The sequence below is a fragment of the Vanessa atalanta genome, chromosome 29 (assembly GCF_905147765.1).
Source record: "Vanessa atalanta chromosome 29, ilVanAtal1.2, whole genome shotgun sequence".
Taxonomy (NCBI): Eukaryota; Metazoa; Arthropoda; class Insecta; order Lepidoptera; family Nymphalidae; genus Vanessa; species Vanessa atalanta.
In genome coordinates, this window is record NC_061899.1 from 5,136,644 (window position 1) to 5,255,110 (window position 118,467).

Below are 118,467 nucleotides of genomic sequence, written 5' to 3' on the forward strand. Positions count from 1 at the left end.
TTTATTTATTACTGTATAACTTTTTACTTCAATATTCATTCGGACATACAAATTTTCTATTCTACAACTATCTCGTCTAAATATTTCCATACAAAATTCTACACGTTCGATTAAGGCATTTTTTAATTTTACAATGGAATTTTTAAACACTTGGATAATGTACTATAGCCATTTCTAGTATATTTTTTTTTATGAAAATGACATTTGAGACTTTACTAATTATACCATACAAGGGGTGAGGGTTGAAACTTAAATTATGCTTAAATATTAATGATTAGTCCAGGTAGGTGGTGCTGGTCAACGAAGTCGTAATATTCACAAGTCAATTTCCCCCAAAGTGCCAGGTGCCTTTTAAAGGTAACCCCTGATAATTAATGTAGTCTATTCCAACTACAAGTCAAAAGCCAAATAAACAACATTTGACATCGAATTGTCGTGATATTATTGGAGATCTTGATTAATCTATGATATTCATTATGGATTTGCGAATGAATTACGTTTTGAACGTCGACGAAACTTTAGAAGCAAAATTAAAATGGATATAAGTAGTTTAGTTCAATTGTGTTATTTTATAAATAACGATATATTAAACAATAACCGTTAGTAGTGCACAATGTAGCTGAACTATTAGAAAATCGCGTGACATACGTAAATCTAAGATTTGTTTATCTTTATTTATTCTTTGATTTAAACTTGCACCTCCAAACGAAAACATTTCACGATGTGTAATTACTGATTGCCAGCGTATTGTCAATATAAGAAAATATATATACTTAATTATATATATGTATATATAAATGGGCAATTATCCCCGTAATCATTGAAGGTATGACCTTGTTACGTTAAAAATATGAATTGAAAAAAAAACTACGATATAAAAAAACGTTACAATATTGATATATAAATAAAATTGTCAGTGCGTCTGTTAGTGATCTTGTAACACTAATTGAGGTTACATGTGATGTCTCAAAGTCTCGATATCATTGGACGAACTTCTGCGTGTGTACACTGAGACACGAAAGCGGAGTAAATATTACCAAAATTTTCAACCCCAGCTTGGGCGCCAATTTTAATAACAAATCGTCAGTTTATTGCAATCGAATCGAAACGTCATCATTGTCGTTCAGTTCTATTCCTATTCAACAACTCATTAATCTACTTGATCAGAATACAATCGGGATAGTATAACCGATATGAATAGGTTGAATTTGACCTCAGTAACGATTAAACTAAAGTTAATTTTCGTGAGGAATAGTCGAATTTGGATCAGATTTAGGAACGTATCATAGCCGTTATATGTTTGTAGATTGGGACATTGTTATTGATAATTGGGGTATTTGTGGACCTGTTTGTGTACTAACCTTTAAAAGATAAATCATTTTATAATCTCTGTAAAGGTGATATCAGACGGTTAATTCAAGTGAATGTTCTTTTAAATGAATGATTCATTTTTATTTCATTCTATGTTCACACGGCTTAGCTGGAATGACGAAAAAAAGAAAATTCATCCGTAGTTTCTTTCAATATCGCGTCGAATGAAGTCGTGTCTCTTGGAATAAGTTTAATTTGTGATCATTTCATGAAATGATGAACCGATCCAACGTCGTTGGATCAGTTCACTAATTCATTCATTCGGCACTTTTGTTTCACTTTGTGTTTAGACGTGTCACTTTTAGTGAAAGATGCAAAATGAAACACGAAAATTAACAAAAAATGAACCGTCTGATTCCACCTTAACCCAGCTATAGTAAGTGGCATGAGTCGTGAGCACATGCTTGCCCTGCGCAGAAGTACATTTTTAGGTCTCTTTTGATGATTGAATGCCGGGGCTGACGGGATTGGTCCGATATATATAACAGGTGCATAATATGTAAAAGAGAGATCTATTTTTAATATTAAAACTTTTTATTTGTGTACAATTTATTTTTAGTCATGTCCGTTTAAGCTTAAAGCTTGGGTTAGGAGCGGGCATGACAAAAGCCCAAGGGGTCGAGATCGATCCAGCGACTTTTTAAAGTAAGCTAATCTAAGCGGCCCTTAATTGCGCGAATGACGCTTCCGATTAAAATTGAGGACATGTACTGAAGTCACGACACTAACGACGCAATTATCATTCATATACACAACAATTATAACAAATATATACATAAATATACAAACAAACAGAAATAAAAAACAACAGAATATTAGTTGAATCTGTATTATACATAACTTTTATACAAAAAACATACGTTCCCGTCAAGAAAATATACCAAGAATAAAAATTAAAATATTAAAATTATGAATTAGTCAAATCACTGTCTTATTTTCAATTAAAGGTCAAAAATCAATATAGCGTATTTTTACTTCACATAACATTATATCGTTATTTTACAACAATGATTTACTATTACAAAATAAACAAAAAATAAACGACTTTAATATCGAATAGCTTCGACACAATTGAAGACTACGAAAAAATATATATAAAAAATATAATAATTATACATTTCATGTTAATATCATTGTAACTACAAAACTAATGACTTATATATTGGTGGGAAATTCAGAAGTATATTAAATTTCAGTTATATATTCATACTAGGTAGGTCGTCGCTCATGTGGGGGGGGGGGGTGTTCCAGGTATTATTCTAGGTCTGCCTATCGTGCAAATTAATGTATATCAGTTGACTAGAGAAATCTTCGTTAAGAAATTTCGTTAAGTCAACATGTCAATGAGTTTAGATTTAATCATTGTTATAAATATAATCAAACTGGAATAAATAAATTAATTAATTCCATTACGTTGAGTTTATATGAGCTTTAAAGAGCTAAATTTTATGTTACATAATGATTGAAAAATCTTTATTAAACATACATTTGTTACACCTACAAATGTTTAGAAGAGATTCGTTAAATAATGCTGTCTTTTTCTTTTAAATGTCGAATCTATGGAGACAGAAAGAGATATGTACAGCAAACATTTATAACGCCAAATTTATTCATCCCAGCATAGTATATAACAAAGTTGCTTCCCGTCTGTACGTTCAGATCTTTTAAACTACGCGGCAAACTTAAATGCAGTTTTAAATAAACAGAGTGCTTCAAGGAAGTTTTATATGTAAAATAAATGCATATTATATTAGAAAAAAAGCCGAGAATTTCAATCTTCATGACCGGAAATATCAAGATTTTTTTTCTCTATATATTTGTTCCATCTGAAAGTTGTTCACGTATGAAGACGCGGCGGGTAGCTAGTTTTGAGCATGCACAGTTTATACACTAGCTAACCGACCCAGCTTCTGATGCGTTCAATTTGTTAATAAATAAAATTATTAAAATTATAGCACGCAGGTATAATGTAACTTTCTACCATTACCCCCTACATAAAACCAAATTTTACCATATAGATATATATGTATACATAAATCAATGTTTCATTGTCTGTCCATTAATTGAGCTCAAATTTTCTACAGTAAATGTTACGTTAAGTTCGAGTACCATCGATCTACAATAAAAGGACCTTCGCGTATCGAATGGAAACTCACAATCAATTTTAAAGAGCCATTGTGTCGCTTACATTAGCCAATAACATATAATATACTATATTTGTATGATTTGAAATTCATATATATACACATATAAATGGAAGTGAGCTAGTATAATTAACCAAATATGACGAAAATTCCGATCGATGTCATATAAAAAAATGTAATTATATAATCCTAAAACTTGCACCATGGGACACAATACCTACCCCCTTAACATACATATAAATTCATAACATATATACATACATTTTTCTTTTGTCACAGGAAACAATAGCCCAAAAACTCAGTCAAATGAGGTTTAAAATTATTAACATACAAAAATAAACGAATTCACAATTACAACTTCTCACAATCGAAGTGACATAACTTCTGGCTCATATTTATGGTTCATGTTTATTCGGGCTCATTTATTGTATACCGTCTGAATTCACTATTAGCTACAAGGTATTTAAACTTGAAATTATGGAGAGAAGATTATGCTTTGATATAAAATCCATAACACGAATAATGTAATCGTTTTGATCCAAAGTTCTACATCTATTCCCTTCCCGGCTAACACCATATTAATCCTTGTCTATTATACCTGAAAACAGAAAAAAATATATTAATACTTTAAATGTCTAAGACAACATACTTAATAGAACTGAACTGAGCTTTATGCAAACCCGTCTCTATAGGTACCGCCCACTCATCAGATTTATTTACCGCCAAACAGCAATACTTAGCATTGATGTGTTGTGGGTAAGTGAGCCAGTGTAACTACAGGCACAAGAAAAGTAACATCTTAGTTCACATATACAGTGATTACAGGCGTGACTGTCCACCTTTCAATCTAAATAAAAAAAATATTAATAATAATAATAATGAGAGAATACGCCGCTGTCGTTTTTCAGTCATCTGGTGGTCATGACTGGTGGTACGCGACATACATTTTATCTTATTCAATTCAAAATTAGGTTTAGCGCAAAATTAAAACATTTATCAGCCCAATATCATATTAGTGATTTAGTGAAAAACTAATAAACTAAACATTTGTAAAAGTCGCGTCCCGTACCCCTCAAATGTTTATGTGTATGTTTTTAAGTTGATACTGTCATTGCTTGGCTACAAGGGAGACAGCTGAAAATCAGCAGAGGGATAAAAATCCCTCATAGCCTGAGCTGTCTCCTTTTGACTGTACACAAGTTTTATATTCATTATATTTTTTTTCTTCATTATTATATCTTTCTTTGTTGATATTGTTTTTATATCCATTTTTGTATATATATTTTTTTTTTTTCTTTATATGTGTGTATGTCAATAAATGTTTTTTCTTTCTTTCTAGTTTACCTTTGTTTTGACATTCTGTAGACATTAGTCAATTTTTTTTATTATTGTAAGCGCTTCAACATTATAAATTTATATCCATTCGATCTCAGAAACACATTCAGTGGCTAGACACTCATTATCCTTTCAAAGTCCCTCTCTATGTGAGCTTTGGTCCCATCATGGACATTGAAATAATTAAAATTATAATCAGAATACGCAGCTTTAAAAACAAAAAATAATATAATATAAAAACTATCATCAAAATCTTTCTGTCTCCATAGTTTGACGACCTCCGTGGTCGAGTAGTGTGTACACCGGTTTTCATGGGTACGCCACTCCGAGGTTCGATTCCCGGCCGAGTCGATGTAGAAAATAATCATTAGTTTTCTATGTTGTCTTGGGTCTGGGTGTTTGTGGTACCGTCGTTACTTCTGATTTCCATAACACAAGTGCTTTTACTTACATTGGGATCAGAGTAATGTATGTGATGTTGTCCAATATTTATTTATTATTTATTTAAATTGTTTTGGTGCCAAGACGCTAATACATTACATAAGACACATTCTAGGTTGCGAGAAGTGATGTTCTTATAGCCTATTGAAGAAGACGTAAAGATTTAAAAGACATTTTTTGCAATTCCACAGAGAATAACATACATCATTACTTATATATGTATAACGAAGGTAAATGAGGACCTCGTTATAAAGATTCGTAATTAGATGGTCATGATGCATCATTTAAAAATCAAATAATATGTTACTCTTTTAAAATCGTTTATTCTCTTTTTATATTTATGATAATTTCTTTATTTTTCAATGACAGTTGTGAACTCGTGACCGACGCCCATCCAGTCGCCGCCGCTCCACCTCCTTCACTCAAGCGTATTAAAGACGATACTGACATTCTTTTAAGTGTCAGATAAAGCAATAGATGGCATCTGCGCCATTTATATAAAGGCGAAATACCACTCACTGATTGATCACGAAATTTCAGAAACTATAACACCTACTATAAACTTGAAATTTGGCAGGTAGATAGCTTATAAGGTGTTGACATCCGCTAAGAGATTTACGAAACTCCACCCCAAAGGGGGTAAAACCCCCGTTGGATGTTTGTGTTTTATAAATTTCACGCGGGTAAAGCCGACAGGTTCAGCTACTTCTCTATAAGATCTCGACCAATGACATCGCGTCAATTAAATGGCAAAGTTTATTTATTCGTCTTTAGTCCTCATGGGTTTGAATGAATTAAATATTAAAATAAAATAATAATATTATAAGATATATGTTTAGATTTACTATAAAATGAGCTGCACTACCGCCATCGATTCATTGTGATTTCGGTGGTCGTTGCGGCAAGTAGGAAGTGCGTTGTTTCATTGTTCGTTCAGTGCTTTATTGTTATAATTAGTCTTTACGTGATTTGAAGTGTAAATGAAGTGATTAAATGATTAAGTTATTTTGTTTTCAAGAAAGAATAAATAAATTGTAATTACGTAGGGTATTCACATATTTTTTTTTTTTTTTTTTCTTTATTTTTGTTTCTGAACCTAAATATATTATATTTTTGTATTGTATTTTTTAAACAATCAAAATATTTGTCTAATAACATACCTATAATTTTTATTCTCTCAGCTACGTGCTGTCCTTCGAAGATTTTGAGTCGTCGGTTATTGTTGTATTCTGAAATCAATTTACAAATATAAGTATAATTTTCGAAATTTTGCTTTTATTAATTTTAATTCAATAACATTTATAGTACGGCTCATAAATACATTCCGGATCATTGAATAAAAACGTTCAATGATCCAGAAACTCAATTAACTGTCATATTATTATAGAAAGTGATATAAGTATGTTTAACAACAATTTAATTATTATTAACACACAAAGATATCTTTTTTTAAGTTTTTTTTATTACGAGTTAAAGCCTAGAACTAAAGCGGTTGCTGCACTCTAAGGTGACCAACGAGTGAACGTGCGAGCATAACGTGTCAACGTTATATAGCAGTTCAATCACAGCCAACTCTAGAAATAATTTGTACGATTTTTGAATAAAGTATACTTTAAAAACTGTGTGCACCACCTCATTGTCAACTTTCGCGACGTGCCCGTTCCGCAGCGACTCACGGAGCGTGTCCTCTTCGTCTGAAGGGACGTCGTAGAACTCTTCGCTGTCCATGTCGATATCTGTACCTGGTGACATTCATACAGATTTGATTCAACTACGGGTGGGTGTCGAACTTCGCTTATTTCTTCAGACAACAATTAGTACTTTGTTGCTATTAAATACAAAAAAATGAACACTTTCAAGACCTATGGGCGAGGCAAGTTATACACCAACATCACAGTTACAACATCCAGCTTCGAGGAGATAGAATCGAGGAGTGGAGTCAATGAGGCAAACTGATCAAAATTCCGACTCCTATTCAAAACGACACTGGCAAACACCTTAGTCCTCAAACAATAAAGGAGTTTACACCACCAGACAGACTAGTAACCATCACTCAAAATCCGGCATAACCAAAGTTATTTATGCGTGTCGCGGATATTTACGCGTGAACAAGACATTCGTAGACAATGTCGAAATATCGAGCTCCACCAAATAAAAATAAAAAAAACATGGTTAATATCACGTTTTAAATACTTGTAGTAAGTACTATTTATCACTGAAAAGTATTACAGTATACCTATTAAGGATTGGCAATCCGTGAAGTATTCCGAGTCTGTGGCGTCGCCCGCCGGAGCCACTTCACGCTTGACTCGCGGCTTGGGACGCGCGCGACGCATATGTCTACAACACACCAAACGGAAAGATTAAACAAAAAACTTATGTGGTCGATGAGTAAACAAAATAGAGGGCTATTTGACATAGTTGGTTTTTCGATTTTAATTGCAGCCTCAAGAGAAGTATGGACACTCCCGTGGCAAAGTACGTGAATCCATTGATCTTGCACATTTCGGTCGTGTCAAAATAGGTACCACCTTACGGCGAATGGTCACTATCAATGGCCTTAGACATTTTACAAGAAACATTAACTATACCATACATCACCGATTCGCCACCAACGTTGGAAAATAAGATGTTATGTCCCTTGTGCCTGTAGTAACAATCACCCTTCAAATTTAAACACAACATTACAAGAATTTGGCAGAAGAATGTATGCGTGGATGGTACCTACTTAGACGGGTTTGCACAAAGCCCTACCTACAAATAGATATTAACTCACGTCTCTTTCTGCAGCTCTCGAAGAGCTTCAAGCTCTGTCCTCATGGAAGCCACTTGCCGATCCAACCTTGCAACTTCGCTGACTGCAAGACAATATTACGATTGAAGTATACGAAGACATTCGGTCCCTATTGCGCTAAATCATTTAAGACAGGTATACACGCACAAAGAGAAACCGAGATGCCCCAGTGGTTAGAACGCGTACGATTACGCGTACGCATATGATTGCGGGTTCAAACCCAAACAACCATTGAATTTCCATGTGCTTAATTTGTGTTTATAATTCATCTCGTGCTCGGCTGTGAACGAAAACATCGTGAGGAAATCTGCATGTGTCTAATTTCAACTAAATTCTCCCATATGTGAATCCACCAACTTTTGAACAGCGTGGTGGAATATGTTCCAAATCTTCTCCTCAAAGGGAGAGGAGGCCTTAGCCCAGGAATGGAAAATTTACAGACTGTGTATGTGTATGTGGTACACACACAGCCGGGATGTCCTAGAGGTTAGAACACGTGTATAGAATTACCGTGTGCTTAATTTGTTTATAATTCAATTCGTGCTCGTTGGTAAAGAAAAACCATCATGAAGACATGTATGTAACCTGCATGTATTTCAATAAAATTCCGTTAATATGTCAATAAATCCTTCTTGGGGCAAGGTATCCGTATCTATAATAAAATTACATTAATAAAAAAAAGCATATTATTCCATACAAGATTATATAGATGATAAAAAAGCGCGGAGCTAATACTTGTCGACTTCCAGGCTGGACATATAATTGTATTTAACTAACATAACTTTGTATTTTATATTTCGAAAAAGAGTAACTACTGAGTGTCTTGCCGGTTCCACTCGGCGGAATCTATATTCCGAACCGGCGGTAGCTTCACTTGATAAAGTTTACCAACCCGCATTGGAGCAGTATTGAGATTAGCCCCAGACCTTCTCAACAAAAGAAACACTTGGCCCAGCAAAAAAAAAATTTACAGACTGGTATGGTACAAACACAGACGTTTTAAACACTTTGGATATATACCTACATCGTTTAAACGAACGTTTTTCTGTTACGGCTATAGTTGAGGCAGCGTGATATAATCTATACACATATCTGTACTTTTTTTATGAATATTATAAATTAAATTGGTGGCAAGGCTTTGTGGAAGCCCGTCTGGGTAGGTACCACCCACTCATCAGATATTCAAAAAGCCAAACCGCCAAACAATAATTACTCAGTATTGTTGTGTTCCGGTTTGAAGGGTGCCAGCCAGTGCAACTAAAGGCACAAGGGACATAACATCTTAGTTCCGAATTGGTGATGTAAGGAATGGTTAATATTTCTTACAGCGCCATTGTCTATGGGCGGTACTTACCATCAAGTGGCCCATTTGCACGTAAGCCTACCGATATAATAATAATATATAATATTAAAGTTATATTTTGTCTTGTCTAGTGATTGCCTGTCTGTCTGTCAGTTGCGTTATAATAGTTGCTCTTTAACTGCTAAGCAATTGAACCAAATTTGATGAAAATTGGTATATACCAAGATTGAACCGCATATTTTTATCCCTGCCGACCATTATAATACCTAACGACTGTTTATCAAATGTTTTTTATGGGCAAAACTTAATCTCTCGTAAATTGTGTCTTATATGTAAACTCTATTCCAACCATAACAGGAAAAAAGGCAAATAAACAAAATTTGACAGCAAATTGATATAATTGTTCGAGAGCTTGATTAATCTATGATATTCACTATGGATTTGCGAAAATATGGCGTTTTGAACGTCGACGAAACTGTTATCGGAATTTTGGAAGTAAAATTAAAGTGGAAATAAGTAGTTAATTGTAATAGTGTTGTATTATAAATAAATATATATTAATCATAAACTCTCAGTAGTGCACAATATAGCTGAGTTATTAGCAAATCGCATGAAATACGTAAATCTAAGGTTTGTTTATCTTTTTTCCTACTCCCAATGGAATAGGCTTACATATTTTACTAAAAAATACTTGCCTACTAATGGCCACTAATAGTAAACCCCAGTGGATTGTCAATTTAATAAAAGTCTGCGACAGTCTCTTGAAATATTTTAATTCGATGAAATAAATTCAAACGAAACCAAGCTCTCTCTTTTACTCTACCCTAACCTCCCACAACGACCAACCCATAAAACTCGAGAAAAGCCGCGGTCGATAACTAGTAAGTTACATTAATTTTATCTCTCCAACAAAAGATTCACACTAAATACATGTTCTTGTTTGCAACAAGAACACCAAAACACCAATGTATTCACCAACTCACATTGGTTACTAGGTTGACCTTTAACCTCCAACGTGACGTGTACGGTGCGTCATATTTAAGTATACAGTAGCTGTTAACCGACCGCTTCGCTGAGCATTAAAGAACAAAAACGAGGAAAGATCAACGAAATTCAAAAAAGAACAGCCTCTAAGCATCTCTGAACGATTCTGTTACGATACGTTCAGGATATTTCCTGAAAGTGATTAAGGCACAAAGAAAAAAATTATTATATATACTATCGACCCGCCCCGGCTTCGCACGGATGCAATGCTGATGCTAAATATACTACAGAATGTCTTACAACGATCACAGTTTTTCTGTTAGACAATACAAACCGCTATGTCCCTTCGTTATAAATCTATAATATCTTTGAAAATATTCATTTGAATTACATACTGTAAACGGGCATATTGATCTATATTAAACGCACAATGTATTTAAAGTACTTAATTGGATGAGGGTTAATGCTGTATTGCTTAACATCTAAAATAATCAGGGTTTGTCTACTATATTGTATAATACATACAGTATTATACAAATAAAACTTTTTCTTGAATCAATCTATCTATTAAAAAAAACCGCATCAAAATCCGTTGTTAAGTATGAAGATCCAAGCATACATAGGGACAGACAGCGGTAAGCGACTTTGTTTTATACTATGTAATGATGATAAGAGCCATCCTTTTTTAATTCACACGGATACAATATACTATATACAACATAAAGAGAAACAAACATATAAAAAAATCACATTTTTTCCTGCTAAGGAAGTTGATATTTTCGGCTTTTATCTCCTATAATAAAAATGTATTATACATATAAACCTTCTACAGGTATCACTCTGTTTATTGATGGGAACCGCGTTGAAATCCGTTGCGTAATTCAAGAGATCTAAGCGTACCGACAGGAGGAGCAACTTTTTTTATATTATGTATATATAGATGTAAATAATATAAATAAATAAATAAATATTGGACAACATCACATACATTACTCTGATCCCAATGTAAGTAACTAAAGCACTTGTGTTATGGAAATCAGAAGTAACGACGGTACTATAAACACCCAGACCCAAGACAACATAGAAAACTAATGAACTTTTTCTACATCGACTCGGCCTGGAATCGAACCGGGTGTACACCACACACTACTCGACCACGGAGGTCGTCAAATAAGTAACTAGCCGGTTGTCTGTCTGGGTACGTAACCGCTCATTACTTATTCAACCACTAAACGATACGTTAAGGCTGAGTGAACCAGTGTAATTACTGGCTCGCAGAGACAACTGCTTAGTTACTAAGGTTGGTCCAGTGTTACATTACAAGGCTATTGCAGTATTTTTTATATAAATAGCGACCCGCCCCGGCTTCGCAAGGGTGCAATGCTGACACGTAATATACTACAGAAATGTACTGTACAATACAAAGCGCTATGTTTCTACATTTTAAATCCGTAATATCTTCGAAAATATTCATTTAAATTACATACTGTAAAGGGCCGTATTTAAGGTAATTAATTGGATAAGGATTAATGCTGTATTGTCTGAAATCGTTACATAAATAAGCAATTATTTCTCGTAAAAGTAAATGATAAAAAATGTCTAATATGAGTCCCTAAGAGATAAACATATACTATAGCGGACTTTTTTGTAGAACTTTTTATATATACATACATGTAGTACATTATTTTGATCTATCTAGTAGGGTTCGGCATGCTTTTGCAATGTAAGCTCAAAAAATGTGTTTATTAACGACGTCACAATGGAAACCAATAAATTATCAGTTTTTCTCTACTATATTATGCATGTATTATACTTGTTTGTTGGCTTTTGTCCTCTTCTGGTTGGAATAGAGTATATTCTAAAATTATAAAAAACTAAAATTTATATAAATTTATTTGTATATATGTAAGGGTTAATCTCTAGAATGTATTAACTAATTTTAAGCCTTTTTAAAATAACTTACATTTTTCTTTACAAAATCTATCCAAGTATTTTCTTTGTTTTTCTTCTGTACTTTAATACATATGTACATTGAGATAAATCTCTTAATACAATACTATGTGCTTAAAATGAGGATTTATATATTACTTGTTAAGTTCGCCTTTGTTTAATTTTTTATTTAATTACATCATACGCAATAAAAAAACAAATTCACTTAAGCATCATAATACCTATTGTCTTTTGTTTCGGTAATTTATTGCAATGCAATATTTTCTCATAATTATCGAATAGCAACACTGTTGATTATGACTTTAATAACATAAGTTAAACATTATTACTAATAACATTACAAGTGAGTGTTAAAATTGCGATGATTCGCGCTTCTATTAAACAGAGACTTTCAGCATTTTGCAGTTAGTTAATGCATCAGAAAGTGAAGCAGAGGATGTATCTATGCATTAGACGAAACTATACCCTTATCGTATATATAATAAAGTCATATAATATTAGGATTAGGAATATATATTTCATGAGTAATCATGAATGAAGCTCATACATTATAGACCATACAGTGTATGATCTGGTGTAAGCCAACAATATATAAGAAGATAAAACTAAAAGAGATTTAAGATTATCAGATTTGGTAGGATTTACCATATATAAACCATTGTGCTAATCAGTAGCAAGGGCACTATTATTGGAGTTGAGTTCCTACTGGCAATGTAAATTACTGTTTTAATTATTCAACATCAAAAATACACTTGAAATTGAAGCTATCACCAATTTAGAACATAGGTTCTACCGAGTACCAGCACGAAACTCAATTCAAAATCTTTATCATCAAAAATATAAATATAATAATATTATACAATTATATTTATGTTGTGTTTGAAAATCAATATATACTAACTTCCTAGACAATATAATTGAAAATCAATATATACTAACTAGTTGATAAAATAGTTATCAACTAAATAATCTTGTATGGGATAATAAGCTTTATTTATGACGAATTTATAAACGTACTTTTAAATTTGCTCATAAACGTATAAAAATGTTCTACAGGATTTATATTTGAGTCGAATGTCGGCAATTATTAAAGTTATGTAATAAATAAAAGAAATTTCTCACCAAGCATCGCTCGTCTCTTTTCGGCATAAACTTGTTCATATATAAAGACTCCAGCAGCACCAACGAGGCCTACGATAGCTGCTCCCACCATCATACGGGGCGACAAATAACTGTTTACATTCATTTTGTAATTTCGACTTACTCGTCAAAAATTAATTATACAATTTTTTACGTTTTAAATGTTTATTTAATTATATTTCCGAGATTTATTTTTCAACGAAAATTTGTGTCAATGCCGTTTTTAAAAGCAATTAGATAACATTGGATAAAACAAAATATTTATTTCCTTATTCTCCTTATATAGTGCATGTATGTTATTGTTTTTCTCTGAAAATATACGCGATTTTTATACCGGTACGGGAAAGTTAGGATTTTTTTGTAGCAAGCGTAAAGAAATTACTATTAAAATGCAAAATAAATGCAGCGGAGTATGTATATTTTGCAAAATGTGCAAGAACAAATTATGCACAATGAATATGTCAAAATAATAAATGATATTTGTCAAAGTCAGTGTTAATCAAAGTAGTATTCAAAGAGAATGGAATAATTAATATTGTATGTATTGTATTGTCAAATATTTTGATTAAAATTAATTAAATTGATGTTATTGTAAGATGATTATGCAATTAATTTAGTGTAAAATTTTATTATAATTTTTTTTTCATTTTTAACACAATTTAATCAGTTTCAAAAGCGTAACACAAACTTTAGAGTAGCTTTGGTGGCCTGGTGGGCGATTACACCATAATTTATTTTTAATTTTACTTTTTTGTAAATAGCTATCGATACTAACGAATATAACAATTTATTTGTTGATCTGTAATTAAATTAGTTAATCTGTCTGTCTATGGAAATGTCAAATATTAAACGTCAAACAAAAATCATGTCAAAGTGTCGGTGTCTGTTCGTATTTTTCTAAACAATACAATAAGTAATAACCAGAACTGATGGTATTCTTTATTTTATTGTAATAAATATGTACACAATTTTATAAGATATTAATACACCTCAGTAATCATATATGTTTCATAAATTACTTAGGTTTGAATTGAAATAAATTTGAAGATTGAGGCTTGAAACAATTCAAGAGATGTCTTCACCAAAAAATACGGAAATTGTTAGTGATAAAGATGACGGGGAAGCAATGGCTTCTATACAATTAATAGTAAAAGACACAATTAAGTCGATTGATTTAGAAGAAAATGCAAACACGAATGTTGTAAACGACGAAGGGCTTTCCAGAGGTTTTGTAGAGGACGACGAAAACAGTTCTTCGATTGATAAAAACGTCGAAGAAATGTTGCTTGCTGATGCTAATCAGAATCCAGACAGTGACAATCTCGACGATGAAATGGAGTTAAGGTGGGATGACGATGACCTGGACGATGTAGATGAAATAAAGAATGAGGAGACATTGCTTGAAGAAAATTCGTTAGATTGCCCCAAACCTTATACTTTATCTTTGCAAGAGGAAGTCATTAAAACTATTGAAGCAGAAGAGAAGCTTCTGGATTTAGAAAACGATAATGAATCAAAAGAATCACCCCCAGATTCAATAACAGAGAGCTTATTTGCACCCAAAATAGATCACAATTTAAACAAACCTGATATGATGTTAGAAATTCCGAGTCATGAATTGATTGAATTTAGTGACGATGATGAGGATTTGACTAATAATCTGGAAATGTCTCCTGACTTAGAAAGTGATGAAGAAGTGTCTAATTCAACTGAAGTACCGATGCAGTCAACACAAGCTGATATTCATACAGATGGTGAGGTACAAAAAGAAGCAGAAGAAAATGCATTAATTGATAAAGAACTAAAAGAAACAATGGATTATAAGGCATTGGAGAATGAAGCTAAATTTGCAGCAGACATTCTCACCAAAGAGCTTAATGCTATGGATTCAGAATCAAATATTATCACAGACACTAATACAGATATGACTGAAGATTTTCTCTTAAAAGAAGACACAATGGAAGAAGATTGTCTTTTAAAAGATGACATAATACAAGAAGATTGTCTTTTAGAAGAATCTACAGTCCAAGAAGAAATCATTGATGATGGTAACAGTGTAAACAGTGAATCAGATCTAAATAAAGATAAAGACCAAAATAAAGCACCACTTGAGATCCAAGGTAATTCAGATGCTAAGAATACAGCCAATGAAACAGAACTACAAGATGAAGATACACAAAGCACGGAAGAAGATATAACTGATTTGTGTGAGGATATATTGCTAGCACCTAGTGATAATTCTTCAGATGCTATGGATTGTGTTACTGATTCAGAAATTAAAACAGCTTTTAAATCTGAAGCTATTGATTCAACTATTAATACAAAAGACACCAATATTCTAGAAACAGATTTACACACAAATGTAATAAAAGATAAAACAACAATGACAATTGAAAAAATATCTATAACAGAAACAGATATTGTGTCTGAAACTGTAGAACCAGAAACTGATCAAATAACATCACTGTCTAGTTCAACTAATGGAAATAAAAAACCAGACACAGGCTTGACTGATACTGTCCCATCAATTGAAGATTCAAAAGAGGAAGAAAAAGCCATATTAGATGAGAAAATAACGTATTTGGAGGAAACAAATAAAAGTGAGGACGAAAATACTGAGGTTACACACACAGAAGATACAGATATAAAACAAATTACTAAAGATGAAGTACTCAATCTTTTACAATTAACAGTATCAACAAATGAATGTTTATCTACATCGGAACCTAATGTAGATTTACAGGGAGATAAACCTGATCTACCTATGTCAAAAACTTCTGAGAAAAACGATGAAGATGCACAAGTTGAAGTAATCCCAGCACAGACAATGGATGTTGACGAACCGCAACCCTCAACATCTTTCGCTTGCCCTGAAACATCAAAAGGGACAATCGAACAATCGTCAATGTTTGGCTCATCTATGGTACAAGATACATCCAAAGATGTACCGGAAATGACAGACAGTCTCGGACTTTTGGCTGAGTCATGTAGGATGATGGAGGAAGATGAGGAGCAGGAATATGATGATGATGGTGATGGGGAAGATGAAGATGATTTTGACCAAGATGATGGTAAGTTATGCTTTTTATATTTTTTAAATTTGACTACTTCATTGACATTCTGGCTAGATCAAAATGATACAGATCTCCGACTCCTGGGTTTAAACTCCAGGTCTGTCCAATTTGTATTTATTGGGTTTTGTTGCTTGAAGTTGTTTTGGTTTGCCATTATTTCTAAGTATGTGAGTGAGGGAAAACAAAGTATAGAGATAAATTGAGAAAGGTCTTTGTGATGGAAATTTGCGCTGAACACATCACCATTTCTTAAATTACAAAAAGTGACGTTAAGTGATCAAGTGATATTAATGTTTCTTTTTGATGTTGTTTCGCTCTCTTAGCGAATGAACCACGTGATGGTAAGTAGTCACCACTGCCTATATCTGAGATGATATCTTCCTTGCGTCTGTAGTTTTACTGGCTTACTCACCCAATGTGCCAGACAAAATAAATATCATTGAACCCTATTAGTTACTACTAAAGTAAAACCTAATTTAAGGTCTATTAATTTTAAGTAATACTTTTTTATTGTCTTACAAGCAATCGTCTTAAAAGTGTTATTTTTTTCACATATTGAACTTTTTTTTTAAATGATAACTTCTAATTTCAGAAAGCAGCAATCAAATGACCGCAGAGCATTCTGAAGATTCAAACGCTCAGCATTCGGAGTCTGAAGTGCAAAAAGATCTGCAACCTGACTTTACTGCTGCTGACGTGACTTCGGAAGTTGAGAAAAATGATAATATGGAAATTGATGATGTAAGTTTGTTTTACCTATTATCAACCTTCTTGCTTCTCGTTTTTCCTCTATCTTAAGGTTGTCTGGAAGAGATCGCTGTGTTAGCGATACGGGCAGGCGGGCCTCTTGTACGTCTTTCTTTGATATAATTCATGTGTATTTTATTGGTGTACAATAAAGATACTTTGTTTTGACAATCATCTCAGCACAAGATGAAACGAAGTCGAATTTTGTATATTGTTATCGTATCAAGCAATAACTACTGGATATGTTTAGAGAAGGGTGGACGGTAGATTTTTTTAATTTAATAATAGTTTTAGTAATGACAAATTTGATCGTAGAAATAATTTCAACATACATTAATATGAGCCCAAGTATTTCAATACCGAGAAAACTTAAATCTTATACAAAATAATCTACCCCGATTTCGGTAAAGAAAGTACCTAAAATAAATGAGATAATCTTTTCTTTCCTCGAGTGTTCTATGAACTCACCAAACTCAATCCTTCAAACTCGCCGCTTGAACGATTAATCTCAGCGTCTCAGAGATGGGTTTTGGATAAACATTAAACAATATAATTTAACTTATAACGTAGACATAGCAACGCGTGGCTGGGTCCGCTAGCATAGTAATGTGCCTAGCACCCAAATGTACCTAAATTCACAAGGTAATTAATATAAAACTTAGTCGATAACTTCTTTGCGAGAGTTGGATAAAATTTTGCCACATGTGATCACCAATCCTGACTGTTTGGAGACATGCACGAAAATTATAGCAGAAAGATCGAAATCCGAAGCAAATCGAATCAAAATTTACTTTATTCAAGTAGGCCTTTACGAGCACTTTTGAATCGTCATTTAACAAACTATATTAAGTGAAGTTACCACCGGTTCGGAGTGTAGAGTCTACCGAGAAGAACCGGCAATAAACTCAGTAGTTACTCTTTTTAAACATCTGAAAATACAGTCATGTTAATTAAATACAATTATGTATGTATGTTATGTCTCCTACCTGGTAGTCAACGAGCATTAACTCCACGTCCTTTTATCATCTATATAATCTTGTATCGAATAATATGCCTTCTTTACCAATGTATTTTTTACAAATGATTTGAATTTATGAAACAACAAAGTTATGAAGCAGAAAAAATGTCTGAAAATGTTATTTGTTTTCAATTTTCAGACTAAAACTACGGATTTGCAGGAAACTAATGGAAATGATGTTGAATCGCAGTTAGAAAATGATGTAAGTATCCCAAATAACCCGTCAAAAGCTTCTTTCGCGGCTTTAAGCGTCCCGGGATTGGTTTCTGATGTTGGGCAAACTATGTGTCAAAATCAAAATATAATTTGAAAGTACTCTTACAAGAATTGTTGAGATGTTGTTTACTTTGATTCTACATTCCGAACCGGTAGATTAAAATTAATTATTTACACTACACTTAGAAATAGCCGTAAGTTTTCTTAATATGTAACAAGATATAAGCTTTATATATTAAATTTACTGGAGTTAGGACTGACGAATTTCGGACACAGCAGTCATTTCCAAAGAAAGCAACGGCAAACACAAGTTATAGTATATAATAATTGTTTGGGGGACGATCAAATGTACCACCAGATGGTAAGTGGTCACCACCACAAGAAACATTGACGCTGTAAGAATTATTAACTTTTCCTTACATAATATCAATGTGCCACCAGCCGGGGGAACTAAGATGTATTGTGTGCCAGTAACACTATTTTTTTAAATTGAAACACAATAATACTCAGTATTGCTTTTCCCAGTGGAATATATAATGAGTGAGTGGTACATACTCAGAAGGGTTGCGCAATGCCCTACCACCAAGATATTAGTAAAAGTAAATTTTTATACTCTTATATATTATTATAATCGTTGTACAAAAGCGCAATGCTTCTTTACCAATTAAATGCCTACATAAAAGATCCAGTAAAACGTCTCTAAATGTTGCCAGGTGACATATATATTTGATAAAAAAAAATCATAATATCAATCACCTACTTTTAAGGAATTGCTAGTACACTCAAAAGTCAAATCAGGCGTTAAGCTTGTGCCAGGAGTGGGGACTACAATAGTGCAAGGGGTCAGGATCGATCGACATTTTCATCGCTAGGTGGCGCTATTGACGCTTATGTATAATTAAATTTTATATTAATAGTATATTAATTACAGGATAAAAAACAAAACCAAGAGATGGATATCGAAACGGTGAAACTGTCAGACACTTCAGATGTGGAAATCGATTTGGAGAATGGAGAGACTACTATACTAAAAAAATTATTGTTAAAAACAACAGGTAAGTGGTTATTATGATATTATGAACAAGAATTGGTGGTAGGGCTTCGTACAAGCCCATCTGGGTTCCAACCATATATAGTCTACTGCCAAACGAAACTTAGTACTGTTGAGGTCCCTTTCAAGAGTGAGTGAGCCAGTGTAATGACAAAATCAAAGTATTCTTTATTCAAGTAGGCTCATAAAAGCACTTTTGAATGTCTTGTTATAGAGTTGAATTAAATTTAAAGGTAGTTAAGAAAGTATATTCTACTGAAAATGACCGAGAAGAAACTCAGTAGTTGCTCTTTTCCAATATTTTAATTACAGACTATGTCCGTAAACAGCAATTTTTTTTTTATCTAACCCGCCTAGTAGTCAATAAATACTAAGGACATAACATCTTAGTTTCAAAATTAAAGGATAGTTTATATTTCTGAAAGTATTGATCTATGAAGAGTGGTAACCACTACTGACCATTGTGGTGGCACATTTGTCAGTCTGTCTAATATTTAAAATAATAAAAAATGGACGCTGAGAATGATACAGCTGATTTTAAGAGGTCAATGACCTTTGGAATGTTATAAAGACAAACAATTAATAATCTGTGGTATTCATGATTGTCCAATGTTCGAGTAAATTAAACGATAACGTTAAACAAAAGCTTTTAAATTGTAAATAGGCACGATACAAGACTACCTAGTATGGGTGCCATCAGAGAACCATGGATCAATCAAACATGTACTTTTGATTTGAAAAAAAAAATGGATTTTGGATTTGTGGAAAAAATGTGTTTTGAATCTTGACATATTTCTTATAAGAACTTTAATTAATTAAGATTTAGTTAAATAAGAACTGTTTGTAGTGTACAATTGATTTTATTAACAAATCTACGATTGGACTAGGTTTAGGATCATGTACCATATGTCCAGTTTAAAGTTTGTGTATTATTTTAGATACACTTGTATCGGATGATGTTGTAGAAGAGAAAAAATCTCCGAGTAAATCTAAAAATTTGGAAATAGTAAAACAGGAGACGTTTATGAGTATTGTTGACCTTGAAGAGAGCTCCTCGGAAGACGGTAAGCTCTTCTGATAGAAACAGCTCACTGACGCTTGTAATAAAATCAAACCATTATCTAAGTAGGGTCATAAAAGCACTTTTGAATTTTCCTGTAACAGTGTTGAATTGAATATAAAAATTTTAACAGAATGTGGTCGAGTAGTGTGTACATCGGTTTTCACTGGTTCATCGGTTACGTCTCCCCGAGGTCCCGGGTTCGATTCCCGGCCGAGTCGATGTAGGAAAAGTTCATTAGTTTTCTACGTTGTCTTGGGTCTGGGTGTTTGTGGTACCGTCGTTACTTCTGATTCTCCATAACCCAAGTGCTTTAGCTACTTACATTGGGATCAGAGTAATGTATGTGATGTTGTCCAATATTTATTTATTTATTTATTTATTATCCATAATTTTTAATTACAGAGTATGTCAGTAAAGTTAAATTATTTTTTTTATATATCCTGCCTGGATATCAACAAATACTCTAATCTTTTTAATTATTAATATACTCTTGTATTGAGTCTGTCTGATTTATAAATATTTTTTTGACATGAGATTGAAATTTTCTGATAGTTAAAAATAACTGTGGAGTATTATTAAAGAAACGAAGTCGGAAACTAGGTGATGTTAGTTTACCTAACTCATATCTCTACAATGATTGTCAATGTTTCTTTCAAAAAGATCCAAATTATTGTGAACATATATACAGGGCCGGACCGTAAGTTTAGAGGGTCCTGGGCTAACACTTCTTAGCCCACCTAAGACATATCTGAACGTAGACTTGAAACCATACGACCTGTTTAATTTAATGAAGTTATGGATTCTTCCGCATTATTGTCTATTTTTGTCTTTGTCTTGACTTAGTTGGGCCTGGAATCCACGGGGCCCGGGACTGAAGCCCAAAAACCCATGTGGTATTTCCGGCCCTGCATACATACACACACTGTAGAGCAATGTTTAAATTTGTACTAATGCCGTTTAAGCGCCATCTTGCGGCGAGTTGCGACAAAGTTAATAATATAGAAAAAATTGCCATATAAAAATAAATGATATGTGTCGACTTGCATGGCGTTCATTCAAATCGTCTCGAAGTCTTTTCATCTTAAACATATATATTACCTTCCATTTATATATATATAGCTGTGGTCGATTTTTGCGTTACATCAATGTCGTAGTTAAGGGTCCTGTTGGGGGGAAGGCACGTAGGGTTGCTTACTGTTAATCGCATTTTGCAGATCCACACTTAAACCCACATCACTACACCTACTCATCAGATTCTACAACCAAACAGCTATGATTTGTGTTGTGCTTCGGATTGAAGGTTTAGTGGGCTACTGTACTTACAGGCACAAGGGACATAACGTCTTGGTTTCCAAGGTTGGCTGTGCATTGGCTATGTAAAGAATGGTTAATAACTCTTGCAGCACCAATGGTTATGAGTGATTTTGAGCACTTACCATCAGGTGACCCATTTGTCCGTCCATCTATAAACATACATATAATAAAAGATAGATAGTCAAGAGTTATTTTTCAGTATGTGATTTTATCTATAAATTTTGTTTTGGCTTGTGTGATTGTTTGATTATATCATATATGATTTATGAATTATATATTTTGATGTCTGTTTCAAGATGTTAAAGAAATGAAGGAAGAAACTGCAGCTATACATGAAGAAGACGCAACTAAATCTGATGAGTCCAGCAGTAAAACTGTTGACGCAAATATTGGAGTTAAAGAGGAAACTCTTGACGGTGGACTGAAAACGTCACCATCAAAAACTGTAAGTATTCTTATGTTTAACACTCACAAGGACAGTACCTACAATAAACGTGTATATATCTATATATAAAGTTATTTTAAAGATATTATTATTTTATTGTAATGTATTTATATCTGCTATGTACATTGCACACCCCTACCATTTTTTATCACTGTATCTTTCCGCTAAAAAATATTTTTATATCATTATCAGGTGACACCAGATATAGTAGACGATACGAAAACACCCCCCCTTGGAGATTCAACCGTAGTTAGTCAAGAAAGCAAGGTAACTAATAGTAACATATGTTAAGTTTTTTTTTTATATATTGTATTAATACTTGTAATAAGTGATTGATTCTACTGACGGAATATTGTTAATTCGTTCATTCATTCGGTCACGAATGTTATTTGAGTATGATATATCACAGTGCTGATATATGTGAGCGCAATGCACGTTTTGGATAAAAATTATTCCATATATCCAATTAAAATTAGAGAAAAATGGTGAAATGAACTCTAAATCGTCTCCTGAAAAATGGAGGAGCTCAGTCTACCAGTGGGATATTTTTAGATATTTACTTTTTATGTGTTGACTCACTCAATGGTATATGAACTTGAGTGAATCTTGAGTGAATGAAAACCAGTGAATACATCCTGAGTTTTCCTATTACATACAAACCAACAAATTTTGTAACATAATTTTTTTTCCAGCCGAAAGCGCCAATGGGTTTAGAAGTTTTCACCCTAGATTCCGATGAAGAAGAACAAACCGTACCTCAAGAAGGTAACCTAGAAGATTTTAGTCCCATTTATGTATGAATACTTATATAAAGAACATAATAGTTAATCTAATTTTTATATCCAACAGTTGCTGAGGGTTCCCAAGCAGAACAAAGTCAGGATGTCAAAGAAGAGACGAAGAGCGAACCACTCAAATGCATCAACAGGTTATGTCCGGGCGAAACTGGCGTTGAATTCTATATAGCAGACAACGAAGCGATTAACTTCTTCGACGCGGACAAGAAGAAGCGCGGCTACGTGTGCCAGAACTGCTCTGATGCTGTGGAGAAACGCAACCAGGTGATGAGAGACGTTTGAAGTCTATACATAGTATTCCAATCGAAGTAGGAATAATGTTAAACAAACCTTAGATTTACGTATTTCATGCGATTTGCTAATAACTCAGCTATAGAAAATTTGGAAGTAAAATTAAAGTGGATGTAAGTAGTTAAGTGTAATAAATAAAGGTACAATTAATTACAAATTAACAATAATACGCCGGTTCTTATCAGGTCAGGGTATTTTCTTTCCCGAACCGGTGGTAGTGTTTAATTTGACAATCAATAAGTAAGTGTAATGCTTCTATGTTGAATAAAGAAGTTGATTTGATTTGCCAATGCGCTGCCGTTATGTTCCATGTGCCTTTATTTACACTGGCTAACTCACTCTGCAAATTACGCTGACTCGATAGGATACACTCTAAACACACCCCGCCGGTGGGGTCGAGGTCCCTCGTTTATCATTATCCGTCCGCGCCTAGGCGTATGACGGGTCTCTGAGCGCACAACGTTCTCCCTCCAGACCTCGACGGCATCTTAAGCCAAGGTCCGGCCTCACTGGAGGCGTCTTTCAGTGGGCTCTCAACATCCGGCAGATTTCGTGAAGGTGACGCTGTAGAGACCACTGGCCAACAGCAATTGTCCATTCCAAAAAAAAAAAACACTTCAAACCAATACGCAACAGTGACAAACCTACCCAATATATAGTAATATTTTATTTTGATTTCTCACAGGAACTGATAGACGGTATCAAGAATTTCACTCCGCTCCTGGAACTGGGTATCAACAAGAGTGGCGAGGAGTTGGTCGAGATATCAGACTCGGAGTCTGAGGATGAACCCGAACTTGACCAGGATCACATGCAAATCATCGGAGTAGAAGGCGCCAAGTAAGTTACCTTCAGCGATAGACGTTCGACGATATGGATGTAGAACTAAATTTTGCTGCAGCGATAAATCTCTTTACGTCATCTAATCAAACCATTAAAAGCTAAAGCGCTAGATCGCTTATACAGAATAGTTTGCAACCGAAACGTCATAAACGCTGCGAATTTCGTGGTGCTTACGCTTTTCCTTCAACGTTGTGTAACAGTACTTCGTCTATAGATTTGATTGTAATCTACATGTATATTTTTTTCAATTACAATATTATTACTTAGGTATTTAGTAACTTGAACAACAAATTGATCCGAGATGGCCTAGTGGTTAGAACAAGTACATCTCAACCGATGATTGCGGGCAAAAACCCAGGCAGGCACCACTGTGTTTATAGTTCATATCGTGCTCGGCGGTGAAGGAAAACATCTTGAGGATACATGCCTATGTAAAATTTCAACGAAATCCTGCCACTTGTAAATCCGCCAACCCGCATTGGAGCCGCGTGGTGAAATATGCACCTAACCTCCTCCTCAAAGAGAGAGGAGGCCTTAGTCCAGCAGTGGGACATTTACGGGCTGTACAGATTGCATGTGGTTGGTAATTGTCAATGAAAACACAGGATATAACAAAGCAAAAGTTTGTGCGTAATCTGATTTTGACATGTTATCGATTCATTGATTTCATCAACAGGATAGCGGAGGAGAAGCTCGCGTTGATGTTAAACGAGACGTGGGAGAAATTCAAAATGGACGAACGTTTGACGGACACGCAGAACACGTTGCAGAAAGAAATGGAAAAACTGCAAAGTGAGTTCTGTTTTATACCTAAGGACTACGTCATTTATAACGACTGCGTCATTTATAACGACTACGTCATTTATAACGACTACGTCATTTATAACGACTACGTCATTTATAACGACTACGTCATTTATAACGACTACGTCATTTATAACGACTACGTCATTTATAACGACTACGTCATTTATAACGACTACGTCATTTATAACGACTACGTCATTTATAACGACTACGTCTATTCAACAATATTGAGTTTAATTTGATTCGTTTTCAAAATGAAGGTTTGAGTGTGACGTCCTCCTGATCTCAAGAGACACTCTGTATTTCCTCACTCATAATCCGATGGTATGGTAAGCGACGTACCTGAAGTGTATCCCGAAGCACGTAAATTTTCATAACGTGTGGACTATCAATTTCCACTCAGATAGTTTCTTATAGAAAACCCCAATTTTTTAATGGCCAGATCTGAGGGTTGACTCTTGGTCTTCTGGTCAGCGATCTTAAAGCAACCCAGCAGATTAACAAGGCGTGTTGTTTTGAGGTAGATTCTGATGAGCGGGTGTTAACCACCGAGACCGGAATTTAAGTATTTATAATTATTTACAGAGGAAAGCGAGGAAATCGACGAACTCCTCAATGAATGTCAGGTAGCGACGGATCAGCTCCGGAACGAGCTCTACGCGACCTTCGAGCCGGATATCCGGGAACTGCCGCCTTTTGTCATATACGATATGCCGAACTGCTCGGTGAGTATTATAATTATATTGAAAATAACTCTGGAAACTTTTATTTTTAAATCAAATTCGCTGATAGCTTTGGTAGGATTTTACGGAGCTTTTAAAGCTCGAGATTCAGTATTGCCATTCTCTTAAAATTCACTTTGTATCTCACTGGTGAAATGTTGACAACTGACTTACGGTTATAATGACGCATCATATTCTGACATTTGACGCTCGTTTTCTGCGGTGAGTATCGAGTTTCTTACAGAATATCTCTACACAGTAAAGATCTTGAATTTGAACAATTTGTCTTCTAAATACACCAGATTTGATCAACATTCTAGAATGATATCCGTATTATCTCTCACGAGAACCTTTTACCCAAAAAATCACTACTGTTGTAAATATTTAGTATTAAATGTATTTATATGTATTTGATATCGTTTCAGTATTCATGCGTGGAACCCTCCCCAACGACAGAGGTACGTATTGTATTTATAAAGATGATTCACTTATCAGATATGTATTTGGTTAGTGGACTTTGTGCCAGCCCACCTAAGTAGGTACCACCTACTGATATGCTCTATCAGGTTTGTTTGAAGCGTCAGTCAGTGTTCAGGCACAAACGATGTAACTTAGTTCCAAAGTTTGCTGGCGCTGCGATGTTAGGAATAGTTGATATTTCTTACGGCGCCAATGTCTATGAGTGGTGGTGATCACTTACCATCAAATGGCCTCAATAGTAGGGTAATATCGTATAAATAAAAATACCGTGAGTCCAGAAGTTTTCACGTGATATTATTGTTTAAATAAATTGATCTCGTGTTGACGCTTTGATGGTGAAGGTAAGGTCAGCCATAACAAAACCTCAGTAGAACAATGTCGTGTAATAACTAACTAATTACTAAATATCATATGATGTATACACAGTAATTTGAAAACTAACGCGATATCACGTGCACATCAATGTAAACCTTATTGTTTAAGGTAATAGGTTTAAAAATCTCTGATGACGTCCACAGCACGTGTGCGAATGCGATGGCAATATATTTCAACGCGAGTGACAGAGATAGATTATGACAGATCAACGATTACAGCTGTGTGAATGTGTATTTATTTTTATTTACAGCCGACACCTCTGAAACGACCTCGTTCGCCGTCCAAAGAGGTCCCGGCCAAGCGTCCCGCTATACCGCTGGGGTATGCGCCGTTAGATGAAAAAAGTAGCGAGGTATATATTTAACAATATTCACAGCTTGTACACGTACAGTCTGTAAATTTCCCACTGCTGGGCTAAGGCGTCCTCTCTTTTTGAGGAGAAGGTTAAGAGCATGTTCCACACTGCTCCAATGCTGGTTGGTGGATTCGCATGTGGCACAATTTGGTTGAAATCAGACACATGCAGGTTTCCTCACGATGTTTTCCTTCACCGCCACGAGATGAATTATAAACACAAATTAAGCACTTGAAAATTCAGCGGTGCTTGCCTGGGTTTGAACCCGAAATTATCGGTTATGATATACGTGTTCTAAACACTAGGTCATCCCAGCTCTTAATTTAACACAAAAAACATCCGAATAATTTCATTACTGGAGTCGATATTGCAACCGACGAATGCTTTCTATAAAATTATTTAATACAGATTAAATATTTGTTTTTTTTCTGTTTTAGGAATCGAAGAATATAACAGTGGCGAGCGAAAAAGCAGAGGACGATGTGAGTATAAAGTATACAACAGCCCTTCTGTTAGAATCTAGAGAAGACTGCGTACTGCGACTGCGCAGGACGCGTACGTCATCGACTCGGGGCGACTTATATATGTGGGATGTAGGGTTCAAAGAAACCACGAAATATCCACAATTTATTACTAAATTTACGAAAGAGTACGTTACTTAAATACATCGTGCCGCCTTTGTGTCTTCTTATTCTCCCTCTCGCTCACACGTACATAATTCTCTGTCATGCTGTCTCTGTCATCATTACACTATTATACCCCCTCTCTCACATTGTACCTCCCAATCACAGACCCAACATTCCCACATATAACTAACTTAATATTTAAATTTAACCACAGGCTACATTAACTGTAAGAAATATATGTCCCTTTGTTCTGTACTTACTCTGGTTCAATCACCATTCAAATGGTGGTAGATAATTTGCTGATTGCAACGGTACCATCAACACCAATCTAGAATGAGAACTGTTTTTGTATTCCTCATATAAGTAATTATTACAGCATGTAGTTATTAATAAAAGTTAACGCTTGTACTGTCAATACTATATATTTAAAGCGGATGAAACTTATGTGACAATATTATATACTAAAAACTTCTCCGAAACGCGCTGTGTCTTCTAATATAAGTTTTATGTATTTTGGTTTAGTTGGTTTGTCCATTAAGGCATTACGAAAAACGTCTCTTTATTTATAAATAAATTGTTTTCAGAATACGGACGTGTCCGTCGTAAAGTTGTCGGCGGAATCGGCGCCAAAGGACCTCCCCCCGCCGGGAGAAATCACGATGACGCCCCTCAAAGCCGGCATGGCAGTGTACGCCATGAAGAACGCCTTCGGTTCCTGGCTCAAAGCGAAGATCGTTGACATATTACCGAAGCCAGCTGTGAGTTTAATACTTATAAGTATATACATATTATAAATTTGAAAATCTTTGTCTGTCTGTCTGTTGCTCTTTCACGGTCGAATTACGGAATCGAATTTGATGAAATTTTGTATGAAACAAACTTGAACTCCTAGGAAGGACATTGACACTGACTAACATCTACTGACCAATCCCTAAAACGCGAGCGAAGTCGCGGAAAACGAATATTGTATATAAATAATTCTCAGTACGTATACACGTATAAACGGCTGGACTAATTTTGATGAAATTTTGTGTAATTTTAGGTGGATCCCTGAATTATTGGTTTAAATAATCTTGAATGTATAGTACCTTTTATTGATTTCCCAGAGAGCATTACGAATTTGAAAATCACAATAATACTTTGGTTTAATAATTAATTTAAAAAAAAATAACATTTAAGAAGAACCTTTTTTTTTTAATTTATATAATTTAGGTAGACTGACTGGAAAACAGTTAACTTCCATATAATCTTGTATAATTGTAAGTTAATATATTCGAATCTTATTCTAGAATTCAACGTTCACACTATGTCGTGTTAAATTTGAACACAAGGTGACGAAGAATCTGTACAAGATCTTGCCAGCGAGATGTCTCGCGTACTACGAGCCGCCTGATGTGCGAATGACCATTGGTTAGTAAAAAAAAAATTGACTTCTTCTGAAAGAGAAAATATTTTAAAGATCAAGGGAAAATATTTTGGTGTCCAATTCGACTTGAACAAAACCCTGATTATATCGTTCAGTTTTCGATAATAATTTATCATAAGAATTATTATGAATTATAATGATGTTTATCTAGAAGGGTGACAATATCGTCTTGATCCATTTTGACCGCTGGGTGACGCATTATAGTGCGTTCATGTGTGATCGCTATTTCAACACGGCTGGAGTTTGGGACCAACTACCTTATGTGTTAGCAAGGTCCAAGAGTGTATCTACCAGCTTCCAGACTCCTGGCTGCTGCTGGATTTCTCGAAAGCAAAAACGATGTAAATAGTCCCGAAGTCGTTCGAAATACATCCCTAACTCTAAAGTATTGCTCAGCTCGTCCGCTTATGAGCCGAGATGGCCCAGTGGTTAGAACGCATCTTAACCGATGATTTCGGGTTCCAACCCAGGTGAGCACGACTGAATTATCAATCATGTGCTTAATTTATGGTTATAATTTATCTCGTGCTCAGCGATGAAGGAAAACATCGTGAGGAAAACTGCATGTGTCCAATTTCAACGAAATTCTGCCACATGTGTACCCGCATTGGAGCAGCGTGGTGGGATATGCTCAAAACGTTCTCCTCAAAGGGAGAGGAGGCCTTAGCCTTGCAGTGGGAAATTTACAGGCTGTTAATGTTAATTCAATAAATGTTAATATTTGTTTCAGGCCGTCGTGTTATAGCACTTTTCAAGGACACGAATAAGCGTGAGACTTATTATTCTGGAATCGTAGCCGAAATACCGAATCCCGTTAATTCTTATCGGTGAGTATTGTTAATTCGCCGGACTGAGGCTGTTCACCGATCACAGTACGATAACAGAATAATGTTGGAGCGTGTCCGAAATAAATTTGCCAGATAGTTGTATATGATTTTTATGGCGTGTTGTATGTGTGCCATTGATGTACCCAACATTGTTATTCGAAGGCATTGTAGGGTACTATTAGCTAAGGGTAAGAAGGGAGCTCGTGTTTGTAATCTATGTTTTTAAGGTGTACGTGTAGTCCATAATGGTGATGTACTAAGCCAGTTATGTCTGTGCGCTTCACATAGATATGTGTGGTGGAGACCAATTAGCTCAAGGAGACGACATTGCACTTTACATAACCTTAACGTGATAAGTTTGTATTTTTTTTTATGGCATTATTTGGTGTACTGGCATATGGGCCACTTGATGGTAAGTGGTCACCACCGCCCATAGACAAAGTCGCTGTAAGAAATATTAACCATTCCTTACATCACCTATGCGCCACCAACCTTTGGAGGTAGAATATATGATGAGTGGGTGGTACCCAGACCGAGAGGGTCGATTTGAGTTAACTTATTTGAAATTTGTTATAAAACGTACTCTATTATCGAATCAGGATAACCATGTCCTGTAATGATGTGTGCACAGTTTCGACTATTTAAAAAAAAAAAAATGTTTACCAATATATAAAGCGTATTCCAATTCAGGAATGAGTTAAGGTTAATATATCTTTATTTATAATGCAACACTATTCTACTTAACTACTTGTCCACTTTAACACGCACGCCACCCTGCGCAGCTACCTGATCTTCTTCGACGACGGCTACGCGCAGTACGCCCAGCACGCACAGACGCGCCTCGTGTGCGAGTGCTCGTGCTTCGTGTGGGAGGAGGTGCACCCCTACTCGCGCGAGTTCGTGCGCCAGTACCTGTTCGCCTACCCCGAGCGACCCATGGTGCGCCTGCACGCCGGCCAGAACCTCAAGACCGAGTGGAGGGGTGAGCCATCGTCCGTCACCGCACACGTAATATGTCCTCCCACCGAGTGGTCACCGAACGGTCGCGTCGCCAGGCAAGTGGTGGTCGTCGCGCGTGGTGCGCGTGGACGCGTCGCTGGTGGAGGTGCAGTTCCTGCGCCGCGACCGCCGCGAGTGGATCTACCGCGGCTCCACCCGCCTGGCGCCGCTCTACCTCGAGCTGCAGGCGGCCGAGCGCCACCGCCCCCGCGCCGTGCCGCGCGCGCAGCCGCAGCCCCGGGTCAGTGCCACGGCCCCCCGGCCCCCGAGGCCCCCTCGCGTCGTCGCCGTCGCTATAACTGTCCGTCTGTTGCAGACGAACATGCCGTACGTGGAGTACACGCGATCGGATGAGCAAACCGGCAAGGCCGAGCCGCAGTCTCCGCAGCAGCAGCAGCAGCGGCCGCAGCAACAGAATGAGGTTCGTTTGTGTACTATAATAAAACCGAGTTCATTCTCTGTTGTTTTTAATTCAGACACGTAAGTGACGCGTAAGAGGCCGTGCGCACGTGCGCAAAATGGGATGCAAAGACCTACTCAAACAGATTCTAGCTCAGGACATCCCAAACAGTGAGATGCATATCCGTAGGGATGCTTGAAATGCTATGATATTGTTATTACTAGAAGTTACTCACGATTCTGTCCGCATCAAATTTAGTTTACTATTATATAAAAAACAGTAACATTTTCCATCGCTGGGCTAAGTCTTGTTCGACATGGGCACATGTGACATTATTTCTACCGACAAAAAAAGGTTTCCTCAGGATGTTTTCATTTACCGCCGCGCACGAAATGAATTATAAACACAATTAAGCACGCAATGATGTAAGTCTGTCTCGTCTGGGTTTTAAGACGAGGCACTTTGCTAGCTTACCTTTATTAAACCTTACTTTAATTCCTTAGCAATAAGATACAATATCGTTCGCAGGAGATGCGTCGTCAGCGTGCGGTCGCAAAAAAGTCGACCACCACCGTGCAGACACCGCTGCCGCCCAGCGCAGACAACCTCGACAACGTCACCAGCAGAGTGGTGGTAAGATCTTAAGACTTATGTCGAATAAACTATAAGAAACGAAGCTTAAAACGAGCTTCTCTGGAGAGAAGTGAAGTGAAGTGAGAAGTTAAATGAAAATGTATTTAAAACACGTACTTAAGATACGACGCCGTATTATGCTTGTGAAGTTTTTTCTAACAATTTGCTGTGACGTCATACTAAGAATTATTTTAAAGCTTTTTTGTTTTTTTATATAGTATGCATTTACACTTTGAAATTTTTGAGTGTTGAGTTAAAACGCCTTTTTTTACAGTATTACACGCCAAAGAACGCGGTGAAACCTTACAAAATGGTACCGCATACATGCTCGCCGAAATGCAAGAGGACAGACGTCCTGGCACTCAAGGATCTCCGAACCTACAACCCTTTGGCGAAACCGCTGCTGAGCGGCTGGGAAAGGTAAATCACTAGAACATCGAAGTAACTATGGAATAAAGAGTGTTCTAAGATTGATGAGTTGATATATCAAAATCATAATATACTTCATTCAAGTGGACATTAGAATGAAGCCGCCACGTACACAGGCAGTGTATACATCTCCACGAGTCCGGTGTGCCCGCAGGCAGGTGGTGCGCTGGAAGGGGCAGCGCTGCGTGCTGTACGTGTCGCCGTGCGGGCGCCGCACGCGCGACGTGCGCGAGCTGCACGCCTACCTGCGCGCCGTGCGCTCCGACATGCCCGTCGACCTGTTCGACTTCTCGCCCGCCACGCACTGCCTGGCCGAGTTCGTGCTCAACAAGTGCTTCGTCGGCAAGAAGGTGCGCGCCTCCCCCTCGCCCCCTAACCCCTGCCCCACCCGAGGCCGTCGCCAGGCGATATTCACACATGGAACTTGTGAAAACACCAACACTCGCTGAGCGCTCTCCCCGTGTGCGTCACTCGAGACCGTCGTGTGATCTCTGATTTCTCTATTATTCTTTGTTGGTGATTTCAACTGGCATTAAAGCGTCGTGGCCACCAAACTAACGGCAGGAACAGTGGGCATACAATAACGATTGTCAATTCTCGGTCAGAAGATTTATCACGTGCTTTTTGATTGAAAATCGCTTCGACAATTCTAAAATGTACTCCGTCGAGCCCCCCAGGGGTACAAAAAGTTGATAGTGTACTGAATAACGCCTGGCGTATCGGATCACGTGCCTGTGCACTGTGCACGTCACGTGACAAGTGTTCAGCCGTTGGATCCGTGAACTATTGATACGTTTCTCTTCCCTCATGTCTTTCAGATATCCGAGGTATTTTTTTTAAAGAAATTATTCATATTGTCTCTAACTTCCACTTAACTTGTTGGCAATTTTTGTAATTTGATTGTTTTTTTTAATAGTATGGATTGGCGACAAACATGGGCCAGCTGATGGTAAGTGGCCGCCACCGCCCATAGACAATGGCGCAGTATGAAATTTTAACCATTCCTTACATCGCCAATGTGCCACCAACCTTGGGAAGGAAGATGTTATGTCCCTTGTGCCTGTAGTTACACTGGCTAACTCACCCTTCAAACCGGAACGCAACAATACTGAGTACTGCTGTTTGGTGGTAGAATATCTGATGAGTGGGCGATGCCTGCCCAGACGGGCTTGCACAGAGCCCTACCACCAAATATAAAACTACTTTGATCGTTTCCAATATTAGTATTAGTTTAATTGTTTACCGCGTGTGTACAAAATAAAAATTGCCAATATATTTGTCGAAATGTTAGTTTATAGTATTTGATTAATTTTTTTGGGATATTTCAAGTAATTTTATATATTTATTTGACGTTTTACAAGAATAAAATAAATTCAAAGTTGACTCTGGTTGATTCTACCAAAGAGAACCGGCAGGAGCTTCAGAGCTGAGTGCCTTACCAATTAAATTGATGTCTATGCGTTGTATCTTTGCGAAGAAGAAATCTTAGTGTTGCAAATTTGGTGGAATACACATGTGGCAGAATTTCATTGAAATTAGACACATACAGGTTCCCTCACGATGTTTTCGTTCACCGCTGAGCACGAGATGAATTATAAACACAAATTAAGCACATGAAATTCAGGGTTCTTGCCTGTGTTTGAACACGATATCATCGGTTAAGATGCACGCGTTCTAACCACTGGGCTATCTCGGTTTAATTCGATGTAAACAATCATATTATTGCTGTGACCTTGACGAAATTTATCAATTAAGCTCTTGTTCCGTCTGATTAGAGTTGAATGTAAGTTAATTACGAACCGTGACGTAGGACCTGTCGCACGGCAAGGAGAACGTGCCGGTCCCGTGCGTGAACTACTACGACGAGTCTCTGCCGGAGTTCTGCTCGTACAACACGGAGCGGACCCCCACGGCGGGCGTGCCGCTCAACCTCGACCCCGACTTCCTGTGCGGCTGCGACTGCGACGACGACTGCGAGGTGAGGAACCTTCGGCCCTACACCTGATTTTTGTCACTTCCATTTATTTGATAATTAAAATTGTCGGAAATAAAAAAATAATAGAATAAAATTGTCTCTATATCAACGGTGCATGTATACCCTTATTCTACCCATGTAAAGCCGGGACGGAGAGCTAGTAACACACAAAAGTTACTTCCATACATATAAAACAGAAAATAAAACAAAATATTGTCATGCGATATTTGACCTGGAACGCGGGAAACGCCCCCTGATGGTAAGTGGAGTCACCACCGACCATAGACATTGGCGCTGTAAGAAATATTTACTATTCTTTACATTGCCAATGTACCACTTGATGGTGTCTGTAGATGGATCACAACAGTACAGTACAGTAAACTGGTGAATGGTTGGTACCCAGACGGGCTCCGTGATAGACGATATTTACCCCTTTGGTAGGGGTACTTGTGTAGATGAAATTAAAAAAAAAGGAGAAAATATATTGTTTTTCCTTTAAGGGAAGAAAATTATCAATTATAACTGCCTTAATAACTATGGATTTAATTTCAGGATAAAACAAAGTGCGCTTGCTGGAAGATGACTCTAGAAGGTGCTAGAACGATCGGTCTGGAAGGCGATAATGTTGGCTACGTGTACAAGAGGCTGCCGGAGCCCTTGCCGTCGGGCATTTATGAATGCAACTCCAGGTGAGAATACTCATGATTATTTCAAGGTCAACTGTCATGATCAGGGGCTAGCTCTTAATTTTAAAAGTAATTTTCTCCTTCCTTTACTTTATCTAGTGTTTTCTTGTGTCTTTTTCTAATACCGTTCCTAATATAATACTTTTCTAGTTCTCTCTCTTTACTAAAGGGTAGATCTCGTTTTAGGGGAGGGGGGGGGGGGTGATGAATGATGGGGTTAATTGTGTCGTGAAGTAAAGTCCAAACCCACAGAAACACTAACGAAAGCTGTTAAAATTTAAAAGTGCAGACCATTTCTTTATTAACAGTTGCACCCTTAATAAATATCATTTTAAAATAATTTCATAAAAAATAAGTTGTCGTGGGACACTTGCTGGAACGAACGTTTTCGCTTTTATATATTAAGTATGAATTTTCAGACACTGTAATAAATTATTAGCGTATGACAAGAAATATTTTTTTATTGAATATCCGTGTGAATTAAAATATTACGACAAATAATATTAACATCAATTACTGTTGCGCAATTCAAACGGAATGGCGTCAGCAGTGATTGTAAACAGTCTTACCTTCCATTTTTATTTATTATACGAGTACTAACTATAGACTAAGGAAATTGTTAGTAACCAAAATGGGCGTATAGTCTGAAATAGGTGATTATTATTATTTAAAACCATATAAAATAGAAAGAGACAGAGATGAAGAGAGGAAGAGAGGGAAAGATTGTCTGGAGGGGGGGAGTCGTTACGTGTTTTCCTTTCGTGGCGATTTCTGCCGGTTCACTTTAATGTAAGCCGTAAAAATCTTTCATAAAAACCTTAACAATTTTTCACACACGGTCCATGTTACATTGGTAAAGGTCGAACCTGCAACTTGTACATATCAAGATGACTCGTATACTGCTAAGCTATATAGACTTATTAAATGTATATCACGTCGTGATAACTTTTCAGGTGTAAATGTAAACACACGTGTCTAAATCGCGTCGCGCAGCACCCGCTACAGCTTAAGTTACAGGTAAGTAAACTTAAAATTTAAGTATTAACTTTAGCTCCAATTATTTACAGTAAATGTTTTTTTTTTTCGAGTCAACTGATGGTATGTGGTCACAACTACACATAGACATTGGGGCTGTAAGAAATTTTAACCAATTCCTAGAGAACCAATACGCCACTAATCTTGTGAACTGGCTCACTCACCCCTCAAACCTAATGAAGGAGGTAGAATAAATGATAAGTTGGCGATACCCAGAAGTTCTTGCAAGATGTGCCGAGCACGGAATTAATTATAAACACAAATAACGCGCGTGTAAACTTTTCTTGCCTGAATTTTGACTGGTGTCTCGGCATCAAAATTAATTTTAAATGAGAAACAATGTTTATTTAAAGTAATTACTCTAGCATGTATTTATTTGATAGTCGGGTACATCGGATCTATTAAACAAATATCCTTATTTCAGGTATTCAAAACTCTGAACCGAGGATGGGGTATAAGAGCCCTCAACGACGTGCCCAAGGGGTCATTCCTTTGCGTGTACGCGGGAAATCTGCTCACAGATGCGACGGCGAACTTGGTAAATTTTATTTTTTTTAATTAAAAAAAAAGTATATCCACGTTAAATTATTACTGACGCTCGTACGTACAAGATGTCTTTGTGTGCGTGAGACTACTAATAGTAGAGACAGCAACAAAGTACAAATTATATTATATTTTTTAAGTTTATTTTTTTAAAGCTTGTCTTTTTGTGTGAAAAGATACACAGACAGGTGACATTTTATATGGATATGATTGCCTTTTTGACGAGAACGCAACAATATAATGCCTTTTTACACAACCGTACAAAAAGGAGTGTAATGTTTTCAGGGTTCATAAAAACCCTTGTTGTTTCTTGTTTTCCTATGTTGTTGTTGTTTTGTTTAACCATCACTTTTAAAAGCCTGAACAGATTTGGATTTACATGAGAATCCTTACATCCTGAGTGACACTGGCTATAAATCTATCCATTGGTTTAGTTGAGTTTTTTTTTTAATTTTTAAAGTAAAAAAACGTTTTATCAACGGTGGAAAGTAGCGGCCAATAATTGTCCCACAGTTGGGCAAAGACCTCTCCCCTTGAGGAGAAGATTTGGAGCTTATTCCACCACGCTCTTACAACGACACATGCAGGTCCTCACGATGCTTTTATTTACTACCGAACACGAAATGAATTATAAGTAAATTTAACCACATATGTCAAGTGTAGTGGTGGCCTAGTATTAGAACACGCAATCATCGGTTGCAATGCAGGCGTTCTTTCTGCTGGGCCATCTTAGCCTTGTTCTAGTATTTATTATTACTATTATATACACGGTTTGAACAATTCGCGTTATAAGTATACTTTACTATATCCACTGCTTTTTTCTCAGTACTATGAGGTCTAATTGCCTTTAAATGAATTCACGAATAATACATATATCCGTTTGTGTAGGACGGTCTCAACGAGGGGGACGAGTATCTGGCCGAGTTGGACTACATCGAGGTCGTGGAGCAGATGAAAGAGGGCTACGAGGAAGATATACCGGAGAGCATCAAGAAGCTCGATAAGGTTAGATAAACACTTCAGGCAAACCACAAATCAAGCTATTTTAATGTAATTTACTTTCAATAAAATGTTTTAATTTTGTCTGTGTATAACTATGGGTTTAATTAATTACTTGTTATATAAATTATTATTATTACTTGTTACATAAAATTACTCCACATTCAAGTAACAGATAGTATACTACCCGGCACGAAACTTGACCTAACATGGCGTCCTCTGCGCAGGTACAGTCCTTGCGAAAATCACGTACTATCTAAAAAGCTTAAAATAAATATTTAATATATTAAAGGGTAGGTACGTAATAAAACACAACGGGTTAATTATTGTATATTTAGTAATTATTGTATCAATAAATAAATAAAAAGAAATAAAAATAAAATTTAGAAATATTATTAGAAAATAAATTAATCACTATCACTCAACGGCGTGAAACCCTCAAAATCAGCAAATGAAGTCGAAGTTCTTGGATTGGTACTGGGGTTGGTACTGGTGCTCGGACCGGGTTCGTCATCATCAAAGACTTCCCAATCGCTACTACAGCTGCTATCTGAATCTCCCACTTGAATAACAAGTTGGTCTGTCAACTGGTCCACTACATGGTCGCTTTTGCAATAGTCGTCTTCAATAGACCTTACTTTTGAACATAACTTTTGCCACTCACTTGATCCCATGGCATCTACCTTCTGTTTCACCAGTTCCATAACGCGTGTGACGTTCCACGCTACGTTTTTGCTGCTAACGTAACCTTTGATTGCGGCCCACGCCATTTCAATGGGGTTCAGATCCGGATGATAGGGTGGCAAGCGAAGGACACTATGATTGTGTTGTGCTAATAATCTATCGATATTATAATTTTTTAAATTTTCTTTGTTCGTTTTTATTAGTTCGTACAACTGTGGCTTGTACATTGTTGGATCAAACGAAATTCCTTTTTCAGTCAGCCAGGCTTGCATGTCGCATTTCTTGGAGTTTGAATTTGGGGCCAAATTATATTGTGTATTATGGTAGGATGCATTGTCTACTACCACGACGGATCTCGGTGGTAGGTTTGGTATTAATTGTGAAGTTAACCATTTGGAATAATTTTCATAATTCATGTCGTCGTGATAGTCGCCCGTTTTGGCTCCGGATTTAAACATTAATAAACCATTTGGTATAAAACCGGCTTCAGACCCTGCATGTACCATAACTACCCGTTGACCTTTGGATATCGGTTTTTTTAAACCTTTTTTTGAACCGTCCGTCCACGCCTTGGAACTTGTGTGCGAAGCGTGGACATACGATTCGTCAGTATAAATTATGGGCCTTCCTTCATGTCTGTACTTTTGTATTGCTTCTAAATATTTGATTCGCTGTAATCTTATACTGGTTTTCTCAATAAGAACTTTTCTATTATTTTCTGTTGCTTTCCATTTAAAGCCTAGATCCTTTAAGATGCGTCGAAGACTCCGTTCAGATCCTTGATAATTTATATCCGATCGCAGTTTTGTCAGAAGTTTCGTAACTGTTGGGATTTCATTATTTGTTAAATGAAAATTATGAATGCATCTTTTGATAACTCCTTGATCGAAATTGTCTATACCAGTTACAGGTTTCGATCTAGCATGTTTTTTTCCAGGCGTCCGGAATACTGTGAGAAATTCTGACTGCTCAGCTTCTTTTACGATTCTCCGAACAGTGCATAGAGAGGTTTTTGTTGCTTCAGCTGTTCTCTCTTTAATTTGAGTATCACTTCTGCCATTAGCTTCGTTTTTTAAAAAACAGTAAACATCGTAAATCATTTTCCGAGCTTGTCTTTTTAGAACTATATTATTTTTTCTTGGCATTTTAGTATACTTCGTTAAAATCTTACTATAATAACAAAAGAAACAACCCACAAAATCAACAATACAAAAACAAAGTTAATAATCAAACACAATTTTACACAATAAAACCGTTATATAATAATATCACTTATTTTAATGAGCGTACACTAAGACAACACAGGAACATGCGCGGGCGACGGGAGACGCGGTGGCACTGCGCGGGGCCACGCATCCACCCGTTGCTATGGTTACTAGTAATGGCGGCCTTGTTTGCTATAGTAACGCGCTCCTCGCCTCAGACCGCACCTCAAACGACATCTATTTTTTGTTACTGCGCAGAGTCAAGATTCGTGCCGGGTATTATATTCACCTCTTGCTCGCACACTGTTGCTATCTATACTAACACCACTGATCACCACCTGATCACCAGCTTACAATGACTAACTTAGTTAATCTCTATCAGCACAGTAGTAAATTTAAGTTACAATTTAACCGATATTGTTTCTTATCGGTTCAATTTTTAGGAACTTTTCATCATTTTTCATTCTGAATGAAGCCTTTAAATTTCTCACTGCTGGGCTAAGGCCTCCTCTCCCTTTGAGGAGAAGGTTTGGAGCATATTCCATCACGCTGCTCCAATGCAAGTTGGTGGAATACACATGTGGCAGAATTTCGTTGAAATTAGATACATGCAGGTTTACTCACGATGTTTTAGTTCACAGCCGAGCACGATATGAATTATAAACACAAATTAAGCACATGAAAATTTAGTGGTGCCTGCCTGGGTTTGAACCCGAACTCATCGGTTAAGAGACACGCGTTCTCGGCTCTATTTGGCTATATTTACTTTTATCGCCAAAAATTAGATTACCAACAAAAGACTTAAAAATCAACACGACGACGATGGTGGTGAATGGTAGCACTGTTATTACCCACCCTGTTCCTACCCACCTGGATACGTTACTAACGTATTAACTTTAATTGTAAAACAGAAGGAACTAGAATCAAAAGCCTCGGAAGAAACCGAGGAAGATGAACAGTCTTCAGACGAAGAGACGAGTAACAACAAGACAGATCTAGAAGACGACGACTTCGAGCCGGGGCATATTGGTCTCGGCCTCGCTGAGTTCAAGTGAGTTTAGACTGCTAGCGATCAGCCCCGGCTTCGCTCGGGTGCAGCTTATTAATATAGAATATGATATGAAATCTATATAATTTATACCCTATATAGCAGTGTCTTTATGTCTAATATAAGAGCTATCAAATAAGTCATAAAGACAGTCTTGGTTTTGTGCGAACCCGTCTGAGTAGGTACCACCCACTCATCAGATATTCTGCCGCCAAGCAGCAATACTCAGTAATGTTGTGTTCCGGTTTGAAGGGTGAGTGAGCCAGTGTAACAGGCACAAGGGACATAACATCTCAGTTTCCAACAGTGTGTTGGTTAACAGTGATCAGATGTCCTATCTGCCATTCCGCCTAACTATTATAAATAGAACATACTGATTATTGATTTTCCAATTCTTTTAAGCCATTAAGTTTAATTTTATATATTTCAGTAAACGTTTACGAAAAAGGGAATCCAAGAAAGAGAAAGAGAAGCAAAAAGAGGAGGCGAATCAAAAGGAAGGCGATAAAAAGGACATAAAGGAAGAAAAGGAAGCGAATCCAGATGAGGAGTGCATCACCATCAGTGATGATGAAGAAGGTACGATGTCATAAAAATTTACCCTATAGTCCATTCGACCTGTCAAATTCCTATGGAACAAAATACTCTCACCTCATTGGTTGAATCGAACTAGATAAATGATCCTAAGACGTGATTTGGCTTATGAAGGTCACGCGTATTAACGATTTCTAGGGAGCTCGTTTCGCGGAACGAACTTTGATATGAACATTCTTATAATCACACAGGCTTAGTAATTCTTTTGTGGAGCCATGTTTAGGCTTTTGCAATAGAATCCCTAATAATTTAAAAAAAAATCAAGGAGCTGTTGCGTCTTAAATAATATTAGGTGTTTAACTAATGACTTCCTAGATGATAACACGCCTTGGGAATGCAATGGTCGCCTTCTGACTGTTTCAAATTGAAAAATTGAAAATTACATTATTTATGCGAGCCGAGATGGTCCAGTGGTTAGAACGCGTGCATCTTAACCGATGATTTCGGGTTCAAACCCAGGCAGGCACCACTGAAATTTCATGTGCTTAATTTGTGTTTATAATTCATCTCGTGCTCGGCGGTGAAGGAAAACATCGTGAGGAAACCTGCATGTGTCTAATTTCAACGAAATTCAACCACATGTGTATTCCGCAAACCCGCATTGGAGCAGCGTGGTGGAATATGCTCCAAACCTTCTCCTCAAATGGAAAATAGGCCTTTATCCCAGCAGTGGGACATTTACGGGCTGCTAATGCTAAAAAAATGCTTACATTATTAAAACAATTGTTAAATATATACATGTGCAAGTTATAAGTTTGAAATTGTTTTATTATTCTTGTTAATTTTTTAAGTAGATTATTTCCTATAGACTGACAACTTTCAACGTCAGGAAGATCTTTCAGTTGTTTTTGAGTCTGACACTAAGATTGGTTAAAGGAAAGATGTATGTAGTTCTCTAAATATAAAATAAAGTTAATGTGAATATTACCGTGTTGTGCATCTAATTAAGCTACATTCCACATATATATATAAACAAAAGTCCCGCTAAGTTCCATTCAGCGGTTCTTTTCAGGTCTGAGTTTTTACTTTTCGAACTCATAGTAGATTTTTCTTGATAATGAATAAGTAAATGTCATCCTTCTATATTGAATAAATATTTTGTTTCTGTTGCAGTGAGAGAGCCATCGTGTTTCACGGCGGCCGCTGGTATGGGTGCGAACGAATTTGTATCTAAATACAGGTACGGGTTTTTATGTTACTTTTTAGCTCTGATTGTAAGCTTTTAATGGGGGGGGGGGGTTTAACCAATGACTAATATGATAGGGTGACTGCTTTAATATATTAATGACTGCTTCTTTGATTTATTGGCTAGCTTATAGACTATGAGGTTATGGATTTAAATTCCAGGTGAGGCCAGTAAATTTGGTCCAAAGACGTTACAAGAAATTAATTGAATCTTCTCTTTATTCATCTCTTGCTCATCGGTCAGGGATGATATCGTGAGGAAACCTGCACGTTTCATATATAATCTGTACAAGAACAGCGTGGTGGTTAATATAACCACGTGACTCGGCTCATCTACGAAGGAGTGATCTTTAAATTTCTAACAACTGGTTTTCAGATCAGTCCGTACGCTGTTCGGAGAAGACGAGGCGTGTTACATCATGGACGCGAAGGTTCAGGGCAACATTGGGAGATATCTTAATGTAAGTTAAATAACTAGGTAGACTGGCCAATGGGCCACCTGATGGTAAATGGTCACCACCGACATTGGCACTGTAAAATTATTAACCATCCTTTACAACGTCAATGTAAAACTTCGGAACTAAGGTTTTACATTTCTTGTGCCTGTTGTTACACTGGCTCACTCTTCAAACCAGATTAAAATAATCCTAAGTGTTGTTTTTCGTTAAAATTAGTAGGTGGTACACAACCCCAAGGGCATGTATATTGCCCTACGAGCGATTAAAGTTTTGCTACGAGTATCTGTTAATGTAGCTGAAATTCCTGTTTACACTAGTTTAGTGGTCGGCTAAACATCCTACCAATGTAAGAATTACCAGTTATGGGAATGATTATGGTGGTAGTGGTCGTATAAAATATTTTCCATGCAGTTTATATCCAAGCACTAATAGTAATGTTTCCAAAAAATTTTAGTATATGCCTTGCATTTGGTAAAAATACAACTCAAAGATGACAATGAATGATAATTTAAAACGTCATTCAGTCTTCGACACACAAGCGATCGCATCGAAATTGTCCTTTAATTTTTGGTACTGGCGACAAAAAAATTTGATAATTATTATTTTTTTCGTTAAACTGATTTCTATAGATATTCTGTCCGTGCATATTATTTAGTATTTTATTAGATATATTGGTGTACGAAAGTCTTTTTTTTTTTTGTCAATCGACTGGTAAAAGCTTAATATAATTAAAAATATGATTACTTTCAGCACTCGTGCTCGCCGAACGTATTCGTGCAGAACGTGTTCGTGGACACCCACGACCCGCGCTTCCCGTGGGTGGCGTTCTTCGCGCTCAGCCACATCCGGGCCGGCACGGAGCTCACCTGGAACTACAACTACGACGTGGGCTCCGTGCCCGGCAAGGTGCTCTACTGCCACTGCGGGGCCAGCAATTGTAGGGGGAGACTGCTGTAACTGACGGTACCTAACTGGCTATTAAATATTCGCAGACAGTAATTGTTCATTTCAATTGTTTTCAAATTCATTGAGTTCACTTGCATTCATTTGCAGGGTCGAATCTAGCTTACAATACGACTTATACTACATAAAGGTAGTATAAAGTAGTACGGGTTTTGTTTGTATGAAAATAAATACCTTAATTTCATGCTATGTTAGTCGTGGGCTTTATTTTAAACCCCTTGAGTTATAGTCAATGTTTTTTCCGACACAAGCAGGTTACCTTACGATGTTTAATCTATTTTCAATGAATACTTCATAATATTATTTATCGAGCCCAAGATGATTCAAACTATATATCCAATCTTAAAAAATAATATCACTCCAGTACTACGCCGTTTTTATTATTTAATTGGGGGACGGGCAAAGGGCCTACCTCGTGATAAGTGGTCACCACTAGCCATAGACACTATGAGATACCATCAACCTTGGGTATTAAGATTGTATATCCCTTGTGCCTGTAGTTACACTGGCTCACCTTTCTAACTTAACACAGCAATACTAAGTTTGGTGGTACCTCTCTAAATATAAAAATATGTTAATGTCAATATATATATATTTAATTTATTTAAATTTATTGTTTCAGATTGTATTGGTAATGGTCTCAATAGTATTTTTAAACATAATATGACATTAGTTGTAAAACTGTAGAATTTTTATGGTAACGTAGTATTGAATATTAGGAACTGATTTATGTCTATATAACTAATTCTAAATTCATTCTAAGTTATAAAAAACGTGTTAGAAGTTAAGTGGAACCGAAATATATTGGTGTGGAGTGTGATTTACCGAAACGAACTCAGTAATTACCGGTTTTTATCAATCATAAAGCCGATATAGAGCCGAGATGGCCCAGTGGCTAGAACGCGTGCATTTTAACCGATGATTTCGGGTTCAAACCCAGGCAGGCACCACTGAAATTTCATGTGCTTAATTTGTGTTTATAATTCATCTCGTGCTCGGCGGTGAAGGAAAACATCGTGAGGAAACCTGCATGTGTCTAATTTCAACGAAATTCTGCCACATGTGTATTCCGCCAACCCGCATTGGAGCAGCGTGGTGGAATATGCTCCAAACCTTCTCCTCAAAGGGAGAGGAGGCCTTTATCCCAGCAGTGGGACATTTACGGGCTGCTAATGCTAATCAATCATAAATAGTATCAATAATAAGCAGACATTTTTAAATGGTAGTATTTTCGGGCCTGTGACGTATTCGTTGTTCTACCACCAAAGAATTATCTTTTATATACATATAGATATATATTGTCTTTGTATGTCAATCACGTGCAAACTACTGAACGTAGCTTTTAAACTATGGCCAATCAAAGTGGAATCGTATGTTCATGATTATAGGAATTATTTGAATTCCATGGGTATCAACGGAAAAAAGGAAAAATTTCATTCCGTGTTTGAAAATTTAACGCTAGTATTATTGATTCTTACAGCGTCATTGTCTATGGCCTGTGGTGACCACATACGAAAAATTCACACGCTCGTTTGGCTAACTTAAAAATGATGTTATAAATTTGGTCAAAGTTTTTCTATGTTTTATGTTTATTTTTGAATTCGTTATTAATAAGAGATGGTACGCATATTCATATAGAAGTAACAGCCTGTATTAATCCCACTGCAATGCTAAAGCCTCATCTGCCTTTGAGGAGACGTGTTGGAAGGTATTCCACAATACTGCTCAAATGGATGTCGGTGTACACACATGTGACAGAATATCTTCGAAATTAGACACATGCAGGTTTCCTCGAGATGTTTTCCTTCATCACTGAGATCGAAATGACCAAACACAAATTAAGAACTTGTAAATTCAGTGGTGAACAGATCAGTTGTTAAGTTACACTTTTCCACCTTTTTAATTACTTTGTATAAAGTTTGTCAGTGTTCATTAAAAAAACCTTTTCTGATGAATTATTTAGTTTAGTAAGTTAATTAAAAAATTTATCATTGTACAAAGATTTTCTCAAAATAGATATTTAAATTTAATTATCTGTACTGTGTTGCCATTTTACAATATTTGTAATTAAAGTTTCAATCGAATGTTATTGTTAAGTATGTTTGTGTATCGGGATCTGACAGGTGTTAAAAATAATATAATAAAACCCGCATGTTAAATTATTGTCGGCGTTCATGACGCTCGTGCTGACAAGATGTCTTAGTGTGCGTAAGTCGACTAAGAGTAGAGACAGCAAAAAAAATACAAAATAGATTATATTTATCAAGTTTATTTTATTTAAAAATAATTATTTAACGTACAATGTGAATAGATCTTTAGTCAATTCGAATCGAAGGAGGAATAAAGATAAACAAACCTTAGAATTACCTATTCCATGCGTTTCGCTAATAACTCAGCTATATTGTGCACTACTAAGAGTTTATGATTAATATATCTTTATTTATAATACAACACTATTGCACTTAACTACTTATGTCCACTTTAGTTTCAAAGTGCTGGTAGTAGTTTGTTGACGTTCAAAACGATTATGAAACTATCGAGCGTCAATTCGATGTCAAATGTTGTTTATTTGGCTTTTGTCCTGTTGTGGTTGCAATATACAGTTTTAAGTAAACTTAATTATAATTATTATAGATTTATATACTTGTATTATTCCAAAGACTAAGTCATCTTGCAGCTCCGATCAGTAATAAAAATGGTTATAAAAAAACGTGAAAAGGAAATTTTTAATTTAAAGTCGACGTTTTGAATCGAATCAAAATCATTTACTCAGCAATCTTTATTTTTTTTTTTTGTTTGTAATTAATACGCGTTTCGTTTGTGAATAATGTGCAGTCAGAGTAAGAAAACCTTCGTCAGTTTTTAAATTCATTCCTTTGTCAAGTCGTAAACTCTTAGTATCTTTTGAAACTTAAGCTTTAAACATAAAACTGCACATAAAATTAAACTAACATAGTATGATAACGAGGTTCAAAATAGTGTACATTGCGACGCAATATGTCAAACTCAATCGGTAAAGCAGGTTATCGCTCATACTGAGCACACGAAAGTAGACCTTAAGGTGACGAACCTTTTCCTACCCCGACTGTACATTGTCAAGTCCCATATATAAAGGTGTGTAAATATTGTAAAATAATAAAATGTATTTAAATAATGTTTTTTTTTTTAATTATTTTCCCCCTTATACAAAATACAAATGATGTTAAATTAAATAAAATGTCTTACTATAATTTTAAGTAGCATATCTTTTTTTGTTAAATAAATAAAATATTTTTTTTCACGTTTTGAGTTTCTATATTCTTGGGGTTCCAGCTTGCTTCATACCAAATGGCATTGAAGTTGGTTCATTAATTTGGACGTGAAAGACCAACAGACATGAGTTTCTTTTGCATTTATAATATTTGTAAAGATTAGATATAGTTTTAAGTGATCACCAGATTCATTAAGAAATATAAATCTAAGCATCTTAAATGCACTGCCAACCGCTTATTCATTTCTTCATTAAGAATACTTATAGTGACCTCTTGCAGGTCTAGGAGCTAGATATAAGGCCGAGGCCAGATCCTGAGGTGCTGGGTTCATACTAGAGGTTTTGCCGATAAATATCATGAGGTTTTTCTAACGATTTTTTCTCAGTATCAACCCGGAGTTTAGGAGTTGGAGCTGTTTACACTCTCGAGCCTCTGGCAACACGTAAAGACGTTGGTTCTGCGCCTGAACTGTATCCGGTCGTGTCTGATTTACAGTCACATCGGATTATGAGAGTGCATCCAATACTTTTGCACACACATATACACTTTTATATGTCTTGCTTATTTGGATGGTCTTCCTTCAGTGGCCGATAGACATCACGACGTAATTCGTACATAGCAATACAAATGTTTGACGAATGATGTTTTTTCAACTGTGTTTCTGAAACATTCTCTTGTCTGCCTGATGGTAACCAATAACTTTCTGGCCTTTAAATAAAAATATTAATTTAAGTAAGTATATACATAGTTTACAATTAATGTTACCGAAAGTATATGAATACCGGTAAAATAGTCAGTTTATTTATTTTTTATTATATAGATGTGTATCAGGTCAGGTCTGTTGGTGCTTCGCCACGCTGAGTGATAGCATGATATATGAAACACCTACCTAAACTCAATTCCAACCATAAGAGAACAACATTTGTCAGCAAATTGACGCGATATCATTGGTCGAGAGCTCGATTAATCTATGATATTCACTATGGATTTACGAAAAAATGGCGTTTTAAACGTCGACGATATTTATCGGAATTTTGGAAGTAAAATTAAAGTGGAAATAAATAGTTAAGTGTAATAGTGTTGTATTATAAATAAAGATACATTTATCATAAACTCTTATTAGTGCACTATAGCTGAGTTATTAGCGAATCACATTAAATGCGAAAATCTAAGGTTTGTTTATCTTTATTCCCATTTTGATTAAATATGTCTGATATCACACTGGTGATTTGCGAGCGAGTTCGCAGTGTATACGACACGGGTGCGCAGTGAGTTTGGATTTTTTTTATCCGTCAGATTGAAATTGTATTATTTATAAAAGCAAAAATGAAACTCGAATTATATTAATCGTTTATTAGATACACAATTCTCTACAGTGCGACCTACAGGCCGGGCATGATGTAGGCGATGTTGTGGAGGGTGTCCCGCATGAGCGCCGGGGGGGGCGCGATGGCGGGGATGGCGCGCGCGACGGCCAGCAGCGGCGCCAGCGAGCACAGCAGCGTGTCCAGCAGCACCGACACCGAGCCCGACACCGCGATCTGGCCCTGCGTAGAAACAATCATAATATTTAAGCATAATTTGTCAGTTTGACCTTGAAATTATCGTATCTACCAATGTCCTTCTGGTCCAGTCGGATTATGAGAATGCCCAGGAAGACGCGATATCATTCACACATGAGCTGCGAGCCCGCCTCCCACCTCGTGTTCCTTGAGCCTCTCCCCGATGATGGCGAGGCTCTCCCCGAGCAGGCGCAGGTGCGCGGCCACCTCGGCGGCGCCGCAGCCCGACACGCGGTAGGCCGCCGCGCCCACGCCCACGCCCACGCCCGCCGCGCCGCCCGCCGCCTGCCCACGAGAACGACACTTCACATTTATTTATATGTAATCCATGGTTTCTGCACGTTTTGAGAATCTGTTGCGATACTTATTAGATCAGCTGGAGACGGCTGGGTTACTGTGACCGCCCAGTATAGTGATTAAGGGAACTCAAACAGATTTAACTCGCGTGAGGTGAGGAGAGAGATGGGGTACGGACCACGAGTGCCTGGTGCGGAGGCGTAGGGGGAGCCGGGCGAGGGGGCGCGCGGCCCGCGGGGGGCCTGCCTGGGCCCTGACTGAGGGCAGGCCGGATACCTGGAAAATAGTTTTGCTTGTTACAGTACTCTTAAGAATTTGTCATGATTTCATTGGAAGTTATGGTTAATTCGTTCTGCACTTAAAGTTCAGCCATTCTCTAAATGCTATATATACTTATATAACTATTCCAAACAGTGTCATTACTTGCTTTAAGTTATTTGGATTGACAGCAAAAAATACACCATCGTCCCCCTGCCATACTTATGGACATGTGATGTTTAAACTCACTATTCAAATAGCAATACAAAGTACAGTTCAAACTTGTATATCTAAGTACTTTTAACTTACTTGGATTAGAAATTATCTTGTTAACGACCGGTTGATTCTGTTCCTTCTGCATAGCGAACCGCTTTGCTTTTCTCTTCCACAAATATCTTTCATTGTAATTTACCTGTAATAAGTAACATCCTTTGATTATTTATATGTATAGACAGCTGAGAACGCGTGGAAAAAATAGCGTCCAACGGTTGGTACTAAGTACACGCACACTCAGTAAAGTATTATGATGTTTGGCGAATGTCGAGCGTAGCTGTCACGCACACCAAGATAATATAGTTGGGTCGTCGGTTTTAGATCTTTTGTAGTGCAACAATCCATACTGATATAAAAATAATCTAAGGTAATCATTATAACCAACTTAATGTTATAAACAATAAACGACTTTGACCTTGAAATGAAGCGACATCATTGGTCGAGATCTTGAATTATCTATGATATTCATTATGGAATCGTAAAGAACTTTGGAAGTGAAATTAAAGTTGATATACGTAGTTAAGTGGTAGTGTTGTATTATAAATAAATATATATTAAACAAGAACTTGTAGTGTATAACATAGCTTTGGTGGTTAAATAGAGTCCAAAACTCGCCTTGAACAAAGCAAGAGTTTAAGAAGACTCAAGGTTGTTTAATCTTAATTTTAGTACAATAAGGAATGGCCCCTTAGTTTTTCATCGTTATAAATAACAGGTGAGATGAGATAGAGAAAAATCTAGAAACTATATCAAGAAGACAATCACTTACATTAGCCCACATTTCCCCAAGACGTTTCGATATCGCTGAAAAGTCCAAATCCGGGTGCTTCCTTAGAAGATCGTTGCGAGCTTCTTTAGCCCACATCATGTACGCCGTTATGCGTGTTTTGCCTGAAACATTTCAATTGTTGGTCAGAGAAATTATATTAAAAAAGAGATAGCCTGCAGGGTAGTAAGATAAAAGAGCAGGACACAGTATATATGATATGCGCTGTTGCACTTGTGTCGACTGCAATGTTATACTAATACAATAGTTGCTCTTCCACGGTCAAACCACTGAATCGAATTTGATGAAATTTTGTTCGAAGCAAGCTTGAACTCCAAGGAAGGAACTCCACTTTTTGTATGCCTCTGACGACCAACACCTAAAATGCTAGCAAAGCTGCATAAAATAAAGACATACTTATATTATGGAAAACAATGAGTTCTTATCGGTACAATCTAATCCGACCGAGGATAGCTTTAAAATTTAAATGAATTCAACACTATCATGACGATTCAAAAGTGTTTTATGAACCTATTCAAATAAAGAATGTTTTGATTTCCTCTGAACGATATAATTTACTTCTCTTATCCTTCACTACCAAGATGTAGATTAGACCACAATTTACTTTTTTATTTAAGCTGTGATACATTTAGATTCAAGTATTTTGTACGATCTAACAAATAAGAACTGGTAAACTTGCCTTTATCTTTCCGTTGAGCCTTAGCTCTCCCAACGACTCTACCGTCCTTGACGATCACCTTTTTCTTACTCTTCTCCATCATGTACAAGGAATTCGCAGGTGTACGTGCAGAGCCCTCGTCCGAGACTGAGCTGTCGGATTCCATGCTAAAAAACAAAATTTGGTTTTATGTTTACAAATTCTAAGTAAACCTTTCATACACTTTAATTTTTTTTTTTTTTTAGTATTGGACATTACATAAATTACTCTGATCCCAATGTAAGTAGCTAAAGCACTTGTGTTATAGAAAATCAGAAGTATCGTTACTTTACGGTACCACAAACACCCAGACCTAAGACAACATAGAAAACTAATGAACTTTCTCTACATCGACTCGACCGGGAATCGAACCCGGGACCTCGGAGTGGCGTACCCATGAAAACCGGTGTACACACTACTCGACCACGGAAGTCGTCTTACTTACTTACTTCGTCGTCGACTTTAAGGATTAAATTAATCACAGTTGTGTTTGTAGAAGATCTATCCGATATAGGATACGAGTCACCCTTATTGTAAAATCGAAATCAAAATATACTTTATTCAAGAAGGCTTTTACAAGCACTTTTGAATCGTTATTTAACAAACTATATTAAGTTAAGCTACCATTGGTAAATAAGTATATTTTAATCTCATATTAAAAAAAGCTATGTACCATACAAAATTATACAGATGATAAAAAAGCTTGGCTTGGTGTTTGTACCCGAGATCTGCCGTCTCATTCCATTCATATTTTGTCATCACTAAACCAACGAGGTAGTCAAATTATATGAGGCATATAGAAAACCTAAATATGATGGAAACCAGTAAATAAAGAGTTTCTTGTTGGTTTTTTTCAGTAGAATGAGTGTACAGACTTCCATACAATGTTATATAAAGCCTTTGCTCCTGTATTTGAAATATCTCTAGGCTGGAGATTGAGCAAATAAACTGTACAGTTTTACCTAATGTATACATATTCAAAAAATGCAAAAATAATACTGTACTAATATTATAAAGTAACTCTGTCTGTCTGCTTTTACAACCAAACCGGTGAACTGCATTTAATGATATTTGGTATAAAGCAAGCTTGAACCCCAAGTCAACATGAAGGTCAGTCTTTTTTATTACATAACTCCTGACAATCAACCCCTATAATGCGAGCAAAGCCCACTAGTATTGTTTTACCATATACAATTGAACATTATGAAACTTCCTGTACATTTGGCGATTCCTGAGACCATCGAAACAATATTCGCTCAGGACATCAAAATTTAACTCACATAAAGGTTACAATTTAATTAGTACCTTTCACCATTGTCTGCATTGTTTTCGTAAAAATCAGATTCACTTCCAGACGCAGTCCCAGCTTCTTCGACGGGCCTCTGCGGAGTTGGCTCCTGATATTCCACCTGCTCTTCATGTCTTACATTTGAATACGTCTTCAATGGCGTTTGACGACGGAATCTCGTCTCAATATCGTCAGGGGACTCAAAATCCATTAATTTTGAACTTTTCTTTCGGACTCTGCCACTACGCGATACCCCTGTCACCTCTAAATCTAACAATATAAACAAATATGAAATGCCAATATAACACAAATTGTTTTAAAATGTTTTCAAACGTACCTTCTTGCATTTTTCCTTCAATTTTTGGTTTTAATCAGAAATTTACGATTGATATTTTGATATTTTACTTTTTGTTTGTAAATGTCTTATATTAATTATGTCTAGTCAATGTCAAAGAAACGAAGTGATTATATGTAGATAATACACACCACAGAGTATATACGCATTATATTAATAAAATCGATTCATAAAATTAATCGATTCTTAATATTGACCGTATTGCTATCTTCTTAATGAAAATACTTCCTGGTGAGATAATGTCACGTATTATATTGTTTCGTATTGTTACGTAGGTATTATAGTATTTATTTAAATTATTATTTTTTAAAGACAATATAAATAATCTTACATTATTTGAGTTTTTATTTTGTTCATTTGTTTTTCTACCATAATTTTGTACATTATTGGAGAAAAATAAACGATTCATGAATCCTAAGTATAACGTCAACATTTTAAAACTTTAAGATTTGATAAAACTTATACTTTATTGGCATACATTGTTTCGTTAACGTGGTACACTACATATATGTATGTTACCACGATAACGAGCCAACGAACATATATGTTACATATATGGTCGAAGATCTTTAGCTCCTGGGTGTAAGCCCCAGGTCGGGCCGACATTTTATATTACTTATTTTTTCTAGTTGGCTGCTCTCCTTTTTTATCGCATTGGTTGGCGGACGAGCATATGGGCCACCTGATGGTAAATGGTCACCACCGCCCATAGACAAAGGCGCTGTAAGAAATATTAACCAGTCCTTACATCACCTATGCGCCACCAACCTTGGGAACTAAGATGTTATGTCCCTTGTGCCTGTGATTACACTGGCTCACTCACCCTTCTAACCGGAACACGACAATACTGTACGTACTGTACGTACGTAATATATGTACTGTTATTTGGCGGTAGAATATCTGATGAGTGGGTGGTACCTACCCAGACGGACTTGCACAAAGCCTTACCACCAAGTAATAAGTATTTATTGTTTATAAGGCCCAAGTCAAAAAGAATTGATCATGGATTATGTTTTTTAAGCAAATATGTCTGTTCTTTTCACAAATTCCACAAACATTCTACTAAAAGTCATACGATACGTTTCCGATTCGATTCCGATCCAATTTGATTATTCCTAACGAAAAAAATAAGCTCAGCCTCAGCTTAATTTAAGTTGGGGAGAGACAATTCTACTTAAATAAACCGGTAAAGTGACAATTGTTAGTAGAATTGGCGCCCGATTAATAACAATAATAAACACTCAAATCATTGTAAATCTATATATATATAAAAGACTTTATTATGTTTACTGTTTTTAATTAATATAATTTCTTTTATTCTGTATTATAATTTTAACTAAATAAAATGCAAATATGTTTCTCAGTTATAACTGTTTCCTACAAGATCAATCTTATTTATATTAAATAGAAAATAAAACAACGGTTGAATGATAAATAATTTATTACAAGACAACAATAATTGTATAATAGTACATAAAAAAACTGACCAGCAGCATACAGGCATAAAAACATCACACTGTCGCCAATATTAATAAAAAAAAAACAAATACATTAAAAAAAACGCTTTTGACAAAATCCATTTTAAAAAAGGAACTACCGAGATATCGATCTGCAAGAAGTGGCTGTTCGAGACAAGCGCCATCTAGTATTTGTAGTCAGTTGGACGGGGATAAGAGTAGGTTATAAGTACATTTTATTTGGTTACAATCCACCTTTATCTCCTGGCAACACCAATGAGCGTAATGTTTATCAAGTGACCGCTTTAACAACACTTCTAGTATTTAGTAAGCTTTAAGTTCTTGATTCCTACAGTTCATCGTCTATACCATCGAGTACTTAAAGGGATGTGACTTGTGAATACTTTGCAAAGTGACGTTACCGTTCGCCTCACTCTTTTACGGGCCAAACTCGATAGTCTTATTTTCTAAGTTTTTTGTCGATAACGAAATAACAATATCGTACGTAGTTAACGTAAAATTTGTAAACGTTATAATTTGTCTTTGACATTCGAGTAGATATATAAATTCTATTCCAACCATAACAGGAGAAAAGCCAAATAAACAACATTTGACAGCAAATTGACGCGATATCATCACGCGATAGCTTGATTATACTATGATATTCACTATGGATTTGCGACAAAAAATCTTTTTGAATGTTGACGAAACTGTTATCGGAATTTTGGAAGTAAAATTAAAGTGGAAATAAGTAGTTAAGTGTAATAGTGTTGTATTATAAATAAAGATATATTAATCATAAACTCTCAGTATTGCACGATATAGCTGAGTTACTAGCAAATTGAATGAAATACGTAAATCTAAGATTTGTTTATCTTTTCTCCTCCATCCATTGGAATAGGCTATATTGTCATTGAATTCACATAAGCGTGAACGCCGTTAAGTGATTTTAACCCTGTCCTAGTTGGGTTCTATGGTATTCCATTGGTAAGCTCAGAATCGTTGCTAAATTGTTTTTGATGTTCGATTGTGATTTCTGTATTATAATTAATTGTTATTACATTGGAATAGTTAATTGTCTATTAGAGAATATAGACTACGGTCTCTCTTTCTTTTTTACTGTAAAATAGTTTCCACCACGTGTGGAGGTGGGGGGAGTTGTTAAGTTAGGTACACTATGTCAATTTCTGTATCCTTGACGTGTATGCGAATTAATTACGATCCGTTGTGTAGTTAAGACGTCAAGGGTAACAATCGATATCACTTTAGCATTTATATTAATTAAGATTAAAAAAAAGTTAAGTCCCTGGCTGTATGTAAGACGGTCAATGCCCGAAATTCTTCTTGCCCCGCGACAAGAATTTATAAAAAAAAATAATTGAAAAATATCTCGTTTGCATTTTCCTAAGCCTCATCTTGTGCTAATAATACAAATTAAAAAAAAAAGTAACGTTTTTTTATATATATTTGTAATGTATGTAAAAGTATAGAATACAAAAAATGTCGTACAACAGTTTTTATTACATATTTTATTTTATGCCAACACTTCATTTGGAATAACGTATTACCTACATACTAAGGGTAAAAGATATTATTATTTCGTTTTGTTTTTCACACATGGCAAGTTTTTTGAATCCAAAACCACGGGTGTTGTGTAAATACAAGTACAAGACTGTGGCTGAATTGGCCTTGAAGGTCATTTAAAAACCTTTAAGGAGGGGGCAGGGTTGTTATGATCGCCAGAATACTACTTGAACGCTTATTGTGCTTAAGACAGGGCTGGTTATCAACTTTTCAGTTTTTAATTCAACCCAAAATTAAGTCGAATAATATTTGCGCCAACTTTAGTTCATCATAACTTTGCACTATTATTCCAACAATTTCGCAAATTTGCGTCCAAGTTTTCACGTTACAAATATTGTAATGGTAAAAATATTCAGTCAAACGATTTCCCTACACGAACACGTTAAACCAAATAAAATGTCACATAAAACTTTAAAATACAATATCACACTTGACAACGAAACATTTTTTTAGTGGAGCAACACTTTGAATAAAGAATAAAATAAAATCGAAAATCTACGCATATGTAGTAACATTTAAAAAATATTAAACTTATAGTGACGTTTAATCGCCGTTTAAATCAACTGATTCTACCGAAAATATTACTCAATATAACCACAGCGCACATCACTATACCAAGACCTGTCAGGATCTGATTACCGTCCACCATTGGTGTGATTGGTTCATCCCTTTTCTCCTCTTCAATCTCCTGATGCACAGCCGATAGTACTTTAGCAAGTTCCGCTTCTGACTTGGCACTATTTTTCGAAGCGACAATTATCAATCGCTTCAGTTCCCGGATTTGGGTCTCTATGACGTGGTCTTGGTGGTTCAGGTGGTCTGGGAAATAATAGACTTAATTATGGACGTACTCGATTTTACCTGTAGTTGCATTTACTTTGGGGGTACAGGGGGTAATCCTGATACATTGTATTGCCAGTTCTTCTCGGTAGAATCTACATAGAAGCTTTACGTTTGATTCAAAACTGTGACATGATGATTTAAAAGTGCTTCTATGAGCCTATTCGAATAAAGAATATATGGATTTTGATAATAAAAATCTGAAGAAATAGAAATTACTCATAAAAAGCTCATGGGGTTTGTAGGACAACGTCCATTTCCTTTCATCATCCATCCATAGGGCTTGGTGAGGACACGTCTGGGCCACCCCCATTCAATAATTCCACCACCAAACATCCAGACTGTATCAGTTTGAAGTTAATTACAGGCACAGGGGAGATGACATTACATCTCATGAGGATTTCCCATTGGCAATGCAAAGATTGGTTTATACTTTTTATAGTCCCAGTGTCTGTGGTAACGAGTATTAGATCTTTACTCCACTTACGCGGTACATATAAGTACCAAATTAAAAAAAAAGTTTCATATTTCTTACCAATCAAAGAGGCCTGTTTTGTGACTAGATTATTTATGTTCTCCTGCATCGAGGTCAAATTAGCTGCAAGTTGCTCCTTTAAGGGACAGATAAATAATTAAATAAATATGAGTAATTCGACTATTTTAGTGTTTATTCTAGATAAACACTAAAATAGTTGTATAAACACTAAAGTAGTTGAGTATACTAATACCAAACTTGGTGGTAAGGCTTCGTGCTACCGCCTGGGTAGGTACCACCCACTCATCAGATATTCTACCGCCAATCAGCAGTACTCAGTATTGTTGTGTTCATCATTCAATATTAAATCAGACTTAATCACATAACTGGTATAGCAAAGCTTTGAAATTAAATGAATTGTTTAAAGTTCTTCGTTCTACAGCTGAACTTGTGCTTTTAAAAAAAGTATATTTGACGTTATACTAATAAGCAAAATATTGCATAGATTTGACTACAAGTTAGCGAGCAAAACAGATATTTAAAAAAAATTTAATCACACTAAATATTTATAGAACTCATATTAATTGTCTCAAGTTATACCCAAAAAAACTGTGTAGAAAAAGAATTATTTTGCTAATAATGAAGGTTTTTTTTAAAAAAGTGATAAGAGCTTACACTCTTTTATATTTATTAACAATATAATAAGAAAAATAATACGCAGCCGGTAGGATTCGAACCTACGCTCCCAGAGGGAATCTGATTTCGAGTCAGACGCCTTAACCACTCGGCCACGACTGCTGTTCTATTTATAATAGAAATTCACATTGCTTTGATACAAATAACACACAGATATTAATTTCTACCTTCCATATATAATAGTATGACAACGTGTCAATATGATATACAACACATTGTGGAACATATATGTCATATGGGAAACTTGACAAATATTATTTCATTTGTATTTTTTCACAAGGACATCACAATTTAGTTTCTGAGGTTGGTGCCGCCTTTGCAATGTAAGGTTTGAATGTCTATGAGCAGTGATTACCACTTACCATCAGGTGTTTTCAAAACAAAGTCGAATTTGGACCGTTGAGCGAATACTTACACATTATTGAATCATATTAATAAATTAATAATTAATTATTGAGAGCCGAGACGGCCCAGCGGTAAGAGCGCGTACATCTTAACCGATGATTGCCGGTTCAAATCCAGGCAAGCACCGCTGAATTTTCATGTGCTTAATTTGTGTTTATAATTCATCTCGTTCTCGGCGGTGAAGGAAAACATCGTGAGGAAACCTGCTTGTGTCTAATTTCAACGAAATTTTGCCACATGCGAATCCACCAACCCGCATTGGAGCAGCGTGTTGGGATACGCTCCAAGCCTTCTCCTCAAAGGGAGAGGAGGCCTTAGCCCAACAGTGGGAAATTTACAGGATGTTAATGTGTGTTAATAAATAATAATTTATTTCATATATACCTGATAAGCGAATTCAGTCTTCATAGCATCAGCGATGTCAGCTCGACTAGCTGAACCACCCCCAGCAACGGTGTACAGGACGCTGGCGCTCCGAGCCATCTGCTGTTCCATCATGTCTCTGAACTCGGCCATTTTCAGACGATTGTTGACAGTTGAACCAGCTATTCCGAGAACTGTGCCTAAAATACAACATTAAATTCAATAATAACTAATAAGCGTCAATAGCGCAATGGTTTACGCCCAGTTGGCCGCCTAGCGATGTAAAAAGTCGCAGGATCGATCCTAGCCCCTTGGGCTAAGCTTAAATAGGAATATTAGTTATTTCTTATAATGAAGCATTCTTGTATGTATAGTATGAGTAGAAATTAATAAAATGTTCTAAGCAAATGGGTAATACACAAATAAAACAATATTAGTAACTCCTTTATCGATTTGGAGCTTTGTCAATATTCTTAAAAAAAAAAAAACAAACAATAACGTTCGATTTCAGCCATATTATAGTGCACGGGTGTGTGTGTGCACAACCACAGGTTGCTATCTCGTAACGAGAGATTTTTACTGGCACAGTGTTGAGTTTGAACCCAGAAATTCAGTATCGAGGCAGTCGAAGTTAATGATAAAATATTACTAATAATAACGGCGAATAAACATACATCGTGTTGTCTCTTTCTAATCCGTAATTTGACATCCCAAATAGAAAGACAATGCTTAAACGTCGATAAACGTATTTATATACATATAAGTTATTAGGGAGGGGGGGGGGGTGCCTATATGTGTTATTATAAATAATTATTATTTGTTACTTATAGTATATAAACTCGACTGCTTGAAGAAGAGGTAAGAGCTGATCACTTTGATAGAATCAGTGTTAATCATTGTATGAACACGAGACGTAAGGATAAGCTTATAATGCCGAATTTCTGAATACGCAAAGTCAATAAATCCTATTCGGGACAAGATATTCGTTTCTATAAAAAAAAATGCAGATAACTTAAACTTCACCTATTCGTTAATTCTAATAGTTTGTTGAAAAAATATTAATAAATAAAGCATATTCAACACAATATAATTTAGATGATAAAAAAGCGCGGAGTTTAATACTTGTCGACTTCAGGCAGGATATATTGTATTTAACTAACATAACTTTGTATTTCAAATGTTGGAAAGACAATAATATCGAAAAAGCTGGAGATTAATTATAAAAACGAATTAATTATATTTGTTTTCACGTAGTAATGAGTAAATAACGAAACTTACCAAATATAGAGGCGACGATGTACCAATACTTGTTGCGTTCCGCGTGCGCGCGCTCCCTCTCGTGGCCGAGCTTCACGGCGGACGACATTGTCGCGAACAGCTCCCTCTCTTCCCTTTCCGCGTCGGAGAAAAGCGTCCTCAGCGCGCGCTCTTGTATGATTAACTGCCAGTAATATATATTTTTTAATATGGCAACACTTGTATTAGTGTCATTCGATTTAAAACAAGAATATATTTTAAGGCAAGGGCAACACTTGCATTAATATCAGAGTATCATTAGATTTAAAAAAAAAAAACATTTTGAATAAATAAATTCGTCGAGTTAAAGGTAACGCTTCATTACACCTTACGACCGACCTAAACACGAGCTAAACCCCGGGCAACAACCAGTCCTTAAAATATAAACAGTCAGAAATTCAATATGAATGAATAGTTTTTTTTTAAATTAATTTAACACGTACTGTTACTTGGTAGTTACTTTGAGCAAGTTTTTCTGGGTAACTACCCCCCACTTATCTCTTATTCTACCACGGAAAAATACTTCGAAATGTTGTGACTCGTTTGTAGGGTCAGACAGTGTAACTACAGTCACAAGGGACATAACAAGAATTCAGGGGCACAGTGGTGATGATATACTTTTTACACCGCCAATGTCTAAGTGGTAACTACTTAACATCAACAACAAAGTCATGACTATTATATATTATTATTTTGTATACTATTTAACTATTTACTATGGTTTCATAATTTTGGCGCCGAACGTAGATGTGTGACTTGCAGTTTACGATGAAATTAAATAACGCGGGAGACTCGCTAGTTTCAAATGAAACGACGATCTAGATCCCTATCGTGTTTGCTTTGTTCGATATCGTTCCCATTAAATATAATACTAGCAGAATCTGGATAACGTTGTTCTGTCTGTGTGTATGTCTGTATCAAATGTCAAGGAGATCGGTTGAACAAACTATACGTTCTTTATTTAAAAATAATAATAATAAATATCCTAAGTAATTCAGGCAGTCCTCGTACGGCGCGTTAGGTTCCCGAAATACGCGACGTAAGTCGAGACATATTAGATACCTTCGTTTTTTTACCTTCCCGCTGTAACACACTGACCTCGCGACAAGTGAATTCTCCGATGCCGGAAATCAAAACATTTGACGTATTGAAGGAATACTGTCAAAACAATTTTCGACGTAATTCGAGGACTGCCTAATATTTGAACTCTATACCAATATTATAAACGCGAACGTAACTCTGTATGTTACATCTTAAAACGCTGAACCGATTTAGATGAAGTTCGGTGAGGAGATAGTTTGAGTCCCGGGACATAGGCTACGTTTAATAATTTACCCCTCGAGGGGGTAAGGTTGACGGCTTGTACGTTTTAACGATTTAGTCATCGGTATGCTTAATAACTTACCTTGTGTTCTTCAGTACAGAGCTGGAGGTACTTTTCGTCGCCCTTCATTGTATTCTGCATTTCCGCGTGAAGTTCCTTTAATCTCGCCTCGATTGCTGCCAATTCTCTTCCCAGATCGCGTCTGTGGTTTTGGGCAGTTACGAAACGTTCCTTAAAAAGATAACAACTTAGTTTATGTTAAAAAAATGGGAGGTGCCTGTAAATTTCCTACTGCTGGGCTTAGACCTCCTCTCCTTTTGAGGAGAAGGTTTGGAGCATATTCCACCACGCTGCTCCAATGCAATCCAATGCTTCCAATGGTGGAATACACATGTAGCAGAATTTCGATGAAATTAGACACATGCAACCTGCATCCTCACGATGTTTTCCTTCACCGCCGAGCACGAGATAAATTATAAATACAAATTAAGCGCATGATAATTCAGTGGTGCTTGCCTGGGTTTGAACCCGAAATCATCAGTTAAGATGCATGCATTCTAACCACTGGGCCATCTCGGCTTGTTGCTTTTGCTATTTATTATGTATTAAATACGAACGCAATAAATCAACAATGTTGAGAATATTTAAATAAATTTTACAAAATTGTTAATATCAACTCTGTGAAAAATAAGTTTGGATAGTATAGCCATTTCCAATGGAAATAATAAAAACAAATAAACAAACCATAGAGTTACGTATTTCATGCGATTTGCTATTAACTCAGCTATATTGCTCTACTAAGAGTTTATGATTAATATATCTTTATTTATAATACAATACTATTGCGCTTAACAACTTATATCCACTTTAATTTTACTTCCGAAGTTCCGATAGCAGTTTCGTCGATGTTCAAAAAGCATCATAGATCATAGATTAATCAAGCTCTCGACCAATAATATCTCGTCAATTTGCTGTCAAATGTTGTTTATTTGGCTTTTTTCCTGTTATGGTTGGAATAGAGTATATAACCATAGGCAATGGAAAGAGATAGAGAGAATGAGAGGGAAAATGCCCCTGGATAACCTGCATAATCATTTTTCCTTTTGTGACCATTTTTACCCAGTTCAAACTACTGTAAGCCGCATACATTATAACAATCATTTAACTAAAAATATTTATAATTTTAAATCAGTACAATATGAGAGTTAAATATATAAATTTAAATAATCTCTCTTGCAATAACAAGTTAAAAAATAAATGGTTTTCTATTAGCGGACATGTTTATTTTTATAGCAATCAAAATTTTATATAAAAATTAATATATTCTTGTTAATAAATGGTTTATATTTTTATATTATAATTTGTAATTCAATATAAAGAACCTTTTTGTATTTTTAATCTATATTAGGAAAGTAGGCTCAACAAGACAACAATGTAAGTAATTGATTCAGGGCGTTAATTTGGGCCCAGAGACTCCGCTAAGTGTTGCAACGAGAAAAGGCTATCTTGTTCCCATTCCACAAGGTCATATGTACAGTATTTTTATATATTTACGCCTTAATGTAAATAAATCATTAAATAAACATTATTAATTATATCTTTATGAAGACATTATAATTCTATCATAGTTGAAGTAGAAATTGTTTATGTTAATAGGGGTCTGCTCAGAGGGCCCAGGATTTAGAGAAAATTATAGTTATAAAGATATTTAATAAATAATTGATTATATAATAAATGTTCTCTGTGTAAGAAATAGCTTATAAATTAACTTTAGCTTGTATGTACCGATGGACACCAGATTGTAATTTTTATTACATTAAATAATCAACAAGGCATATGACTTGATGATGAATCTTAACTTATATTCTGAATGCAAATGTGAGTTTGTTTTTTACATTTACACATCTGAACTTTTTTTTTATGATAAGTGGCAAACAAGCTGGAGGCTCACCTGATGGAAAGTGATTACCACCGCCCATGAACATCTGCAACACCGAGGGGCTTGCAGATGCGTTGCCGGCCATTAAGGAAGGAATACGTTTTTTTCTTGAAGGTACCAAGTCGTATCGTTCGGAAAAACCGCCGGCGAAAGTTGGTTCCACAGAGTGGTTTTGCGAGGCAGAAAATCTTAAAAAGTCTTAAAAATCGCGCTGTTGTAGATTATGATACTACTCCATAGATAATCATGAAAATTATCATATACATTGTCAGGGGTACACGACAGAATACAGTGTGCCTCAAACAGGCGAAGTCGGGAACGGAATATTAATGAATATTCTAAAATTAAATTTGTGATTTAAGCTATTCTTTTGTCAATTTATTATTGGACTGCCGAGGGTGACATTGAATTACAATGTTCGAAACAAACCTGCGCTTCGATGACGGTGTTCTGTATCGCCATAATCTCTTCGATACCCGTGAATTTTTCATATCTCGAGACTAGTTCTTTGACTTTACTAGTAATATTACCATGTTTGAACTTCTCGGCTATTTCTGTAACTTTCGAAGCCGGGTCATACTTGATGATAAGCTGATCGACTTTTTCACGACTACTGGCTTGTAACTGTGGAAAATGAATTTTATCCTTCACTCTTTGTGCGAATTGGCGAAACTTGTCAGCCATGTTTTCATAATAGAATTGTCGTTTTCGTTGTAATATTGATGTTCTAATTTTCTGTTAACATTTTGCGGGTTATGATATCATCTCTGACTGACAATTCTGACAGTCCCATCTATCAAGATCAAGAAGTAACTTTATCAATTTGACATTCAAAAATGACAGTGTCAGTTGAAATAGAAACATTCATTATTATTGAATACACTTGAAAGTAACTTTAAAAAAATGATAGCAGAATAGGGTATTTTCAGTAGTGTAAAATAAATTATTTAATTTGATAAAAAGTAAAATATATGTATAAATATACTTAAATATTTTGAGCGCATTATTAATTTATTATATTGAAAAGTCATAATATTTAGGTCTATAGATCACGTGATCTATAACATGAACCGCCATGGTGTGGCGTCAGATAGGCAAAAACTGTCATTTCAATTTTCAATATCATCCGGCACTTTGATAAACAACTTTTCCGGAGTTTTATTGCTAGTCTTTGCACATTACACTCAACGATAGTGATCGTAATTCATTATTATCCCAAAAAACACCAAATATTTATAGCTGTTAACATTGAATGAATGCCAGTCGTATATACACAACTGCTGTTTTTATCAGTGTGACGTCACCAAAATGACAGCGTTTTCGCGAGTATAAAATAAGGTTTTCACCTTATGACAAGAAAATGTGTTTATTTTGGCGAAGTATATGTTTTTGTGGCTTTTAATTCCAAAATACTACATTTTGAAGTACTTTTTCAAACATAGTAGAATACCCTATTAACAGAATTATTGATACCTCCTCAATTATTGCACATACGTAAATGTATACTACTAGACAAGATGCTTATAATTAAAATTGTGTCATAGTGACGGAAAAATGAAAAAAGTAGGAGGGGGGGTTTAATTTAGGGTTAAAATTTAGTTTAGTGATTTAGCTGAGACAATCGTGAACAATATTTTTGGATTAAAACCTCGCTAAAACTAGATTGTCCAAAAGTGTTATTCATAATCGTTCGATAACACTAAAACGTTCGGTAAACCTCCGAAAGTGTCTTTGATTTATACAAGCTAAGACCCTACTATAAGTGATCAACTGACGTTTGCATGACATTTGATTTCTAATACATATCCAACATCGCTATTTTTGTTAAAATAAATCTTACGTATTTTCCTAAATATGCAAGCAATACAAGCCCTGGAAAGTATTGCGGTCGTTGAAAATGATAATATTAATCAGCGCAGAAAAGTGTATCGGCCAAGAGGGAATCCATTTTCTTTGGACGATGAAGAAAGTTTTTTTTGAAAAACGATATCGGTTTTCAAAAAAAACGGCTACTTTTGTTATAAATTTAGTCCGGGAAGACTTGAAGCTGAGCGCTAAAGGTTGTGGTATCTCACCAGAGTTGCAAGTATTGACGGCAATAAGATGTTGGGGACGTCGTGAGGTATGCGAACTTTTATATAATGTTCATCCTTTTCATCATACTCGTTTAAAAATGTGTTTTTTTTTAGGTTCAAGAAGATGCTGGAGACCTTCATGGATTATCTCAAGCTACTACTAGCCGTATATGCAACAGAGTGACAAAGGCGCTAGAACGACATGCATCAGAGTTTATAAAGATGCCTTCATCTCTTGCAGAGGAACAGAAGCTGATGATGGAATTCCGCCAAATAAGAAAATTCTCATCAGTAATTCTCTGATTCGTCTCTGACCATATTGCAAGTTTTTATTGCAAGGCACTTCGATGAATAAAATTCTCCTTACTTGCAGGTAATACATTTAAAAAAAAAACAAAATAATATTTATATTTAAAAATTTAACTACCCATTTTATTTTATAATATCTATTTTAGTTTTTATTAATTCTCCCTCTAATTTTAAATAAGTTATCTGTTTTAATTTTTTTAATTTCAAATTTTATTTTGTGCAGTTCCCTCCTGAATTCCATTTCACAAGCAGCGATTTGTACTGTAGGTGAACCAACTTTACTTGTGGAACTGAAACGCTACAATAAAACAACATAAACATTGAAACCCAAGTTCAATATTACAACATCTTCTTTTCTTGATATGAAACTATTTTTATATACCTTTTTCTTAATTTTTCTAGGTTTTGGACCCAGCATCTGAGAATTTGAAGACATTTCAGGAGATGATAGATCCAACACTGGTGAGCTTAAAGGTATTGGAGGAGATGGTGCATCTGCATTATCTACATTAATACATATCTGAAAATATGTAAATGTTTTAATAAATAATAATTTCTGTGTATATAAATACTTGTCGATTTGCAGGGAGGATATATTATATATAATAAACTTTGTATTTTAAAATGTTGAAAAAGAGTAACTACTGAGTTTCTTGCCGGTTCTTCTCAGTTGAATCTACATTCGGAACCGGTGGTAGCTTCACTTAATATAGTTTGTAAAATCACAGTTCAAAAATACTTATACAAGCTTATTTGAAGAAAGTATTTTATTGATTTTGATTTCATTAAACTTATACAATAACATAAATTGTTTGTTTTGTTTTCATTTCCAAACTCATTCTTATACAAAGATAATTAAATTAATTAATTCCAGTACTACATCCATAATAAACATTTTTGAAGTACACTTATTTTAATTACATTTAATTTTGAAGAAGTGGAGGGATGTAACATGTGCTGTTAAGATGTCTTTTTTTGCAGTAAACAATAGTGTTTCTTAATTGACTAATTGCAGAACTGAGCGATTATAGTATATATATGCCCGGTGCGCATCGCATGTGGCGCCGCCCTCGCGGCTCAATCGGAAAGTTTGTAGATGCCCGTGTGCCCGCGTGGCGTATAGATTTTAAACAAATTTCTACGCAGTCGTTCTCGGTTACTACGATTTTCTCTTCATATTTTTCACGAAGATTTTCAGGACACGTAAATTTTTTCACCCGCATTTTAAGATTGCTTATTGAGGAGACTGCGTAACTATTATAAATAGTAGGTTTCGAATTTTGTAGCTTATAAATTTGTTTCATTACAAGACGTGCTTCTTTCATACGATTCTGTTTTTCCTCCATCGCGATTTTACGTTCAGGCTCTACGTCTTTCTCTGATTGCACGTAACGACTTAGCAAACAATCAATATCTGCCATAGCTGTTGACACGTTTTCTACATTGTCGATTTTATAAATTTGATTCCAATCGATCAAACGTTTCGTGGTAGGACAGAGACATTCTATCGTAGCACCTTTTTATATTTTTCAACCTGACTCTTCTTTGCGTCAGGCATTGAGGAAAACGAAAGACCAAAGCATTAATTTATTACTGCAAGAGACTAGTGAAATTGCCATGAAACTACAATCTACACTTACTCTAAAAATACTTATTTAGTTTGTCTGTACGATCCTGCGTATTTGCTTCAATGAGTTGTTATCCTTATACACAAGTAACTAAAAATTAATGATTTAGTGTCTTTTGCATCAGATCTTAATAATACAATTTACAATATTTTTTTTTTCATATACCTTCAACGTAACATTGTACGGAGGTTTGTTACCCTAGTTTGTGGTAAAACTTTTCCCTCGATGGTACGTTTACCATCTACATTACTACGTTATTTGGTACATTACTTTTGATATCGATTTTGCACGAAAAAAATGTAAATAGATTGATTGAAAACCACATTGGATTATCGTCGAGGTCATAACGTTAATTATTTTCGATTAATAATGACCTCGAAGTGCGTATAAATTATATACTACTTGGGAAGGCGCCGGTCAGCGGCATCTACGTATTGTCACCACTGTTCCGCGAGATGGCGCAACAGTAGGCGCATCGCGATACGCACGGGGCCTATAGTCGTGACTAAAAAAAGATTCAATATGTATTACTTGATTTCAATTATCCGAGTTAAATTTGTTGGAGTTGACTACAAACTCATTAGGGAGCTTACTACTGTGGTCTTCTTAAGTGGAGATTTCATTAAATGGAGTTGGACCACCACCAATTTTTAAAATCTGCCTCCTCTGCTCATCTTGCGTTTCTTATCATTTATTTTAATTATTCTTTACTGTGCTTCGAGATGGGTCAGTGGGAGAAGTCCCTTTATATATACAGTTAAAACTAAAGTAAAAATTTACACACATTTACAAAATTAGATTTAAAAGGCACCTCTCTTTTAAATCATTCCATGCCACCACTTTCATTGAATTGGAGTTCGTGTCGGTTTTCTTATTTTCGATAGCAATAACTCTTTACCAGATCTTTTAAGATAATCTTAAGAAGGAAAAACAGTAAATGTTACAAATGCATGCATGAAAATTACTGAGCAAAATTGTAGATTTGCGAATATAACAAAACTGTTACACTAACCTCATCTTCCTCTACCCAAATATCACTTCTCAACTTTTTGTTATAATTAATTTTTTTCATGTTTTTTTATTTGAATATAAATATTACGTATACGTAGTTTAAGATGCGATGTTTGACAAAAGATGCATTTTTTTTTTAATTTGTATACGTCCACATATCAAAAATTCGTTGAAATTTTCTACCATTCACATTTTCCCATTTTTTTACCGAATGGCAATATTACGTGTACAATAACGGCATTATAGTTATCGGAGGTTTTCGAACGATTATGAATAAAGATTTTTATCGAACGTTTAATAGGCTTAAATGACGTTTTAACCAGGGCCGGATCTACCATATGGCTTTTTGGACTTCAGTCCAGGGCGCCGTGTATTCAAGGGGGCCCCAGCTAAGTCAAGTCAAAGTAAAAAAAGACGATGATGCGAAAGAATCCATAACTTTATTAAATTAAACAGACCGTATGGTTTGCAGCCCTGCGAGTCCTGCAATTAATCAATCCCATTCAATTAATTTAATTCAAGTCTACGTTCAGATATGTCTTAGGTGCACCCCTAAGTAGTGTTAGCCCAGGGCCCCTTAAATTTACGGTCCAGCTCTGGTTTTAAATAAAATAGGTTTATAACTTCGATAAGTGTTTAATTATGAATAAGTCCGTTAGTACTTACAGCATTGCGCCCGTGCGAAGCCGGGGCGAGTATTAGTATAAGTATGATAGCATCATTAAAAACCACTAATAATTACGATAGGGATCTTACTAATAGGCTTACTAAAATGAAGTTACTCCGCGAATTATCATAAATAAATCGTAAATTAAAACTTCCTTCCGGATAGTTTTTTACTGTTAAGGATCCAAAATGCTCTTAAATATACATTTATCATCTAAGTATGCAAACGCATTCCTCTGTTATATTTCACCACGCTGCTCCAATGCGGCTTGGTCGTCCATCGATTCATATGTGACAGAATTTCGTTGAAATTATACACATGTAGGTTTCCTCACGAAGTTTACCTTCACTACCGAGCACGTGACGAATTATAAACACAAATTAAACACATGAAAATTCAGTGGCGCTTGGGTTTGGCCCAGTGGATAGAACGCGTGCATCTTAACCGATGATTTCGGATTCAAACCCAGGCAGGCGCCACTGATTTTCATGTGCTTAATTTGTGTTTATAATTCATCTCGTGCTCGGCGGTGAAGGAAAACATCGTGAGGAAACCTGCATGTGTCTAATTTCAACGAAATTCTGCCACATGTGTATTCCGCCAACCCGCATTGGAGCAGCGTGGTGGAATATGCTCCAAACCTTCTCCTCAAAGGGAGAGGAGGCCTTTAGCCCAGCAGTGGGAAAATTTACAGGCTGCTAATGTACGTATGGGACGACGGCTGTATATAAAAAATCAGTTATGGTCTTATTTTGAAGAGCTCCAGCCGTAGATGTGCAGATAATTAAAGAGGATTCTTGATTGCAATTTATAAAATTATTGCTATTTAAAAAAAAGTTACTGTCCGGTTTTAGAGTGGTACTAAGGCTGTATAAGAAATTTTTTTTTTAAGTAAAAATTCTAACTGAACTAATGTAGTATACATTTGATATTAAAAATTTCATTTAAATGAAGTTTCATCATTTTGGTGCCAAATGTAGATCAGTGACTTGCAGTTTACAATGAAATAAAATCAAAACAAAACCTGTTATAGGTTTCCAACTTCCTCAAAAATCTTTTGAATAAACGCGATATTTCACGGGAGACCCAATAGTTATAAGTAAATATATATTCATCGAGAACTGTTTGTATAGCGGAACTATTAGCAAAAGCAAATTTAATATTAAATTCTAACGTTTGTTTATTTTTTAATCCTCCGAGCATTAAAATGGACTGCATTGACAGTTAACGTCAATGTCAAAATCTTTATTTAATATAGAAGTATTGTCTGTTTCTGGATTAGAATAGCCTTAGAACAGCCTTATAACGCCATGTTTCCGAATCCTTAAAGTCAATAAATCATTCTTGGGACAAGGTTCCGTTTCTATAATAAAATTCCGCAGACATTTTTAACTTTACCGTTTCTTAGATTCAAGTCATTTGTAAAAAATACATTGGTAAAGAAGGCATATTATTCGATACAAGATTTAGAGTTAATGTTTGTTGACTTACAGGCAGGAGACATAACATACATATATAATTTAGCTACTTGCATTGTACTACTTAAGTGCTTTAGCTACTTACATTGGGATCAGAGTAATGTATGTGATGTTGTCCAATATTTATTTTAATTTTTTTATAATTGTATTTAACTATTAGACTGTTTATTTAGATGTTGAAAAAGAGTAACTACTGAGTTTCTTGCCGGTTCTTCTCGGTAGAATCTACATTTCGAATCGGTGGTAGCATTACTTTAAATAGTTTGTTAAATGACGATTCAAAAGTGCTTGTAAAAGCCTATTTGCATAAAGTATATTTTGATTTGATTTGATTTGTCAAAAACCACCACCACCGGCTTGGAAACAACTCAGACCTGAGACGAAACGGCGAAAGAAACTCAGCGGTATTTATCTTTTTCTTCTGCAATTGCTATCAAATTTTTTACTTAATATGTTTCTGGCATTAAAGTTGCTTATTGTTTGTCAAAAATCTACCACTAGTTCAGAAATAGTGTTTATTTCCGACATCTCGGATCTGAGAAGAACCGGCGACAGAAACTCGGCGGGATTTTTTTTAATGTCACATTTTACAATTATTGTTTTTAGAGATAAAATATGCGTATGCCTTTCGGGACGCCCGACAGAAGCGATTATTTATAATCAAGTTGAACTATTTAACATTGAAATTGTTTAACTTGGTAAAAGCTTATTACTTAAATTTTATGTAAATTAATATGATAATGTAAGGAAAGGTTATTTATTAATAAAAAAAATTATTGGTTATAAAATATGTTTTTTTCTTAGTTACAATTCTTGAATATGTACATAAGAATTTGGTGTATGTACATTATTGTCTGCCTTCCGCTGCCATGTGCATAGAGGAAGGGAAGCTAGACATATTGGCGCCTGAATTGCTCATGAACAGATGACATTATATGATTAAAAATGGTATATAATTTTTGACAGCGTCATATGTTTTGTGGCAAGATAACAGTTCTACATATAAATAAAATTTATTTATTTATTAAAAAAAAAATAAAATAAATAAATATTGGACAACATCACATACCTTACTCTGAACCCAATGTAAGTAGCTAAAGCACTTGTGTTATGGAAAATCAGAAGTAACGACGGTACCACATACACCCAGACCCAAGACAACATAGAAAACTAATGAACTTTTTCTCCATCGACTCGGCCGGGAATCAAGTGGACCTCGGAGTGGCGTACCCGTGAAAACCGATGTACACACTACTCGACCACGGAGGTCGTCGTACTTAACCGTCGGGTTTAACCGCAAGTCGGGTTGATAAAAGTCGAAAAATTCTTAGTAACCCGGATTCTGGAAGTTCCCATCGGATTATGATAGATAGACATATAATCTATGATTCCGGGACAAGTCCAGGCAAGCAATTTTTGTATCATAATTCCTCGTGATCGGCGGTGAAGGCAAACGTAGTGAGAAAACCTACATGCGTCTAATTTTAATGATATTGTACCCTATATCTACTAAGCCGCATTGAATCAGTGTAGAATAAGCTCCAAACTCCTCAAAGGAAGAGGAGTCCTTAGCCCAAAATTGAGAATATACAGGTTGAACCTTCTCACTATTAATAGCTTACAAAATGAGCAGGATTACATATAAAGCGTTATATTTTTAAATTCGCTTTTCGTTACAGGGGGTCATTATAATTAACGATTTATTTCCCACACTTAGCGTTGCGTTGTCAAATCACGACAACTATCGTACCTTGACATTTTCAAGGTGTAACTCAAAAATATAATTTAAACATACAAACATATACATAAATACATATATAACAAGCGCTTAAGTCTTGTTGGTAAGTATTAATTAATTTTGTTTATATAACTTTTTTCTAATATTTAATGATTTGACATATTCCCAACTTAGTAAGTAAGCTTGGGAATCCTATATTGTCTTCAATAGTCACTTGGTGGTAGGGCTTTGTACAAGCCTGGGTATGTACTTACCTTACTTATCAGATATTCTAATGCCATACAGGAGTAGTATTACACATATGCACGAGGGACATAAGATCTTAGTTTCGTAAATCCAAACTCAGTTCAATTAGATCTAAATACTTTTATTTTAACACAATATGTTTAATCGGCACAATTATCCAAGTTATACAATCAATTACCCTTCATTTTAATATAACCCCGTTGAGCTCCCCGTCTGACACCAGTCTGCCTTCCTCTTTTCTTCCAACCTCCTTCTGTCACATCAAAATGTGCGCGATCATTCAATAGGTCAGCTGAGCTCGATCGTGATTGGCTGCTTTTTCAACCAGCCAACCGCCATGCAACAGTGCTACCATCTCTAAATCAGAATAACATAAATAAAAATCATCACATTAGTTTCCAAGGTTGAAGGCGCATTGGCCATGTTAGAAATGTATATTTATTTATTTATTTATTTATTTATTTATTTATTTATTTATTTATTTATTATAGGATCACCAACAGAAATGACAATAGTATTACAAATATTATATAGTTAACAATTGAACACACTTGATAATTGTATTTCTTTTTATAGGTAATCACAGCTTGCACTAAATATAAAATTAAACATTAGTAATTATCACAAAATTGTTTTCTTTGGATCAAATATATAATTAAAAAGAAATTGAATTATTTAACATTTTTATAACAATATCAATTGATTTGCATTTAAATGATCATATTAAATGCAATATAAATTAAATAAAAAGTAAACATTTTTTTTTTTAAATTAATTTTGAGTTAATAACAATAATCAATAATTTTAGTTTCAATAATTTATATTATTTTTTAAGAGACTTAACAAATTTGATTTGTAAATAGGCAAATTATTACAAGTAATATCTAGGTTAGAGATCTTCGAGGAGAGATCATTATATGTGCGTGCTAGTCTAGCTGATGGGGAATATTTTCCTAAGTTAGATTTGTATAGCGGTACACGAAATAAGGCGCTCGGTTTTCTAGGTAATCTTGAGGGAACATTGAAATTAAATAATTGCAATATAGCTGGACAATCAATATTGTTGTTCAATATTTTGTGTAGGAATAATAGATCTGACATTATTCTGCGCGACTGTAATGAAGTAATGTTGAATCGTTCAAGCCTTCCTTCATAAGAATTATCGGTTAGATTGCAGTTCGAGCGATACGCAAGATGACGCAATAGTTGTTTTTGTATCCTTTCTATTCTATCACTATGAATTTTGTAGTGAGGATTCCAAATTTGGCTGCAATATTCCAGTTTACTTCTCACTAGACTACTGTAAAGTTTGATGGTAGTAGAGGGCTGCCTGAACTCTTTTGAATTCCTCAATACAAAACCTAATGTCTTTGTTGCTGTGGTAATAATATTATCAATGTGGCTGGTAAATCTTAACTCGCTGTCCAGTACGACGCCTAAATCACGCATCGCTCGAACTACCGTCAGTTTTTCTGCCTCGATGTAATATTGGCTCTGAACGTAGTTTTGTTTTCTTGTAAATCTGATTGAAAAGCATTTTTTGGGATTCAGTGTCATCTGGTTATGGTTACACCATTGTATCAACCTGTTCAGATCTTCCTGTAAAAGTGCGACGTCAAAATTGTTTGTAATTGTTTTAATAATTTTAAGATCATCTGCGAATAGGTAGACTTTTGAGTGCTGGAATATCGAAACAATATCGTTTATAAAGATGTTGAAGAAAGCTGGTCCTAAGACTGAGCCCTGCGGTACACCAGACTTGGCAATGTATGGCTGAGAAGAATATCCATCTATCACCACAGTAGAGGTTCTACTTTGTAGGTAGGATGAGCACCATTTTAAAATTGTCTCATTTAGTCCAAATTCGCTTAGTTTGTTAACAAGTAATGTGTGGTTTACTTTGTCAAAGGCCTTAGAGAAGTCTGTGTATATAGCATCGACTTGCAGTCGATTATCGACATTGCCAATTAATTCAGTGACATATGAAAAGAGGTTTGTTGCAGTAGATCTACCTGACAAGAAGCCATGCTGTTGCCCGTTGATACGTCTTCCTAGTACCTTAAAGCTCAGGTCATACACTAAACTCTCAAAGACCTTTGACATAGTACATAAAATGGAGATAGGTCTATAATTTACAATATTCTGACGACTTTCACTTTTGTAAATTGGCACTATACGCGCCTCTTTCCACTTTTCGGGGAAAATACCTGAATTCAGGGAGCTATTGAATATTAAGGTTAACGGAACAGACAATGAGATTGCGCACTTACGTATAAAAAAAGGCGGAATATTGTCTGGACCAGCAGCCTTCGATGTGTCAAGTCTTTTTAGTCGTTTCTCAATGTCTCCTTTGGATAAATGAATGTTGCCTATATAAGTTTTGGATATGTTCACTGACGGTAAATCAAAGTTATTGTTTGAATTATTATTATTATTAAATACCGATGAAAAATGATTAGCAAATAAGTCGCATATTTCTTGCCTATTGCTTGTCTCACGATTATTCAAAGTCATTTTGTTGGGGTAATTCGAACCCTTATGTCGCATATTTTTCAGATGTGTCCAAAAATATTTCGGATGTTGGCCAATAGCTTCTTCAATATGTAAAATGTAATTATAGTAACATTTTTTAATAAGTTTGTCACAATCTTTCCGCAGGTATGCAAATTCAATTTTGTCAAGTGGATTGTTATATAATTTAACTTTGTGGTGATATTTATATTTTTGTTTTATTAGTTTGATGACTGTAGGAGTAAACCAGATAGGATAACATTTTGTTTTTTTGCAAGACTTGGGGACGAATTTATCAATCGCTACTTGCAGAATTTCGTAAAACTTAGATATCATTGAATTAACATTGTCTAGTGTACCTAAAGTTTAAAGCCAATCAATATTATCAAGATACGTTCTAATAGAATCGTAGTCAGCTTTTTTATAATTGTGTGAAGTTTTAGGCTTGGTTTTAAGAGGAATATTTGAGGGCATTATTTTTAAGACAATTTCTAATGGTGGGTGCAAAGTATCTACATTGCGTATTGGAAATTGACTTTCACTAATGTTCGTGGTTATGTTGGATAGAATTAAGTCTAAAATTTTTCCACTTCGGTTTTTTATATTATTATATTGGTTTAGGTCGTGTAAGGTGAAGAAATCTATTAGGCTACTTTTAAGAAGACAATTTGTGTGGTTCCTTGGGGATGTGTACTGAACATTAGGTTGGACTTCCCATGTGATAGAACTCATGTTAAAGTCACCAAGTAATAAAATTGAATTATTTGGAACATCCAAGATGTTATTATTTATTGTTTTAGTTGCATTATTAATAAAAATGTCTAATGTGTTGCGAGTAACTGGTGGGGGAATGTATACTGCGCAGATATGTAAATGTTTTGATATGTCCTCAGAATCGAGTTCTATTGTGACCCATAAGTCTTCGCATTGACTCTCCCATCCAAGTTGTCTACGTGAACTAAAGCCATCCTTTTTTACCGCTATCAAAACTCCACCACCAATTTTCTTATAGTTAGAAATGGAGGACGTTTCGCGATCACGTCTATATATATAATATCTGTCATCGAAGATCTCAGCATCGTGTATACTATCATTGAGCCAAGTTTCGGTTAGTACAATGATATCATAAGTCGAGTTAAGGACTTCATTTCGTACTTCAGTTAAGCTTAAACGAAGTCCTCGGACATTTTGATAATAACAGGTTATTGAATCGAATTTTTCAATTAATGTACCACAACATGTATGTTAATAAAAATTAGTAAAATTTAGTTACGATAAATTTAAGAGAGATTCGGAACTTTTTATAATTTTGTATTCAGACGACTTTGATTTCCGCATAAAAACTCGACCGTTCTTAATCCAGACAAATTCATATTTGAGTTCCTTAGCTTTAATGCGTGCCTCTGCGTGTAGTGCCTTTGTAGCCGGTGGGAGATGTTCGGTAACATATATAGGTTGTTTGTTTCCTCCGATGCCTAAGTGACTGGTATTTAATTTGTCCTCCTTACATTTCGCTTGTTTGTTAAAGGCTATAGTTGCCGCTAGAAAATTATCCCGTATTCTTGGACTACTAAATTTGACTAGTACAGAACGTGGTCGGGGGCTCTCCTTGTTGATTTTCATTATTCTACTGCAGCTCTGTATGTCAGTATCTGATAAGTTATACTTTACGTTAGCGGCCAGTTGTTTCACTGTAGAGATGATATTTTCAGATCGGTGCTCAGGAATGCATTGGATTTCTAGGTTGCTGGCTCGGGATTGATTTTCAACTAAAGTGAGTCTAGTCTGTAAGTCATTCACTTTGGAGTGTAGTGTTTTATTTTCTAACTGTAGGGTTTTAATTACTTCATTTCTAGCGGATAAATCTTTCTTGATGTTTTCATATTGATTTTCCAGGAAATTTATAGACGCAAGAACTTCGTTCGTTTTTGTAGTGAATTCATCCAGTATGCTTTTTTTGAAAACGTCTAGCAAACTTTTCATTTCTTCTCTGACAATAGACCGGACTTCATGTAGTGGTAGGTCGGGTGTTATTGTATCAATAACCTTCCTTTCATTATCTTTGATGCGACGAGTAACATTGCAAGTCTGGTTTTCATGCTCCTCTGAAGTAGTAATCGAGGTTCTAATTGGTGTGTTTGAGTTGTCTCTTTTAGGTCTAGCACAAGTTGGACACAGCCATGTAGTTTTGTAATTCTCGGACAGTTCATTGAAACATGTTTTAGATGTTGAAATACAGTTATAGTGATATCGTTTTTTGCAACAGTAACATGACATCACCTCTGTTGAATTAGGAAGTCGAAGACAGCATTCTAATTTGTTTTTAGACGACATTATAAGCTTACTTTATTAGTTAATCTCAGTAATACTTTTGCTCGAAAAAATTAAAAATTCTATTTTTTGTTAGGAATCGATTCTAGGACCTCCGGCACGAGGAGTATTTAATTCGCACGCTCACCTTAACGCGCCAGATTAAGTTTAATAGGCTTGGCAAAAAAACGGCTTCGTATGTTTCACAGAATTTGTTGAATTTGTTTTGTTGTTGTGATATGATCTTGGGCGGTAGAATTATTGAGATCGTTTTAATGACTACCTTACACTACTTTATTTTTACACTGATGCACTTATGTTTTAATACATTGTTTATTAACTTATTTTCAATTGTTTTTCGCCAAAAATGTACTGTATGCTACCTTTACAAAGTTGGCAAATGCACTAGGTAACTTTTTACTTAAAACACCGACGAGAATACTCGATAATTACTGTTTATTCGAATTATTTTATACGGAGCCGACGTGACGCGCGCAACTATGACTTACAAAACCTTATTTTTTCAGTGTCATTGTCTATGGGCGATGGTGACCAGGTGGCCCATTTTCTCGTCCACTTACATACATCATAAATAATAATAATGTTCCATTGCTGGGTATGGTATGCTCTTCTATAGAAAGGCAAGCGACGAATAGTGAACAGCATTGAACTTTTGATCTATTTCTACTTTAATAATATTAATTGGGAGAAGAGGAAAGGTAAACAAAAAATTATCTGGAGAATTATTACTCTATTTTTTTTCTTTTTGGATTGGAGGCGGATGGGAAAATGAACCTGATGGTAAGTAACCCCAAATACATTTGCGCTGTTAGAATCACTGTTTTCTAAATTGCTATGCGCCACCAATATGGGAACTCAGATGTTATGTCCCTTGTGCCTGTTGTTACACTGGCTCGGCTCACTCAGCCGTCAAACCGGAACCGGATCTTAAGTATTATTGTTTGGTAATTATGGATGAGTTGGCGGTGCCTACCCACAAGGGCTTGAACAAAGACCTACCATCAAGTATGCCCATAAATACGCCCCTGGTCACAAGTGTACTCGTACCGACCTCAAATCTCTAAAGGAAGAGGAGGCCTTTGACTGAGGAAGCTGTTTCAGGTTTTGATCAGCTGTGAATGAAATGTTTGAAAAAGAGTAACTGAGTGGTAGAGTATACTTAAAATAGTTTGTTAAATGACGATTCAAAACTGCTTGTAAAAGCCTACTTGAATAAAGTATATTTTGATTTTTGATTTCGTGGTACAAATATATATATACAGGTAACTGACTGCCTTTAAAAACTAAATAATTAAATACAAAAGTATGTAAATAAATTCTCGATGTTCAAGTTTAATTACGTCAAAATTACGCAAATAAAATAACTATTACATAAATATGCGTAAAAATTAAAATAAAGTTTTTATATTATGTAATTGAGTAAGCGATTGGTAAAGTTGCCGCCATTTTTGACATTCCGTTTTTTTTTAAATTGACAAGGCATATGGAAATCATGGTCTAAGTAATCGAATTGGCTTTACATTTAATTTTATTTAACAAAATCTACTGATATATGATTTAAAAAAAAAAACTTAATTTATATAAAGTTAGTAATTTAAATGAATATATGTATATATTTAATTATTATGATAATATATATCAACGAAGTATTTAGTTTAAACGCCACACATAAAAAATAAGACAGTGGAGACTGGCGGCGAAGGAGATATTACTTGGTAGTAGGACTTTGTGCTAGACCGTCTGGGTATGTACCACCCTTCCATCATCAGATATTCTACCGCTAAACAGGAATAAACAGTATTGTTGTGTTCCGGTTTGAAGGGTAAGTGAGCCAGTGTAACTACAGGCACAAGGGACATAACATCTTAGTTCCCAAGTTTGGTGGCGCATTAACGATATAAAGAATGGTTAATATTACAGCGTCATTGTCTATGGGCGTTGGTGACCACTTACCACCAGGTAGCCCATATGCTCGACCGTTTAATTACATCATAAAATTATTATGATTCATCACAGCATCAGAGAGCGTTATGCCGTTTGCCGTCTTCGTAACTAGTCGTTCTAATCTTACCCTCGAGGCGTAAATATTACACATTAAAAATATATTACGCACGCACGTTAGAAGCAGTTTGCCATATCGGTTAACATTTACGGCATCATAGCGTGAAATTATGCAGCCTATAACCTTCCTCATTAACGCAACGAAATCAGACGGTAGTTTCTTAGAGCGCGTGCAATACTTATCACTATCAGCGTAATAATAATAATACTTTTAAAAATGAAAGGGTATTTTATATAATTCACACCTTTCTATATAACAATTGAAATCATATATGATACATAGCTAAAGTTTAATAATGTAATCATATCATCATTTTTACTTTTATAGTGAACGGATTTCTGAACGACTCAAGATGTCGCCCGTGTCGCGCGCGCCAATAGCCGGTTCTTTACCGTGAACGGGAGTGTCAGGGAGGCGATTTCGGGACGCGCGCGAACTCAAATATGGCGTCCGCTCTTGCGCCATTTACCTAATTTAGTTGTTGTTAAAGTTGTATTAAATGAGTTTGTTCACATATTCTTGATATAGCGTAATCTTTCCTGAAAGGCCGGAAACGCACCTACAAGCCCCCCGGTGTTGCAGATGTCCATGGGCGGTGGTAGTCACTTTCCATCAGGTGAGCCTCCTGCTCGTTTGCCACCTCTGACATAAAAAAATATATATATATATAAAAGTGTATATTATTACAAGCATTTTTATTTATTTTAACAGGAGTTATCAAAATAAACAACTTTGACACTGAAACGCGGGATCATTGGTCGGGATCTTGAATTTTATGGATTTGCAATAAAACGGCGTTTTGATTGGCGTCGCAGTTGTAATCGGAATTTTTGGAAGTTAAATTAAAGCGACTATAAGTGAAGTTCAATAGTGTTGTATTATATCTAAATATATAGTAATAATAAACACATTTGTAGCATGATATAGCCGATCTATAAGTAAATTGCTTGGGTTATAAATCTAATTAATGTTTGTTTATCATTATTCCTTCGATTGGTTGTATATAATTTAATTGATGTAAAAGTGTAACTACTTGACGGTTAGTCTCGATAGAATCTACATACCTAAACAATTTTGATTTCATCAAAATTATTTTTTAAAAGTGCGTGTAAATACTCTCATAAAAGTGATTAATTTACTCAAAATCGTCATAACTGTTATCAAATAAGTTCGCTTGGGTTTGTTTTATATGTGTTAAATCGGATTGTTTAGTACACACACACTTGTGCATATGTTCTGCAAAGTTGGCTAAAGAGTCGCCAAGGTCTGTTAGAAGGACGGTATGAAGTGTTAATTGACATCGTGTCTACCCGTGACAATAAATTAGATCGAGATCTCAACGTGTAAGGCCCAAATTTATATTTACAGAAAATAATTAAAATGAAATATATTTTTAATTATTTGTAAAAAATTATTATTGACTTATAAATAAATCAAATTAAATATTTTTACCAATTATTTTAATATTAAAGTAGTTTGTGTTTTATCTTATAAGATATAATTATATTATTACGGATTGTTATTTCTCTGTAAGCATCTTATAGTTATATATTATAAATGTTTGTATATGTAATAATGTTGGCAGAAATCTCTGGCTATGCACTTGACCGACCGAAATTATCTTTAATATGTTGACATAATAAATTATATCACAAAAAAATTACAATTTAAATATACAATAATCCTTCAAAGTTGTTATTTTGCATTGCTTGCAATCATCCTGGATTTTTTTTTCACATTAACATATTATATAACATACATAGCTTGTGTACTCCCTGAATATATATGTTAATGGGATTAGTATTTTTCATGTATCTGAAAAAAACACTCATGTATAAAAAAAAAAAAAACAATTAAGCTGTAAAATAGTGACCTTTTTAGTGATAAATAAATAAAAAAAACACCGAATCCATCTCATTCTAATATTAGTATAATCTCACTTTCGTTTGACATAAAAATAGTTTTTAATTGTTAAATGCTTATTAATGATTGTAATAGTAATAACGCATTATCGTTATTAGTCGAGGCCAAGATGAATGGCTGTAGTCACATCACATCGTTTCGCAACACCGCACGAAGGCACCGCGGTAAAGCGCGCGCGTTTTGACAGTTCAATTTTTTAATATTTATGTTTTATTGCAAATGAATTGAAATAGCTAAAACTGATTTATAATTATTTTTAATTTTATGTGAATATAGAATCAGTTTTGTTTTTTTTTTTATTTGGACATACATGATTTTAAGGTAAGATAAAAAAAGGTTTTATTATTACTTTTAAGTTATTATTTAGTTTTACTTTTTTATTGATAAAAAAAAACGACGAATATTGTTTGTTATTTATTATTATTAATATTTAATATAATTATTTGATTACCAATGGTTTGGGTTTAGCGTTATTAATTTTTTATAATTGTTTTGAGGTCAGGGTAGAAACAACCTAGATTTCTGTTAAATGTCAAAAGACTAGATTTATAGTAACATTTATAAAATATTTTAACTATTACTGGCAAGAGACCAGTGGTTTATAGTGAACGTAGATGTTTGACCCCAGTTCAAGAGAAATACGTAGACACTTCATACCGTGGTTGGGCTTAATATCGAGTGTTAATTAAAATTGTACCAAAACAAAAAAAAAATTGAAATAACGGTTTTAAATTCGAGTGTTTTGATATTCAATTCAGTAAAAAAAGTAAAACTAATTTAAATTAAATAACTATCAATTAAAAACATTTTGTAGTTTAAATGAAAAAAAGGAATTGCTTCCGTTTTTTTTTTTAAATTAGACATACAATGACAAACGTAAATTATTATTTTTTCGCTTACCATTTTTAACACAATAGGTATTTAAGAATTTGAATAATGTCAAGTTTAAATAAAACACATCTTATTTAACATGTCATAACAAATATATTGAAATAAATAATATCGCGTTCATAGCTTTTAAAAATAATCGTTTATGAAAAAAATAATATTAAGAATTTCAAAAAAGGAATACTTAGTGTAAAGCTAAAGTAATAAATTAACCAATAAATCACCCATTGTTTGGCAAAGATCTGCTCCAATGCGAGTTGGTGTGTACACGCGTGGCAGAATTTGATCCAACTCAAACAAATGTAATTTGCAAAGAAAAAAAAAATACGACCAATAAAAGTGCCGCTCTCCTCTCCTTTTTAAATGGAGTTTATTCTATCACGCTATTCCAATACCGAGTGCGGGATAAGGATACATGAGGCACGCTTTCAGTGACACAGGTTTTTCTTGACGAGATGAATTATAAACAAATTGAAAATTTAAAAACCAATCTTTGCTTGAAAGTTGAAACGTCTCGGATCAGAATTAAAAAAAAAAAGATCTGTCACAGGACGCCCAGCAATTAAACTTCGAAACTGATGGTTATAAAATAAATGACAATCAATAAACAAATATGAGATAAAATAAAATATAAGTTGCGTTCGTATAATAAATATATTTTCTTATTATTATATTATTTTACTCGGCTTTGGGTAGCGATCTTTAGGGTAGGTATCATACAATCTACCGCCCAGCGGTAATACTCAGTGTTTTTGTTCCGGTTTGATGGTTGAGTGAGCCAGTTTAACTTCAGGCACTAGAGACATATCTTCTTAGTTCTCATAGTTGTAGTAGATGTGCGAATTATTTCATTAGTCTTGCTTTCTTAGAATACTAATGTCTTTGGGCAGTGTTGAGCACAGAATCAGGTGGCTTATTTGCTCGATCGCCTAATTTTATTATGAATTAGTTGTCGCCCTCGGCTTCGCTCGCGTTTTAGTGGGTTCGTTGTCATGTGTCAGGCAAAAAAATAGCCTGTGTCCTTCCTTGGAGTTCAAGTTTGCTTCATACCAAATTTCGTGAAATTCGGTTCATTCGTTTGGCAGTGAAAGAGTGACAGACAGACAGACGGAGTTACTTTAACATTTATAATATTAAGTATAAATAATATATATATATAGCAATGTAGTATATATAACCAGTACATATGACCAAACAAACACCATGGACTAGGGAACGGCAATGCAAAGAAACGACGACATAGAACAGCGTCTATGAAGCGGGACGTCCCGTCTCCGTGATTTAAATAAGAGTATATGTTCCGCGATACATGTTACGGTATAGCGAAATGTCCCGCTTTATGGTCAAACTAGTTAGAGATCCTATTAAAATTTAGTAAGATTTAACGTTCAGCGATGTGTACCGATGATTTCGGGTTCAAACCCAGGCAGGCACCACTGAAATTTCATGTGCTTAATTTGTGTTTATAATTCATCTCGTGCTCGGCGGTGAAGGAAAACATCGTGAGGAAACCTGCATGTGTCTAATCTCAACGAAATTCTGCCACATGTGTATTCCGCCAACCCGCATTAGAGCAGCGTGGTGGAATATGCTCCAAACCTTCTCCTCAAAGGGAGAGGAGGCCTTTATCCCAGCAGTGGGACATTTACGGGCTGCTAATGATGTGTACCTGTAATGGATTCGATTAGTTGATAATGGTGACGAGTGACCCCCAAATAAACCGAATGATAAAAAAAAAAATCATCTATCAATCGTTTTTCTTTACTTTTTTTTGTAAGTAGGTCCCGCTTGTTGATTTATTTGTCCGCATAATCAATAATATGATTTGGCAACCCTAATCTTAACCCCGAGGCGCGCCAAATGCCAAGAGATGTTTAACATTATTATGTTAAATTAAATTTCAATGAACTCACGACGTTTTAGCCGAAATATATATACATTAATCTCAGTGAATGTCCAAGGACGGTCGGGTTGGTTAATAAATTTAGCTTTAAGATTGACCGAATGTGACCGGGTTCTTTGTACGGTTAAGCAATATCAACGAAATTGTTAGTTAAGATGAACTACAATTATTAAAAGTATAATATGACTGCAATTTATATATTGAAGTCCCTCCGCGTGTACGCGATAAACTCATAAACTACCAAATTGATTTTTGGAAGGCTTAGGTGCATAATTCATTACGAATTTGTAATATGATGACTGTTGAAGTTTTCGGAAAATAATATGCCGATCAATAGAGATGTATATTGTCATAGAATTGTTTAAAGTAGATCCTTATTCTACCCGTGTGATGCCAGGTCTAGTAGCTAGTAAATAATATAACCTATAAAAGAACGTTAACACATAAGTAACCAACTGTAAATTTTCCACTACAAAGACCGCTGTCTTTTGGACAATGTTCTGGAGCTTTTTGAATCCAGGCTCTTCCAATGCGTGGCAGGGCCGGACCGTGAGTTTTAATAGCCCTGGACTGTGAGTTTTAATACTACTTAGGGCCCCACTTAAGACACACCTGAACGTAGACTTGAATTAAATTAATTGAATGGGTTTGATTAAATGCAGGATTCGAAAGCCATACGATCTGTTTAATTTAATAAAATGATGGATTCTTTCGGATTATGGTCTATTTTTGACTTTGACTTGACTTAGTTGGTTGGTGGTCCCTTGAATCCACGGGGCCCTGGGCTGAAACCCAAAAAGCCGTATGGTAGATCCGGCCCTGATGCGTGGAATCATAGCTTATAATAGTTCTCACGGTTATAACTTATATTGAAATACTTAATAAAGAGAGAGGTTTCATTGGTAGGAAGTTCCTTTCACTATATATCACGTATTAAATAACAGACCATGAAATAAAGAACGTTGATTACGTTTCAGGATTAATCAAAATCAAAATATACTTTATTCAAGTAGGCTTTTTACAAGCACTTTTGAATCGTCATTTTACAAACATATTAGGTATATTGAGTGCTGCCATCGGTTCGGAATGTAGATTCTACCGAGAAGAACAGATAAATAAACTCATTAGTTACTCTTTATCAACATTTAAAATTAAAATACAAAGTTATTTATTGATTTAATTGGAGAACATACGGCCGTTGATAAACAAAAATAACAAATACTTAATAACCATTAGGTCAATAACAGTTCTCACATATAACATTAAAGGGACTGAGAATTGGAAAATAAAAACAAAAATGATTACAACAATACATATAAAACTAAGTGTCTGTAATAAATAAAAGCCAGTGAGACCGCAAGTTAAAAAGTTAAAAATTACTATGTCTTTGCAAACATTTCTGTCATGTATCGCTTAACATTATTATGGTTACTGCAGAAAACATCAATACTTCACAAACTCCGACGAGCTCATTAAGACTAGCAGACGCTCTTATCAAAAAGAATTCTGCCTATAATTTGTCTTAGCCGTTGGGACATGCAGTAGAGGCTGACGACGTCGATTTATGGTTTTAGGTGTTATCAAATTAAGCTTGCCCAAAAGATCTGTGCAGTCAATGTCTTCCAGACATAATATATATGTACCTACATAATATATCATGCCTGGAAGTCAACAAGTATTAGCTTCACGCTTTTTTATCATCTATATAATATTGTATCGAATAATGCTTTTGTTATTTATTACTGTACTTTTTTTTACAAATAACTTGAAATTATGAATCGGCAAAGTAAAAAGTATCTGCGGAATTTATTATAAATAAATAACAAGAAATAAAATTGTCATTCAAAAATCCGTGTCCGTAATTTTTTTTTTCGAAAGTTTTTATTGCTATTATTTGTTAAATCGTGACAACCAAGAATCATCTGTATTTTTCTGCACATCAAAATGATCTAATGATCTAGGAACTGAGATGTTATGTCCCTTGTGCCTGTAGTTACACTTGCTCACCTTTCAAACCCGAACACAACGATACTGAGTACTGCTGTTTGGCGGCAGAATATATAATGAGTGGGTGGCACCTAAAGCCCAAATAAAAGTCTAATAAAATAAATTATATTTTAATATTAGCGAGAAACACGGAATATAGATCAGATGAACGTCCGTTAGTTCATTGTTATTTATATTCTTGGGAAAAGACAATTATTTTGTATGTAAATTAAAAAATATGCAAAAATTACTAAACATTAATGAATACAGTTAAATTACTAACAGTTATTCTCGCCGTGGGACGCTCGTCAAGTAGTTGTAATTCAAATTCTTTCATTATTCAGTAGATTATTTTTTAAAACGCGACTGTTTTCGGAGATTTGAAGAGGGGAAAAAAATAATCAGACTAAATTTACGTATTTAATGCGATTTGCTTATAGCTCTAATGTATCGTGTACCATAACAGTTCTTGATAAATATATCTGTAGACTATTTTATAATACAATATTACAATTGCACCTTTCCACGCGTTCAAGATTCATGCAGTAACTATTTTTAATTCATATTCGTATATATTTAAGTCCTTAATGTTATCAACTCTTAAATAAATTAGAATTAAAGTTTTTTTATATTGCAATTAAATGGTTATATATATTCAATGTCAATTTCAGTTCCTATAAATTTATTGACAACTTAAATGTCATTTTTCAGCATAACGAACATTCCACAGAGACTAACGAGAGCATGAATCTATGGTAGATTCAAGCTCTCGTTAGTCTCTGTGGAACCAGTTTTTCAGAACCGATACGATTTGGGAACCTTCAAGAAAAGAGCGTACACATTTCTTGAAGGCCGGTAACGCACCTGCAAGCCCCTCAAATATGAATGGTGGTAGTCACTTTCTATCAGGTCCACTCCTAGTTTGCCACCGGTATATTTAAAAAAAAAAACATTACTAATTGCAATGATGGAATACAACGCAAAATATCGGTCCCATGGCTCGCCATTCTGAGTTTTCGCAGTCTTGCGTTCAACCAGCATTGGACTAGCGTGATGGACTATGGCCTCAATATTCCAATACTCAGGAGAGGCTCGTGGTCAGTGTTTCTGATAATATGTTAGATAGCCTGCATACTTTTCATCTTTAAAATTGAGGAAAAAACATTCAACTCTTCATTCCCAATTCCTCTATGGATGACGATCAACCCCTAAACGCGAGCAAAGACGCGAGCGATGACCAGTATTTTTTAATGAGATATTGTATTAGATACAACAATTAAATCTATAAAACGAATTCATTAGCAGCCTGTAAATTTCCCACTGCTGGGCTAAGGCCTCGTCTTCCTATGATGGGAAGGTTTGGAGCATATTCCACCACGCTGCTCCAATGCGGGTTGGTGGAATACACATGTGGCAGGATTTCATTGAAATTAAACACACGCAGGTTTCCTTACGACGTTTTCCTTCACCGCCGAGCACGAGATGAATTATAAACACAATTTAAGTGGTGCTTGCCTGGGCTTGAACCCAAAATCATCGGTTAATATGTTTTCAGATTAAAACTAATTCAATTTCATACAAATTAATGAATATTAATTTAATTAAAATAAAATTTTACACACTCTAGCGATTATTATACATACTCATGTCAGAGGGACCCACTCGTCCGTAACATGGTATGTTATACAAAAACAACAAAAGAATAAAGAACTTTTTACTAACATAAAAACTATATAAAATAAATATTATATTATATTAATAATTAATTATTTCTAATATATTTATGATTATAATATATTCTTTAAAACAAATTTATTTTTCGCGGTAGCTCCAGCAAGGTTCAAGGTCGCACGAAGGAGTCAACTTAAAGTATGTCGCAAGGAGTCGCATCGCAGCTCTGAGGAGGCCTTTAGGTTTAGCGGAGTGTGATTGGTTTCTATTTATTATTGGTTAACGGAGTTGCAACCACCTGAAGGTCACGCGCCACCGTCGTTATGTCCCTTGTGCCTGTAGTTACAATCACTCTCCCCTCGAACTGAAACACGATATTACTACATTTTTTTTTATAACATAGGCGGACGCTATGGGCTACCTTATGGTAAAAATACAGATGATTTATAGGCATGTATTGCTATGTATATATTTTTTTAAATTATTCTTTAACTTCTGTGCACACCCTACTGACTACTCTCCTACACTATTCTGGGTTGGCTGGCAGAAAATGCTGTTATAGAGTTAAGTCCGCCCTCTGTACATGTTTTATTTGTACAATAAAGAATAATAATAAAAAAAAAAGTGGTCACCATCGCCTAAAGACATCAGCCCTATGAGAAATGTTAATAATTCCTTCCTTTAGGAACTAAGATGCTATGCCCCTTGTGATTGTGGTTACACTGGCTCACTCACCCTTCAAACCGGTACTGCTGTTTGTCGATCTGATTAGTGGGTAGCACCTACCCAGACAGGTTAGCACAAAGCCCTTCCACCGAGTAAATATACGATATACATACAAAAATAAAAGTGGTTAATACCACGAGAAAATATCCCCATTTTACCCGTACGAAATCGCATCGAGTACCTACCTAGTTTATCTAAACTTCTATAAATAGTCTATTCCAATGGAAGTAGGAAAAAAGATAAACAAACCTTTGATTTACCAGCTATATTGTGCACTAATAAGAGTTTATGATTAATATATCTTTATGTATAATACAACACTATTACTATATAATTTTGCTTCCAAAATTTCGATAACACTTTTGTCGACGTTCAAAACGCCAATCGCAAATCCATAGTGAATATCATAGATTAATCAAGCTCTCGACCAATGATATCGCGTCAATTTTCTGTCAAATGTTGTTTATTTGGCTTTTCCCCTCTTATGGTTGGAATATAGGATATATATATAAATAAATATTGGACAACATCACATACATTACTCTGATCCCAATGTAAGTAGCTAAAGCACTTGTGTTATGGAAATCAGAAGTAACGACGGTACCACAAACACCCAGACCCAAGACAACATAGAAAACTAATGAACTTTTTCTACATCGACTCGGCCGGGAATCGAACCCGGGACCTCAGAGTGGCGTACCCATGAAAACCGGTGTACACACTACTCGACCACGGAGGTCGTCCAATATATATATAATACATACAGTTATTACTGCAACTAATTATCCAAATCTGAATATGTTTTCACTGGTAGAAAGCTACATTATTCTCGAGCTCTATGGCTTTTTTCTGTTATGGTTGGAATAGAGTATTCAAATATTATAAAGCTCTGAATGTTATTCTTTCACCAAAACACTTAACCAAATTTAATAAAATTGATATGAAGCTAGCTTTAAATAAGAGCCGAGATGGCCCAGTGGTTAGAACGTGTGCATCTTAACCGATGATTACGGGTTCAAGCCCAGGCAAGCACCATTGAATTTTCATGTTTTTAATTTGTATTTATAATTCATCTCGTGCTCGGCGGTGAAGGAAAACATCGTGAGGAAACGTGCATGTGTCTAATTTCAATAAAATTTTGCCACATGTGTATTAACCAACCCGCATTGGAGCAGCGTGGTGGAATATGCTCCATACCTTCTCCTCAAAAGGAGAGGAGGCCTTAGCCCAGCAGTGGGAAATTTACAGGCTGCTAATGTTATTGCTGTTAGCTTGAAGTCCAAAGAAGGACATAGGCTACTTTTTACCTACATTACACTGACATATGTCCAAGGTGTCACTCAAGGAGTCATTTTATATCCTTATTTTTATTATCTTTTCATTAATAACAATATGTTCATTGAACTGAAGCCGCAAGCGACAGCCAGTCTATTTAAGATAAGTACGATAGCTTATGACATTGCACCGTCAACGACGCTTTTATATTCTTAAAAGGGGAACTTAAAGATAATAATAATATCTACTTGAGTTTATTACAATGTTTTCAACAGTTGTTATGTATAAGAATTATTGGTTTTATTGATAATCCTGTCACTATATATAAATTATTGCTATTGGGTAAATAATGTACTTTCACCCGTACGATAACACCGGATTATCATTATTAGTATTTATGTATTTGTTATGGGAATGATTTTCATATTATTAACTTAACTATTTATAACTTTGTAACTAACCGCTAGATGGCGGTAACCTCTAAAGGAATGAAGGCCTGCAAAGGTAGGCCGACTATCGGAGCTGCACGGTAGCATGCTGAAGCAATCCTGTGACGCGTCCTGAAAAATGATTACCATTGATTTATAGTGGGTAGTCTAAGATTTACCAAATTATTTACTATATAAAAAACATCAGCAGTGCCTTTGATTCTTTATACGTCTAGGTGGACTGTCGAAGCTGAGAACGCGTCGAAAAAAATAGTGGCCCAAGGTTTCAAAGTCAAGCGTAGCTATGCACAGCAAATAAATAAAGTTGACTAGTTTGTTTTAGTTCTTTGGAGGGTGACAATACATAAATAATTTAAAATAAAATAAATATTAGACAACATCACATACATTACTCTGATCCCAATGTAAGTAGCTAAAGCACTTGTGTTATGGAAAATCAGATAATTATTGGTAAAACTTGTACTAATTGATATAAAGTGCAATACATGATATGTTATGAGTACAAAGTCACTGCAGTGTGGCAGCAGCATAAAGACTTTTATTTCTACATAAATCTGTAATTCATCACTGTGAACTTGATATGGAAAGTTTATTGAATATATTTTTATTAATAAAAAGAGAATATAAAAAATTAAGGAGATAAAATGACGCCTTGAGGAACACTGGGACACATGTCAGAGTAAACGGCCTGCGTGCTGTTAATTATGATAACGATTAACTGTTAAATTAATTAATGTAAAATTACAAGAAAATGTTTGCGGTAAAGATTTATCATTGTCTTCTAAAAAATGTTTGTGGAAGTATGAACATTATTTTCAAGTGTTGCCAAGCGCGCAGACCGACAATTTCGGTCGTGATAATGTTTTGTTGTGGCAATTAATACAAAATAAGGTTTTTTATTTTATAGTATTCGAAAATCATCAAATCATGAAGGTAAACAATGAATATATTTAAATTATTTTTTGTACTCTTTTTAGGTTTTTTTTTTTTTATAAGAATACAGCTCGTCAATAGTTTAAAAAAATATATGTATCATAATATTATTATTTTACAAGTATTCGAAATTGGTCGAAAAAAAAAGAATTATGATATATCAATAATTTTTCAAACTCTTTATAATTTATTTTTTTACTAAACCTAAAGTTAGTCTATTGCTACCATAAAAAAAATCTGTTTTGAATATATAAGTATTATATACATTAAAAATAGTTACTGAAGAAATCATGACCGCGTGGAATGAACAAGAACAGCATTTCCCCGTTGAATCGCAATATATTATTTCCGGTAATGAAAATTAAATTATGAAATTTGATAAAAATTAAAATAAATGTAGAAATATACTAAAATATTTTGATTTTGACACATAAAATCTCATTATTATTTTATTATATTAAAATTAAAAGTCGTTATTTATAGTCTGTATATCATGTGATCTAAAACACGAGCCGCCATGGCGTGTGCGTCAGATAAGCAAAAACTGACATTTCAATATCATCTGGCACTTTGATAAACAACTTTTGTGGAGTTTTAATGCTAGTATCCGTACATTACAGACCAACGATAGTGATTGTAATGCATTATTTTCCCAAAAAACGCCAAATTTTTATAGCTGTTAACGTTGAATGAGTGTCAGCAGCAGCATAAATACACAACTTTTATTTTTATCAAATCGACGTCACCATAATGACTGACAGCGTTTTTGCGGGAATAATAAAATTAAATTTAATTTAAAATTTAAATTTGGTTTAAAATTTAATTTAATTTTATGGATATTTTGCTGTAATATATTTTTGGAGCCTTTTTATTAGGAAAATCAGCATTTTGAGGTACTTTTCAAACATAGATTACCCTATTAGGAAACACTGTGCGAAAAAATATCGGGATTGTCACTACTTGAAGTGATAAACTTAAATGTACATAACTTTGTTGGGTAAATATTTACAATTAGGGACCGGTCCCGACTTCGTTGGGGTGACATAAAAATTGAATTAAATTTATTAGTGTTGTTGAAAATAAAACGTGGAGCCGATCGATGGGCCTACCGCTTCATTCTAATCATACCAATTAAATTCACACAAAAAAAAACATCAAAATTGACAAAAGAGGTGTTCAGTGACATATGTATACCACTATAATAGAATTATATATGTACATATTTTTAATGCCTAATGCATCAATACCTTGCATCAGTATATTAAAAAAAAAGAAAACGCGATCGCCTGTCACAGAGGTTTTACTTTTTGGCGCGAATTTTGGATGCTTCGAACTACTTCCGAGTCATAAAAAATTGATAATTTTGTTTTTTAATTATTATTATTCATTGAAACTAAATAATGTTATTAATGATTTTTATTTGTTATTTAAAGTTATTTTCACAGTCTGTAATAATATACGTATAATGTGTTCAGTAATTGTAATTGATTGTTTTATTAACACGATAAACTCGTAACTCATCATTACCCACATAAACATACATGTATTATTTATAGTCATAATTATCATAATTGAAAAATATGTTTAAATATAACATAGCTACCCGGTCTTGCTCGGGTTGAATAAGATTTGTATTGAAGGAGATATAAAAAAATAACATAGATTTTTATTGGGCCAAGGTCTTCGATGCGGGCTGCCCAAGATTGGTTGAATGGCGTTCTATGTGGCAGGCGTTCGGCCAACATTGGATTACAATTTTTTTTTTCCGGAAAATAGAATAAGTAACGAAATTCATCACAATAGGATCAATGGCTTAGGAAAGTATAAAGATCAAAATAGTCATGCTAATAAAGAGATACCCTTTATTATATTAGCTGGGAGCAGGAGGCCATTTTATCAACTTAAAACGGCAATGATACGTTTCGGTCCGATTCTTGGACAAATTCTACGTATCTGACCGTATGTTATGATTATTTCGATCCAACTCTGACCGAACCGCAACTGGATCGTTGCGTTTGTAGAATACGTAAGCTGAACTGTCTCGATACGATTTCGATGAACCGTCAAATCAAATCAAAATATACTTTATTGAAGTAGGCTTTTATAAGCACTTCTGAATCGTCATTTAACAAACTATTTAAAGTTAATTTGTTAGTTGGGACCCAGAGCGGCAAAATTATATATTTGGATTATAGAAACATCTTAGTTCCCAAGGTTGGTGGCGCATTGGCGCTGCAATTAAAGGTTAAACGTTTCCTAAAGTTCCAATGTCTACGGTAGTGTCCACTTACCATCACGTGACGTATTTCCGACGAACTATTTTTTTTAAATTAGTTGTTTACAAACGTACAAATATTCATTTTTATTTTTGTATATAGATTTATTTTTATAATTATGCTCAATTATCTGAATAGCCGTTTACCGTCTATCCGCTTGTTTTAAATTCATTATTAGTAATATTTTATTAACCGACTTTTACAAATGGTGGTTCTCAATTCGAAACGGACCCGGCTTCGAACGGTTAGAATAAGAGTCAACATAAATCGTTTACATTATATATGTCACCGTAAGATTACAAACATCGTTAGATTACAATCTATCTCGTCAGATTGTAAAATGTCGAAGTATTGTGAACCGTGAAATAATTATTGCAATTTAACGCATTATTTTTCGCTACATTGTAATCTATCGAAGTTAAACTGTTAGACGCCTATAACGCCTATAACTGTGGATAGGTTCGAGTCTATCGTAGACCTACGCGATATTTTTTTTTGGTTCGGTATTAAGAGCTTCAACGTGGTCCAATCATAATTTAATTACTAATGACCGTTATAAATTTGGTATTATACTTTACGGGCTTAATTTATTTGATCTCTGCGCAGTAATGATTTCTTTTGAAAACAGACAATTTCATTCACTGTGTTCCTCAATTTTAAAGTCCGATTTCACATTCAGCCACGACCAGAAACAGCGCAGATTCTTGCGTATTAACCGAGACATGGAGAAATGTATAATTTTCAATAACTTCCGATCATCTCATAATTTCTCGTGACAGATCAATCTTTTAAAAAAAAAAATGTATAAACATTTGTGCCAGTCTTAAATAGTGTGTCAAATAGAAAAGTAATAATTAAAGCTTATTAAATTATTAAACAACTAATTATAACAATTATTTTATAAGTACATAATAACGTAAAATAAAAATTTTCGATTTTAAACTTGTATATATAATAATGTGATATAATTAATTATGACATTTTTTGAGGTAGCACCGTATGAAACTAGGGCTAGGGCTAATCTTTTTTTTATGTTAGAGGTGGCAAACGAGCAGGAGGCTCACCTGATGGAAAGTGACTACCACCGCCCATGGACATCTACAACATCGGGGGGCTTGCAGGTGCGTTGCCGGCCTTTCAGGAATAAGTACGCTCTTTTCTTGAAGGTTCCCAAGTCGTATCGCTAACATGTGCTAACTTCTTCCAAAAAAATTGAGACCATGGATTTTAACGCAGGATCTCAGGTAGCCTTTGAAGCTCGTCACGAACTCACAGCAGTTATCAAATGATAAGTGTAACAAGAAAAAACAAATTGTTTAAATATAGGTTCTAAATCAGAACACATAAACGCTAACTGGACCATAGTTTAAAAAACTAGGTCATGAGCTAGGTGTATTAAGGCCAATATAGAATTCAGGTCATAATTAATTGCCGATCAATAGAATATTAAAGCACTCCTGAGACCTAGATACTGGTGGACTTAGGATATTTCGTTTTTGAGAACCATATAAAATGTTGTAAAATCTATTTAAAAACTCAAAGAGTATTTCTTTGAGTTTTTAAATAGATTTTACAACAAGTTGATTTATATTTAATGTTTATATAGAACTAGCTGTTACCTGCGGCTCTGTTTTCTTGGAAGTTGAGTATATTTTACCAACCATAAGTTTTATCATTCGGTAGACTAGTACCCATTGGTATTCTCTGTATTTAGTGGCTATAAGGCAACAGAGCCCGAGTTTCTCGGTTCACGCCGCAAAGTCGGGGCAGTAAAATATATTGGATTTTCTGTCGAGAAAGCAGCCCGGGGCCCGTGGGCACTACCACGTGTAGTACAGTAATAACAGTCACGATTTTATTACAATCATTATAATAGTAACTATGTACATACTGGCCGTTGTCTTTGACATCCATGGAGCCAGAGTCGGATTTAAAGGAGTGGACCCTAGACCAACAGAGGCGTTGAGACCCCAATAATATTATGAATTAATTTGAATATTTTAATTTCAATAAGTATACTATAATTGTATTTATTTCCATATGTAATTTTTAAAACAGTAATTAGTAACACTATTATAATTTGATTGATATTGAGATTTGATGATATGGTTATTTTTGGATCATCGGTGAGGCACCTTAGAAGCCTTACGAAATTGTCTTAATTTTGTTTCTCTGATTTCAAATTTTTTCAACCGTGAGTACAACGACTATTTCAATTAAACGATACCGTTAAAATAAATGTTTTTGCTATACTATATATATAAATATATCCTATACTATACATAAATATTTCCTATTGATAAAAAGGTCAAGTATTTTTTCAGAGGGAGATCGCCAGAACACTGCACTGCAAATAGTTTTTATATCGAAGCAAACCTCTTTGCTTATAATTAATTAAACTCGTTGCTTAGAAAGGACGTAGGTCTAAAATTCTTCGCTCCAAATGTTGTGTATTTAGGCCGTACGTTCAAACTCGATCTTGCGAAATCACAAGTTCTACTAGATGTGGTTTGAAACGAACGCTAGTTAGTGGTAACATATTTTATTCTCACTGCTGGACAAGGATCTGATGGGAACATGAATTATTTATACTAAACTGATTTTAAGTGTCGAATGGCGTTTTTTGATGATAATAAAACCGAGTAAAGTAGTGAGAAAAGAAGTATGAGATATCTGGTACTGAAAGTATTTAATAAAATAGATAAATTGAGCTTAAACCGCAATAAAATTAAAAAAAAAAATATAAAAAGAAGCTAAGGTATATGTATCTCGACATTGAAATCAAGTCGTCCTCAGAAAAAATGCTCGTGAAGCACAGTTATGTTGTTAAAGGTCAAAATCAAAATATAATTTATTCAAGTAGGATTTGACAAGCAATTTTGAATTGTCATTATACTGTATTAAACGTAAACTAGCACCGGTACGGAATGTTCTACAGAAAAGACTTTTGGAATGAAACGATCAAGTTCAAACCATTATTCCATTGTAAACCCAATGGTAGCTGGAAAAGAAACGACCCGCAGAGGTTCTTTCGCCGGTTCTTCTCAGGTTTGAAGTATTTATTTACGAATCTGTCGTAGACTATTTTTTTACAATCAATAGGTAAGTGTAATATATTTTGGATTATTGAATAACAGATTTTGAGTTGTCGAAATTCAAAATTAAGTTAAATATTTAGTTAAAAATTAGCATATCCCCAATAAGAGCCGACTTAATAATGCCTAACTGAAAATCTACTCCAAATATATACAACTTAGAGGCATCGCATCGAGAAGAAGGTTTAATATATTATAATAATATAATTTTTAACGCTTTAAATTCAAACTAGACATTAAAGTGACAACCGTGAATTTCATGTTCGATTTAAAAAAAAAAATTCTTCTGTCTTTACACATAGAATAAAAAATCTCTTTATTTGCACAGATAAGCAATAATTAAGAATAATTAAGTATTTTGAGGTCGTCTTTATTATGTATGTAATTAAACAATAGACAGGTATTCTTTTGTTTTATATAACTAGCGACCTGCTTCGACTTTACGCCATTTTTTAGGGTTATATAACTCTAAGGAAAAAAGGAACCCATATAAGACTCACTTCGTTTTCCGTATGTCTGTCTATACGTGGAAAACCATTTTCTCGGCAACCCCTAGAGTTGTAAGTTGAAATTAAATACTAAATATTGAAGTCAGCGGTTCCTTGAGGCTGTGAAGAAATCGAACCTCTATGGCGGTTTATGTAATATTTCACATACCTACATGAGCAAAGGGTATCAAAACCTACCTATCTCATTGATCTAGAACCATGGAATTTTTCATGAAGAAATATCTCGTAGCACAGGCATAGAAAAAACGATAAATCTTTTAATTTTGTGTGATAGTTCGGTAACTATCAGTGCGCGAGTCCGACTCTCATTTGCTCGGTTTTTTTTTTTAATTTATGTAATATAGACGAAGACTGCTTTAGAACAAAGACCAAAAATGAGAAACAAAATCACAGGTCACCGCATAAGCAGTGCGATTCTGTAAGAATTCGTATATTACTCGTGAATTTTTTATTAAAATTAAGATCATAACAATAAGAACTGGCAAGAAAATCATTGTTCACTTTTCTTCTACATTTAAAAATAAAAAAAACAAAATGACGTAGTAACTTTACTTTTAGCTCAATACTATAACATGACGATTCAAGTGATTTTATTAGTATGTAGTTATTGGTGCATTTGGGTAGGTACCCATTCATCAGATAATCTACCGCCAAACAGGAATACCTAAACCAGTATAACTACAGGCACGATGTTAACATCTTAGCTCCCAAGTGCATTGGTGACGTAAGGAATGGTTAATATTGCTTACAGCGCCAATGTCCAATACAAATTTATACGAATATTTCTCTACTTTTGCTTATAATGCATAATGTGCCTGTAATAAGTTGTTAAGGTCAGTGGTCAAAATAGATAGATAGATAAAAACGTTAGTACACCAAACTATCACGTTTTACGGATAATACAGACTAAAATTGCATGAGAGGAACGCCTTATCGATAATAGTGATCTTCAAGAGACGACCTTGGGCGTAGTGAGATTAGACTTACGGAGAAGGGAAGCATATATTTATATAAAGGGAAGGCATTCATATATTTTTATAGTACTAACGTCCGTCCCTTATATTTTTTGGTCAAATAATTATCCTGGAGCCCAATCGCAGAGTCATCTACCGGGTCCAATATAAAACATCCGAGGACCTGAATGGAAAATAAAATTAAAAATTTTTATAGATTTCGGTCAGGGCGCTTAAGGTCGTGGATGCGTGAGGGGGAGGTTTCACGTGTCCTGTTTCAGACGGTCCTGAAAATACCTTGAAGAGCTTGGAGTGAGATCACCTTCGCTCTTTCGAGCCATGAATGGAGCACAGCAAGAGAGCCGCGGATGCGTAATATCAACACAATCGCCGTCATGATTTTAGTGGGTAATAATCCCACAAAAACCACGGATACCGGGTACCTTTCTGAAGTTTTCCACTGTATGAAATAATAGTCACTACTCTAGCTTATAGTGTTGCTGATATCGACCTCCTGGATACAAACACCGTTTCGAGCGTTCATAATTTATTGGGTTATCTGTTTACAAAACCTTGCACGTGAAGCCGTTGTTTCTGCCTAAATTCTCCACATACACAAATACACATAATTATAAAACCACGGGCGAAAACTTAAAGGTTAATAAATGGCACGGGATGCTAATTTTACTATAATAAGCGAGAACAGCCAGTATAAAATATTGGCAGGCCCTTCTAAACGCGCGGCTAAAATGAGCGCGCTTTAGAAGGGCAAAAGAGAACGTTTTTAATTTTTTAATCTATAATTTCAACGCTCGTTGGATACGAATCGTAGATAAAAACAGAAAATTAAACGTAAGAACACAAATCGAACCACTGGTATCAAACAGCTGATTTAATCGATAAACATAAATATCGGCGGCCATTATTTTCAATGATGATTTAATATTGAACATAAATTAACCTATAAAATGATTTAATATTACAACTAGAAGAAGAATTAAATAAAAAAATGCAGTTGTCGATTAGTAGAGCCAATTACAAACATGAAGAGTAGAGATTAATTAAGAATTTTGACATTAAATTGACCGTATCATTATTCGAGATTATTAATAATCTGTGGCATTGATTGTATACGTAATTAATGTACATATGTATTTCATCTTGTAAATACTAGATGGCGTTATGTCAAATTGTAGATAATTCTGAATCGCGATGGCAAGATTCGCTAATTGTTTGCATATAGCATTTATAAATTTTTTGAATAAACGTGGCTACCAGTGGCACCTAATAGTTTTAATAGGTAAACGTTAGTGTTGTGGAGCATCCTTAGGATCGACTGAGCTAGTTGTTCATTGATTATTATGGATTCGCGAAAAAATGGCGACGATTTTAAGAACTTTGGAAGTGAAATTAAATTTTGTATGAAACATATCACTAAGTAAAATAGTGTTATGTTATAAATAAGGAAATATTAATCAGGAATTATTTGTAATGCATAATATAGCTATAATAAAATTGAATGGATTATGTAAATCTGACGTTTGTTTATCTTTATTCCTTCGATTGAAATAAACCATTAGGATTGAATAATAAATACATATTTATTGTAGTGTTATCCAGCAGAAAACAAGGATATGTTTGCAAATCACATTTTTGTTTGCGGGTTTCGTCGCCCGCCATCTTCAATTTCAAATTTAAATTTCCTACTAATTTGGTCTCAATTTCTCTCTATGAGCGATTTCTTGTTGAACACAATTTCGTGCTAAAACAAAACTGCTTACGAAAGAACGTATGGGACTCAATTAATGTTCTGCCTTATACCCCAACTGTGACGGAAAAACTTACAAAGACGTTGTCGCAATTAGAGTACTGGTAGTCCAAAAGCTAGTGAACCCTCCGAGTAACGGTCTTCCTGTAAGGTTAGAAATTTGTTCACTTATGATTTATAGCATGACATTAGACTTAGTATACATATATATAACCTTACAAGAAGACAACCTAACAGAAAGATAAATGAAAATAAATAATGTTAATGAAAAGATGGATGGACTGTGTGAAAGATTATATGGCTGGAAAGAATGTTACTTGTGAGATGACGTCAGACAGGGAAGTATGGCAGACATGCTGCACCGACCCCAAGTAAATTGGGAAAAGGGCAGGAGGATGATGACAGGAAGACCGTTACTCGGAGGGTTCCCTAGCTCTCCAGCTATGGGGACCAATTCTACGAACACACTATGGCTATATTGTAATCGAATCGTATCGTAATCGTTGCCCTTTAGCCGTTTTTATTACTATACCAACACCATTACTTTTTTTATACGGCCATCTGCGCCCATAGACAATGGCGCTGTAAGAAATATTAATAATTCCTTACATCGCGAATGCGCCGCTAATTTTGGGAAATAAGATGTTATGTCCCTTGTGCCTGTAGCTACACTGGCTCAATCACCCTTCAAACCGGAACACAACATTACTGCGTACTGCTGTTTGGCGGTAGAATATCTGATGAGTGGGTGGTACCTACCCAGACGGGCTTGCACAAAGCCCTACCAAGTTAACAATGATCCGGTTCAAAAGAAGTTGGATCGGGAATGTATCATAACCGTGGTCCAGTATCACTTTTTTGAGGAATATTTGAAATTGGATCAAATAGAATCTGGAACTTTCGAGATGATTGTCGATAAAGATGACATAGGGACGTTTAGAACTCATAATTTTATCGATGTCAACTCTAAATTGTACTGAAATATTATTTTCTAAGGACCAGTTTGAATTTTCAGTGAATAATTTAATTCTGTTGCAAAATATTTCGTAATAAAGATCATATTATTCTCATTAACATAATAAGTGTTATTACACATTAATATTGCGAAATAAACAACGATGCATATCAAATTATTTTTACGTGCATCGACTAGCCGTGCCCCGTGGTTTTATCGACTGCATATAGACAGACAATGTGCGTAATAAAACAAAATAATGTAATTTATACTAATATAAAAATTGCATCTATACACAAACGCGATATCAGAGTCGCCGAGCTGTACTCTCTCTGACCGAGCGCGGAGCAGGGCCCGCTGGGTATCAGTTAAGTTTTTAAAATGTGGGACCAAATGTATATATAACCTATTCCAATTTAAATGGGAAAAAATATAAACAAACCTTAGATTTACGTATTACACGCGATTTGCTAATAACTCAGCTATATTGTGCACTACTGAGAGTTTATGATTAATATATCTTTATTTATAATAAACTCAAATCCAAACTCAAATTCCTTTATTCAATATAGAAGCATTACACTTTCTTATTGATGGTCAAATTGAACACTACCACCGGTTCGGAAAAGGGAACACCTTGACCTGATAAGAACCGGCGAAAGAAACTCAGCGGGTCTTTTTTTCGTCAATTTGTCGTCAATACAACATTGTTACACTTAATCACTTATTTTCACTTTAATTTTACTTCCAAAATTCTGATAACAGTTTCGTCGGCGTTTAAGACGCCATTTTTTTTTAAATCCATAGTGAATATCATAGATTAATCAAGCTCTCAACCAATGATATCCGTCAATTTGCTGTCAAATGTTATTCATTTGGCTTTTTTCCTGTTATAGTTGGAATAGAGTATATATATACATCAAAACACTTGGCGTAATTTATATCATATACAATGTATATATATAAATATACTAATAGTATATACAAATACTAAAAAAATGTATGTAAATGTTTTTAAAGTCTCTGTGGGCCACGTCTTCCAAGAAGACGACTAGTTCGAAGACCAGCAAAGATCTGCTGACGTTCAGTAATGAATTAAAACTTTAAAACGCCAAAATGTATTCAAGTAGGATGTAGAAAAAGGCACGGGCAACCGTGAGCCCGTGGCTGTTGTAAATTTAAATAAATATTTATATATATACAATGGTAAAAGTAGATCTGTCTGTCTACGCTTACACGGCTAAACAGCTGAAATTAAATGAATATTGGTATGACACAAACTTGAACTCCAAAGATGGACAAGGCTATTTTATTTTTATTTTCAATACCTGACAATCAACGCCTATAACGCGAGAGTCGACGCGGAAATTAGTAATTTAAGATTTTAACAAAACAAAAAACGACTTCAAATAATAATCTGAGAAAATAAATCTTCTTTCCATGTAATAAAACTTTTGTGTCTGTTTGTAATGACCGGATGGACCGATTTTGACGGGACTTTGACTGGCAGAGACGTAACAAGGAGTAACTTAGGCTACAATAATAACTATTTTGTTAATTGCAAACGTGCTCGAAGTCGCGGGCTCAGCGAAGTTTATTTATAACTAAATAAACTTCGAACTTATAACAAAGATTTTGTTATGAGTTCGAAGTGTGGTATTTTTTTCTACAAATTAAATGGAATTTAATTTTAGTTTTAATGGATGGGTTGATTTCGGTAACTTATCTATCAATATATTGAACACAGACAGACATACCAATTTTATTTATTTTTTATAGATGTTTCCAACACGAGTGATGTTTATCATTGTAACCCATTCACTTTGACTTCGCACCTTGGGTTGCTTACAATTTTTTTTTTAAGTTATTATTATAGCACGTGCTTAAAATAATAAATTTTAAAATTATTTATTAGATAATTGTATAGTTACTTTATTGATTATTTTGTTTATATAATAATAACAATACTGACTATCGTTACAAATCTCTCCAGAATGACCTTTTGGCACAATGACAATTTTTTTTTTATAATGTTGGTAAGCTGTCAATGGTCACCTCCACCCATAGACAATAGCGTGGTAAGAAATATTAACCATGTCTTACATCGCCGATGCGCCACCAACCTTGAGAGCTAAGATGTTATGTCGTTTGTGCCTGGAGTTACACTTTTTACCAAACAAAGACAATAAGATTTACATATAGACAATGTTACAACTTTTATATTAACCACCTAATTTATTTATGTATACTAGATAAACTTGCGGCTTTACCCGCGCGAAATTTATATGACACAAACTTCCGAACCCCGTTTTAAGTTTTTTTGTTTGTTAGTATAGTTTCTCAGATTTCGTGATTAACCATTGAGTGGTATTTCGCTTTTATATATATATATATATTATGTGAGGTAGATATATTAGGTGGTTTCTAAAGTCATTTGGCATTTTCCCGACGGATGCGTTAATTTTATTTTGATTTAAACCGAATACTAACTCATGCTCATCAATGTTTAAAAGGGTACCAACTATTTCTACTGCGTAGAATCAATTGGTTATATCAGCTTTAAATATATAAATACTTTAGCGTGTAGTTGCATATAAAAATTCAATGAATTTGTTGTAAATTTGATAGAATACTAAATTAAGAAAGCCTTTTGTTTTTTAAAACGATTGCGCTTTGGACGCTTTTGTTTCGACAGTGTTTCATTATATTAGAGCAGTTTTTGGGTTCCAAAGAGTTTTAATATAGAATAAATTTACAAATAAAGGTTTTAAATTAACCTATTTATTATTTTTATATATTATATTTGAAAAGTAATTTCGTCTGGTAGCTTTGAAAGCCCCGAGATATCCCTCCCGTCCACAGATTTAATACCTACCTGGTAGATAACAACATTTCTGATACGAATACTTCCTTGTTTCGTATTTTTAAGAGCGCGATTGAAGTGTATTATTTAATTTTTTATCTTCCTAAAAGAACGTGAGGCGTTTGTTATTTATTGGCGGCCATTTTGTGTATTAACATTAATGTTTATAACCTTTAAATGTGCACGAACTACAGTAATTATGGTTACCTACTTTAAATGTTATATTATTTCATATTATCTTGCGTAAACTCTGATGTTTATATCACACTAGCCACCCGACCCGGCTTCACACGAGAATTATTTATGAATAAATAAATGATTTGATATAAAAAATGAAGGTTTGCACCGTGTTTTGTTTTTTTAGAAATGTAACATTTCTTCTGGTGATTACATAGAAACAAACTAGCATTAGCAGCCCGTAAATGTCCCACTGCTGGGATAAAGGCCTCCTCTCCCTTTGAGGAAAAGGTTTGGAGCATATTCCACCACGCTGCACCAATGCGGGTTGGCGGAATACACATGTGGCAGAATTTCGTTGAAGTTAGACACATGCAGGTTTCCTCACGATGTTTTCCTTCACCGCCGAGCATGAGATGAATTATAAACACAAATTAAGCACATGAAATTTCAGTGGTGCCTGCCTGGGTTTGAACCCGAAATCATCGGTTAAGATGTACGCGTTCTAACCACTGGGCCATCTCGGCTCAGTATAAATTTATTTTCATACGCTTACGTTGGTTGGGGCAAAAAGGACCACAAAGTTTTTACGTGTTTATGTGTATTAATATATCGGGGTTTTTTTTTTAAAGTTCAAGGTCGTAGGCAAATGGGGCACTCGATGGGTATTGGGTGTACCACAATTGCACCGTAACAAATGTTAATAATTGTTAAAAATGTTACGTCGTCAATGCGCCACTTGTCTTGGGAACTAAGATGGCTGCCCTTCAAAACGGGAACACAACAATACTTAGCATCGCTATTTGGTGGTAGAATATTTCCAGTAATGATATTCTGTAAGAAACTCGAAATTCATCACTGACGCAGAGCGTGAAATGTCCGAGTGTATATACCCTGTTCAAGTTAGCTTGATCTTTTTGACAGACGGGCTAGTGATGGGAAACATAAAATATAACACATATATAACAGTCGATGAAACAATGGAATGCGTAATTCAATTTAGAATTCAATTTTTATACTTTATTTTTCTAAATAGACATATACCAGCTAAAGAGTTAAAGCACTAGCCAAAAAAAAAACCCCAACCAAAAGGAACCCCGTTCGTAACAATAACTTAACAATGATCTTTAATAATGATTTTTTTATCGATATTTGTAACAGTTACTGCCTGTTATTCGCGTCCCTAGCGCCCGACCGATGTAACATTGTCCTAGCGTCTATTATTTTCAGTGTTTCTATTTAAATTTTACTTTGAAGCAATAAAAAGTCTTAAAATCATCAGATATTACGCTCGAATCTTTAGATACTTTTAAGAAAATAATATGTTCGTTATTGCAAAGTTATCTCGATCAAAAGTTCAAGCTATCTTGTACAGGGTATAGTGATGCGACATTGACTATACCTAATAATTATAGCATTAATAGGATACACGTATCATAATGGCGTATCACTGTAAGTCGCTTGTCAACATTTCACGATTGAGATACGAAATCAACTCTTACAGAATAACACTGCTGGCCGTTTTAAATACAAAAAAAAAAATGATTTTGGTTTGATTTTTCGCCGACTCTTTTAGTGTCTGTGATTTACGAACCGGTGGTAGATTCTTAACAATTAATAAGCGATTGTACTATTATATACGTTATTACTTTTAATTATCTTACGTGCTTAAATATATTTAAATATGAATTAAAAATAGTTACTGTATAAATCTTGACCGCGTGCTATGGTCTCAAAAATGCTAGCAGCATTCCCCGTTGAATCGCAATTCCGATCCTCTGGGCTAAAAACGAACCAGTCCTCCTGTCTCCAATGGAGGCAATAAGGCGAGGTGTTATACTTTTGAAGAAGCTTTTTGCACCACTACTCCAAGGGCCAAGCGTTTCGCCAGCAAATGCGAATAAATAATTAAATTATTAATAATACTTATTACATACGAAATAAATTATTTAATCTTTAATTATAAAATCAAATAAAAATATTCAGCTTGTGAATACATGATATTTAACAAATGTAATTTTTTTCAGATGATGTCGACCAGTACACCGAGTTCAACGTTGAACAGCGAAACTACATCGTGCACCAATTCCACGACCTGTGTCAACGACACAGAATGCCCAACAGATTCTTTGCACGGTCTCATAGATGACGGGTCTCAGAAAATATCCGTCACCGACTGTACCGGGAATGAGTGTTCTATGTCTTGCACAGATAATAATACGAATGGACAGAAGAAACAAAAATCGATTTATTTCAGTAAGTATTTTTTTTATTCGATTTAATTTAAGGTTGGAAGAAGAAGACTTGCTGCGCCTATCCCAAATAAAATTGGGATAAGGGCACGAGGATGATGATGGTCAGTTAAATATGTAAAATTCTTTCGACAAAGGCCACCCCTAGTTTCTTCTATTCAACTCTTTAAGGAGTTTCTCCAACCTTTTACTAGGTCATCTCTTGACATATGAACGTCAAATACGTTCCTATGTCTTTTTCCATTCCATTACGGAATGTTTTCGAACCTAGCTAAAACAAATGCCCTGTACTTATTTTTGATGAAATCTTTTAGAGATGTTCGATCTCTGGGATCCTGTTGCTAATAACGAAAAAGATACCTGGACCTTTAAGACCTGGGTTAAGGAATTCATTATTGAGTTCTTTTAAAGCAAGTTTTAGACACTGCTATTACTGAACTCCAATAAATAAATGAACAATTTCATGTCTGCTAAAACCCCTGGAACCAACATGATGGTATAACAGCACCATTTACTCGTTGGAGTTAAATGGGGGTTAAATGTGATCTTACCTAATTCCTTACTAGTGCGTACGGAAATACGAGAAGCCACGTATGCCGTCCTTCCCTTATACAACAGGACACGCAAGGCCTCAAACTACGCGTCCCTGGGCAAAGGACATGCTCTATATTTGTAACGCCTGATGTCGGGGCTGTAGGAGAGCTCAGCCTCGAGACGACGCTTTCAACTCCCCTTTGTAGGATCGGTTGTAAAATTATACACGAACCATCAATATATAATTATACTGATGTATAATACAATACATCAATATTTCTTTTTTTATGGCATTGGTTGGCGGACGGGGATATGGGCCACCTGATTGTAAGTGGTCACCACCGCCCATAGACAAAGGTGCTGTAAGAAATATTAACCATTCCTTACATCAGCGTTGCGCCACCAACCTTCGAAACTAAGATGTTATGCCTGTGATTACACTGGCTCACTCACCCTTCTAACCGAAACACAACAATACAGAATACTGTTATTTGGCGGTAGAATATTTGATGAGTGGGTGGGTATATATATAAAAATTTTATTTATTTATAATACAAAACTGTATACATATCATTACAGGACATAGTTGTCCTAATTCGATATTACAGCACGTTTCTTAACAATATTTATAATAAGTCTCTATATTATACATATTATTTAGTAAGAAGAACAGGCAATAAATTAAGCGGTAAATGAACTTACTAGAAGTCAACCGAATGTTATACAAAAATCAAATCAAGAAATAAATTAACTAAAATTAACTCCAAGTTTTTTTTTAACATATTTAATCTTGTATTAAGTATATTGAATAATTTTAACATAAAATTTGAAGCTGATGACGTATTTACTTTTGGTTCGTATAAAAAATGATAATACATTATGTATAAAAAAACAGACACGATGAAATAATTTAAGAACCTTTGAAAATAATTGAATGACAATGACAAATGTTAAAAATCCCGCGCGAATTAAAACAATAACGAAAAATAAATTCAAATAATGAACTATACAATTAGAAAGAGACAAGGAGAAAGGAAAAGAGAGGGAAAATTCGCCTGGAAACATAACGCTTTTATCTAACTTGACGGCGTTGCAGAACTATCGATAGTTTGACTGTCGATAGTTGACCTCGAAAACTATTCAGAAAATCGATAGTAGTATCGATACTATCGATAGTATCAATAGCTCTCCGTGAACAATACTATTGATTACGGTAATACTATCGACAGTCTCGCTAGCTAAAACCAAAACTATCGACATTATCGATACTATCGATAATGTCGATAGTTTTGGACTATCGATAGTTTACGTTAAAAGTAATGGTTTCTGCGAGTATTGCTCATGGGGAGCAATCGATACTAGAATTGACACGTTACAATACTGTCGATATACTATCGATACTATCGCTAACATCTTATCGATAGTTTATCGATATGCAACGACGATATAACTGTTGTGAATTTTAACGTAAAAGATCTTCGTTCCAATGAATATGCTTCAATTGTAATTGATATTCAAATACAACGTCTACACCAAAACAGATGGTGTTACGAAATCGTTATCATTTTCCTTTCCACATAAATCAAGTCCATTCTATATTCAAATTGTGACAGATTATCCTCACCAGTGATTGATCGGGCGCGCCAAAGATTAACCTCGTGATAGTGGGTTCGTTTATAAATAGTCATCATTTTTAATTTCATTAAGCATGTTCATCTTACTAATATCAAACAATTTAAAATAGTTTCACAGTAACATAGAACAGAACGGAATCATTTTGTACAGTATCTCTAGAGCCTATTCCAGAAATGAAGAAATTATAATGATGAGTGAGAATTTAATAACTCAGCTATATTGTGCACTAATAAGAGTTTATGATTAATATATCTTTATTTATAATACAACACTATTGCAATTAACTACTTATATCCACTTTAATTTTACTTCCAAAGTTCCGATAACAGTTTCGTCGACGTTCGAAACGCCATTCTTTCGCAAACCCATTGTGAATATCATAGATTATTCGAGTTCTCGAATGATACCGCATCAAATCGATTTCAAATATTGTTTATCTGGCTTTTGTCTATTGTGTTTGGTCTTCCACTAACTATGGAAATCTAATTCTAATTCTAAGTCTAATTTGGACTATAATGAAACAAAGTCACTCTCCGTGGTCTTTACGCTTAGATCTTTTAAGCTACGCCAGGGCCGGATTTACGGGACCTGAATCTAAAGCCATATGGCTTTTTGGGCTTTAGCCCAGGGTCCCGTAGATTCAAGGCCCTCCCACCTAAGTCAATTCAAAGTCAAAAATAGACGATAATGCAAAAGAATCCATAACTTTAAATTAAACCGATCGTATGGTTTGCAGCGCTGCGAGTCCTGCAAACAAATTCAATTAATTTAATTCAAGTCTACGTTGAGATATGTCTCTAAGTTGTGTTAGCTCAACTTACGGTCCGGCCCTAAACTACGCAACGGATTTTTTTTTTTTTAATATTGGACAACATTATATACATTACTCTGATCCCAATGTAAGTAGCTAAAGCACTTGTGTTATGGAAATCAGAAGTAACGATGGTACCACAAACACCCAGACCCAAGACAACATAGAAAACTAATGAACTTTTTCTATATCGACTCGGCCGGGAATCGAGCCCGGGACCTCGGAGTGGCGTACCCATGAAAACCGGTGTACACACTACTCGACCACGAAGGTCGTCTTTTGATGCGGATTTCATCAATAAATGCTAAGTGTCGTATATAGTCCTTTATTATATACGTATGAAGCTATGTAGAGTAGCTAGTCATATAATAGGTTAGACTAAAACCCATTCTCTGTTCCCATGACAATTGTACACGGCAAAATATAACGCAACTAAACTAGAGTTTAGAAAATTAGTAGCAGTTTATATGTGTAGCTACAGCAATTTTTTTTTTTTTATTTTACTTAATATATCTATTTAGACAATACACAAGTTAGTTCTGCCACGGTGATACCATTTTACGTCATCAAATACTACTTATATAACTTAAAGGATAGGGTGTCTCAGTATTTTTAACATTTTTAACTTTGTCGTTTCATAAATTCAAATCATTTGCTAAAAATACATTAGTAAAGAAGGCATCTTATTCGATACAAGATTATATTGATGATAAAAAAGCGTATAGTTAATACTCGTTGGCTTCCAGGCAGGATATATTACATACATATATAATTGTATTTAACTAACATGACTGTATTTTTAGATTTCGAAAAATACTCTTTTTCGACTACTGATTATCTTGCCGGTTCTTCTCGGTAGAATCTTCATTCCGAACCGGTGGTAGCTTTACATTAAATATTTTGTTAAATGACGATTCAAAAGTGCTTGTAAAAGCCTACTTAAATAAAGTTTAGTTTGATTTAGATTTTTGATTACACCTGATTCTTTAAAATAGAATAAGACGATTCATGGCAATAAGTAATAGCATGCTAACCTTCCACTATGGAAATGAGGCCTAATTTACAGTTAAGGAAGGTTTGAAGTTGAATACACATTCATTCCTTATGATATGTTTCAGCACAGAGCTAAAAATAAAAATGAAACACATGAAAATCATATAACATATCAAAATCCACATTCTTGGGTTAAGGATCACGTTTTCCAACCACTCGGTCATTTTAGTTTGGACGTTCTATACCATCAAAGTATTATATTTGCATAGATTTGTACTCTATAACTGAGCTAATAGCGTATCATAAAGAAATTTTACGACATGTATGATTTATTAATTATTCAAATAGTTCACGATTGCTATCTGACCTCCCTAATCCACGGACGAACCGAATACGCGTTGAGGTGACTAATTACCTGCCTAATTCGTTAGTCATCATAAAAGGACCGACCGCAGATAAGCAACGAAACGGAATCGAAGCGATCGTAACGTAATATTTTAATTTAAATACATTCATATGAAATCCGTTTGTCACGTCCGTTGGTCTTGTTTGGTTTCTATTTATAATATTTACTGATTATTACTACAGAGGACCCCCCCCCCCTGGGCCCTCTGTATAGATACTCTAACATAACAGGACTTTTTGCTTGGTAGGGCTTTGTGTTCCGGTATGAAAGGTGAGTGAGCCAGAGTAACTACAGGCACAAGGGATATAACATCTTAGTTCCCAAGGTTGGTGGCGCATTAGCGATGTAAGGAATGTTTAATATTTCTTACAGCGCCATTGTCTAAGCCGAGATGGCCCAGTGGTTAGAACGCGTGCATCTTAACCGATGATTTCGGGTTCAAACCCAGGCATGCACCACTGAATTTTCATGTGCTTAATTTGTGTTTATAATTCATCTCGTGCTCGGCGGTGAAGGAAAACATCGTGAGGAAACCTGCATGTGTCTAATTTCAACGAAATTCTGCCACATATGTATTCCGCCCACACGCATTGGAGCAGCGTGGTGGAATATGCTCCAAACCTTCTCCTCAAAGGGAGAGGAGGCCTTTAGAACAGTAGTGGGAAAATTTACAGGATGCTAAGGCATTATCTAAGTGACCCCTTTGCTCGTCCGCCTACCTATATCATTAAAAAAAAAAACTGTCAAATATATTGAATACTAATCAAAGACAATGGGATTTAGACAAAAACTATATTACTAGTTTTTACTAACAGTCAATAGTACCTCTATTCCTACTACAAGGGTACAGAAACCAAATAAACAAGATTTTGACAGCAAATTGACGCGATATAATCGGTCGAGAACTTGATCTATCTGTAATATCCTATATATATTTTGAACTCCTGCGAAACTCTTATCGGAACTTTGGAAGTAAAATAGAACTGGATATATTATGTAGTTTTGTGTAATATTGTTGTATTATAAATAAAGATGTATTAAAAAAAAACCTCTCAGTAGTGCACAATATAGCTGAGCTATTAGCGAATCGCTTGAAATACGTAAATCTAAGGTTTGTCTTTGTTCCTACTTCGATTGGAATAGACTACATACTAAAGCGGACGAAACTATGACGTGCTTCTACATACTTATAATGATAATATATTAAAACATTCTCCGAAATAAGTCACATTTTTTGGTATAAAATTCTATTGCTTTGTAAGTTTTTCAGTTAATATTATAAATAAATAAATATATATATTAATTAAGAATTGCAACACGCCTTATTTATTGATGTTTTTTAACAAACGATTTGAATTTCTGAATCGGCAAAGTCAAAAAATCCTTGACTGATACCTGAGAAGACACGCGCGTTAGGTTAACCTTGAGGCCCGATGACTTACGCCAGACAGGAAGACCTTTTGTCGGTTAAATCCACATTAAATATTTTCTTTATTCACTCCATAACTGACTCAGGAGTTTGACACACTGACCTGCATTAAAGACGTAAGTCATACACAATACAGTAGACTACATACCGTATATAGAAGCCATTACTATTGTTACATGCAATATTTGTAACGAGTTTATATTTAAACCATGATTACATTGGGGCGTACTTTGGCTGTAAATATATTACTGGCGTCTCCACGTATTTCCTGTTGTGTATGGTTAGGGATACTGTGTGTTAAAAATATGACGTTTCAAATTTTTATTTGTATTTTCTAAGTTGATATAATACAATATCTTAATTTGTGTTTATTATTCATCTCGTGTTTGGCGGTGAAGGAAAACATCGTGAGGAAACCTGCATGTGTCTAATTTCAACCAAAACTGACACATGTATGTATTCCGCCAACCCGCATTGGAGCAGCGTGGTGGAATATGCTCCAAACCATCTCCTCAAAGGAAGAGGGGGCCTTTATCTCAGCAGTGGGAAAATTTACAGGCTGCTAATGCTAATGCTAAGTTGATATAATTAAATAAGTAATTACAAATTGTAGAAATTAATAAAACAAGGCTGTTCGGTTTAATACCCTTGTCTGAATAGAAGAATGAAATAGAAAAATTAAAGAACTGCATATATTGGCAGAATGTTTGGTCCCAACCGACGCGACGTATAAAAAAGGATAAAGATACAGCGTAAAAAAAAAAAAATCTCATTATAAATAAATATATTGACATATGAAGAGAGAAAACCGTACCGAGTCTACGAAGTTAGATTTCCTCAATTTGCGAAATGGGCACCAAACCACGATTGCCACCCAATAATTTCATATATAATCTATATTCTGAGAAGCAGCGATCAGCTGACATCGCGCGGTTGGTATCGTTCGTCCGTAATTGATTAAGTTAATATTAAGTTTCGTTTGTTTAAGGTTGTCATTAATTTTATTAATATATAGTTCAAGACTACTTCGACACGAAAAGTTGTTTACCTGAACATTTTAAATTATTAAAAGGATACATTTGTCACCTGTCAATGAACCGATTAGCTTCTTTTGTGTAATTAGGACCAAGAAATAATGTTTTTAAACAAAATAACATAACGATAAGGTTATATTATAATTAAGAAACAAATAAATTGCGAGAAATAATACATATAAGTAACATATATATGTGATTTGATTGAAGACTTTAACACATGAACACCTAATGTCAACTACATCAGATGGCGGAAACCATTTTTATTTGTATTTTACTTCGTTGATTTTTCTGTTCGAATAATCTATGGTCTATTCCAATCAAACAAGTAATGTTTATAAACACACACACACACGATAATAGCAGAACTATGTTGTGCAATACTAACAGCTACTTATATACATATGATATATCTTTATTTATAATACAACACTAGAAGAATTAAGTGCTTAAATATATACAAATATGAGTTACAAATAGTTACTGTATAATTGTTGACCGCGTGGAATGGTGGCAAGAATGCTAGCAGCAATAATAATAATAATAGTATAACACCTCGCCTCTACTGGTGACAGGAGGGCCGGTTCGTTTTTAGCCCAGAGGATCGGAATTGCGATTCATCGGGGAAATACAACACTTGATACCTAACTAACTACTTATATCTTTAATTTTACATTCAAAGATTCAATAACAGCTCGGTCGACGTCCGAGACGCCATTTTTTTGAAAATCCATAGACTATACAAGCTCTCGTCCAATTTTATCCCGCCAATTCGATGTCAAAATGTTTATTTGGCTTTTGTCCTCTTGTGTTTGGAATAGACTATATAGATTACATGGTATTCATTGTGGATTCGTCAAAAAATGACGTGTTGAATGTTGTTTTTTTTTTTTTAATTAAAGTTATAAGTAGTCAAATAAAAGTCAAAAACTGAAAAAGTGATGTATCTTCACGAATTATATTTATGTATTTTTTGTCTTTGTTGTACTCCTATTATTTTTGTCTATATTGGTGTGCAATAAAGAGTATATAAATAAATAAATAAATATTTTTGTAGCAAAAAAATTGTTATACAATTCATAAATGAAGACATATTTATTTAATTTAATTTAATCTCTTATTGTAATTATCGCAGCAGCTATAAATAAAGCTTGTTTTGTTTGTAATTAGTTCTCACAATTAGAAGATTGTGCTTGCGTGTTATTAAGGAGGGGATTTAGGAGGGTCTTGACCCCGCTGAGGATAGGTTTAAGCAAAACACTAAAAAAAGCAAACAACATTTTATTTTACTTTAGGTAATGTAATTTGCTACAAAAAATTATATAATTAAGATTAATTTAGTTTAGAAGTATATAATTATATATACTTATGTATTAAGACCTTAACTATATACAAGTTAACGAAAAAATTAAGACATTCTTGATGGCATTTCGCTGTTGAATCTTTTTCTTTTTTTTTTTTCTTTTTCTTATCTTGAAATTCTGATCCTCTAAAAAATAAGCCAGCCTTGCCTTAACCAGTGGAGGCAATAATGGGATATACTTCTCCAAGCTCCCAGTGTTTCAACTGCATTACACTTGCTTATTGAGAATAACAATTTAAAACTACCAGTTAAAGATAGCTATTTGTAATCTCTATGGGTGGCGGTGACCAGTCAAGTGGTCTATTTTCCAATCTGCCTATACGCTATTCCAACCATAAGAGGTAAAAAGCCAAATGAACAACGTTTGACAGCAATTTGACGTGATATCATTGGTCGAGAGTTTGATTAATCTATGATATTCACTATGGATTTGAGAAAAAGTTGCGTTTTGAACGTCGACGAAACTGTGATCGGAATTTTGGAAGCAGAATTAAAGTGGATATTATTAGTTAAGTGCAATAGTGTTGTATTATAAATAAAGATATATTAATCATAAACTCTTAGTAGTGCACAATATAGCTGAGTTATTAGCAAATCGCATGAACTACGTAAATCTAAGGTTTGTTTATCTTTTTTCCTACTTCCATTGAAATAAGCTGAAGTTTTTTGATAGTTTATAAATGAGGCCGAGCTTTAAAATTATCCTGATTCGAATATAGAATGATATAATCATAGTTCTTTAAATGAATTATTTTAAATATCTGTTTAGCTAAAATACATCGCACAAGGTCGAAAGCTTAAAAACTATCTACTTGAATGTACGGACGTGACATCATAAAACGTTAAGTCATAACTTATTCGTATTCGTAAGCATTAATCCTGAAATATATTGATATAGAAGTTCCACGAATTTGGAGCATTTGCCACCAGCCCAACCAGGTAGCACCATGAATCATGAGTGCAACTTTGACGTGCGCAGTAGTAAATTTTTAGGTATCTTTGGAGCAATGAAGGAACCAAGGCGCTGGATGCGATAGGCCCGTCAGTCTATGCTTGCCGCCTATTGGACACTCGCTTGTCATTTGGCTGAAAGTGTATATGCGCGAACTTACTCTACTACCCTTACGACTTGTACCCGCTAATTACTAGTCACCAACAAAAGACCAAATGTTAGGCACTCCAAGGGAGGTCTCTTAGGATATTGTACTTTGGCTCAGGACGTGGTCGATAGACGAAGTGTTTGCTGTTGTTCTTGACCTTGACATCAACACCAGGAAAGGCGAAGGCCCTTAGAACTATGATGACAAATTAATTCATTGGCCCGGAGATTGGTCAAGGACCTTGAAGTCTGAGGTTTTATATGTTAATTTCTTGACCAATGAAGCAATCGATGTCTTTAAAATGTATTTAATAATTAGGAAAGGTATCACTGTGTGAAATCTACAGCGGCTTATACATAATAAAAAAAGCGGTATCGCCGCAGCGGATTTACGCGAGTAATAATATACTCTAGACGTATGTCAAGCCTTAAAGTCGCGTATAGATCTATTCAATCACGAAGACGCGCCCCCTTCTACGTTACCTTATTGTCCAGATGGATTAGTGTGACTGAGTGACGCTCGTGTTTACAAGAGTGCGTGAGAGTGTGTGTCTTAGTGTGTGTGTGTGTGTTAGATTTAAGCCAATGTATTAAAAAAAAAACAAATCAAAATATACTTTATTCAAGTAGGCTTTTACAAGTACTTTTGAATCGTCATTTAACAAACTATATTAAGTGAAGCCACCACCGGTTTGGAATGTAGATTCTACCGAGAAGAGCCGCTAAGAAAACTCAGTAGTTACTCTTTTAGAACATTTAAAATACAAAGCTATGTTAGTTAATTATATACATTACATACAATTATATATATATATAATATATCCTGCCTGGCAATCAACATACTGGACGAAATACTGCACTTGGTTGGTTTGGTAATTGGTAAATGAATTGACAAGACGTCGACGTGCAAACAGTATTGCTCTGGTGCAGTGCGCTGTCTGTCTGTCGATGGTACCGGCCCATTGTGGACATGGCTTAAGAATTGCGACGTCACTCGGTGTGATTCACGTTTGTTTGTGCGTAAGCACGTGTTTAAATGCAAAGGTCAAGAACCTTTTTTTGTTTTACAAAATCTACCGTAAATTCCTACTTGACATTGGTCAAATAATCCGTGTCCTATTGGCACAACTTAAAGTTGTTAAAATAAGTTTTTAATTGAATTGAATAATCGTAAATATATGTTCTGGAGTAGGGTAGTGTCATCTGACCTCCTTAGATAAATCCTCCTTAGATTCGCTCGAGTAAAATAAATAAACTAAAGTAAAAATTATAAATATACAAAAAACTTTTTTTTTTTTCGATCTGTAATAATTGAGGATAGGGTTCGATCAGGTCTATCGTAGATATACACGAAATCTATGTATATCTATATGTATATATATAATAAAATTGGAGTGTCTGTTTGTAATATTGAAATAACCGTTTTATACTAAATGCATATATACACACGGTACATATACCAAAATAACATTTTTTACAATTTTTGTCTGTTTGTTCCCGCTAATATCTGGAACGGCTGGACCGATTTTGCAGGGACTTTCACAGGCAGATAGCTGATGCAATAAGGAGTAACTTAGGCTACTTTTATTTAAGAATTATCTATAAAATAATAATAAATTCAGTGTTTTTTTAATTGGATAATTAGTTCCCGAGATTACCTACATACAAACAAACAAATATCACCTCTTTATAATATTAGTATAGAAATAAAGATAAATTTTATCCAGGCAGTCCTCGTACGGCGCGTTAGGTTCTCGAAATACGCGACGTAAGTCGAGACATTAGATAGCTTCGTTTTTTTTTCTTCTCGCTGTGACACTGGCCTCGCGACAAGTGAATTCTCCGATGCCGGAAATCAAAACAATTGACGTATTGAAGGAATACTGTCAAAACAATGTTCGACGTAAAACGAAACGACGTAAGCCGAGGACTGCCTGTACCTTTATTTATTGTATGTTTTCTGTCCCTGTCTAACAGTAGGTATATTTATGTTTCAGATACAATAGGACGAATGGTGTGGGCGATAATATTAATAATAATATCTATAAGTGGATTTATATTCCCACCGCTGGACGTCATGCTCTGGGAAAGATTGAACATGAGACCAGGTAAAATCTTAACGTTAATAGACTAAAACCACTCATCAGATATTCTACCGTCTTACTATACTTAGTATTTTTGTGTTCCGGTTTGAAGGGTGAGTGAGCCAGTGTAACTTCAGGCACAAGGAACACAACGTCTTAGTTCCCAAAGTGGCGTATTGGCGATTTAATTAATGGTTAATATTCTTACAGCGCCAATATCTATGTCTAAAGTGGTGACCACTCACCTTCAGACCTATTTTACCGGTCATCTATCTATATAAATATAGTATATATATGTAAACACAGCAACGAAGCAGTTCTATAGTGAACGCCAAGCAAATCGGCATAAGAAAGTGTATCATATCATATCAAATCAAATCAAGTAAACTTCACTATGAAGCGTTTTTGAATCGTCGTTATTAAAATACTACCACCGTTTCGGAAAGCAGCCTCCAGCGAGAAGAAACTTCAAGAAACTCGCATAGTTGCTCTTTTCAAACAAACCGATTTACAATGCTGTTTTTTACAATAATTTGTGTCCTGTGATGGAACCCGAGCCTAAATCCAGACGTTTTTTTCTAAAAAGTACTCATTTAATGAATAATAAGATTTATTTATTAATTTAATCTTAATAAACTTTTTAAATTTTGTAAATGGTAAATTGATTTCATTTACCGGTATCTTATTATATATGCGTATACTATTGCCATACCATCGGTTATACCCCCAAATGTGCGCCAATACACGATTAACGTCAAAAATTATACAAAACAATCGCCTTTTTAATTGCTGAAACAGCTATCTTTTCTGGGCAACCTGGGTGCAGGGGTTGAGGTTAGGAGATGATACAATAAATATTACGAGGTTTTTACAATAAATATTAAGACACCATGTATAATACTGACTTGTCAAGCTGCAAGAGTACTCGAATATTTTTTTTTTATTTAGATTTAAGCAGTCGTATAAATAGTGCAATCAAATGGCAGGTGGAGTTAAGATAAACAAACCGTAGATTTGTGTATTCCATGCGATGCTAATATCTCTGTGATATTATGCACTACAAACTTTAATTCATTATTAGCATTAGCAGCCCGTAAATGTCCCACTGCTGGGATAAAGGCCTCCTCTCCCTTTGAGGAGAAGGTTTGGAGCATATTCCACCACGCTGCTCCAATGCGGGTTGGCGGAATACACATGTGGCAGAATTTTGTTGAAATTATACACATGCAGGTTTCCTCACGATGTTTTCCTTCACCGCCGAGCACGAGATGAATTATAAACACAAATTAAGCACATGAAATTTCAGTGGTGCCTGCCTGGGTTTGAACCCGAAATCATCGGTTAAGATGGACGCGTTCTAACCACTGGGCCATCTCGGCTCAACTTTAATTCGCTTTATTCAATATATAATGTGTTTGCTGTGGTCTCCTGTAATTGAGGAGCTCGTACATTTTAGAATATTATTGTGTGTATCGTTTGTTGGAGATCCTTTATAAATA

General features: G+C 35.0%; 5 protein-coding genes and 1 non-coding gene across 9 annotated transcripts in view; 2 read left to right on the top strand and 4 right to left on the bottom strand.

Moving 5' to 3' along the window:
• Nucleotides 1-1,868: 1,868 nt before the first annotated feature.
• On the bottom strand, nucleotides 1,869-13,913 carry LOC125075109. The gene is made up of 6 exons (XM_047686726.1): nucleotides 13,445-13,913; nucleotides 8,068-8,149; nucleotides 7,528-7,631; nucleotides 6,924-7,033; nucleotides 6,452-6,520; nucleotides 1,869-4,113 (listed from the first exon to the last, which is right to left on the bottom strand). Exons 1-5 carry the CDS (start codon nucleotides 13,566-13,568, stop codon nucleotides 6,473-6,475), a joined length of 468 nt encoding a protein of 155 aa, XP_047542682.1. The 5' UTR covers nucleotides 13,569-13,913; the 3' UTR covers nucleotides 1,869-4,113; nucleotides 6,452-6,472.
• A 560-nt stretch (nucleotides 13,914-14,473) lies between these two features.
• On the top strand, nucleotides 14,474-44,680 carry LOC125075078 (histone-lysine N-methyltransferase SETDB1-B). 3 transcript variants are annotated; one of them, XM_047686672.1, is made up of 35 exons: nucleotides 14,474-16,533; nucleotides 17,129-17,277; nucleotides 18,441-18,503; nucleotides 19,449-19,572; nucleotides 20,507-20,632; nucleotides 22,242-22,390; nucleotides 22,583-22,657; nucleotides 23,083-23,155; nucleotides 23,240-23,451; nucleotides 24,164-24,318; nucleotides 24,998-25,113; nucleotides 25,714-25,853; nucleotides 26,276-26,308; nucleotides 26,956-27,057; nucleotides 27,498-27,542; nucleotides 28,271-28,444; nucleotides 28,976-29,096; nucleotides 29,843-29,939; nucleotides 30,722-30,921; nucleotides 30,995-31,179; nucleotides 31,255-31,359; nucleotides 31,867-31,971; nucleotides 32,246-32,391; nucleotides 32,555-32,750; nucleotides 34,211-34,378; nucleotides 34,928-35,064; nucleotides 36,015-36,078; nucleotides 36,521-36,634; nucleotides 37,528-37,644; nucleotides 40,439-40,578; nucleotides 41,006-41,154; nucleotides 42,283-42,349; nucleotides 42,731-42,815; nucleotides 43,563-43,775; nucleotides 44,398-44,680. In XM_047686672.1, the coding sequence occupies exons 1-34, from the start codon at nucleotides 14,535-14,537 to the stop codon at nucleotides 43,767-43,769; spliced, it is 6,138 nt and encodes a 2,045-aa protein (XP_047542628.1). In that variant the 5' UTR covers nucleotides 14,474-14,534; the 3' UTR covers nucleotides 43,770-43,775; nucleotides 44,398-44,680. The 3 variants fall into 3 exon arrangements, with proteins under 3 accessions (XP_047542628.1, XP_047542627.1, XP_047542630.1); XM_047686671.1 differs by lacking the exon at nucleotides 44,398-44,680 and having other exon boundaries at nucleotides 43,563-43,799; XM_047686674.1 differs by lacking the exons at nucleotides 20,507-20,632; nucleotides 44,398-44,680 and having other exon boundaries at nucleotides 43,563-43,799.
• Nucleotides 44,681-48,364: 3,684 nt separating this feature from the next.
• On the bottom strand, nucleotides 48,365-52,659 carry LOC125075105 (HMG box-containing protein 4). Of its 2 annotated transcripts, none has more exons than XM_047686720.1 (8): nucleotides 52,526-52,659; nucleotides 52,206-52,458; nucleotides 50,883-51,028; nucleotides 50,186-50,307; nucleotides 49,453-49,555; nucleotides 49,064-49,161; nucleotides 48,727-48,873; nucleotides 48,365-48,573 (listed from the first exon to the last, which is right to left on the bottom strand). In XM_047686720.1, the coding sequence occupies exons 1-8, from the start codon at nucleotides 52,533-52,535 to the stop codon at nucleotides 48,409-48,411; spliced, it is 1,044 nt and encodes a 347-aa protein (XP_047542676.1). In that variant the 5' UTR covers nucleotides 52,536-52,659; the 3' UTR covers nucleotides 48,365-48,408. The 2 variants fall into 2 exon arrangements, with proteins under 2 accessions (XP_047542676.1, XP_047542678.1); XM_047686722.1 differs by having other exon boundaries at nucleotides 52,206-52,452; nucleotides 52,526-52,603.
• A 2,123-nt stretch (nucleotides 52,660-54,782) lies between these two features.
• LOC125075104 (mitochondrial potassium channel-like) lies at nucleotides 54,783-63,701 on the bottom strand. Its single transcript, XM_047686719.1, has 6 exons — nucleotides 63,352-63,701; nucleotides 61,065-61,214; nucleotides 59,642-59,804; nucleotides 58,385-58,563; nucleotides 56,960-57,035; nucleotides 54,783-56,403 (listed from the first exon to the last, which is right to left on the bottom strand). Exons 1-6 carry the CDS (start codon nucleotides 63,604-63,606, stop codon nucleotides 56,144-56,146), a joined length of 1,083 nt encoding a protein of 360 aa, XP_047542675.1. The 5' UTR covers nucleotides 63,607-63,701; the 3' UTR covers nucleotides 54,783-56,143.
• Nucleotides 57,616-57,697, bottom strand: Trnas-cga. Its single transcript has one exon. It is a non-coding gene; the product is annotated as a tRNA-Ser (tRNA).
• Nucleotides 63,702-105,355: 41,654 nt separating the features above from the next.
• The window catches only part of LOC125075091 (scavenger receptor class B member 1-like), a 23,427-nt gene continuing 10,315 nt past the window's right edge, over nucleotides 105,356-118,467 (top strand). Inside the window, exons 1-2 of the mRNA XM_047686699.1 lie at nucleotides 105,356-105,584; nucleotides 116,882-116,992. Of these exons, the coding sequence (XP_047542655.1) occupies nucleotides 105,356-105,584; nucleotides 116,882-116,992 (340 nt within the window). The remainder of the gene's footprint in view (nucleotides 105,585-116,881; nucleotides 116,993-118,467) is intronic.

Bases quoted from the DNA above. Each gene is read 5' to 3' on its own strand.
- LOC125075109 (XM_047686726.1), bottom strand. From the start codon at position 13,568: ATGAATGTAAACAGTTATTTGTCGCCCCGTATGATGGTGGGAGCAGCT. The intron at 7,632-8,067 runs GTGAGTTAATAT...GGTGTGTTGTAG, and splicing joins CGAGAGCTGCAGAAAGAGAC to ACATATGCGTCGCGCGCGTC. The intron at 7,034-7,527 runs GTATACTGTAAT...GAATGTCACCAG, and splicing joins GGATTGCCAATCCTTAATAG to GTACAGATATCGACATGGAC.
- LOC125075078 (XM_047686672.1), top strand. From the start codon at position 14,535: ATGTCTTCACCAAAAAATACGGAAATTGTTAGTGATAAAGATGACGGG. The intron at 17,278-18,440 runs GTAAGTTTGTTT...TTCAATTTTCAG, and splicing joins ATAATATGGAAATTGATGAT to ACTAAAACTACGGATTTGCA. The intron at 24,319-24,997 runs GTAAGTTACCTT...TTTCATCAACAG, and splicing joins ATCGGAGTAGAAGGCGCCAA to GATAGCGGAGGAGAAGCTCG.
- LOC125075105 (XM_047686720.1), bottom strand. The intron at 48,874-49,063 runs GTCCGTACCCCA...TCTCGTGGGCAG, and splicing joins CTCCGCACCAGGCACTCGTG to GCGGCGGGCGGCGCGGCGGG. The intron at 48,574-48,726 runs GTGGGAGGCGGG...GTTTCTACGCAG, and splicing joins AGAGGCTCAAGGAACACGAG to GGCCAGATCGCGGTGTCGGG.
- LOC125075104 (XM_047686719.1), bottom strand. From the start codon at position 63,606: ATGGCTGACAAGTTTCGCCAATTCGCACAAAGAGTGAAGGATAAAATT. The intron at 61,215-63,351 runs GTTTGTTTCGAA...TATCTTTTTAAG, and splicing joins ACACCGTCATCGAAGCGCAG to GAACGTTTCGTAACTGCCCA. The intron at 57,036-58,384 runs GTATATATGAAA...TGTCCCTTAAAG, and splicing joins AGACTGAATTCGCTTATCAG to GAGCAACTTGCAGCTAATTT.